The sequence below is a fragment of the Ascaphus truei genome, chromosome 11 (genome assembly GCF_040206685.1).
Source record: "Ascaphus truei isolate aAscTru1 chromosome 11, aAscTru1.hap1, whole genome shotgun sequence".
Classification (NCBI taxonomy): domain Eukaryota; kingdom Metazoa; phylum Chordata; class Amphibia; order Anura; family Ascaphidae; genus Ascaphus; species Ascaphus truei.
Window position 1 is genome coordinate 48,345,620 of NC_134493.1, and position 144,179 is coordinate 48,489,798.

General features: G+C 43.5%; 5 protein-coding genes and 1 long non-coding RNA gene across 8 annotated transcripts; 1 reads left to right on the forward strand and 5 right to left on the reverse strand.

The window, feature by feature from the left end:
• The first annotated feature begins 3,955 nt into the window (after nucleotides 1-3,955).
• On the forward strand, nucleotides 3,956-59,688 carry PDXDC1 (pyridoxal dependent decarboxylase domain containing 1). 3 transcript variants are annotated; one of them, XM_075566122.1, is made up of 24 exons: nucleotides 3,976-4,054; nucleotides 24,359-24,440; nucleotides 26,902-26,975; nucleotides 28,065-28,133; nucleotides 28,954-29,034; nucleotides 29,915-30,064; nucleotides 33,696-33,885; nucleotides 36,835-36,903; nucleotides 37,974-38,052; nucleotides 38,607-38,691; nucleotides 39,989-40,037; nucleotides 40,814-40,915; nucleotides 41,658-41,783; nucleotides 44,766-44,816; nucleotides 47,195-47,258; nucleotides 47,891-47,946; nucleotides 49,031-49,136; nucleotides 49,906-50,077; nucleotides 53,130-53,248; nucleotides 54,744-54,865; nucleotides 55,486-55,578; nucleotides 55,823-55,919; nucleotides 56,281-56,385; nucleotides 56,927-59,688. In XM_075566122.1, exons 3-24 carry the CDS (start codon nucleotides 26,902-26,904, stop codon nucleotides 57,181-57,183), a joined length of 2,316 nt encoding a protein of 771 aa, XP_075422237.1. In that variant the 5' UTR covers nucleotides 3,976-4,054; nucleotides 24,359-24,440; the 3' UTR covers nucleotides 57,184-59,688. The 3 variants fall into 3 exon arrangements, with proteins under 3 accessions (XP_075422235.1, XP_075422236.1, XP_075422237.1); XM_075566120.1 differs by lacking the exon at nucleotides 24,359-24,440 and having other exon boundaries at nucleotides 3,956-4,054; XM_075566121.1 differs by lacking the exon at nucleotides 24,359-24,440 and having other exon boundaries at nucleotides 3,956-4,054; nucleotides 29,918-30,064.
• A 377-nt stretch (nucleotides 59,689-60,065) lies between these two features.
• On the reverse strand, nucleotides 60,066-76,336 carry NTAN1 (N-terminal asparagine amidase). Its single transcript, XM_075566124.1, has 10 exons — nucleotides 76,209-76,336; nucleotides 69,521-69,623; nucleotides 69,080-69,145; nucleotides 66,416-66,524; nucleotides 65,641-65,714; nucleotides 64,552-64,605; nucleotides 64,322-64,375; nucleotides 63,731-63,828; nucleotides 61,865-61,978; nucleotides 60,066-60,619 (listed from the first exon to the last, which is right to left on the reverse strand). The coding sequence occupies exons 1-10, from the start codon at nucleotides 76,287-76,289 to the stop codon at nucleotides 60,440-60,442; spliced, it is 933 nt and encodes a 310-aa protein (XP_075422239.1). The 5' UTR covers nucleotides 76,290-76,336; the 3' UTR covers nucleotides 60,066-60,439.
• A 4,292-nt stretch (nucleotides 76,337-80,628) lies between these two features.
• Nucleotides 80,629-109,883, reverse strand: RRN3 (RNA polymerase I transcription factor RRN3). Its single transcript, XM_075566125.1, has 18 exons — nucleotides 109,768-109,883; nucleotides 108,405-108,508; nucleotides 104,774-104,830; nucleotides 103,802-103,891; nucleotides 103,011-103,140; nucleotides 102,739-102,798; nucleotides 100,180-100,243; nucleotides 99,848-99,917; nucleotides 94,976-95,074; nucleotides 93,014-93,112; nucleotides 91,380-91,515; nucleotides 90,746-90,876; nucleotides 89,000-89,130; nucleotides 87,893-88,077; nucleotides 87,189-87,297; nucleotides 86,346-86,498; nucleotides 84,829-84,913; nucleotides 80,629-82,764 (listed from the first exon to the last, which is right to left on the reverse strand). Exons 2-18 carry the CDS (start codon nucleotides 108,498-108,500, stop codon nucleotides 82,606-82,608), a joined length of 1,854 nt encoding a protein of 617 aa, XP_075422240.1. The 5' UTR covers nucleotides 108,501-108,508; nucleotides 109,768-109,883; the 3' UTR covers nucleotides 80,629-82,605.
• A 4,865-nt stretch (nucleotides 109,884-114,748) lies between these two features.
• Nucleotides 114,749-117,281, reverse strand: LOC142462992 (uncharacterized). The gene is made up of 2 exons (XR_012787327.1): nucleotides 117,195-117,281; nucleotides 114,749-115,383 (listed from the first exon to the last, which is right to left on the reverse strand). It is a non-coding gene; the product is annotated as an uncharacterized LOC142462992 (long non-coding RNA).
• Nucleotides 117,282-119,309: 2,028 nt separating this feature from the next.
• LOC142462993 (phosphoinositide-interacting protein-like) lies at nucleotides 119,310-121,775 on the reverse strand. The gene is made up of 2 exons (XM_075565191.1): nucleotides 121,603-121,775; nucleotides 119,310-119,849 (listed from the first exon to the last, which is right to left on the reverse strand). Exons 1-2 carry the CDS (start codon nucleotides 121,722-121,724, stop codon nucleotides 119,474-119,476), a joined length of 498 nt encoding a protein of 165 aa, XP_075421306.1. The 5' UTR covers nucleotides 121,725-121,775; the 3' UTR covers nucleotides 119,310-119,473.
• A 7,847-nt stretch (nucleotides 121,776-129,622) lies between these two features.
• RSL1D1 (ribosomal L1 domain containing 1) lies at nucleotides 129,623-138,733 on the reverse strand. Its single transcript, XM_075566128.1, has 9 exons — nucleotides 138,616-138,733; nucleotides 137,270-137,409; nucleotides 136,106-136,244; nucleotides 135,289-135,437; nucleotides 133,907-134,008; nucleotides 133,698-133,791; nucleotides 132,453-132,578; nucleotides 131,499-131,669; nucleotides 129,623-130,076 (listed from the first exon to the last, which is right to left on the reverse strand). The coding sequence occupies exons 1-9, from the start codon at nucleotides 138,652-138,654 to the stop codon at nucleotides 129,726-129,728; spliced, it is 1,311 nt and encodes a 436-aa protein (XP_075422243.1). The 5' UTR covers nucleotides 138,655-138,733; the 3' UTR covers nucleotides 129,623-129,725.
• Between the last annotated feature and the right edge of the window lie 5,446 nt (nucleotides 138,734-144,179).

Genomic DNA, 144,179 nt, shown 5'->3' on the forward strand with positions numbered 1-144,179 from the left:
ATGTCATGACCATTATTAGCAGCCTGAATATATCATCCTTGTGCAGATCTTTTTACTATAGTCTCCCAGCTGGGATAAAAGCCAGTGCAAAAAACAGCACCCTATTTATTAAAGGAAATACATTCTATTAAAAGCATTTCTTTCCTTGCTAAACCTGATGCCATTCTATAGCACTGGATTTCCCCCAGTTTTGCAGTCGCGAGACTTTAGTAGCCCTCTTTTGTTTTATTGTTTTAATGCATAGATGTATTCAGTCTTTACAGGGGCGGGTTGTAGGCGGATATGGGCCTGGTCGATTTCTTCCATAGCGTTGTCATGACGATGACGTCACGTTGTTATGGCCACGCTTTGCCATGTGATGGCGCGGCCTCATTTGACGTCGGGTCACCATGGCAACGCGACGCTGCAGGAGGAGATGCCACTCCGGAGGAGGTAAGAGACACCTGCAGAGGTCCCTCGCTCTTCCTCGGAAATCAGTTTAATTGTTCTGGGGAAGAACGCAAGGCCTCTGTAAGTAAGCCCCCCTTACACTCCTCCCCTCTGTCCTTCCTCCTCTCACTCACTCCAACATACACAGACACACACCCCAACAGTTTTACCTTCGGGTGAGGAAGTCTCCACAAAGTTGCTCTGGTCCTGTGCTGGTCAGGAGACTCTGCAGCTCCTTGGGACGGAACTTGGACCAAATTTCCGGCGCCGACAAGAGGAGGGAAGAGTTTGCAGACAGTGACTGCCGGGCTGCTGCATGGGGAGCTGGGGAGCCACCGGCCGCCACTGCTGGGGAGCCACCGGCCGCCGCAGGACACCGGCGGCCCACCAGTACAAGCCCGATCGCCCGATAAGGAAATCCGCCCCCGGGATCTTTAACACATAATTAGAATGATGCGCAAATTTCAGAGAATTGTAACATTGATTCTTAAATGTGATGCTCTATATTTTGCATCAGGGCAATACGGCATCAAGTAACATATACCTATTGGCCCGAGGCAGGGTGGCGGGGGTAGACCAAGGGTGGCAGGGTGGCAGGCTAAGGGGAAATGTCAGGGAATACTCCTTCACAGAAAGGGTAGTGGATTCGTGGAATAGCATCCCAACAGAGGTGGTAGGGGCTAATACACTAAAGGAATCCAAAGGTGCTTGGGATAGACACAGGGTTACCCTAAATACGAAAGAAAGCCAAGCATCAAATATGAGGATTTACTTCAGATAGGAAAATGGGCAGGCTACGTGAGCCAAGCGCCTCTTATCTGCCGTCACATTCTGTGTTCCTATGGAAGATATTTTATCTGTGGATCCTAATCTTGCAGCCCTAAAAAAAACCAGGCTTGTGAAATTGCTGGAGCTGCAGACATTGTGCATCTGAGGTGCTGGTGTGACTGTTTCTCTCAACGAATGGGGCGCCACAGACCAAATGGAAACACGCAGTGTATTCTTGGCCAAGTTATTCAGTTCTTTCCTTGCAGTTGGCAGGTGAGCTGCTGACACAGCTGGACATGTGATAGCCCAGTAATAATGCCCCTGCCTTGGAAGTTTAAATCCCAGTGTCTGTACTCCTGGTGACCCTAGGCAGGTCCCTTTATCGTAGGGTGACCAGTCGTCCCAGTTTAGCTCGGACCGTCCTGTTTTTTGTCCCCGGTGTCCCGAAATGTCCTGGTTTTCTTTGCGCTTGCCGGTGGTGCATTCGCAGTCAGCGCTCGCTGTTCTCGCATGCACGGTTTGCATTCGCAGTCAGCACTCGCCGTTCTCGCATGCACGGTTTGCATTTGCAGTCAGCGCTCGCCGTTTCGCATGCACGGTTTGTATTCACGGTCATCACTCGCCGTTCTCGCATGCACGGTTTGCATTTGCAGTCAGCGCTCGCTGTTCTCGCATGCACGGTTTGCATTTGCAGTCAGTGCTCGCCGTTCTCACATGCACGGTTTGCATTTGCAGTCAGCGCTCGCTGTTCTCGCATGCACGGTTTGCATTCGCAGTCAGCGCTCGCCGTTTCGCATGCACGGTTTGCATTAGCAGTCAGCGCTCGCTGTTCTCGCATGCACGGTTTGCATTTGCAGTCAGTGCTCGCCGTTCTCACATGCACAGTTGACATTCGCAGTTAGCGCTCGCCGTTCTCACATGCACGGTTTGCATTAGCAGTCAGCGCTCGCTGTTCTCGCATGCACGGTTTGCATTTGCAGTCAGTGCTCGCCGTTCTCACATGCACGGTTTGCATTCGCAGTCAGCGCTCCCCGTTCTCGCATGCACAGTTGACATTCGCGGTCAGCGCTCGCTGTTCTCGCATGCACGGCATGAATTCCGGTTTGCCCAAATTTATGGCCACCCTACTTTATCGCCCTGTGACTAATGCATCAAAATTAGATTGCTTGCTATTTTGGGCAGAAAGCAGTTGGCCCAGATTCACAAAAGGGCGTTAAACTTTAGCACGCCTTTACTCATATGAATGGAAATAAAGGTGTGCTAAATCTTAGCCCCTTTTGTGGATCTGGGCCTTTGTGCCTTGACAATTTAATGTGCAGTAATGCATACACGTTCTATGTACAGTGCTGCGTAACCTTTCTATGTACAGTGCTGCATACACGTTCTATGTACAGTGCTGCACACTTTCTATGTACAGTGCTGCGTACACTTTCTATGTACAGTGCTGCGTAACCTTTCTATGTACAGTGCTGCGTAACCTTTCTATGTACAGTGCTGCGTACACTTTCTATGTACAGTGCTGCGTAACCTTTCTATGTAGTGCTGCGTAACCTTTCTATGTACAGTGCTGCACACTTTCTATGTACAGTGCTGCGTACACTTTCTATGTACAGTGCTGCGTAACCTTTCTATGTACAGTGCTGCGTAACCTTTCTATGTACAGTGCTGCGTAACCTTTCTATGTACAGTGCTGCGTAACCTTTCTATGTACAGTGCTGCGTAACCTTTCTATGTACAGTGCTGCGTAACCTTTCTATGTACAGTGCTGCGTAACCTTTCTATGTACAGTGCTGCGTAACCTTTCTATGTAGTGCTGCGTAACCTTTCTATGTACAGTGCTGCGTAACCTTTCTATGTAGTGCTGCGTAACCTTTCTATGTACAGTGCTGCGTAACCTTTCTATGTACAGTGCTGCGTAACCTTTCTATGTAGTGCTGCGTAACCTTTCTATGTACAGTGCTGCGTAACCTTTCTATGTAGTGCTGCGTAACCTTTCTGTGTACAGTGCTGCGTAACCTTTCTATGTAGTGCTGCGTACACTTTCAGTGATTAGAGGATTTGTATTAAAGGATCAGACTCACCTAGCAGCCAAAACGAAATATATATTTCAACAATTAATCTATGTAATGATGAACCTATATACGTCTGACATTGGGGCCATGAAAACATGCTTAACCCTTTGAGTGCTGGAGGAGCCGGGGGGGGGGGCAGAGTCCCATATCGCGACCCCTCTGCCACTAGATCTCCCCGAAGGAAACGAGCATTTGGGGCAGCGCACCCAGGGGGCCAGAGTAGTAGCAGCTATGCCCTCAAAGGGTTAATAGGTACCGGATTTGAACCAGGCTTTCTGAGTCAGCGCCTTTACCCATTGACCCACTGAACTACTGAGTTACTGAGCTACTGCTTCCAAACTGTATCTCCTCTCAGCCACAAGCTGGGTCTGCTTTGGAAACCACATGGGGGCGGGGCTGCTCTGCTTCCAGTAGCTAAGAGGTTAAATGACGTCACGTGCATAAACCCTGGCACTCCTTGGTGACAACTGCAGTACGGTAGCCGGCAGGGCTCAAATACTTTTGCCCACAATCCTTTCGCACTGGGCACCGTGACGTGCGCGCCTTTGCGCGCGCCACTGCAGCTCGCGCGCAACTCGTGTGCTCGCGCCCGGCCTCTTGCCTGGTAACGTCAGCGCTGCCAGCGTGGAGACCCATAGGAGGAGGAGGGGAGACTCCGGGGAGGAGGAGGAGGAGGAGGAGGAGGCGGAGGCGGAAGTGCGGGCAGGAAGAATCCCGAGCCAGCCTCACCCCCCGGCCCCTGCCAGGCAGCTGTCACCCGGAACATGCAGGGAGCCTTTCCAGAGGTCGGTGGGATTCCGGGCCGGCACCTACTGCTGTGTGACAGGGGGGAGGGGTGACTGTGTGTGTGTGAGAGAGAGAGACTGGCCGGAGGTGGGTCACACTGTGTGGCACTGTGACTGTGTGACACTGGGTGTATGTGTGACACTGGCCGGAGGGGGGGGGGGGGGGATTCACACTGGGTGTATGTGTGACTGTGTGACACTGGGTGTATGTGTGACACTGGCCGGAGGGGGGGGGGATTCACACTGGGTGTATGTGTGACTGTGTGACACTGGGTATATGTGTGACTGTGTGACACTGGGTATATGTGTGACAGTGTGACTGTGACACTGGGTGTGTGTGTTTGTGTGACACTGGGTGTGTGTGTGACACTGGAGGTTTGTGTGTGTGACAATGTGGCACTGGAGGTATGTATGTCTTTATTTATATAGTGCCATTAATATACATAGCGCAGTAGTACTACACTTGACAATCATATAAATGACAAATAACAGATCATGGGAATAAGTTCATCAGACGTGTATGTGTGACCAGTGTGGCACTGACACTGGGCGTATATGACTGGGTGACAATGTGACACTGGAGGTGTGTAACGCTGACACTGGGCGTGGAGGGTGACCGTGTGTGTGTGTGTCACAGTCTCATAACTTTATGCCCAGGACATACTTGAAAATGAGAGGTAACTCGCAATGTATAAGGCTAAGGCCCCAGTCACGCCGCTGTAATGCGTGCCCGTGATATTGGCGGCGCGTTCAGCCGATTCTCCGGTCTGCAGCTCACTGCAGGAGGAGAGACCGGGGGGGGCGTGGCGGGGGCGTGGCCACGACGTCACCCGGCAGGTTCGCCCTCATTGGCTGAACCGCCGGGGGGCATGCCTAATCGCTTGACGCGAGTCCTGCTCTCAATTCTTTGAGAGCAGGAGCAGCTCTCGCCCGAGCGCTGCGGCCCCCCTCGCAGCGGGCCCGGCGCCATTGAGGGGAGGGCTCTCGTCCGTGCAGCGTCCGCCACAGCGGACGCTGTAGTAGGCAGCGGGGGCAAGGCCTTACTTCCTGATAACACATTTTTATAAAAAAATAAATAAAAACATTCATACATATCTCATTTTATTTTTTTATTTGTAACATGTTTTGCAGGAAGTAATACAGTTAGGAGCGGTAACTCTCATTCAAGTGTGTGCCGGGCATAGAATTGTGATGACAATACATGGTTACATGAAACGAACAGAGATTATACATTATATTTAAAGACAGTTGACAATAATATGTTATGGGCGTATGTATCCAGATTAGGGCTTTACATAGTTCCATATAGTGTGTATGTATATGTTGTAGATCTGCTGAGCCTAAGGGGTGTTGTTTTTTTTATGTCTTAACTTCTTGGGAGTTGGCTGGATGTCTTTCTGCTTCATTGTGGGGGTGTATAGGAGGAGGTGGTCAGAAGACTTTTTCCAGGTTGAAGAGTTTTGATTATTTTCAGACTGCTGATGCATCTGCAGACTGATCGAGTTTTAATAATCTATAAATGAAGTGAGTTTTAGCCAGTGCATGGGTCCTAGCCACCGTTTGCAAGAACGCATGGTCATTTTTAATTATTTAGAAAGCTACAATGGCTCCTTAGGAATTCTACAGCTATATGATTATCGGCGACCATAACTTTGTTCCACCTACTTTCTTATTTCATCGTAAACATCATCATGACATCATCTGCTATTAGATGGACTTGTGTGTTTGTTTATGGTGGTGTTTGTAATACAAATGGAAGGGATTTATTTATGAGACAATAGGCCCAAACTTATGTATGATATTTCTTGATTTCATTGGTTTCAGGGTTTTTTTGGGGTGGGGGAAGGGACATTGATTGAAGAGCACCAGTTTATTGGGATGAGATTAAAACCTTCGATGTCTAGAGATTCACGCTTTTCTAGCGTGTTGAGTGGACTCCCAGGGTGTAGACACAGTTACATCATATTTTGGTATTGATCTTGTCTAACGTGTTGACTTCTAAATGTTTTTATTCATAATGATTTGCTTTTCCCTATCAAAGTGGCTTTGAATGTTTAGGTCCTGAGGTTTTTCATGATACATTTTTGTGTGTTTTATTTTCTTGTGCAAGCCTTTTTGTGGGTAAATCCTGTCATTTTTAGGCGTTTTATGTAGTTTTTCTTCTAGTTAGAAGCTCCTGGAAAGTGATGTAGCTCTTTAACATAACTGAAAGAGTACTGGGTCTACAGCGTCGTCACGTTCGTACCCAGCATGCAATAGGCTCACCTACGCGTTTCGTGTCACGTGGGACACTTCGTCAGGGCAGTGCTGCCTTCACAAGAGCAAGGAGAACTACAAGTGGTTGCCGGTCTGGAGCTTTCCCTCGGCACATACTATCTGCGATCCGGAGGGGGGGGGGGGGTGTCTGGACTACAGAGCTCCCGTTGTGGTTTCACCTGCCTGGTGTTATTGGATCAATAAGATCCCATTTTATTGTAAGTTTTTGTACTTATTTTATATGCTATTATAAACTGCTTATGCATTTTGTTTGGACACTTAGTGATTCTTTCCCTTTTTTCTGCGCCCCCATCCTTTTGTTTATGCATTTGACATAAACCTGACTTCCCCAGTGGCACCAAGGACCCATGGCAAGTTTGTTTTAGAGCAGGGATGGGCAACTCCAGTCTGAGCCACCTGTGTTGAGGCAGGGATATCCCTAATACCAGCTCTGTTGGTGGCCCTTGAGTACTGGAGTTGGTCACCCCAGTTCTCGATATCTGTGAGTTCTCATTCCTTCTACTCTGCAGGGGGAAGTTAGGAGACACTTGGAGATAATATAAACCTAAACATAAAAGATGTCCTTCATGGAAGGGTTAACATGGTGTATAATTGGTATCGGATACAAACTCACCAGACCCAGGCAACAAATCGGTATTATTTTTTATTTTTTTAAATTGGGTAGTTATAATCCCAACAACAAAGATTTAATAGATTAGCAGTCAGAAAGTTTGAAGTTGTTATGGACCTAAGGACACCTATGTAGTAGTCTCTCAAACACCGTATTCAATATGCTGCAAAGCGGTTTTCCAGTGCTGGAGAAGTCTTTAGCTCCATTAAGATGAATCCTGAACCAGGAGCACCGGTAGTTGTATCCTTATATTATTTTTATGTGGTGTGCAGCATTTTCCCTATAGTAGCTAATATCTCCTCCAGCACATGGATGACATCTTCACAGCTTATTGAATAAGGCCCACTGAAGCAGTAAAATGTTGTTTTAAAACAGCATTGGACGGACCATTGTTCTAATCACTTGTAGGCATATTTGAAATAACATATCAAGAGCAAAGTCTGAACAATCAGCAATGACCTAGCCTGCATTTGACATTATTACCAAACAGAGACTCTCTGGAAGCTTCCTATTGGTTATTAGTTTAAAGGGAGAACTAATTTGGGGGCTGCTGGACCAAGAAATGCAGATTTATTTATTTATTTATTCTTTATTATTTTTTCCGTTCATTTTTGGGGAGTTTTTTTTTTTAAGTTTTGGAAGTTAGGTCATTGTTGATAGAATGTCACCTAATTAACTGGGAATGAGATAATAGTACATTTATCTCCAGTTAGAGTCAATGGACTGGTTTTGTACAGTAGGGATTCTTTTTATAACTCTTCAAAACACAATCTGAGTTATAAGGAAATACACCCTACAGTTGTCCATGACCCTGAGATCAATTATTTGGATCCATTGCATTGTAGTAGCAAGAATGACAGGGATTTGACATCAAACCAGTAATCATCACTTCTGGGAACAAACTTAAAGCCATTTAGCTTTTCTCACCTGAACCAGGATATCTCGAGCACAACCGCCACTAGAACACTGCTAATAGCTCCCTGGATGGGCCAGTGCATAAATGTAGTGTTTTTCCTTATTCATTGTGATTCATTGTGATTTCTCTGATCGTCCACATTTCTACACTATAGCAATCTTCTGATTTTGAGGGATTCCCAGTGAAAAGAGCATGGCCGTTCTGCTGTAGGGTACCCCCTGGTTCAGATGAGATTTTAAAAAGAAATATTGACGATATATAAATGATGGAACCCAGGAGATCCCTGGGGCTGAACTCCACTATTATAAGCGATCCCGAGATACTAACCGATGAAGTTACTGGCATACTGTCTCCCCTCCAGGGGAAACAAAATGGCGAATTAAATCCTCTGCGTCATGTGAGTCAACAGGAAGCCGCAACGTCATCCTTTGCGGGTTCCTTTGGGCTCATGCCACGTGGGGGATTTAAATACAAGGAAGTAATGCAAACTACGGCACCTTTACCGGTAAGTTTCTCCAGAAGGGCAAAAGGGTGGGATTGCTGCTTTTAAAACCTCTTTCCACTTACTCGAAATAAACAGCTAGTGACCGATTTCTGAGTCGTGTGAAAGCCTTGCCTAAAATGCCCATGACGTCACACTTCTTGATGGAGCTGTTATTGACCCGTCCACTTCATGTGGACTGGTGCTATTTTCATCCTGTGAATCCATTACCTAAACAGGATCCAGCGTTCTGCATTTTTAAACTTCCATTTCAATAATTGAATAGCGCTTATTGAGTTTTTTTTTTGTTTGTTTTTATTTTTTTACACGAATCATAGGTCAGGTGTACTTCAACATGAGGTGATTTACTGTTCGCTCCTAACCAGAAATTGCTTGTGCTCCATCAGTTTTATATTTGTTTTTCAATCGTCTTAAGAGACCAGTAAAGTTCGCCTTAACTGCCTCGCAGGAAAAAAAGCAATTGGATACTGCTTATAATAAAACAGGTGGAATGTCGAGGTCATGGACAATAGAACTATGTATGTATTTTAATAGTGCTTGCAGAACATTCAAGGATCGTTCTATCAGCATCCATTTTTACTTCATGAGCTAGTTGTGGCCTGGTTTTCAGACCAGACAGCCCATGCATTTATTACTTTCATGACTGTAATCAGGGCCGCAGACAGATTTCCTGGGGCTCAGGGCTAGAGTTACGCAAGTCAAACTCCCCCCCCCCCCCATTTCATACCTCACAAGCCCCCTTTATTTCCCCCCCTCTTCCCATGTATTTCTCTCCCCTCCGTCTCGCCGCTCCCTCTTCCTCGCACCCCCCTCCCGCCTCGCATGTATTTATCTCCCCTGCATCTCTCTTACTCCCTCCCTCCCTCACCCCCCTCTCACTCGCCCCCACCTTCCGTCAATTATCCCACTCTCACTCAATCCCCCCCACAAAATACATACCAAAAAACCCCACCCACAAATACATATTAAAGACACCCATCCCACCAAAACATATAAAAAGACCTCTCCCCCCCAATACATATAAAAAGACCCACAATACATATTTAAAAAAAATAGACTTACCTTGGGGATGGTCAGGCAGGGCCCGGTGGCTGCGGGGGGCCCAGCCGCCGGGGCTGCAAGTTGGCCCTGACCTCTGCCGGCGGCGGTCGGGCCTGGGCTCTCCATCAGCTGCAGGCCTCTTCCTTACTCTGTCCCACGCTGAGCTTTCAAAGTCAGTGTGCACCGGAAGCTGAAGCCCAGTTTACTTCCGGCGTGCTGACTCCGAGAGGCCCGTCGCGCCGCCAGCGTTGGAAGCTCGGTGTGGGACACAGGGTGAGGAAGAGGCTTACAGCTGATGGAGAGCCAGGGTCCGGCCACGACTGACAGCCGGGCCTGGCCAGAGGTCGGGGCCAACTTGCAGCGCCGGCCGCCGAGCCCCTCGCAGACACCAAGCACTTGTCCCGGCTGTAATATATAGTGCAGACGTGGACAGCTTGCATTCAATTTTTATGACACAATATTCCAAAACACATCAAACATTGTAGACACAACATTTAAGTCAGACCGTAAAATCACCTATCGATTGTATATTGCAGTTATCTAAACATAACAATAGGGAGATTCAATATAAAAGTAAACAAAAACAGTGAGGTCAACTTTCAAAAGGGTTCAATACACTTTTACAGAGGTACCGGCAATACTTATCCATATAACTTTAAGCTTTACCTTATTCGGTGTAGGAGGGACCTATGTCAGCTTCTCCATTATTCTAATAAATTCCACTCTTTCCCACCATTCTTCCATGGATGGAATGTAGGGCCTCTCCCACATTCTGGCCAATATATTTTTGGCGGCACAGATGAAATGTCTGTTTTCATATGTTTAGGGATACCAGCATCGATTTTTAACCAGAGTCCAAGCAGCGCATTTTCGGTCTCGAAGGGGACATCCACCTCTATAATATTTTATTTTTTTTCCCCAAATAATTTTATTAGGCATTGGTACAACAGGTGAAATACAGGTTCATTACACAGCCTAACACATCAACATTTTAACTTTTTCGGGTTACGGAAAGGGCAACCTTGATTGTCCTGGAAAAGGAGGTCCTCGGAGAGTGAGGACAGAGGGGCAAGGGGGGGGGGGGGGAGGGGGTGGGGGGAGTTCACATCCTGGAGGCCTCGTTTCTGGGACCTTCGGTCGTACAGGACTGGCGCTGAGAATCGGAGGGATCTAGTTTGCTCCCTTAAGTGGTATCTACTGGGGCCCTCCTCTCGTGATGAGTGACCAGGGCTCCCATATCTTGTCGAACGCTGTGAGCTTTTGTCTGAGCATTGCCGTCAGCTTCTCCATTAACATCACTTCACTGACCCTTCTTTTTATGGACCTTTTGGATGGGGTGGTTTGTCTCTTCCAGGAACCTCTGTAATATTTTTAATCTCAATAAAGATCTTTTTTAAAAATGAGCTAACTTTAAGGCAACCCAACCACATGTGCAGATCTGCTATCTGTCTGGCCAGGTGTTGCATTCCCTCGTTACATTTACATTCTAAGCCTTTTTCATTCAATGCAATACTAAAGAGAACTTGGATTTTTTTTGTGTTACTTTTCGGGTGGGGGGAGAGGGGTGGGAGGGGTGCTTCTGCACATCTTTTGTAGGCACTAGTCCTTTCCTCACAGAGCCTACAATCTAACGTTTGGTGCATGGTGCACAGATCCCTAAAAAGAGTTCCCCAATTATACAAGGAGCTGGGGTTGAATTGGTTTCACCCCCTACATTTAGTGGAAACATTATTACCACTAGATCCTTTGTGCTCTCTCAGCTACTTCTTTTCCATCCAACTAGAGCTGCAGTTTTTTTTTGTTTTACCCACTTAAAGTTTATTGGAACAATGTTTGGGAAAGGGGTAGGAATACAGAAAATGAGAGCAGTGGGATGGAGTAGCAGTTACATCACCTATTTTGAATTTCATACAGATAAATATAGTTGTACAATTATTTGTGAGTCGTAGTTACACACAGTACATCAATTCTTTCATTGTTGACCCGAGACCTTTTGTCTATTTCCCATCTACAGGTTCCTGTGCATCCAGGGGGTCCCATGTTCTATAGAATTTCTTTGTGGTGCGTTTTTAGGAATGCGGAATGTGTTACCATTATCGGAATTCCGTTTTATTTTGGTAATGACTTGCCGTGGTGGAGGGGCAACTAGTTTATTCCATGAGTTGACTATGGAGCATCTTGCCGCCGTAAGTCTAAGCCTGCGATGATGAGGGCTGCTTCCCTCTATTGGCAAGGCTAAGATAATTTACTTGTATATATTCCGTTATTACCGTGCATATGGATGTCTTGGAAGCATTATCCCATATGTCAGCCCAGTCGTCACCTGAAATTTTCATCTGCAAATCTTTTTCCCAATTTGTCATGTATCTATGTGCTTGGGTTTGATTTCATTGGGACTAGTTATCTGTATATAGCTGATCTTGGGCATCTTCTGTAGCTTCTCAATCTGCACATATTTTCTAATTGGGAACAGCTGGGAAATTCTCCTGAAGGAAAAAGGTGGAAGGCGAAATGTCTGAGTTGTAAGAAATTAAATATTTCTGACTGATGTCATTTGTGTCTGTCCAGAAAGGTGATTAAGTCTTGAGTTTTGCCATTCATGACTTATATATTCTATGTGGATCCATTGGTAGCTTCATTTAGAGATGTACAACACCCTGTAGAAGCTGTCTGTCCCTCACCATCTCATATCTAACTGTTGGTGACAAAGATTACTCTTAAAGTCTGAAAAGACAATAAACCTGGAATTTTTACACCAAAACATTATGGGAATGGCTAGTAGATGTCAGACTGACAAAAATGATTCCTCATTGAGATGGAACATGGATATTGTAAGGACCATAAAGGCATCAACTTTTAAAATGCAGCTTGAGACAATTCCTGCACCGTTTTGTTAACCAACCCATGTATAATGAGATGTGTGAAACAAAGATCTGTTTCTTAAAGCAGTGGTCTGCGCTGATCGCCGTTTTACTTTTAAGACCCTTCCCTCCTTGCCCTTTCCAAAGCAGTTTTTTTTATTTTAAAAATGTGGTGCTTCCGTCGAGAGTAACCGATTTGAAATATTAAAGCGGTTAAGATGACATTCTCCCCAAGCAGTTTAAAGGTTACCATCGTAACCTCAGAAGCTAGGGATCAAAACGTGTTTTTTTTTTTTTTTTTTAAAGAGCAGAGCATGTCTGGGGGCCAATATCCTAACATGATGTGCGTTAAACTGGTATAGATCTCTGAGGGGGGATAGGGAGGTGGATGCTTTAAAGCTGCAGTTCAGTCAATATCCTGCATGTGTGGTTTTTTTAATAAATCAGTTCTGAAGTAAGAAAAAAATACTTTTAGCATTTTCTGTTTTTAAAAAAACAACTTTGAAAGAGCAATTTTCTTCTTTCTATTTTAACAGCCATTTGCTATGGCACTGCCCCTTCATGGCCTGTCACAAGCCCTGGCACACCCCTTTGTCAGCCCTGCCCTCTCTCTTGCACATGTCAGTGCAGGAGTGCTCATGAATATTCATGAGCTTCCACTGACTGACAGAAGCAGAAGAAAAACATATGCCATATCTAAAGATGTCGCCAAATTTCGCCGATCAATACATGGAGAACGAATTGACTGGCAGCTATACAGTTCTTTAGGTAATTAGAGATTGCCCACATGAAACTATTGAATTAAAAAAATAAATTAAAAAAAAATTAAAAAAAAGACTGAACTGCAGCTTTAATTCAGGAGTGGCCAACTTCAGTCCTCAGGAGCCACCAACAGGTCAGGTTTTCAGGGTATCCCTGTTTTAGCACAGGTGACTCCGTCAAAGACTGAGACACTGATTGAGCCACCTTTGCCGAAGCTGGGATATCCCGAAGACCTGCTGGTGGCTCTTGAGGACTGGAGTTGCCCACCTTCCATTGGTGACCGTTGTAGTTTTGGTATGGCACGTTTCTAAGAGTCATGTCGAAGATGCTTCTGATTAATGAGACATGAGCTAATAACTAACAAATCTATATATGATTTTTAATACACACACACACACTCTAACACTATAAGGGGACAATATACTAACATCAGTTAAACTGGTGATTGCTGCTGTAACAAGCTTCCACTAATGACACAACACGATCTTCAATATTTTGATCTGCTACATTTCAGAATACACACGTTCCGCCTGTAATAAAGCTTACTTCTGTTGTGAAGGTGTCATATTGGGAAATTGTAGGTTAAATGATAAAAACGACCAAGCGTTTATTTATAGTATAGCCTCATGATAGAGTGCATTGTGGTTTAACAGCACAAACAGGAACAATCCAAGCAGTATCCTACATGTGTCTTTAAAAAAAAAAAAAAATCACTGGTCCTTGCTTAGACTTATGTAGTACGCGCGCGTTTTTGTTTCTGTAGCGCTAGGGGGCGTGGCTCTGACATCAGAGCGTTAGGCTCGCAGAGTCACGTGGCGCGCCAGCAGTGCAAAAATACAAATTTCTTGTATTTCCACAGATTTACCGCGCCAACGCTCACGGCCGTGCGAGCTAGTGTCTCAAGTATAGCAACGTCGGGTCACACCCTGCAATTATCATTAACGTGCGCACTATATTGCAAGCCGTATCCGTCCCGCAAACCACAGTCGGAATGCGGGTCCATGTTAATCCACGTCGTAAAAATGTGTCCAGCCGCATCGGATAAGCCGTTCGGCGGAAAACAGTCGGATATCGAGGACCACCTGTATTCAATAATACTTTTATTTTATTTTTTTTAATTTTAAAATTAAGAGTTGAATGTCATTTTTAATTAATTGTAATATACTGAGCATCTTTATTTCTATAACAGAGTTTATAGTAAGGGCGACGCGACCTCGTGATGTCGGCCGTCCTACAGCGATTCCTGCACTCTGTTGCAGGAGACCAGAGATCGCGACTGCGGGGCGTGGTGGAGGCGTGGCCTCGTGCGGTTCGCCCTCATTGGCTGAGCCACTCACGTGCCCGTGACGTCAACCCTCAGTTGCTGGAAATATCAAAATCTTCTGGCTTCCAGCACTCGCGACGTCTCGCGGTCGCCGTTGCACCCACTATGGGCACCCGCGACGGACATGTACTTGCTACGGCGCTGCACAACGTCGCCGTAGCCAGCACTATAAACGCAGCCTATAGCAGGCTTTAGCACACCTCCCCAGTAGTGCAACATCTTTGTAACACTTTCCTGTTTGATAATTTGTTGCCACAAGTAATGTAAGGATACATTGTAGCTGCTGAGTTACACTGACTGAAGGATTAATTTGAAACTAAAAGGCAGCAATTTAGTAAACTCTGGGAAGCAACATCTTTGTTGATCGATCACGGGACAACTAATGGATCGGCAGCGTAGGTAATTAGTTTCCAATAAAGGTCATCATAGGCTGTATATAATAAAATACAAAACATATTGGTTTTTTTAAAGACGCTTGGATTGCCTCTTTTTAAGACTGACTTAATTCTTGAATAATATACTACCTCTGCATAACCACTAATAACATAGCAATTATAAAAAATGATATTACATAATTATAGTAAAAATAGACTCGAAGTGTTTATATTGCAGAATTCCAGTAGCCATATATACGTGGAACGATTTTTTTTTATGCTTGTCCCATAAATATATAAGTTGTATATATTAAATATAACATTATATATACATTGTATACAAGCTTTTAAGATTACATACTTAAGTTACTGTACATCATACCTGCTATCTCCTTATAACTTTGTCTTGTGTAATCAAGTTAATGATGTTATCATGCATTATTGAGCTTTCAAAAAGCATCAGTTCCATTTTCAGATGTTGTTGTACAGTACTACACAAGCTTTTTAAATAGAGTAATTAGTTTCATGTTGCCCCAAAAAAATAAACAATGCTTCTGCCTGCAAAAAATTAAAAAGGGTGACAGTTTTTTTTGTTCAGCAAATGAAGGCATTAATATATTGTCTATTCCAGGGGTGCGCAAACTGGCCCCCACTAGGGGGGGGGGCAGCGCTGAACCTAGCCCCATGCTTACAGAGGCCCCAGGCTCTTCCCCACAACATTTACATGTATTGCCAGAGTGCGGGGCCTCTGTAACTACCTCTTACCTTCTCTCCGGCTTCTCCTGCATCCTCTGATAGCGATGGCACGTTGCCATGACAACATGAAACCACAACGTCTCGTTGACATGACGTCGCAGAGATAAGGAGTGGGTGGGGGGGGGGGGCGGCATGACTTAAAAAGTTTGCGCACCCCTGCTGGTCTAGTCCATACATGTATATTTACTATCAGTCCTAATGTATCTTGTAACCTTTGCTTTGTTAAAAATGGATGCCTCTTTTTTGCATTTCTCATGCTTTGTAGAATAGTGTTATGCTATATGGCAGTGAACTTGTGTGTTGCAGTTTCAGAATTGCTGAAGGAAAACTTTCTTTCTTGAACTTTGATATTTTTCTAAAATGTATAATACTACATGCATTGTATGGGCTCCATGCTTCCACCCACCGCAAGAAATATGCATATGCTTTGTACATTCTGTACAATCTGTCGTGGTTAGGTTTAAATATGGGAATGTATTTAAAGATCTGTTTTTGTTATAATAAAGCAGCTCTGGAAATAGTCTTTTGTTTTATAAAAGTACTTTGCACCATGACTTTCCAACAATCTATAACTCCGCAGTGCTAATGTTGGAGACCCCTCCAATACTATAGGGCATAAATAACTCTGTCGTCTACCATTGAGTCCCAGCATGAAATATTCTAGCTTTTAAACTTGATGAAAACAAGCTTCAATGATTGAGCACAAAGAGTTGTATTTCCATCTGGTTGCCTAATCAGAGTGGTAAATTGTAGTCAGGTGCAATTCAATCCACACGCATATTAACTTTATTACAGTGTGCGCCTTCCTTCTGTCATTTAGCAATTTGGCTGGAGTGTTCACCACACCTCCAACCTCGAACGCCTAAACTGTTAACCCCATGAGGACTTTGTGAATTGGGAAGTTTGGAGTTCCTAAAGCATATCACCAGCATTTTTTGTTCAAGCTGTAATGTCTTCTTGGATCATGTGAATGGTTAAAAATAGGAAATTACTAATGAAAAGTCTTTCTCCTGAGACCTGCAGGTGCTGTGTATTCTAAGACAAGCTCCATATCTTCTGTTACTTCCTTGTACCTAAATTTCTGGCTCTAGGACAGTTAGTCGCAGCCATTTAGCCACAGCAGATGACCGAGGGAGTCTGGGGTATTCCGCGCCATTCGGGGTAATATTGATAACGGCAACCTAGAATCTTCACTCCATGACTCTAAAAACCCTAATCGCTAACACCTAAGATTCCTAACCGTAACCTCTAACATTCCTAATCCCGAAACCCTGCGGCACAATAGCAGCAGCGTATTGTCCCATTCCTTAAATCTCTCTGCATGCAGGGAAGCTGGTGCATGGATGGGCATGTCCAGTGGTTTCCAGTTGGCTTGTTGGATCTTCCTCGAAGAAATATGTGCCCTTCTCCTCAATACCCGACTAGCACCATCTCGAACCACCTTTAAGAACCACCTTAAGACACACTTGCTTAAAGAAGCATATGAGTAGCACCGTGGCTAATACTATACACATGATGCATAAAGCTTGGCCCCCTGCAGCCGCACTTACCTGAATGCCCTCCTACTGTCTCTGTACGTTCTCCCTACCAATTAGATTGTAAGCTCTTCGGAGCAGGGACTCCTCTTCCACAATGTTACTTTTATGTCTGAAGCGCTTATTCCCATGATCTGTGATTTGTTATTTATATGATTGTCACGTGTATTACAACTGTGAAGCGTTGTGTACATTAATGGCGCTCTATAAATAAAAACAAAAAAAACAATGGTAATGCTGCACACCACAAGCTAAACAAAAGATACTTGCTGTTACCGGTTCTCCTGGAACAGAGGAGTTCCTGACAATGACAAGCTCCAAAGTAGGCAAAAAAGGAGAAGGTTCCAGGGCACTGCGGATTTCAAAAGAATTTATTGAACAGGCAAAATGTTTCAACCACCAAACGTGGTCTTTCTCAAGTGAAGATATCATATCTTCACTTGAGAAAGACCATGTTTGGTGGTTGAAACGTTGTGCCTGTTCAATAAATTCTTTTGAAATCCGCAGTGCCCTGGAACCTTCTCCTTTTTTGCTCTATAAATAAAGACATACCTTTTTAGAAGTTTTTTTTTTTTTTAACAAGTCATTACGAACAGATAACGTAATCCACCACTCAGCCTAACCTACTGAACCTGCTGTATATACTGATAACGCCCAAGACATTGCTGATTGGGAGTTTTGTGTCTATGGTTTTATTCATAGTGCAAGAAATTTCAATACAATTATAGGGCAAGGTTAATAATGATAGGTTTTGCACCAGTGTCAAAAAACGTGACCGTGACCTGTTTGATATGCTCACAGGGCTGTCTGTATGCCACATAGACTTTCTAAACATACTGATGTTTTTGCTGCTGTGTATGCTTGTCTACGCCTGAAATATCTCTATCTTTATCTCATGAAAAAAAATCACCCTCATGATTTTATTATTGTGTAGCTCAACTAAAACATCTGCTGTATGAATGCAGTGACGAATAACTGGGTCTTCATGAAAATATGTGTATATTTAGGAAAAGAGAATGGAATTCGACTTTACCCATGATGTATCTTTTATGTTAAAGAGATGTTCTCAGTTCTTCTTCTGCTGCCGGTTCTACATTAAATGTGACATCTGCGATTTGAAACTTGTCATGTAATTTGCCACAAATATATTGTGCTTTTTTCCCCCGTCTTAATTACAGTCCTGCATTACAATAAGCATCATCTGTAATTTTGTGAGCTGATGCAAATAAAATTCATGCTCAAATTGGCACTCGCATTTATCCATCTGTGCATGTAGGCAAAATAATTGGCTTTAGTTAATTTAGTTGGAGAATGTGTGTTCAATAAATGTAGGTGGATACGAGGGCACTGAATTTCAAATACGTTTCTAGCCGTATTTTTCTTTAAATTAGTAATTTTCCATTTGTGCATTGGATATAGAAAATAATTTGCAGATTGAAGGAGCAAAACCCCTTGCACTACAGCCTTTTTGTTTTTAGGATTGAAGCAGGGGGTCTCCTGAGCTTAACCTCATCAATTTCATCTCCGGGGACCCCCTGCTTCCAGAGATACTTACCTCTGTAGGGGGCTCCGGTATCTCTGTGGAGTTTAAATGTCCAGGTCACGTGGGCCAATAGGAAGCCGCAATGGATGACGTCACGGCTTCCTATTGGCTTGCATGATGCCTCTCTAATTTCTCTATTCCCCCCCCCCTTTTTTTCTCTCTGACCATCTCATTTCTCTCTCTCACTTTTCCCCTTCTCCACCTCCATCTACCCCTCGCTCTATTAACCTACCAGCTTTTGACTCCACTTTGTGCTCCTCCCTCTGCTTTGCTCCAGACTCTGACAACCTGGTCAGGAACTATAACTCTGCCCTATCCTTCTTAATCTACATGCCCCTCTTTCTCTCTCCCGTTCTTGCCCTTCTAACCACAGACCCTGGCTAAATTTCCACACACGCATGCTGTGTTCCTCCTCTCGCTCCTCAGAACACCTCTGGAGGAAATCTCACACTCTCGCTGACTTCCTTCACTAAAAATGTATCCGATCCTGTATCAACTCTGTCCTCTCCCAGGCTAAACAAACCTACTTTTATTTACTAACTAGCTGAGAGCCCCGGCATTGCCCGGGATGTTTGTGGTGTGGGTGTGGCATTTGGGTGGGGAGTGGTCCACACGGCCCATGTGCGGTGGTAGTGCTGCTGTGGCTGTACTGATGGTGATTGTATCAGTGTGCTGATTTGGGAGGGTTTGGTGCTGATCCTGTCGTACTCAACTTTCTTTCTGCTGTCACAGAGGACGTGCCGATCTCTTCTCCCTCTAACACCTGCCCTCTTGGCCCCATTCCCTCCCATCTCCTAAAAACTCTTGCTCCTACTCTAATCCCTACGCTCACACACATTTTTAACTCCTCCCTCTACTTTGGTACCTTTCCCTCCTCCTTCAAATATGCAACAATTATACCATTACTCAAAAACAGCACGCTTAACCCTACCTGTCTTTCTAACTATCGTCCTGTCTCCCTCCAGCCTTTTGCCTCTAAACTCCTTGAACATCTTTTATTTCTCTCACTCTCAATCCTCCTCACTTTTAAAGCTTTACTCTTCTGCCCCTCCTTACATCTCAGCCCTAATTTCTCGCTATGCACCAACTCTTGCGTTCTGCTTAAGGATGTCTTTTCTCTACCCCATTTGTATCTAAAACCCTATCCTGCCTTAAACCTTTCTCACTGACTGCCCCACACCTCTGGAATGCCCTTCCCCTCAATATCCCACTAGCACACTCCCTATCCACCTATAAAACCCACCTTAAAACAAACCTCTTTAACAAAGCATATGGGTAGCTCCGTGGCTGATACTATACATCTGCACTAATGATGACCCATTGCAGGGACAGTTAACAGAACACCCCCATACTGTCTCTGTACATTCTTCCTACTTGCCACTTCGATTGTAAGCTCTTCGGGGCAGAGACTACTTTTCCTAATGTTACTTTTATGTCTGAAGCACTTATTCCCATTATGTGTTCTATTATGTCACGTGTATTACTGCTGTATGGCGCTATACAAATAAAGATATACATACATACGCTGCCATTTCGTTAGGCACACCAGTCCCTTGGTTGCAGAGATACCGACACTGTTACAGAAGTAAGAATCTCTGGAAGCAAGGGGTCCCCGGAGCTGAAATTTATGGGGTTCAGCTCCAGAGACCCCGTGCTTTAACCCTAGAACAAAAAAGATGTAGAGCAAGGTGTTTTTGCTGCTTTAAAATAGACTATAATATTTTTTTTTACCTTTTTGTCTTGTCTGCCGTCCTGACACATGAAAGGCTTGGTGTGCATGTTCCGAGTGCCTGGCATCTTTCAGCTGCTTGCATCTATATACTGTATCTTGATTTCTATGTATCGAGATGTTTTTGGAGAAAAACTGCAACGCTTTATTTATTTTTATCTTTCATCAATGTATCAAAGTACTTTGCTATGATTTTTCCCCATCTGCAGGGAGTGTCTAGGTCAGGGGTGGGGAACGTCAGGCCCGAGGGCCGTATGAGGGCCGTATAAGGCCCGAGGGCCGTATAAGGCCCGAGGGCCGTATAAGGCCCTCAATCATTTGGTCTGGCCCTGCTAAGGCAACTGCTATAAGCGGGGTCGCGCTAATTTTAAAAAAAATGGCCGCCGCGCGCCTGATCGGGAGGAGATGGTGTGAGGCGGCGGCAGCCCTACACGATCCCCAGCAGCCACCGTACATCCCCCGCACTCCCCCCCGCAGCATTCCCCGCACTTCCCCCATGCTTCTCCAGCAGTTCCCCCCCGCACTTACCCCAGCATCCGCCCTACACGATCCCCCCCCAGCAGCAGCAGCAACTACCAGAGGTAGGGGGGCGGGGTTCTGTGTGCTTACATGCCTGCCGTGTGCCTGCCTGTCTGTGTCTGTATGGCCCGCGAACGATGTTATAAATATCCAAATGGCCCTTGGCAGAAAAAAAGGTTCCCCACCCCTGGTCTAGGTGTTGGAGAAGAGGTACAGTACATGGTAAACCTATTATAATCACATTCTGCGTCTTTGTGGGTCATTCTTTTCCCCTTTTACTTGCACCAAAAAAGCCTCCTGATCTGAAGGGGCGTTTAAGTCCAATATTCGGCAGCTGATGTATGAAATGGTTTCTTACATATAACGCAACTGTGCTCCAACAAAATGGAGCATTGCATCAAAACGCGTTTGTCTCTGTGGATACAAATCCCTTTGGTGATATACACACATGTACATGCACGCACACATACATATATGTGTGTATGTATAATTGCTTCAGATCTGCTGGCTTCCTATTAGTATCTGTATAAACTACAAAGTTCTCCATTCTTTTAATGCTCTACACCAGCGGTGCGCAAACTGTGGGGCGCGACCCCCAGGGGGGGCGCGAGACTACCGATGGGGGGCGCGGGGTTTACAGAGGCCCCGCGCGCTTCCCGAAGGCACTTAAATTAAGTGCCGGGGGAGCTGCAGGGCCTCTGTAAACCATACTTACCCGTGGCTCCGGCGGCTTCCTCCCGGCGTCGCCATGGCAACGCGGCGTCAAAATGACGCCGCGAGGTCATGTGACGTCACGTTGCTATGGCAACGTGACGTCATTACGCCGGAGCGAGGGTAAGTTGGGGTTGGGGGGGGCGCGGGAGTGAGGGGACAGCCGGCAGGGGGGCGCAGGGAAAAAAGTTTGCGCCCCCCTGCTGTACACTCTTCTGCACCTTCATATATCTCAACTCTGATCTCTCGTTACATCCCTGCTCGCCTCCTGCGCTCAGCCCAAGATTGTTTGATCTTTGCACCTTGTACCTCTCCTTTTACTTTATGTTGTGATTTTACCTGTTGCACTTATTCCCATTGTTTGTCGTTTATTTACCTTGTATTGTCATTTTGTAAAGCACTGCGTGTATTGTTTGCACTATATAAATACAATTTTGTGTGTGTGTGTGTGTATATGTGCATGTACACACGTTTACTATATACCGGTATGTTCAAGAGTACAATGTATGTAACAAAAAACATTGTCTACCAACGTGTTTCAGATTTTTTTATTTATTTTTGTAATTTTTTTTCCCCCATTCCTTTTATTTTTATTGTCTATTCAGCATCAGTTCTTATTACATGTTAATCATTATTGATGTAATATACAGTACATTTAAAGTAATCGACATTTTTTTGGGGGGGTATAATCATAGAAAAACGTCAATGAATAGCGAGGGAGGGTGGGGAGGTAGCTTTTTTTTACATGTTGTCTTGGATATAAGGAGACATTGAGAGACAGAGCCCAGGAGTGGCAGCAGTCCTAGTCCCGCCGAGCCTTTTCATATTGTGGCGTAATGTCCATAGGATGTCTGTGGATTGTTCACCTAATCTGCGCGAGGATTAACGCTTGGTTTTGGGAATTATTTCCTGTGACTTGAGGATATGTAGACTTGCCATGGGTGCTATGTATTTTCAACTTGTTCTGTGTTATCTCTGATTCTACTGGTCACGTTTTCCATGGTGTGAATATCCCATACTCTGGTGACCCATGTGGATTCCTGAGGGATTCTGGTTTTCTTCCAAAAAATAAGGGTATTGTGCATCTGTCAGCATTTAGTAATTGGAGTGCTAGTGATTTACTTTAATCTGTATCCTGGTATCCAATCTCTATTGAGGAGTGTTATGCAAGGGTATTTTGGTATCTTAACGTTACATCAATTATTTGTTAGATATGACATTGGACCAAAAAGGTCCTATCCGTGGACAATCCCACAATATGTGGAGGATAGTGCCTTTATTCCCACATCCTCTCCAATATCTGTCTGACGTGCTTGGAAACATTTTACTCCATTGGTATTTTGTTTGTGGCTGATCTGAATATGACCACTAAATTGCAGTAGGCAACAGAGGCAAGATTTGTGGCTAGAAGAGCATAACAGGGTCTTTCTTTGGCAAAAGATAAGTACAGGAACATGGGAAGTCCACAAAGCATTTCGGGGTACCTGCTTTTGGGAGCAGTGAATTTGCTACAAAAATTAGTAGGGGGCCGGCCTTGGTTTCCCAGAACTATCATTTTTAATGAGAACTGTTCATGTGACACAAATGCTTGACACACACTTGTTACACCCAGATCCCTTCCTTTCTCATGCTGCTTGCCGCACATGTTGGATGAGGCGTTCTCAACTCCGGTCCTCAAGTCCCCTCCACCCTCTCTTTCCCCCACCCCTCCCAACAGGTCCAGTTTTCAGGATATCCCAGCTTCAGCTCTGATTGAGCTACCCGTGCTGAAGGTTGGATATCCCAAAGACCTGTTAGGGGGCAGGGGCTTGAGGGCTGGAGTTCAGAACCCCTCTGATAGATAATGATATCATTTGAATTGCAAAAAATAGATTTGCGACCTATTTCATCTGTACTTGAGTTGCATTTTAATGAATTTTGAGCTGTCGATTCAAAATAAATGTGGAGAAAAATAGGTTTGGCAGCCCAAGTCTTTGGCAGAGTCTCGAGATTAAAAGCACCGTGAACACGTTAATCCTTGCCTTTGTGTTTTATTCTCAATATAATTATTTATGCCCCTGTTGTTCACACAGCTCTACCAATGTTGACAGCTGGCGTCGTGAACAGTGTGGCAGCACAGACTTAATATGTCAACACTCCTACATCTATTCATGGAGATACATGTCAACAGTCTGCTGATTGTACATGTATAATGGGCTTCAAAACCCTTTTTCCTGCTTTTGAATCAGAAGAGCAGGAATCACATATCCTACGTACACCTGCAGTGCTTTAACCTTCACTGACCCGGCTTCAGCTTCTTGAACCACCACCGTCTTAACTACCTCCTGATCTGAATGATCAGCATGCCAGTGTTTTTATATACCCACCGTTACAACGCTTTAGATTCACAAAGCTTCATTGCGGGGTAAGGCATCTGACTCTGCGTTAACTGTAATTGACTTCAATGGCAGTTAACGCCAGATCGCGTGCAATAACCCGAAAGTTGCCTTATATATATATATATATATGTGGATGGCTGATAAGTGATAATGGCTATGGCACACAATTGAGTATATCTCTTAGGCCACGCTTATAGTAGCGGCGACAGGCTGACGTCGCTATAGCGATTGTTGCACTGAGGTGTAGGAGACCTCGTGTCGGCAACAGGGCGTGGCCCGTGACCACGCGGCCGTCGCACACCAAAACAAAATTCACCGATTTTGGTCGCCATGTCACTGCGCAGCACTGTTGTGGTCGCGCCCACTATGGTCACCCGCAACGAGCTTCAAGTACTGTGCGCCGTCGCCGTAAGTATAAGTGCAGCCTTAGACCAGGGGTTCTCAACTCAAGATCTTCCCCCAACAGGTCGGGTTCTAAGGATATCCAGCTTCAGCATACTGTAGGTGGCTCAGTCGATGAGTGGAGCTGAGAACCCCTGTCCTTGACTGTAAGTTCTGTGGAGCAGGGATTTTTCTGACTATTGTGTGCATTATTGTATAGAATACCTGCCTCTTTATTTGGCCTTCACCCCTGTGTCTGTGTTCCCATGTACTAATATTGTAATTTCCACAGTCATGTAGATAAAATAAGATGTACTGTTCTATTAATATAGTAGTGTTTTACTGATATAACAGGTGTCCCGTTTAACACATCACATCTCCTCTGCTTGCTCAAGGTGTGTTGATTTACTTTTATTTAAAAGGCTCTGTGTATTTGAGATCTTGCAATAAGGATGTTATGTTGCCTTCCTGCCTCTGCGTTTGGCGTCATTTTGTGTATTTAGTGCTGTGTAACCTGTTAACACATTGGGTACTAAAGTAGCATGCATATTTCAGAACTCCCATCATTGGTAACAGTGGCTTGAGTAATCTGCTATGAGCATTTCCACTTTGAAATTCCTGCATTATGCTCCACTCAATGCAGTAAAGGTTTTTTTATCCAGCACTATATATTGTATATTCTGCTATATTTGTTGTAGTGCCTTTCAGGGTAAGACGTTGGTCCCAATTATGAAACCATGATAAATATAAATGATATTTAAAAGCCTTTTTAAAACTGGATAAGGTATTTTACGGATAAGTGCCTTTATTTCAGTGCAACTACAGTATATGTTGCAGTGTGGGACTGGACCACACACTTGAAATACATGTACATTCTTAACCTTCACACGTGCATTTGCATGAGATGGAGTAAGAGAAAATTAAAAGATAAAACACATTCTTTCTTGTCTGTAATTCAGTTTTTATATGACCTATCTTCCAGAAATGTGCCTGCAAAGTTTTCTCCCTGACATGCACATAGGATGACTATTTTGTCTGAGCATCAAGACAGTGAAAATAGTGTTCTAAAAAAATATTTGTTTGTCAAAATTTATTCTTTCGGTCACCTGAGTTTAAAGGTAGCGTACACTACACCAGGTGTGCGCAAAGTGGGGGGCGTGCGATTTTCTGGGGGGGGGGGGATCGGCGGTTACAGTGGCCCCGCGCTCTTCCCCAAGGTATTTAAATTAAATGCCGTAGGAGGCACGAGGCCTATGTAAATCTCTCTTGCCTGGTCTGAGCTGCTTCTTCGGTGACGCGTCACCATGACAAGGCATCAAATGACGCCACGGGGTCAAATGGCAACGCATTGCCATGCCGACGCGGCAACACAACGTCATATGACGCCGCGAAGCTCTAAGCCGGTTTGGGAAGAGGGCCATGAGCAGAGGGGAGAGCTGACGCGGGTGCAAACAGAAAAGTTTGCACACCCCTGCATTACACTAACGGGATTAGTGAGTTTTGGCAATTCTGATAGTCCCAGTGACTCCTATCAAGATCATCTGCACTTTTGATCTCAGTGGCAACCCAGATTGGGTAGTTGTTTTTTATTTAGCTGTATAAACTCTCTTATTGCTGCTACATGCTAAAGCTTTGATGTAGCCGCAGTTCAATATGACACCTTTAATGAATTCGTTTGCATTTTGATAGCTAGTATTTTATAGTTTTAAAATGTATCCGTCCGGTTTATCAATGATGATAAAGTTGGGGAGTACTGTATTTATTAATAGTGTTGATGTACTTGTACAGTTGAAAGATTCCATCACTTTTAGCCACCATAATCTAATTGTGTCTGATTTGATGCCACTACCAGCTTCACAATGCAGATTAGGCCAAGAAAGCAGAACCGCTGTCTTTGAGTGGGTTTATTCTGCGTCTTCCTTGTCCCAGTCTTGGCCATATAAGCTGTTTTAATACAGCAGGTGAAAGCTTTAGGACAGGGGCGCCAACTCCAGTCCTCAAGGGCCACCAACAGGTCCGGTTTTCAGGATATCCCGACTTCAGCACAGGTCATATGACTGACCCACCTGTGCTGAAGTAGAGAAATCCTTAAAACCTAACCTATTAGTGGCCCTTGAAGACTTTTTTTGTTTGCCACCCCTGCAAGGAAATCCACTTCATAAAGTGGCTAGGAAGGTAAAGGTTTTACACAGACTGGGTGCTAATGTGCATGTCATTGCCCAAAATACTGGTCTGTGGCTGTATGACAGGAGACACCGGGGTTACTGATACAGGTGTGGGAAACAATAGAAAGGAGAGGGAGCGTAAACTCCAAGTATAAAAGTATGGGAAACAATAGAAAGGAGAGGGAGCGTAAATTCCAAGTATAAAAGTAAAGGAGTTTGCACACTGCTGCAGAAGTACTTCTATTGATCAAGCAGGATAAACAACAAAATGAGTATAATAAGCATTAGGGCCCCCCCAAAAAAGATGCTTATATACATTTATGAATTATATTATGCATTGTACCACCTACAAATCTATTGAGTACCTGTGGAAGACCAACAAACACTTTCTGTTCCGTCTCCCACATCAAACAGGGTGAGATTAGTGCAAATGACTTATTTTTTGTTTGCTTTCTTTACATAGATGGACGACCCGACCTTCGCAGAGATGGGAAAGAACCTAAACCAGGCCATGAAAATCTTGGAAGACAATCAAAGGTATTGTACCGTAGCAGGGCTCATTGAGACAGGTGCGCGCCTGCAGGAGGTGAGATGGGAGGGTAGCGGTGGGGGAAGAAACTGTTGCTTCTTACAAAGTATACTTTGGCGCCTTTCGGTTCGATCACAATAGATTGCACCTTTCATCCCTTCTTTTTTTTTAATTTTTTTTATGTAAAGCTAGAAATACTCGTTTCCTCCAGCATTTATTCTGCCTGGCCTTTGCACTCCTGTCCCTTGCCTTGAGAGCGCAAGGCACTGTTCCAAACCAAGGTGTGTCCCAGTAACCTCTTCTGCTTAACAGCTTTGTTGCTAGAGGTTCTCAGGAATACATAGTAGTAGGCCTCTCCAGCAGGGAAAGTGTTAAATGCTCCAACACCAAATGTTTACTTCCACAAGTCTGAAAATGGGACGGTTGTTTAAAAATAAAAAATAAATTGGATGGACTGGATTACCCCACTGTCAGTCAAGGTCTTGAATAAAAGCAGGTCACATTACTTTGTGGGTACTTTTGGAGCATGTTTTGAGCTAGTATTAATTGTTTTTCAACTACTTGGAGAACAGCACTATGTTCATTTAAACTGACCTTTCTTTTCAAGTAACATTTTAATAAGATATACTTGGAATAACTGAACTGTTTCAGCTCTTCAAAAATACTGTAAAACAAAAAGAGAATAATAGCATTTTAGACATGTAGCACTGCAACATACGCAGAACAGTACATCATATTTTCCCGGTCCTGTCCTGTACAGGTTCCAGTCTCATTTTTGGTTCAGGAAGATAGTGACTTGTTCAAGGCCCCAAAGAGATGATGCATTGATTTACACTGGGTTTGTACCCTACAAATTATGTGACGAAAATGATCCAAACAATGGGAACTGAAACTAAAATCGTGAACCTAAAACAAAACCCTTATCAAAACAAAAATTCTATGTACAGTATATCTCCAGTACAATAGCTGCACCACAGTGAGACCATTGCACATTTTGTAGTGCGCATCTTTTCTCAGTCATTTGGACGAGTTAATTTGAACTGTAGCAGCAAAATGTTAAAACGTCCCCACCTAATTACTGTTTGTAATCCAACTAGGAGTGTGGAGGAAGAAAAGGACGGCAAGAAATACACAAGGAAAGATATTCCTGGGCCTCTCCAGGGAAGGTGGGTGACACCAACACAAAACATTGTGTTCAGATGTCACTGAAAAACTTTGCACAGCTCATAACTGGGCCCAATGTGTGCAGCAGCAGAAACACCCAGGCCCCATGTAGATTTAGGGCCATATTTACTAAGCCAAGCTACTCCCTTTAGGACACCTTCCAACTTCTCCGGAAGACGCCTTATGGCTCATTCCAGTAAATGAGCTGCAAGTTGTCTTCCAGCCGCAGAAGGTGTCTTATAGCTTTGAACTGCTTAGTGATATTAGTAGTACAATAATACTTACTGAGCAGTGCTATCCCACAAGACACCTTTCTGGTACCAGAAGACCTTCCCTCCCCCCTCCCCCACCTCTACAGCACATTTAAGTGAATGAAGGTGCTTGGAGTAAATTGTATGCAACTGCACCACATTCTAGAGCTGAGGTGGGCAACCCTGTCGCCAATCCCCACAAGTGGCGAATTGGCCATGAAAGTGTGGTGAATTTGAGTTTGCCAGCTCTCACAGTAAAATAAGCTTTTTCCTGACGGCGTGTGCTGGTTTCCGCTTTCTGAATGAGTCGTTGACGCAGCACAGCCATCCAATACTCCCCTCTGCCTTCAGTTAGTCTACACCCGACCTTGAACTGTTATTATTTTAAATGTTCGATTTGAGCAACCTAATTTCTCAATTTATACATGATGTGGCGATTTTTCACTTCTCATTCGCCACACCTGTGGCCACATTGAAAAATAGGTTGCCCACCTCTGCTCTAGAGGTTGTCCTATTATTTGTCACCCCCTATTTGCTCTCCCGATTTCAACTTGTCTCTGCCTCCTTCCAGTGGACAGAACATGGTGAGCATTCTCCAGTTGGTTCAGAACCTCATGCATGAGGATGAAGAGGAGGAGTTGCAGTCTTATCGGTAACGTTTGCTAATTTAACTTGTACTTTGTACTGAAAGCAATTTTGTTGAAACATGCAAATAAACTGTACAGTTTTTTTGTAACCTACTGCAACCTCATGCAACAACAATTGTTTATTCCCTTCCAAATGTACCTGGGACTAATATCCTATATTAAAGTGTAACCCATCTTGTTCTTTTAAAAATTCCTGACCATGCAGGTTGTTTGATATTATTTCTTTTTTTGGGATGGCTTCTTTATTTTCCACAGACATACCTGGTGGCCATGTTCCTCCACCCCTCTTGCCCTGGTTTGCCAGGGCACAGTATCTCTGGTATTAGAAATGGCACAGCCATCGAAAACGAGGATTAGGAGAGAGCATAGCGTTCGTCAATTTGAAAAAAATACAAGAGCAAAAGAAAGATCTTGTTTCCTCTAGCGAAGAAAATTGCTGCTTTAAATTACCCTTGGTTAAGATGAATGAGGCGTCATTGTGCCTAAAAGAATTCAAATTTATGTTGGTAAGAGGCTGTTTTACCAACTCGGTGAAACAATACAAAGCTCTTCTTGTCAGTTTAAACAATCTCATTTATACACATTTTATATAAGGGGGAAAAAAAAGAGCTTTTTATATTTACCGTCCAAAAAAAGAATTTGGTTTCAAGTCCATTAATTGGCCACAACCTTGTGAATTGCTTTAAAGCAGAGGTTCTCAATTTCAGTCCTCAAGCCCCCCCCCCCCAAACAGGTAAAGTTATCAGGATATCCCAGCTTCAGCACAGGTGGGTCAGTCGAAGATTTGCTAGTTTGTCTAAGATGTTCACTGCCTCTCTCGCTCGCTTTTAATGTTTCTTGAAAGCTGTTAATCTGAAGCGAATTTTCTGTATTTCATGTGATTAGTAGAACCCAGAACGTCGGCGAGCAGGGTCACATGGCATTGCTGGGGCATAGTTTAGCAGCTTATATTTCGGTACTGGGCAGAGACAGACTGAGGAAGCTGACAACCAGAATTCTCTCGGACACAACACTATGGCTTTGCAGACTCTTCAGGTAATCTATTGAAAGTATATGTGTGCTTGTATATCTAGATCTATCTATATACACATACACGCAGAGATATCTCCTGGCACACTCAGGGCTATTCATTAAAGCTGCAGTTCAGTCAATATCCTGCATGTGTGTTTTTTTTTTAATAAATCAGTTCTGTAGTAAGAAAAAAATACTTTTAGCATTTTCTGTTTTTAAAAAAATAACTTTGAAAGACAAATTTTCTTGTATTCTATTTTAACAGCCATTTGCTAAGGCACTGCCCCTTCATGTCCTGTCACAAGCTCTGGCACACCCCTTTGTCAGCCCTGCACTCCCTCTAGCACATGCCAGTGCAGGAGTGCTCATGAATATTCATGAGCTTCCACTGAGAGTCAGAAGCAGAAGAAAAACAGATCCCTTCACTAATTATGTCACCAAATTTCGCCTATCAATACATGGAGAACGAATTGACCTGCAGCTATACAGTTCTTTAGGTAATTAGAGATTGCACACATGAAACTATTGAAGTAAAAAAATTAATTAAAAAAAAAAAAAAGACTGAACTGCAGCTTTAAGTTTTAACTCTTTATTGCTTCACACAGATGTTTTGGTCCTCAAACTCAAGGGTGTGCAAACTGGGGGGCGGGTGGTTGCAGAGTCCCCGTGCTCTTCCCCAAGGCATTTAAATTAAATGCCGGGGGATCGCGTGAGGCCCCTGCAACAATACACTTACCATGATTCAGACGCTGTGACACGTTGCCATGCCATGACCACAGGGTCCATGTGACGTGACATCACACGCGTCAAATGATGCCGCGGGTCACTTGATGCAAGGTAGGGTTGTGGGGGGGAGGAGGGAGGGGCGCGAGCACTGGGGCAGGCCAGACGGGGGCGCAGCAAAAGTTTGCGCTCCCCTGCTCTAACTGGATATACACACACATCACTAAAAATGGCAACGTGCCTGGGTGTATTAACTGCAAAGATTAGGAGATGGAGACAAGGGAAATAGTAAGAATAATTTTCAAGCAAGAAAAGGTGTGATTATCTCTCAAAGATATGTGTCAAGAGGCGATTAAACAGAGTTAAGAACAGCTATTATGTTAGTGCAGGAAGAAAGTGAGCTTGTATAGTACCTACCCATTCATTTGTAAATGTCCTAAGAACACTTTAATGCTTCTTTTTACACCACAGTATAAAATTCTGCATAATTGGCACTGCGACTGTTATAAAATGCAGCAGCAGCAGCAAAGACATGCACACATCATTGTTACCTATTTTACCCTTTCGCTGCCAGCTACAAGATTTGGAAGCAATGTATTGCAGCTCCATCTAACGACGACTGGGGTTAACCATACAGCAGCCACTAAGTCATTAAATGTACATTAAAACATAGCATATGTTGGCTTACCTTGGTTTGTTAGCTACATTGTGAATGTGAGGGAGGAGCCGAGTTTCACCCCTGGGCAGAGTGCTTGTGATACTGGATGTACAGTATGATAGTACTGTCAACAGTAATGTAGAAGGGGGCAGTAGGGCCAGGCTTGAGAGGAAATATGTGGAGCTCCGTCTTTGACATAAGTTTGAGTCAGCGGAGGGCTATCCATGTTGATATAGCAGAAAGCCATTCAGAGACTTTGGTCTGTACAGCAGGTGTTGGGTCAGGGGTTCAAAAGTAAATTTGTGTGTCGTCCGCATAGAGGTGATATTTGAACCCAAGAGACGTGATAAGGTCACATATAGAGAGGTGTGTAAAGAAAGGAGGTCCCAGGACAGAGCCGTGGGGTACACCCACAGAGATTGGAGGTGGAGGTGTTGGAAAAATACTGACAGTACGATGGGAGAGGTAAGAGGAAATCCAGGATAGCGCTTTGTTACAGATACCAAGAGTATGGGGATTCTGAAGAAGTAGAGGGTGATCAGCAGCATCAAATTCTGCAGAGAGGTCGAGTAATTTGAGCAGGGTGTAATGACCTTTGTCTTTGGCAGCATGGAGGTCATTGGTTATTTTAGTGAAGGCTGTTATAGTGGAGTGAGCAGTGCGGAAACCAGATTGTAGAGGGTGGAGGAGAGAAATGATGATGATGATAAAATGGAGCAAGCGAGAGAATACAAGGCGTTCAAGGAGTTTAGAGGCAAAAGGCAGGAGGGAGACAGGAACAGTAGAGAGACAGGAAGGGTTAAGCTTGTTGTTTTCGAGTAATGGTATAACTGATGGGTGCTTTTAAGGAGGTGGGAAAGATACCAATGTAGATGGAGGAGTTGAAAATATGTGTAAGTAGGAATTAGAGTAGGAGTTTGAGGGAATGGGGTCGAGGGCAGGTGGTAGAGGGTGAAGAGATCAGCAGCGACACGTCCTCTGTGACAGAGGAAAAGGAGTCAAGGAGGAGAGTTAGGAAGAGCTGTAGAATGTGAGGAGGATACACGGGATGTTTTGCTGAATAGAATCCACCTTTGTCTTGAAATATTCAGCAAAATCTGAGGTGAAATTGAGGAAGAAAAACAGGTAACAGACGGTGCTCTGAGTAGACAAGGACAGAGAAGAGGTGGCATGTGTGTAGGTATGCATGTCTTTAATTATATAGTGCCATTAATGTACATAGCGCTTCACAGCAGTAATACACGTGACAATCATAAATAACAAATAATACAAATAACACAATGGGAAGAAGCGCTTCAGACCTAAATGTAACATTTTAGGAAAAGGAGTCCCTGCTCTGAAGAGCTTACAATCTAATTGGTAGGTAGGGTGAACGTACATAGACAGTAGGAGGGAGTTCTGGTAAGTGCGTCTGCAGGGGGCCAAGGTTTAAGTATGAAGTGTAAAGTATCAGCCACGGAGCTACTCACATGCTTTGTTAAGCAGGTGGGTCTTAAAGGTGGCTAGAGGGTGCTCGTCGGATATTGAGTGGAAGGGCAGTTGGTGAGAGGTTTAAGGCGGGAGAGGGATTTAGATATAAAGGGGGTAGAGAAAAGACATCCTTGAGCAGAAAGCAAGAGTCTGGGAGGTGCATAGCGAGACTTGGGTTAGACTTGTGAATGTTGATTAGTGAAGAAAAGTAGGTTTGTTTGGCCAGGGAGAGGGCAGAGTTGAAACAGGATCGGGTACATTTATAGTGGAGGAAGTCTACGAGAGTGTGAGATTTCCTCCAGGGGCTTTCAGAGGAACGAGTGGAGCATACGTGTGTGGCAATTTAGCCAGGGTCTGGTGTTAGACGGGGGGAGAGAAAAAGAGAAACATGTAGATCAAGAGAGGAGAATAGGGCAAAGTTGTAGTTCTGGACCAGGTTATCAGTCTGGAGCTGAGAGAGGAGAGGGAGGAGCACAAAGTGGAATCAATATTGTTAGGCACTTTATATTATGTGCCTGGTGTGTGAAGAAGAAAAATCTCTTATTACTGGTCTGTTGTGTCACGAAAAGGGGATTTGAAGTCGTATCTTTAAAAGTCCAATTTTCCTCAAAATCTTGGAATCCAGAGGTAGCCCAGGAATTTACTAAATATTAAAGGCACTTTTTGGCCGTTCTGACTTGTTGTTTTTTTTTTTTTTTTTTTATAAACGAATGTTAATATTTTTTTAGCTTTGGTTTCAAACCAGTATATGTAACCCCCATTGTATTTCCACAAATACGCCTGATAAAGGATTTTCATTCACAGATATGAGAACGGCTCAGCTTATTATCACGAGGACGATCGCGAAGGTCTCCTGAAAGTCTGTAGACTCGTTATACATTCACGTTATGAAGACTACACAACTGAAGGATTCAATGTTTTATATAACAAACAACCAGTTATTTACATTAGTGCTGCTTCGAGGCCGGGACTGGGCCAGTCCCTTTGTAACCAGGTATAGTCATTTAAGTATGTTAAAACTGTGTGTGTGTGTGACAGGATTGAAGCAGGGGGTCTCCAGAGCTGAACTGTGTTAATTTCAGCTCTGGGGACCCCCTACTTCCAGAGATACTTAACTTCGTAGTTGTGCCGGTATCTCTGCAGGCATGGAAATAGTGTGCCTAACATAATGGCGGTTTTAATTATCCTGCGGGGCAATAGGAAGCTGTGACATTATCCCCTGTGGCTTCCTATTGGCCAGCGTGACCGGGACATTCGAATTTCATAGAGATCCCGGCACCGCTCCGGAGGTAAGTATCTCTGGAAGCAGGATGATCTCGGAGCTGAAATTAACACAGTTCAGCTCCGGAGTCCCCAGGCTTCAATCCTGTTGTGTAAAAAAAAGAGAGACAAACATTCGCTTTGACATTGACATATCTTCATTCTGTGACCTCCTTTTCCTTTTAATCTCTCACGACCTTTCCTCCCTATCTGTCTCATGGCCCACACCCTCCTGTATTGTGACTCTTCAACTTCCTCAAACCTTTGCTTGCAGTACAAACCCTCACACAATTAACGCTTCATTTTAATCTGTGTAATATGACTTTATTATTAACATTGAAGGAAAACGACACCACACATACTTATTGATACAAACACACACTGCAGCTGCGCTGTCCTGTTGATGCTTTGACATTTGACTCCGTTTGAGATTATTTCCTGACTGCAGTGTCTTCACCATCCATGCTGAACTCTGGCCTCCTTGGCACTGTTAATTGGTGCATAAACCATTGGAATTATCTTCCAGTAGCAATCCCTCACTCCCCCATCCCCTCACTCCCCCCCAAAAAAGTGGGAACCAGAAGTTGTCCGATGAGCTACTTTCAGTTTGGTGGCCTCCCCAGTTCCCAAGATAAATACTGTAAAGTTGGTGGTATCCGTCCTGTAATATCGATTCCAACTGCTATCACTAACCAATAGGATGCTGCATCCGGTGATGTTACAGGGCCAGTGTGGCGCATGAGACTGGGACAGACCCCGGTGATGTTACAGGCCAGTGTGGAACATGAGACTGGGACAGACCCCGGTGATGTTACAGGCCAGTGTGGCACATGAGACTGGGACAGACCCCGGTGATGTTACAGGCCAGTGTGGCACATGAGACTTGGACAGACCCCGGTGATGTTACATGCCAGTGTGGCACATGAGACTGGGACAGACCCCGGTGATGTTACAGGCCAGTGTGGCACATGAGACTGGGACAGACCCCGGTGATGTTACAGGCCTGTGTGGCACATGAGACTGGGACAGACCCCGGTGATGTTACAGGCCAGTGTGGCACATGAGACTGGGTCAGACCCCGGTGATGTTACAGGGCCAGTGTGGCACATGAGACTGGGACAGACCCCGGGGATGTTACAGGCCAGTGTGGCACATGAGACTGGGACAGACCCCGGTGATGTTACAGGCCAGTGTGGCACATGAGACTGGGACAGACCCCGGTGATGTTACAGGCCAGTGTGGCACATGAGACTGGGACAGACCCCGGTGATGTTACAGGACAGTGTGGCACATGAGACTGGGACAGACCCCGGTGATGTTACAGGCCAGTGTGGCACATGAGACTGGGTCAGACCCCGGTGATGTTACAGGCCAGTGTGGCACATGAGACTTGGACAGACCCCGGTGATGTTACAGGCCAGTGTGGCACATGAGACTGGGACAGACCCCGGTGATGTTACAGGCCAGTGTGGCACATGAGACTGGGACAGACCCCGGTGATGTTACAGGCCAGTGTGGCACATGAGACTGGGACAGACCCCGGTGATGTTACAGGCCAGTGTGGCACATGAGACTGGGACAGACCCCGGTGATGTTACAGGACAGTGTGGCACATGAGACTGGGACAGACCCCGGTGATGTTACAGGCCAGTGTGGCACATGAGACTGGGACAGACCCCGGTGATGTTACAGGCCAGTGTGGCACATGAGACTGGGTCAGACCCCGGTGATGTTACAGGGCCAGTGTGGCACATGAGACTGGGACAGACCTCTGTCAGCGGCACCTTTTTTCCCGATTTTAATTCTCTCGGGAGGGGTCCGCAGAGATGAAAATGGCACCGTTCAGCTGACTGCCTTGGTTCCAAATATGTAAAACTATAAATATCCCGCCCAACCGCAACAAGTCAGCCAGGTTACATTGCACCATATTTTTAAACCAGTTTTACTTAATTGATGCTTTAATTATCTGCTGTATGTAAATTGAGGAGAGATTATCTGCATATGGGGAATTGCCACATATTCCTTCCTGAAAGATGTACTGTGATAAATTGAGCATGCGGCACAGATTAACCCACGGGTGGCCAACTCCAGTCCTCAAGGACCACTATATATTTTTGTTATTTTCTATGGGGCTCTGAAATATGGCCTGCTTGTCACGTTCATGTTTCCGTCACCCTCGGCTCATAAGCTTCACCCCTATTATAATCATGCCGCCCTTTTCCTCTTGGAGCAGGGCTGGCTAACTCCAGCCCTCAAGGGCCACCAGCAGGTCAGGTTTTCAGGATATCCCTGCGTCAGCACAGGTGGCTCTGTCATCGACTGAGCCACTGATTGAGCCACCTGTGCTGAAGCAGGGATATCCAGAATACCTGGCATGGTGGTGGACCTTGAGGACTGGACTTGGCCACCCACCCCTGCATTAACCCATTGGGTGCCAAGTATGCCCATTGGGTGCCAAATTTATAATAAATCTACTTTTATTACTGCAGATAGTGGACGCAGAATGAATCGAGTAAACTCCTTTTTCACATTAATGAGCACATTTTATGGCTTTCAATAAAGCACCAGTTTACCCTGGAGATGATTTCTGACTTGCTTGGCGTTGACACTCACTTTTGCAGCCAAACATGTTAAGCTGTATACTGATGAGCTATATTGCATTTAACACGTGTCTCTGTTCCAGCTTGGACTGCCTCTCTCCTGTTTGTGTCGTGTTCCTTGCAACACAATGTTTGGATCCCAACATCAGATGGTAAGTTCAGTTAAAGTAAACCAAAAATGAGATGGCATGCATTCACATTACAATTTCTTCACAATGGCTCACTCCATACCCTCCATCTATACCCATTTAGCAGTTTCTATACCTGTTTGTCCTGTACCTATTAAAACCACCTGTACCTATTGTACCTACATATTTCTGACAGTGGTTGACGCTCGAAACCTTTAGCTAAATAAATTAAAGCAGCTGAGAGGTGACTGATCTGCTTATCAGAGGATTTGGGGTGTGTGGGTGTGTGTGTATTCCAAAATGTACATCTTTTATTAGTAAGATGATCTGGGCATATAATTAATTGTACGTGTTGCTCAATGCCCTTCCCCTCAATATGCAACTAGCACCGTCTCTATCCACCTTCAAGACCTATCTTAAAACCCACCTCCTTAACGAAGCCTACCTTTTATGGACAGCTCCGTGGCTGATACTATACACTTCATATATCGATCTTGACCTCTTGCAGACGCACTTACCAGAACACCTTCTTAGTGTCTCTGTACGATCTTCCTATTTCCCAATTAGATTGTAAGCAGGGCAGGGACTCCTATTCCTAATGTTACTTTTATGTCTGAAGCATTTATTCCCATTATATGCTATTTATATTATTATCTCACGTGTATTACTGCTTTGAAGCACTATGTACTTTAATGGCGCTATATAAATAAAGATATACGTACCTACGTGTTACTGTGTGTCCTTTAGAAAGTATTAGGTGCTTGGAAGTCCCTCTGTCCTACGTATCAAATAAAGTTAACCCATTTTCGTGTGACAAATGTTGGAGGGTCTGTCATTATTGCAACATTTACATTGTAAGGGCATTGCAGAGCCTCAATGTCAACCCTTTCCAATAACAGACTTTGTATAGCCGAGCTTGCCGTGAACAGATCTAGCGATTTTAGTTGAGAAAAGCTGTTTTGAAGCTCTGTTTTGGTTCAATATAAAGTGTAGAAAATTGGTAATTTAAAACCTTGTTGGTTAGATCAAATGTGTTATTGTTACGATTTCTCCAAGATGATTTTTTTTTCTCCCTCTTATCTCCATGATTTTAGGATGTGGCTTTATTGGACCGATTTATTAAAGATGACATCCAGTCAGGAAAATGTCCTCTCCTGCTGGTGGCCAATGCTGGTGCGTGTTACTTTCAAACATGTTTAACTCTTACTGCTGGCGATCGCAATACTTTGGAAGTCATTATTAGGCCCATCGTCCCTACATATTGATGCTAACACGTGTCCCTGGGATAATTGGCCTACTATAATATATCATCAGAAAGGAACCCAAGGCCGTGTGACATTCCTGTGACCTCAAGGTCGCAGGTTCAGAGCTTTGCCAAACCTATTCATCTCATCATATTTCTGAGATTATATGCTTTCAAAAGTCTGTTTTTATTGAAACGACTGTAGGTCTAAGGTCAAGTCTAATGCAATTCTCCTTCATGTGCGAATTGCCACCGCTGTCAACACATTTTCCTGCACTCTGATCTCATCACTCCTCGGGAAGTGCTTTGTAAATGCAGAAGCATTAATAGCTGTTTTAAGCCAAGTGCGTTTTTTTTATTTTCTTTTTCCAATCTTCTGAAGCCATCTCCTGATCCGTGTTCATTTACACAGGGTAGAGGTGACCTTTTGTAAATAGATTTACATATGTGTGCTCTCTTCCTCGAAAATGTTTGTCTTTGTCAGGTACACCAGGAGCAGGACATACAGACAAACTGGGGCGACTGAAAGAGCTTTGTGACCAGAACAACATTTGGCTCCATGTAGAAGGGTATACTTTCCATTTATGATTTCTAGGTGCACAGTATTTTGCTGGCTGGAAACACTGTGTTTTTATTAGTTCTATTCATAAACTAGCAGAGCGAGCTAACCTCATTGAAAGGCTTCATAAAAGTGACCCTTCATGTCTTGAGTGTTCTGCTTCCTCACAGAGATACATTCACCAAGACATTGTTTGCCATCAGTAACTCCCATTCGGTGCCATTGAAGTTAACATAGTCATTAAGGTTGGAGGAAAGGAGATTTCACCATCAACAAAGGAAAGGGTTCTTTACAGTAAGGGCAGTTACACTATGGAATTCAGTACCCACGGAGACTGTGATGGAAGATACAATAGATATCTTCCAAAAAAATGTTGGACATCTGCTGAGAAAGGAAAGGTATATAGGGATATACCAAATAAGTAAACATGGGAAGGATGTTGATCCAGGGAGTAATCTGATTGCCATTACTGGGGTCAGCTAGGAATTTATTTTTCCCCTTATGACATCGCATTGGATGATGTGTCACTGGGGTTTTGTGTTTGCCTTCCTCTGGATCAAAATACTGTAAATACAAATATAGGATAAAGTAACTGTCGTCTACATTTAGCATAGGTTGGACATGTGTTTTTTTTTTTTTTTTTTTTCAACCTCATCTGCTATGTAATTAACAATTGAACGGCTTGGTGACTAGAAAAATCCTGTGGCAGAACATGTGCGACGGCCAACGCCGTGAATATTCACTGGCTCAAATCTGTGAGGTTTGGAGTTTCTGACGTACAACTATTCATTTTTAAGCAGTGGCTGTGTGTGTTGTTTGTTGTGTGTGCAGTGGCTGTGTGTGTGTTACATTACAAACATACAGCCCATTTAAATTCTAGGGTAATACCAGGTATAAAAGCAGTCATGAGGTGGGCAGTCCCTTTCCTGAAGAGCTTACAATCCTATTTTAAAACGGAGTATTTGAATGTAATAACTCTGGCTTCATTCAGTGAGACGTAACATGTGTGGTCATGCTAGGACAGAGGTGACACGTCTGCACAGGGATTCTGGGGGTTTGTTTCCGACATGTCTAGTCACCAGGCATTTTAGTAATTGGTAGGGGTACAAAGCCAGCCACATATAATTTAGGACTACATCCGCCCTTTTTTTACCTTACTTTTTGATATGAAAACTAGAAGGCTTCTAACCGGAAGAAAATCGCTTCTCCCAAATCCATGAAATATTTACAGTTAAGATTAGAACTCGGTTGAAAGAAACTGATGAATAATTCATTTGCATCAACATTATTTATCTTTTCCTCTGCAGAGTAAACTTGGCAACCTTGGCTTTAGGTTATGTCAACCCTTCTGTGCTGGTAAGATTTCAATTCCCTCATGCTTTTGTTTTAAAATGGCATGCACCTTAATTATTATTGCAGTGTTTAGATGTTGCTTTATCCAATGTTTGAGCTCCTGTAGAATATTCAATCACGTTTACGAAGCGGTGTTTATACGTCTGACGCCTTATGACTCGGCGCCACTTAGTAAATAATGCCCCCAGTAATTACTTGCAGTTCAATGTAGTGCTCCCGGCCTATTTTACACACAGTTTATTTATAGAATTGGAACTGCGCTATTTTTAGCTCCTGAGACTCCCTGGTTTACGATAAGCGGTGTTTAAATATGGCCGCTGCAGTTGTCCAATAGGAAACCGAAAGCGTCTTCCCCCTGATGACTTTGCAGCTTCCCATTGGCCTGCGGGAGCAGTTAGATTTTATGGCCATATTGATTTCCCAGAAGGGATAGTAAACACCGGCAACTAAATCTGTAAGAATCTCGGGAACCGGAAGTCGTGTGTGTCGTCTGTTACTGTTTCTGCTAACAATATCTATCACTGTCTATATTCATTAACCGTTATAAAAATGTGTAATTAATGAATGTGATTGCTGACTCTATAAGATTCTCAGTGGTCTATTCATAGGACGGCAATAGCCTTAACCGTTGGTGAACGGGTCCTAGGCATAGCCACTCCACTGTGCCGCACGAATGGGAGAGAGGTGGTCTCTCCAATCGTCTCGTCAAATCTCGTATTTTATTTGTTTTTCATCAAAACCACCACTGTTCATATTATTCTGCTTTATTTATTTGACAGGCTGCAACAAAATGTGACAGCATGACGCTAACTCTGGGACCGTGGTTAGGTCTCCCAGCCGTTCCTGCAGTTACTCTCTACCGGCACGAGGATCCTTCCTTGGTGAGATTTGGCATTTTTTTTTTTATCCAACCCTTCTCTGTGTCAAGTAACTGTGTAGCCACCTACGGGGTGGAATCCCAGCAGCACACATCTTGCAGTCTCTGGCAGCCTCCTGAGGGGAGGATTGACTAATTATATGATTGCAACCTATTTGTAGGTGGGTAACCTAAAAGTGAGTGTCACCTTAAGTGCAAAATCACGTTGGTGAATACAGCTGTCTTTAAAATGAGCAGTTACTTTATTTTTAGATCTCATTTGGCACAACTACAGACAAAACAGACAAGCCGTACAAAAAGAATGGGTCATCTAATTGATGATCTAACCCAGTGTGATGCTTGGAGAGATCAGAGGTTTCAAAAGATCTGTACATTCTAATCTCTTCTTTCTGCATATTTTCACTTCTGTGGCTTTTTTCTTTTTCACTCCGATGACATACTATGAACTAAACCAGGAGTTTTATTATTATTATTTTGGTGTAATATAGGTGCCAGATTCCAAAAACTGCATCCCTAATCGCCTTGTTTGATCGCAGACGCAAGCCATATGCTGTGGCTTTTGGTAGAGTGCTTTTATCCCACAATTTGCCAGGCTGTACAATGCCGCTTTCGTTAGGGAACATGAACAGGAGAGGCGAGAATGGAATTGTTTCATGTTCTTGTCTTGCAACGCGCGTTCCCCGTTGAAATCTCAAATATATTGACATAGTAAATAAACGATGCACATTTTCATTCTCTCGTCCTAGTCGCTAGCTGCTGGTCTCACATCGAGCCAACCCGTGGAGAAGCTCCGGGCATTACCGCTGTGGTTATCTTTGCAATATCTTGGCCATGATGGTATTGTTGAGCAGATAAAACATGCTTCTCAACTGGTATGTAATGATTTCACTCCTCATTTATCTAGGAACCTGACCATGTGCCCTTACAGTGCTGTTACTGTCAAGAATATTGTTCATATATATCTATCTATCATTGGGGCAGTATGTATAATTTTTAGGGCAAAGTCTATTTCTTTGGTTCGGAGAGATGGGGATTTGCCCAAGGACACAAGGACTCGTGCCAAGACTCACATTTCAAAGGTAGCTTGAGGCGGTTGATTCTCCCTATTCTTATGGTCATTAAAGGAGTATCCCCTCTCTCCCCCCCCCCTTAATTGTTTTGCACCTCCCCTCCTTAAATGTTATTTTATTTTTTAATATACATGTATAATAAGCAGAGGGGGGTCCCCTGAACTGAAATTAACAGGCTTCAGCTCTGGAGACCCCTTGCTTACTATACATGTACAAAAACAAATGGGGGCAGAGGGTACTTACTGCTCCTTTTTTAACCTGCCGAAAACTGGAGGGGCGTCTGCATCAGTGCCACATCGCCTTCGGCTCATCGCGATCGTGGCGTCACTGATGACTTTTAAAGAAGTGTCGTGTTAATCCTCCTCTGCTGTTCCTGCTCTGGCCCCATCACGTTCGGCGCTACACAGTGATCTTCCCTAGAAAACAAACCAGGTGAGGGCCCATGACTCAGCCACTGCGTCATGAGACCCCTGGAGTGCCGGACCCCAGGAAGTGGTGACTACGTCATGGGACACTCGCAAGGTGCCTCTTATTCCAGTAATCCGTGGATAAATCAGTCATAGAAAAATGGCAGTTTTCAAAGCTAAATATCCATATATATCCATTTCCCCTTATGTAGGGCTGACCGTGTAAGCAACGCTCTACATAGAATTATCGCAGGAACAACAAAACCCTGTAGAGTTTACAATCGTATTTTGGTGCCAGGGCTCACGAGAAGGGGTCAACGGGATTTACATAATTACATAGTAGATCAGGTTACATAGTTACATAGTAGATGAGGTTGAAAAAAGAAATGCGTCCGAGTTCAACCTATGCTAAATTTTCCAGTAAAAAAACTAGTTGCCAGACCCATGGAGACTATCACAGATCTTTAGTGCTGTATGCAGCGCCTGGAAGCAGCAACACTGTGTTGTCAACCTTATTTACAACGATTTAGGCATTTTTAGTGTCTGCACACACAGGAACGATGAGAGCCTTATAAAAATCGGGCAAGTGGAATTGTACATTTGCAAGTCCCAAAAAACGTACTCTGGGCGTAAAAATAAAGTGGTGATACTGTCACTCTAACCACTGGCTGCTTAGTGGTCCGTGTGACCCGTACCACTACTATTGAGTTAACCCCTTTTAAGCTGGAAGAGGCTGCAAAGCAGCATGCTTTCCAGGCTCTTCCAGCTTAGTAAGGGTTAACTCCCATCGATTTTTTTGTCCGTAGCACCCAGCAATTACAGGAATGTGGAGCCTCTTTGGGCCATTTTTTTCTAGATTAAAGCTGCCTAATTTTTGGGCAAAAGATGATTTATTATGTGTTTGCTCCCCTGAACCATCCGCATTACATTGCAAGAACTTGTATTTTTTTGCTGGTTGATGCTATTAGCAGTGGCTTTTTTTTTTCACATGAAGGTCAGATTTAAAAGGGAAGTACGCTGGTCACTATGGGAACCCATCGGAGCCGTATACCGTGCTACAAGCCTCCCACGCTTAGGAGACTAACTAGCAAGATATTGATGGTTGTTGGTGGAATAGCAGGACTTTATAGAAAGCGCATAGGCTACCTAATGTGCTATTTTACTTAATGACCATCAGCAACATTCTCCCCCCCCCAGGCTTTACTTTCAGTCCTTTGTTGCTTCTCTCATTATAAAAAGAACATATATTTTTAGACCAGGTTATAAGTAGAAGGCAGTGGGGAAATAATGCTATTTATTATGCCATACAATAGTCATATAACAAGCCCTGCCGTACGCACAAATATGTAGAGTAGTGCAGGTGGCCCTTGAGGAATGGAGTTGCCCGCCAGTTCTTCATCAGGACTTGGACAACGTTCTCTTTTTAATTAACTGATGGTGCCTAATTGGAGTGACCGTGTCACAATACTTGCATCATATACAAATGAAGAACAATCATTAGTGATGTGTTGCATGCGGTTAATTAAATGAAACATCATTAAAAATGTATAAGCAAAAACAATCTTTACTCCCGTTCTTCCTCTAACGCTTGAGTTGACTTGTTTATCCAATTTGAAGGTCCGTAATTTTTTATTTTTATATGTCGACATCTATTCAATACTTTTTAAAGCTGCAGTTCAGTCCATATCCTGCATGTGTGTTTTTTTTAATAAATCAGTTCTGTAGTAAGAAAAAATACTTTTAGCATTTTCTGTTTAAAAAACAACAACTTTGAAAGAACAATTTTCTTGTATTCTATTTTAACAGCCATTTGCTAAGGCACTGCCCCTTCATGTCCTGTCACAAGCCCTGGCACACCCCTTTGTCAGCCCTGCCCTCCCTCTAGCACATGTCAGTGCAGGATTGCTCATGAATATTCATGAGCTTCTACTGACTGACAGAAGCAAATAAAAACATATGCCAGATCTAATTATGTCACCAAATTTCGCCTATCAATACATGGAGAACGAATTGACTGGCAGCTATACAGTTCTTTAGGTAATTAGAGATTGCACACATGAAACTATTGAAGTAAAAAAATAAATTAAAAAAAAAGACTGAACTGCAGCTTTAATGAGTGTAATGAAGGTAATAGAAATAATCATGGGGCAGAGAGCTGTCTCTAACGGAAATGTGCGTTCTCTATTGTAGTGCTCTTATTTATTTTTTTGGTAGCCGGATTGGAACCTGTGGGGTGTTCTCCAGAACTGATCTGTAGTATTTTCAGCTCCGTGGACCACCCGGGTCCTGAGATACCTGCTTTTTGGTGCTAATTCCATTCCTTTTGGGAGGGGTAACCTGCACTAACCTACTTTTTTTTTTTTTCTCATTTTAACAGAGCCTAAAGCTGCTGGAATCTTTGAAGAACATGAATTATATAGGGACTTCGGTACAGTATGCATTATTTAATAAATATAGTGCTGTAGTGTGTGCCGCTAGGGTGTGTGCCGTGGACAGAAGTCAATTTACAGATCCAAAGCAAAGGCGTTTGTGCGTTGATGCAATGGTTTTAAAGCTTTTTTTTTTTTAATTATTTTGCCTCCACTAACATGAAAGGATAATGACTGTTTCTGACTGACCCTTTGAATGAGAGAGCAATGTTCCCACAATTGTTTTTTTTTTTTTATCTGTTTTTCTAATCTGAGAAGACCTTGTGACAAACAGAAAACGTTGTGTTCTCAGCTGCACAGTTTCTTGCGTTTGATGCAGTTCAGTTGGTCAGACAACTGGTACTATATGGGATGGGATGGAATAGCTTCTTCCCAAGTCCTCCATTAGCTTCATATAAACCATTCCCATAACATTCAAGTAACGCAGTCATGTCATGGCCAGGACGCACTTGAAAACGAGACTTCACTCTCCATGTATTAGTTCCTGGCAAAACATTTTATAAATAAATGTCAAAATAGCATCATGCGTTTGCACAAACTGATGCATAACCATATTGCCTCTCTTATGAGTACGGGGCGTTGGGTGGGAATTCACCAAGTCTTATTTCTTTTTTTTTTTTTTTTTTTTTATAGCTCAATCCTGTGTTAATTGCTAATCATCTAAATAGTTAGTGAAGGATCGAGCTCCGATACCCGTTATTTAAACTGAGTGAATTTCCCTGTTCAGTTTACAAACATTTTAAAAGTAATTCTGACTGAGCCACTGAAGCATATCTATATGCTTATGCTATAATAATATTCTAAAGCAGGGCTAGCCTTAAACCCTGACTTATAGGTTGGTCACCCCTGCTCTAGTAATATACTTAATGGTATACCTAGCACCCTGAATGGGCTATAATGGCAAGATATAGCTCATACGTCAGTGTTACCTAGCTTTCTGTTGTAGTATTTTTATTCTATGTGTATTAACCCTTTAAAACCCTGTGAAGCATTGTTCTAAAAAATGTTTTATATCACAGAGTCAAATAAACCGATTTTAACATACAGTTACAAGCCGTTAATGCATGTAAACATGATCCAAAATGGTTTGCATATCGTACAGATCTGCCTTGCATAATTTTTCTGGGTAGCAAAATCAAAGACTTTAGTCTTCAAACAAGGTAGGAGCACACAATTGCAAATTCCCATAAAGAGTTCAAATATCTAATTTGATTAGATTTTGGCATTGCTGTCTTTTTTGTATGATAAAACTATATAAATATTCTGTGGGTGTCAGGTTTTTTTGTTGCATCTGGTTTGACTGCAAGCATTCAAATCAAGGTGCAGCTTGTAAGTATTTAACACACTTTGTAGATAACTTAATAGAATTAGTATGAGGATTATTCTTTTTGGTTAAGAATCCTGTAGAAAAATAAGGTTCTGAACAGAGGGAAAAAAGGACAGCTACATCAAGCACAGTGTTCTCATTCAAAGCATTATTTGAGTTGAATTACAATAGTTGGCTTTATTTAAGGGAGAGCAGTAGGTATAGATATTTGTATACGTATAAATACTAAAACCATCCTGAGTCATGGCTTCCTATTGGCCCGTGTCACACAGCGGTTTTAAATAACCAGCGCCACGGTTAATGGTATATATCTGGAGAACCATAGGGTTTCTCCGAGATGAAAGGCGGTGTTTCGGCTCTGGGAAACCCTCTGCTTTCCATCCATGCCGGATAACAAGGCGGGCATTTGAATTTGATGTGTACTAATGACTGCCAATATGAATACATGGAGGTTATATCTGGTGCTCCATTTGTGGGCAAATAATTGTAGTTGGCAAAAGACTGAGCTTGAGAAGCATTTTGTAGAGCAGGGGTGCGCAAACTTCTTCCCTTGTGCCCCTCTGCTGGCTCTCCCCTGCTCACGCCTCCCTTACCTGCTCTAAAGCGTCAAATGACGCCGCGGGGTCATGTGACATCACGGCGTCATTTGTTGCCATGGCGACGCGTCACCGAAGCCGAATGAATCACGATAAGTGAAGTTGCAGAGGCCTCCGCGCGGTCCCCTGGCATTTAATTTAAATGCCTTGGGGTAGAGCGTGGGGCCCCTGCAACCGCCGCGCCCCTCCAAAAAAAAAATCTCACGCACCCCTGTTGTAGAGTATTAGGCTTCCTTGGCATTCACAAACTGCATTGGTTTACTTCTGTAGAGGTGGCACAGCTTGTTAAATGCATCTGTTTCCGTAATGTAACAGATTCCAGTCTAGGCAATGCAGCATTTCGAGAAAAGAAAGACCGATCGCGAGTACTTAGGAAATAATAATAGTTTTATTATTGACAGGTGTTATGTGAATGTGGCTCATCCCTTTTGATACGACATCCTTTTCTTTCCAGGTGGAAAATGAAAGTCACTCTCCAGTGGTGGTGTTTAAATTCTATCACCAACGCCCCAAATCAGGTTTGAAAACTTATGTCAAGAACAAAACATGTCTTGTGTTGCATCAATTTTTATTTAATCCCGGTGACGCCTTATGGATCTTTAAGCTCTCTGTTTTATAATCCATAGAAGAAAATAATGAAGTTATGTAAGCAGAGTACAGTACAAGGAAAAAGAGTCTAGTATCAGGGAACCTTCTCAAAATGCATCTTGCAGTTTCTTCACGACAGAGACATATTGAACCTTGGGTTCTGTCTACAGGGTCGGCCAACTCCAGTCCTCAAGGGCCACCAACAGGTCAGGTTTTAAAGATATCCCTGCTTCAGTGACTCAGTCTTTGACTTGGCCTCTGATTGAGCCACCTGTGCTGAAGCGAGGATATCCTTAAACCTGACCTGTTGCTGGCCCTTGAAAACTGGAGTTGGCCGCCCTTTGTCTCCAGCACTGTGGTGACTAGGAACACTCTATTAGCACAAAGGATTGTTATTTTCAATACGGTTTAACACCATCTAGTTATTTGCACTGTGCGAGGCATCTCCTCCTATTCATGTAATCAGTGTTATTGAGCGCACAGACCTAGTAGAAAGATGTTTTGTTACCGTGCTTCTTCCAATTGTAACAGAGTTTGTGTATCTCTTGTATGTGCTTGTTAGACTCGACTCTAAATCTGTGCAACGCAGAAAGAGAAATTGACGCGATGAATCAATGGGTAAGAAACTCTGTTATTTTATGGGTTCCTCTTTCACTCCGTTTGTAACCTAAGTAAATAGGTGAAGGTGATCATTTACAGGTCAGCACCCAAACTTTGGTGCCTGTTTGGGTGGTAACCAAACCGTGCCTTTTAGATATTATCAGCAAAGCGTGTCACCTTAGCTACTGTTGCCGTTGTAAAGCGTAGTATGAAATATAGACGTGCTATAGACGTGCTATAGACGTGGACACACTTTCTGCTGTTCATTGTTCATGGAGTTTCATGGAATAGAGATATAGCCAGAATCACCGCCAAATATAACAGGCCGCATACAGGTAAATAACAATGTCATAACCCCTGTTCCTAAGGCTGGGTCCATGGTGACTGCGCGCTCGCTTCCATGCGCGTGATGTCACCCGCGTTTTGTGGCCTGGGTAGATGCGATAGGGGGGGGTGCGTGGCCATGACGGAGCAGGTTCCCCCGCATTGGACGAACCGCTCACGTGACCTGGCCGTCGCGCAGTGGAATCAAATGTATCTGATGCCTCGAGCCTTGCGCTGGCGCACGCGCGGTCTATGATCGCGATCATTGCCTTAAGGCAGGGGTGCGCAAAGTTTTTGGAGCTGCGACCCCCCCCCCTGTGCAAAAGCCCCAGCACTCGTGCGCCCTCACCCCATTCTCTGTGACCCGGCGTCAAATGACGCCGTGGGTCATGTGACGTCACGTTACTTGATGCCGCTGTATCATTTGACGCCATGGCGACGCATCCAGAAGACTACAGAGCCCCGGTAAGTTGAGATTGTAGAGGCCTCACGTGGACCCCCGGCATTTTACTGAAATGCCTCTGGGCCGCTGCAACCGCCGCGCCCCCCCCAACAAAATCTTGTGCTCCCCAGTTTGCACACCCCTGCCTTAAGGCATTGTGATCGTGTCATTCACCCACTCCTCCACGCGGTCTCATCGACCATGGACGCGGCCTACGTTGTTTTATATTCCACCTCTTCAATGAATATATATTACAAATGAGAATGTTGTATTTTAGTATTGACACAATGTTGTTGGAACGAGCAATGGTGCTTTAACACATTTGTCTCTTTCTAGTTAGGAGACCAGCTGGCTTTATTGGTTCCTGCTAGTGGAGTGGACGTGGTGGAGTTGGAAGATGAAGGCACCTGCGTGTGCTTTAATCCTCTAATGACCGCTGCAGGTAATCTTATGGAGATTTTTATTAATTGAGAAAACATTAAACCCTTTTTTTAAATTGAGGGGAATGAAAAGCAGGGGGGTCATAAAGGTATAATGACCCTCTGGTGCTTATTTTACAGCCAAACAGCATTTTGTACTGGATATCAAATCAATATACCTAGCTGTGAAGCTGTATAAAATGCATTGCAGAGCTCAACAGCAAGAAGTATTTGTATCAGAACGCCCCAATGTGAATCCATGGGCAGAAAGTACAGTTCTGTTTTGCAATGGCTTTTTTTCCCTTTGGTACAAATTGCCTCTACCTTTTTTGTACTCTGATCACATACTGCAAAATCCTTTTCATTAATGCAAAAATAATCAGTCAGAATGATTAAGCCACCTGTGCTGAAGCAGGGATATCCTGAAAAATCTGACCAATTGGTGGCCCTTGAGGGCTGGAGTTGGCCACCCTGGCAATAAGCAAATCAACAACACCGATGGACAAAGAGAGCAGAAGCAATAAAGCAAAATCTCTCCAAAAATGCATTTACTGTGAATGACGCACAGCAATAAGATGGATTAAGACGTTTGATCTAGGATCTTTATGTTAACAATGTTGAAATGTAATTACAGAAAATCAATCTTTCAATCAGGTTATTTATACTTGGTGATGCTCCTTTTGATACATATAGTCCTGACTTCCTCCCTAGCTATGAGGTTGTGTGGCCATTCACATGTCAAATGTGTCCCGTTTCCTACAAGGCCTTCTACAAAAATATGTTTACTTCTAGTTTTAGGCACCAGTGGAGGAGATGTTGACCACTTGCTGGAATGCCTAAAGTCGAAGATCCCAGTCCTTCAAAACACGCTACAACTCAAGGAGGAGTTCAGGCAAGAGGTGGATAGGATAGCAGGACTGTCTTATGTTGTAGATTACAGCTGGGCCGGACTCGGTGTTTTGAGGTAAATAAAAACAAGCGCCATTTCAGTAGCTCCCAATGACCCTCCCCTTGCAGACCCACTTACCATAACACTTTCCCACTGTCTCTAAGCTCTCCCTACATAGCAATTAAATTGTAAACTCTAAGGCTAAGGCCCCGGTCACTCCGCTGTAACGCGCGCCCGCGCTTTTGGCGGCGCGTTCAGCTGATTCCCCGGTCTGCAGCTCACTGCAGGAGGAGAGACCGGGGGGGCGTGGTGGAGGAGTGATGGGGGCGCGGCCATGACGTCACCCGGCAGGTTCGCCCTCATTGGCTGAACCGCCGGGGGCGTGCCTAATCGCTCGACGCGAGTCCTGCTCTCAATTCTATTGAGAGCAGGAGTAGCTCTCACGCGAGCGCTGCGGCCCCCCCTCGCAGCGGGCCCGGCGCCATTGCGGGGAGGGCTCTCGTGCGCGCAGCGTCCGCTGTGGTAGGCAGCGGAGGCAAGGCCTTAAGGGCAGGCATGGACTGATTGCCCTATCGGGCATTCATGCTTGCCCCCGGTGCTGCGCCGTGCATTACCACGCTGCAGTTGCAGAGGCCCCGTGCTCATCCCCACAACCATTAAACTGATTGCCGGGGGAGACAGAGCTGGGGCTTTGTAATGCTTACCTTTTCCGGAGCGGCTGCCCTCCATCTTGAGTGTGTTGTCATGGTGACGTGTTGCCATGACAATGCACCGTTCACCTCCAATCTGCCCCTGAGGGCAGGTACCTCTTTTCCCAATGTTTACTTTTATGTTTTTGAAGTGGTTCTTCCCAATCCGTATTACATCTCCTGATGTTGTGCTGCGTCTGTTACTGCTGTGAACTCTCGCTATATACGTAGATGGCGCTTTACAAATAAGGATATACATTACATATGTCCATAAAAGTCTGCACCAAACTAAGCACAAATGGGCGGGTGCTGTGTGCATTGTGCGTGTTCAGGATGGGAGAAAAACAAAGACAAATAACACAAATACATGAATTGCAAAAGTATAGTAAGCTTGCGTAATGTATACCACGTGTTCTGAAACTACAGTCTACTTTTGCTGTTTTTACATTTCTGCGCCTAAGTATTTTTTTTATTTTTTATTTTTCCTTTATTGGCATCTTGCAAGGTACATACATGTAGAAAATACAGATAACAGTCACAGCATAGTAAATGATTATAGGTCATAGGCACATGACAGTGAAGTACTTTGAGACACTCAATAAACCTTTTTTTCCCCCCCTATTTTAGTAGTGAAAAGATGGGGAACAACGAGGGTCGGGTGGATAGTTGGGAACGACATGGGGATGAAGAGGGGAGATGGGGGGGGAGAGAAAGGAAGCGGGGGTTGGAGTGGGTGGGGCTCCCGGCCCCCCCTAGCCCCGGGGAAATCACATCTGGACCAGGGCTTGTATTAGAGATGGAGCGCCTGAGCCTGGCCAGGGTTCCCAGGTTTTATAAAACTGAGGCATTCTCTGCTTCAGCATGGCTGTCAGTCTCTCCATGTTCATGACCATGTCTATTCTCTTTGTTACTGTTCTTCTGGAGGGGGCTTTTATGTGTTTCCAGGCCGCCGCGATACAGCATCTAGCGGCCGTTAGGATCGCCGAGGTCAGTCTGGCCACTGGGGCGGAGAGGTCTTCAATTGGTCTTCCCAGCACGTATGTCAGGGGGTCCAGGGGGACCTCCAGTCCTAGGGTTTCGATCAAGAGACTCTGGATCCTGGTCCAGAACCTCTGGATCTCTGGGCATGCCCACCAAATATGAGGCATGTCCCCCCTTTGACTCATCCTCTCCAGCACACATCTGTGGTGCCTGGAAAGATCTGGCTCAGTCTACTCGGGGTCAGGTACCATTGGAATAAAATGTTATATATATTTTCTTTGGTGATTGAGCAGATTGACGTTTTGGTGGCGGCTTCCCAGATATCCTCCCAGTCCTCCATATCTATTGGGACGTTTAAACCGCGCTCCATTTTTGCATATATGTATGTGCGGGTGGGGGGTGGGAGGCCTCTATTGTTCTATAGATTTCAGAGATTAATCCTCTCTGGTATTCCCCCTAAAGGCAGAGGGTTTCGAATCTAGTGCGTGCTGGGAATTTATGGTTTGGAGATAGGGCTCGCAGGAAGTGCCTTATCTGCAGGTATTTGAAGATGGGGAGGAGAATTTATTTTTGAGTTCTTGGAAGGACAGAATCTCATCGCCTTCCAGCAGATCCGCAACCACTCTGATGTTTAGGTCCTGGAATTGACCGAATTGAGTACGGGAGCACCCGGGTGGGAAGTCCGGGTTCCCGAAGATGTGGGAGAGTTGTGAGGGGGATGAAGCTAGGCCATATTTCCTTTTGGTTTTAGTCCAAGTAGACCACGTGCACCTCATCGCCCCAAGCTCAAATCTCAGGGGCCTCCTTTCTTTGTGAGCCTGAGACCATAGTAAGGGCGGGAGGGGGGTGGGGGCCGCGTGGTGGGTTTCTATCTCCAACCAGCAGTTGGATGTCGGTGGATTATTCCTGACCACCGCCTGCCTCAGCTGGGCCACCTGGTAATATCTGACACATCCGGGGCCCCCAAACCACTCTCGTCCTTGAAACGAGCAGCACCGATCTCGGCACCCTTGGTCTGCGCTGCCTCCATATAAAACGGAGGATATGAGCCTGCATATTCCGAAGCTCTACTAGCGGGACTGGGACTGGGAGGGTTTGAAAATAATAAAGTAAGCGGGGGAGGATGTTCATTTTAGTGGACACAATTCTACCAAACCAAGAGATCTGGTGGGTATGCCAAGTCTCCAGGTCTCTTTTGATCTGGCGGAAGAGGGGGGGGGGTAATTAGCTTGATATAGCGCGCCTAAGTATTTTTAAATAAAAAAAAAAAATACTTTTAATGTTTCCATCGTAAGCAAATGCTTTTTAACATTCTTTATCCAATGTCTTTTGGTAATGAGACTGTCCGTTATGGAATCTCTGGCTAAAACATTTGTATGTGTGATAGTAAAGTGGCCCATTTGGCAGGGAAGGAATGAAGTGGTCTGCACAAAAATGCTCATTTTCTTATTTTTTAGGTACGAGCATATCAGTGAGGAAAAGGATGAAGGCAAACAAGAAGCAGAACTGGAAAAAATGAATGCTGCACTGCTGAAGAAATTAAATGAGCTGGAGTCCGATCTGAACTTTTCTTCAGGTAAGGACCGTGAACCTTTTTTACAGAAGTGCGGGGTTGTTTCCTTTTATAAAATAATTCCCTTATCCCTTTTAATATGTAAACTACGGGAGTTTGTTACTGAGGGAACGTAGTACAAAAGTGTAGCAATGATCATGAATTAAACGTAGAGACATAGGGGATTATTCAATAAATAATAACTTTCTTTCATACAGCACCTTTCTCCCAATGGGACTCGGCGCTGCACAATGACAGTATAGCGCGCAGTACGCAGCACATAGGAATGTTACAGTATAGCGCGCAGTACGCAGCACATAGGAATGTTAAAGACACCGTCCCTGCCCAGACATAATCATACAGTCTATGATTATGGTGCCTGAAGCACTGGGAGATGAAGTGACCCGCCAAGGCTCACAAGGAGCTGACACGGAGTTTGAGTCAGGGGAACCTAGTTCAATTCCCGATGTCGGTGTCTTTACTCGCTGAGCCGCTCCTCTGGGTTGATGGTGCTGATTCAGCACTCCCGCATGGCCCATTCACGTCAGGGAGACTCTCCGTGCCGTAGTGGTGAATCGGCACTGCCACACTTTATCAAATAAGCCCGATAGACACTGTATCAACTAAGCATTAGAAGCCATTTTATAACTTACCTTCTTTATGTAGTAAAAGGAGGGGAGAGGGAGTAGCTGCAAAAGACGGAAATCCCCGAGTGCTACATCCAAGTTAACAAATGATATAATTAAATAATGAACTGTTGATCCTTGCATATGAGAAGATAATTTAGTTCAATTCTTTGGCTAAAGTATTTTAAGCTGTGACCTGGTTGTAGGCTTAAAATACTTTGGCCAAAGAATTGAATTAAATGTCCCTTGTTTATGAAAATATAAGCAGATAAGTATTTAACTATATAATTTGTCAAGTTAGATGCAGCACTGAGGCTTTTTGTCTTTTGTTCTATGCATGAGGTCACAATCCTCCTTTTTGGCACAAAAAGGGCTGTGTGTGAGAGGGAGTTGGGGGTATGACACCTTTTTATTGGACTAGCAAGTAATTGATGTGTTACAAGCTTTCAAACCTCTAGGGGTTCTTCATGTATGGCAGAACTACAGAATATGATATCCCTCTTACAAACACTGTATATCTGGTTGCAATGGATGTTGAGAGGACGTGGGATATTGACATAAGGCGGATGCTGGCACGCAGGTGTAAACATTAACAGGGAAGAAATAAGGTGCTCTATATCTATGATTTAAAAAAGGGATACTCTATTGAAATGTAAAAGTGGCCTGGGCAATCAGGAGACATAAGTGGTGGAGTTGAATGGTACGGGACAGTGTGTATGTACACGGCTACCCATCCTTCTTTGCCTAAATCTTATATATATTCTAAAACTTGCCATTGCTGAAGTGTTTCATGGTGCAGAACCACTGTTTAAAATGGAAGGCCTGTTAGCAGAAACCAATCAGTAGCCACTTGAGATCTACAAAGCCCCCAAATAGTTTCCCCCTGTTTGCAGGACCGGAGTTTGGGGGAGAGAAGAACTGCATTTACATTGGAATGGCATCTGAGGACGTGGACGTATCCGAGCTGGTAGAAACCATTGCCGCATTGGGCAGAGAAATTGAGGAGAATTCGAAGGTATTCAAGCAGGATACGACTTGATTGGATAAAGCCAATTTTAAACCCATCTGCTTTATTCTTGAGGTTCCTCTCTCTGGGTCGTATCACATCTATTTTTGCATTCAATCCTTCACTGCAAAGAAGGTGTATGGCATGGGTGGCCAACTCCAGTCCTCAAGGACCACCTGATTGAGCCAACTGTGCTGAAGCAGGATACCCTTAAAACCTGAACTGTTGAGCGCCCTTGAGGATTGGAGTTGGTCAACCTGGTGTACCATATTAGAAGGTCATCAACCATCAGCCCATACAAGTGGCAAGAAGATGCTCCAGGCTTTGTACTAACTAGATGCACACAGAGAAAGTATTGGATATATTCTTATGTCTGACGGATCATTGGGAACAACTATGTCACTGCCTAAATGTCTGTCACTGTGTCACTGCCTAAATGTCTGTCAGTGTGTCACTGCCTAAATGTCTGTCACTGTCTAAATGTCTGTCACTGTGTCACTGCCTAAATGTCTGTCGTTACAAACACAGCTGGATTGTAAACAAAGCCAGTTCATTTGAAGAGCACAAAGTGGATAGAGCGGTTGAGCCCAGGGACGTTAATTATCCTGATTTACCTTTTTTCCCTGCAGTTGCTGGAGAACATGACAGAAGTCGTTCGAAAAGGCATTCTGGAAGCTGAGGTGCAACTCCTGAAGGCTAATGAAGAAAGACTTATGGAAGAGGTAAGAAAGAAGCATTATAGTTTTTGTATCAAGCTACATCAGGGGTGGCCACCAACAGATCAGGTTGTAAGGATATACCTACTTCAGCACAGGATTGAAGCACCTGTGCTGAAGCAGGGATATCCCTAATACCTGGCCTGTTGGTGGTCCTTGAACTGGAGTAGTCCACCTCTGAGCTACAGTCTCTCTCTTTTTCTTTTTTTTTTTAATATATATTAACTACCAATACTTCTCTGTTTTCCAGGGCGTGTTACGTCAGATTCCAATATTTGGGTCTATGCTAAATTGGCTGTCCCCTGTCCAGGCCACACCAAGGGGCAGAACGTTCAATTTGACAGCCGGTGAGATTAGAAAAGCATGAACAAATCTTTTGACGTTAGCGGGCTTATTCTATATCTGCTGACTGGGCTGTTTCCTGACAAAATTCCCCATTGAAGTAAAATGGGAAATTTGTCCAAAAAAAGCGCAGAATGTGCATATTGTAGATTGGAGAAAAGATACAGGCTCCATCAAACAGATGTCCGAGGGCCAAGTAATCTGTTTGCACGTTATACAATGTTCAGTCTCTGCAGTCACATCTTTGTCTGTTAGGGCAGAGACCTAAATACCTTGGTCATTCTGGTGCACACATGTATGAGATTAACATTGAGTATACTTTTATACGTGCATATTTAACACAAAATCACATTTCTGCACTTGTAGGATCTCTGGAATCTACAGAAATGACCTATTCGTCTAAAGCACAAGCAACTGGAACTACACCTCCCCCAACTCCAACCTCTGGCCATTCTAAGCAAAGGCACCCAGGTATTTAGCACAATTCTACGGAAAGACCAACAACTCTATTTATTTTTTTGGGTGCAAACAATATTGCTGCTCAAAATAACGCTCCTTTATCCTGTCTTGATTTAAGTACTGCTTTAATTGTTTAGCCCGTCTTGGTTTGGAAACAATGACTGGCCAAGCCTCACACTAACAATTATAGACACTGCACAGATCAATCTCTGTCAATATATACTGTATTCTACAATTTATTTTGTGAATGTGGTATGCTGCTGCTTTTTTTTTTTTTTTTTTTTTACCTCACGGTTCCATATTTAGAGTTGTACCAGGCCAAAACATTGCAATCTGTGCATGATACTCTATATTATTGTGATGGGGGAGGGGGGGGGAAAAGCTCTCATACATCTACTAAAACATCTATGAACAGTACAAACAAATACTCAATCTGTATCATTTCAAAGCAACAAGGCAGTCTCCTTGTATATTACTTTTATTTAATGATTTTATCCAGGTCAGAACCATTATTATTTTTCCGTACAAATATTTTATTTTTTATTTTGCACAGGTCAGAAATTGTTTAAACGATTGTCCAGAAACTCTGATGCAGTGAGCGAGACCAGTTCCATAAGTCACTTGGATGAGGTGGAAAACCTTGAACCTCTCCCTACACCAGAAGCGCCGCATCCCGAAATACTGTGCGATGCCATAGAAGGGTCATTACCCGTACAGGCGACTGCCCAGGCCGATGAAACCATAAGCGAGGAATCCCAGGAGGCGGACAACCTCATCGTTAAAACAGTGGAGTCGGAAAGTCTGAGATAAAACTAAACGGTTTATGGATGAAGACCTAACCCGATGCTCCCCCCACGGTGAAAGGGTGTTTTTACGTTTTAAAATGTGAACGGTGCCACACAATTCTACAGTAAAAACTACTGTACTTAATTAACTTGTCTGCACAAATATGAATTAAAGATAGGCTTTTTCTGTTAAGGCACTAAGCTTGCGAGTACTACTGCTGCTCTCCTGTTGTGATTGGTTTTGACACAACCACGAATAGTAATTTGAATTTTACTGCATTTCTTGCAACTTCACATGTGGAATTTCCCAATGACACACTAATCTTACCCTTTTTTTTATTATTATTGCATATGTGTTTTGTCTGTTTTTTGTTCTGTTACTCACCACCAACGCTAAACAGTTGGTTTCAATTTGGCTAGCTTTGCATTTTCAGTCAAAAAAAACAAAACAACATATATATTCAGAAGTGTACATCCCATCATCAACCGCCTGTCCTGACCCTGGGAAATGCAATCTGGATTGTCAGTGAGTTAAGTAAAAACCTGGGTTTATTTATAAGACTTTTCTTATTTAACTGCCAAAAGTTCTGGTAACATCTGCACACATCATTATAAAACGACTTATTTGCACTGTTATGTTTTGAATGCGGTTTTCCACTTTGTTTTTAATTGTGTGTCAAGACCCTGTTTCCTCCCATTACACCAGCCCTGTTACTGTTCACATGAATGGGTGATAATACATCTAATCTATTACTACTAGCATGCCTGAAATATTGGTCACCATACAAACGTTATTTCCTAGCAAATGTATCAGTTCACTGAATTATATACTCATTATACTGCTGAATAGTACCCTGGTGTACAGACTGGATCTTAAAGTTGCCAGCCCAGGTAGCAGCAAACAACCTTTTTTAACAGTAATGGTTGTCTCTAAACAAATTAACAGCATAAAAAATGTCTTATTTACAGTACAAGTTTCGTTTGAGTTGTAAATTTGGGACAGTTTTCTTAAGCCACCCTGTCCTTATCAGAAAACCAATAATGATATGGGGGTGGGAGGGCAATATTTGTCCATGTTTACTATGGTTTCATTGATTGGTACATATCGTTAGTCCTTGGTTTCGTTCCACTTGGGGCCTAGAGCATGTCAAGACATGTGCAAGTCTAGTTTATCATTGCCAATGCTTGAAATAACAAGTCAGTAAGAACGTCTCCCGTGAGTATAGTTAATACTTCTGATTGAAGTAAGCGTCCGGACATACTATATGGAGAACATGAGCAGTGATGCCCACAACTCTAACAATGAAAAGGCAAGGTATTAAATGTTTGTGCTTCGAATACAACTACATTTCCACAGTTTGAATACTGATGGTTGTTTGTTGACTGTAAGGTATCTTCACCCGTCCAACTGCCATACATGGGAATGTGCGCAGTTCTAACAAAACTTCACAAAGTAATCACTTCTTGGGCTTCGTCCGCGCGGAGGCGTGTGCGTGACGTCACCCGTGCAAAGCGAGAGCGTTTTCAGGACATGGTAGATGCGCAGCCAAGGGGTGTGTCTGTGACATCACAGAGCTGGTTCGCCCTCAGTGGGTGAATCGCTCACGTGACCTGCCCGTTGCGCCGAGAAATTAGTCTCGACTGATTCCTCGCGCAGCACGCGCCACCTCCATGGGCACGATCAATGCCTTAAGGCAATGTGATCGCACCGGACGCCTCCGTGCGGTCTCTGGCAGCATGGAAGACGCCTTAGGGGGAGACTTATTTATTGTCCTACTGTCTTATTGAACCGTTAATGTCCAAAGCAAGGAAGTGATCATTGCTTATCATGCAGTGTATTTTTCAGATTGATAGGACAGTGTGTAACTTTTTTGTTGGGGAACTCTTTAATTATTTGCATAACCCCAATCCTCTCTAATAGTGTCTAAGAACAGATGCATTTTACATTATTTGGTACAATTTTCAAATGACCTGAAAATTGCAAGGATGCCGGGGAACCCCTGTTAAACACCGATTTATAGGAACTAGCAACCAGAATTTGGTATTGTTGTCCTGGAGTTTTACACCACAACCCCTGTCCAGTTTTGCATTGGCTACATTCTTGTTTTTTTTGTTTTTTTATGTTTTGTAATAAAAATGGGTGGTCTGGGGTGCTGACAATGCAGTTATCATTGTGGTGTTGGGAGCCAGGTGGAAAGGGGCAAGTGATTTTTCCTACATCCAGCATAGGAACACTTGTTAATAGAATCTTGAGTGCAATTATCCTTTTGATTCTTACGTGCTAATATAGCAAAGTCTTCCCTTTAAGTTTGTTATACTGTTTATTGATGGAATGAAGTGTGTATATATATTCATTTAGATTACTTTGGGGCATGGGGAGGGATAAATTTCAGTCTATATATAAATATTAATACAAATTAATTTTTACTGTTTTTATATTTGAGATTGTAGATTACAGTTTAACAGTTTGTTTGGATGACAACTGCGTATGCTTAATGTTTGAATAAAGTCCAAATTGTTTCATCCTCCAGGATTTGGTGCAGTGATATTGTGCATAAAGTGTTCACACATCATGGAGTACATCAAGTGTAAACATGAATGTAAAGCATGTTGCATGCATCTAAATTAGTACATGGGTGTTAAAGTTTATTTACTATCACTACGCCATTCATTTCACATACCAGATTTACAGAACTGTGGTACACTAACCTATAAAAGCACCTTATGTCAATCATTTACTGATTAAAACTGTAAGAAATTATAAACAAGGACACCCATAGTAAAACCTGTCAGAATCTTGCATTAGAAGGTGGTAATGGTTTTAAAGCCTTTGTTACACCCCCCCCCCCCCCCACACACACACACACACACACTAAATGACTCACACTAAATGACTCACAGAATATCTGAATTTTAAGAACGTGTGTTATTAATATCACAGGAGACTCCAATAGGATTGCAGCACCATACAAATGAGATGTAACAACAAGGAGTAACCGGTCAGCAGAACATTAGAGATTCTCACCAGTCAGAAGCAAGATGAAGTTACATGCATACAGAGAACAATGACTGATAGCATTAACCTTTTTTCGTCGTGTTCTTAGGCACAGGCTACTGGCTTCTTTACATTATGGTAAAGGCATTGCATAGGATTAAAGCACCATAGTCCACGTCCTTCAAATCAATGTTTGGGCCAAAGCTGATATTTACACACATGGAATACAAGTCTTGGGAGCACAGACAAGTTGAAGTTGTAGACCTCATCTCTGCCAGTCCCAAACTTAGCCCTTCTCAGGAAACACTCTCTCCCATGTCCCTGCCACATTCTTTCTGTAGGTTCGAGGTTTTCTATCAGGAAAGATGGATTTCCCAGGATGTGGGTGGGTTTTCAAAAACTTGAGCGTGGCTCTAATATGAGCGACAAAATGTGGCGGTTCGGCCTGTGGCGATGTGGAAAGGTACTACCAAAAGAGAAATGTTTAACAAAACAGAATATTGGCTGGTTGAATCAGTGCAGGCAGCTTATTTTTAAACAATGAGCAGACGCCAAATGTGTTAATAAAAATAATTTTTTGTTGCAAAAAAAAATAAAAACCTACAGCTATGGCCATCAGATTCACAAATGTCACTATGTTCTATCGGAACACGTGATGACCATATGGTCCTGGTGATCTGTGGATTATTTAAAAGGTAACCAGAGCACCCCCACACAACTATTAAGGTGAGCAAAAATCTTCCCGCTGCTCTCATTTCAAACATTTTACCTTTTTGCAAATTCACACCTTTAAAAAAAAAAATTGTCAAAAATCTCAGAAAAAGTTTTGCATGGTTCATTTCTATCACTTTTCTTTATCTCCAAGACTTAGGCCTGGGACATAGTGAGTTTAAGCGTCGCTGAGGCGGGCTGAGCCGCGCTGAGCAAATGCACAAAGCCCCTGCATCTGTCATAAGCGCAGCTATAGTTTACCCCTCCGCATGCGCGCTGATGCGTGCGGAGGCTGAGAAACTTGGAACAGACAGGCAGGTTTGAAATTTGCCCCGCTCGGGGAAGCGGAGGATCGGTCAAGAGCGGGGGACTAGCCCCGCCTCCGCTCCGCCCCCTGAGCACACACTGCCTCGCCTGCAAGGACAGAAAAAAGTCCCATTTTCAGCAGGCGAGGCAGAGCAGGAGCGCGCCTCAGCGAGCTTCCAATAACTATGTCCCAGGCCTTACTTTGTGGTTTATGATCTACAACAGGGGTGTTGAACTCCACCCCTCAAGCCCACTTAATCTAGTCATTAAGAATTGCAATCCCCAACTGCCCAATGTATGGTAAAATCTCTAAAGCCACTGCATGCTGTTCCGATTTAGATACTTAAACCAGATAACGAAGCCCCTAGAACAGGGGTGGCACCGGCCAAGCAGGAAGGGGGGTAGGGAGGGAGAGAGAGAGCTAAAACACGTGCAAGCAGCGCCTTTGAAGCACGGTCAGTGGATCTGCTCTGCGGGGCACTTGACTAGGGTGAATGAGGAGGTTGGGAGGGGGGGAGGAGTAATTTGAGAGGGGGAACATATGGCTCAAATTAAGTACAATGAAATCTAATCAGACCAGTCATGACAGGATTTTGACACCCCTGCCCTAATGTGTAATCTTTAAAATCGCTAAAACATTGTCAAATATAAATACTTTGTTTATAAACATATCAACGTTGGGATTTCCATTCACCTCTAGAATACGCTCATCCTCCTGTTCCAGCCAGAAATCCACATTTGGAAAAGGCGACCACGAATAAGGTCCAATATTGATTTGTTCAGTTTGGGCGTCATAAATGTTAATCATCTAAGACAAACGAGACAGACGTTTTCAATTGTGTTGCAGAGTCACAAATACACATACAGATATAATGGAGGTTATTGCACCAGCTGGCGGGTTATACTGGGATATCCTGAATGATCACAGACATTAAATCCTCTAGAAAATCTGATATTCTGCATTATGATGCAATATGCTACATTGTGAGCGAGTATAATATCCTTCGCTACATCTGTACAGTACGCATTACTTGGCGACAGATCCTATTTTAGGTTGCCTGCCTTTTTAATCCAACTGCCCCAGATACAGCCACCCTTAATACACAGAATCTATCATCCTTAACTATGCACCTTCTTAATCAAAAACTGCATGGTCAGAGAGAATAGGGTCAGTGAATTATATGGACTACTACAGGAATAACCAACAGGTTAGGTTAAGGATATCCCTGCTTCAGCACAGATGTTGACATTGCCCAAGTCACCTGTGCTGAAGCAGGGTTATCCTTAAAAACTGACCAGTTGGTGGCTCTTGAGGGCTGGCGTTGGCCACTCCTGGGACTACAAGTTTATTTTGCACAATGATATAGAAGTAATATGGAGGACAGTTGGCGTAAACTACAAAACATTGTACCCTGTATTTCATTTTTTAAACCCGTAACGAGCCATCCCAGCACTAGTGACATTATACAGAAATGGTATGTTACTCCCCAATACAGCCTTTTTTTTTTTGGGGTAATGTTATGGTTCTTGGTTAAAAAAGGAAAATGATCATGCACAAATTATTCAGAACCACGATTTTATCCTTCTTAGATTCCATCATAAAATATAGTTTCCAATACATCACTATTAAAAGTATTGAACTGAATCAGTTAAAAAAAAATCACCTTAACGGGGATTGAATAGATGCCCGTGGTGCTGTAGAAATGTATTTTATTCAGAATTTTAAATCCAACCCCCCTAATGAAAAATTGGCTTACCACCAATTAATTACTCTTGCATCAAATAAATGAAACCGCTGTGGTACTAAAATTAAATGAGTAGACATGGGGTATTCATAAAAATCCTGTTCTATATCCTGTTCTTTAGGATATAGAACAGTTTTTTCACAAATCTCGATTATTTAATTGGCTAAGAGTTGGAGTGAGTGACTGGGCTCATTAAATGTGGGTTTTGAAAAAGGAGGCCATACATAAATCAGCTTATTAGTGACAATGACGAATAGCTCATTGCAACTAAAAACCAAAAGGCAGCTTCACTCAAACATGACGTTAAGGTTTGAGCAGGGATAGACAGCACTCACAAATACGGAACAGAATGATAAAATACAGGGTGCACAGGGAGGAACCTATTTCCTCCAAAAAATGCAAGGAAAAGGGGGGGGGGGGAGAAGGGGGTAGTTTCCAGCACACACTGACGAATGGAGATAAACGAAAGAGGATATGCCAAAGATAATTTAATAAATGAATAAATCAAAAGCAGCAACAAGTCCACAACTTGGAAAATGCAAAACACATAAGCACAAAACCCAAACAGCAAAAAGGGAACTTTTGTTGTAGTGCTGGGAACTACCCCCTTTTTTCCATGACTTGAAGATGGAATACAAGCCAAAAGTCACGCCATACTTGGAGGTCATTAACATGGTAACCAGATCCCTGCAGTGCCTTATTGCCATTAGAAACACATGCAGTTTAAAACCATAAAGAGATGTTTAGCATGAAGGGAGTTCATGTTACAATGATTGCCAAAAACCCAATAGCGCCTGCCTTCATTAAAAACGTACTCTTCCTCCTGCTAAAATGTGAGCGGATCTCAAATCCTCATCTGGTCCCCGATCTTCAAAAGTTGCCTTGAAAATCTCTGCGGTTTTAACATTTATAGCTATGGGGGGGGAGAAATAAAACCATTACTAAAACCTCATAAGCCAGTTCCACATTTGCAACACTTCGACCATTAAACTGCTGGGTATTGGGTAGAAATGCAGCAACCTGCAGTACAGTTGTTGCCAAAGCATGACAAAGGTTCAAGATCGGTTGCAGTATTAGTACTGCAAAGATGCACTCAATCAACTCGAGAAACATATAGAAATCAAGAGCAAGCAGAGGCTCAAATTGTAAATTTAAACAGTAAAATTATTATTTTGTTTCCCCGGTTAAAATATCTCAAGCATTTCATCCTGTGGTTTATTAATGCTCTGGGTGCATATTTCATGCACAAGGCATGAATTATCTGATCAGAAGTACAATTATACCAGCATGTTCATTAGTAGGGGCCCTGCATCTGTACTTACAAATATACACTATCCATCTTCTACAATGAACTAGTTTGCGACAATGCGCCCGAACGCTAACACAAAACCCACGTATATACTTACCAATGCCATAAATTATTGGCCGGTGAATACCGCTCTTCTCCTCATCATTTAAATCTGTAGCAAAAGCAAGAAACACCGTTTATTCAAGAAACAAAATGTAAGGGGAACATTACATGGTACACAGTAGATTAGGTTGAAAAAACATGTCCATAGAAGTTAATGTTTAAAGGTTCTAAAAATGTACTGCAGGGGTTTTTAACTTCAAATATATATATACGTATTTAATGTACCTGACACACAGTATGTAACCAGGTGGATGTCATCTGGCTGTTTGTCAAATGTTTCTGCAGTGAAAAATAAGAAAATACAATATATGGTAGAAGTGGTTAACAATATAGATCACAAAAGTCCAATGTTTACATTAGGTAGGTTTGCTGGCGATGCACGTCTGTAACCCAGGCTGTGCTGGAGACCTGTGTAATACGGCAGGCATAAACTTATAGGGATCCATGTTAAAATGGACATGAAGCAAAAGGTGACACTGTGTGCCCAGATGCATGTCATTTCCCAGAATCCCTGGCTGCAGTGGAAGCATATGCCAAGCAATAATGGGGGTAGGCAGGGCTACAGACCTGTCTAAAGACATGAATGTGCTCACAAGGGGTATTTTTATATGTTTAAATGAGTACAATGGAGTTCTGTTGCGCTACAGAAGTCCTTTATTCTTTACATAAAACGTGTGGGAAATGTGCAGACGTGACTTCATTCCTAACACCACCGGTAAGACAATCTGAAACAAACAGTTAGCGAACAATGTGCATGTTTCATAATTAATCATGAACGCTCCATCTGTTTGGACAACAGGTAGGTAGGAGGCGTCAGCAGAAATATATATTTATACACAGTGTGGGAAGAATGCTGTATTAAATAATTAGGTATGTTGAGGTTGCAATTACTTTAATTTCTAATCACCTTACAGTGAGAATGTCAGTGATCGCTACGTCACACACTGGCTTAAACCTTAAATAGTGTCACCTCTTAAAAAAGGAAGGATTCACCTCCTTATATACAGCAGAGGTACCAAAAAATGTCATTTGGTTCACACCCCCAAAAAATGTAATATTTTACGGACCAATAAATGAATGGAAGAAAAGCTGTGTAATTGCATCACAACGTACAGAGAAATTAATATCCTCTTAGAACAATATGGACGAACGTCATTTTCTGTTCTCACTGGAGCGGAGGTGCACATTTTATTGCTATAAAATTCTTATTAAGCAGTTTTATGGCAGAGCAGAACACGAGAAACGGAGGAAAATATAACAGGCCAATCGTTTCAGGTAATCTATTACTTCCAAAAGATGGAAACGTGAACTTACTAAGAAGTTGACTTGAAAGTTTCTGCGATAATCTCCGCTCATCACTGAAACCTCCAACAAGGTGCAACTCCAGCCTGATAGAAACAAGGACAGTCAGGCCAGCGCTAGTCATTGGAACTTCTGGACATAGTCGGACAGTTGCATTTCTTAGGGGCCTCTGAATGGGGAAGGGTTTGTCATTCAAGTGTTTTCTTTCCCATTATCCCAACCTGTCCTTACCAGAGACCCTATAAAGATAAGGGGAGGTGGGACACTGGCTGTACAAGCGCTCGCTCAGCACTCTGTGACATCACACAGAGAGGAAATTAAAACCCTCCCAAGTCCAACTTTAACAAATAAATTAAAATACTTATTAGATGTCAGATTTGGGTAAAAATAAATAAATGTTATCAATTGAACAGGCCACTGAATTCAGTTCACTTTGGTCCTCTTAAATCAGGACAGATCTACGAGCCAGCAACAACCTGGGGATCGAGCAACAGGCTGCTCTAAACAGGGCATCTTCACTTCAATAAAAATATAGTTACGGTGGTTTACACAAAGGTTTTATGCACTTTGCAGATATTTGGACATTTGGTCGTGTTCGCCATAAACGGTGATTTTGGGATCTCGCGAACGTTACTCCTACCCCACAGCAAAACGGACTATGGATAATCTAATCACTTATTAGAGCCCAATGGTTGATTTATGGATTATAATGAAACACAGTCTGTGACCTTTAGAGTCCACAGCTCATGACAGAGAGAGTAGAAAAACAAACACAAACCCACTGTACCTGCCCTCGCCGATGTTTTCTGTCAAAGACCTGACTGAATATAAAATGTCTGCCACCTCGTTCTCAGTATCAGATCCGTCACAGTGTGCTAGACATGTGGCCCCATTTCCTAAAATGGGTTTAAAAAAAAAACGCATTTTAGCATTGTTGAAAATATACACCACCCAAATAGGTAAAACTCAAGGGGAAAATATGGCCGGGAGAGGTGGGACAGGCCGATACCATAAGGGAATTCAAAACGCCTTAGTATATATCTTAAATATGAAATAAAGCCGAGGACCAACGGGCTTATTCTATACATGACAAAGTTGCAAATTAGGCCATTTTCGGCTGAAATTCCCCACTAATCAATGGGTAATTTGTGCAGAGATTGGCTGCGTTGGCAGATATAGAATTAAAGGTCTGAGAAAGAGCGCTCTCAATTAGGGTGACAAGACGTCTCTTTTTTTTGTCCCTGTATACTGAAATGTCCCAGTTTTCTTTGAGTTTACCAGTCACGCACACAGGGTCTGCGCTTGCCTTTTGCGCATGCGTCCCGGTTGTTCCCCGGAAGAATAAGAATATGGTCACCCTAATCTTAAGGCAACTGAGAACTGGGCTCAGGGCCCCCGGACCTTTCAGAGGCTCCACAAATACCATGGCCCGAAATGGAACGTAAAATTCGTAGTTGTAACTGAACGCATCAAAATGTTACTTTATTATTATTTTTTGGGGTGTGATGACAACAGTATATTGCTTTTAATATTATATAGCCTAACTTATTTATAAAAATGTTACATTTAAAAAAAAAAAGTATTCAAAGAATGTTTCTACAATTTTTTTTATGGAATAGGCCGTTCCATTGATTTGTCGGAAATGTATTTACCAAATGTATACAAGATGAAGCAAGCGGCTCTTATCTGCAGTCATATTCTACGTTTCTATGATACATTGATAATTTGTAGAATATTTCTTGGGTTTCGCGCTCAATTACAATTTATTTAAAAAAAAAAACATTAACTTTCTCAAATGTAAAAAAAACCCATTGAGGATTTGAGACCACAGCTGACCTGGATGTCATACTGCGGGTAGCCCAACAAATGGTTGGAATGCGTTCAATAACATCGCTGCATTGCAGCTGAATACGACGACTGCCACTTAATACAATTTGTTCCATTGTAAAGTGAACAAAATGTCAAAGTGGCCTTGAGTCACGTAAGCCGTTACAGCACTCGCCCTTAACATCGCTATGGCAACAGCCAATGACGACCTCCGTCCCGTACACATTTTTAACCCCTTGCTTTTGATAAGGGGGGGGCCAGTGACGCATTGTAGTGGGTGGGACCCTGGACGTGAAGGAGTTCAAATTAAACCCATTTGTATGCTGTAAATAGATTTATAGAAATTCCTATGTCAGAATACTCATTGCACAGTACAAAAAAAACAAAAAAAAAAAACACCGGTGCTGCAGTAATGTATAATCCACGATATTATAAAGCAATTTAACAAACGTGCTAATTTATGTGTATGCATTTGGATAATAAACCCTATACAAAAATACTAACACACGAGCGCCTTCAATTCGCAAGTCCCTCTGGCAAAGGAAGGGTTAACAATATCCCTATAGGTGTGTGCACCGTTACATGTACAGTCTATATGTTTAGCAGATGCCACAGGCAGTAGTTTGATTTAACGTCAATTTCAAAAATCTCTCTCCTGTGTGAATGCGTACTGTATTTTATGCATGCCTACGCGTTAAAACTGCAATAATATTTAATGCGGTCGTTTTAATTGGTGTGGAACAAAGATTGGTAATGCATTAATTACGCTGAGCAAACTGGTTAATTAACACAAGACACCTGATACCTATACAAAAAGCAGTCATACAGCAACAGTATCACAAATGATACACAGATTTGCAGAGCACACTCATATGTGCAAAGCTAGATACAGGGCCACATCTGCGCACATGCTTCCGAGATTGCAAGTCTGCACTTTTTATTATTATATGAATCAAACCATAAAGCAGACAGTGCTAGAAGTCTGGCAAGTAAGGCTTAATCCTGCATACATTTTACAAACCTGAGGCTCAAATTCTTGTCTCTCTGCTTGTGTGTCTGAGCATTACAATGTGTCTGTTGATCTAATATTGTTGAAATTAACATATTGATGAAATGGACTTGGGGGGGGGGGGGTCTCTAGAGATGAGGTTGTTTGCGGTGTTCAGAAACCACTTTGTCTGTCATGACCAGTTCTGTGTGAAAGAATGCGTTTGTTTGTATGAAAGGATGAGTTTCGCCGACAGTAGATTTCACCATTTGATTTGTTGCACAGAAGTATAGTGATAAGATTTATTCCAACGTACTTTGTTGTTGTACCAAGTTGTTTTTAAGCAGTTGTTACTAATGTTTAGTGACCTTTAAAATGATAGGCTTAGAATAGGTAGTAGCCTGCGTAATCACCGAATGTGTGTGTCACGTCATCATAATCTGCCTATTAACCAATGTTAGACTATGAAAAGTGTATATAAAGCCTGCTTGGGACCTCCCCTAGCAGAGTCTATGATTTGACTTTTGCTTATGATCATAGTCTATGCTGTAAGGCAATAAACTACTCATTATCCAAGTACCCATGTTTGCACTTATCTGTGTGCATTTGCAAACAACGACATGGCATTTACTCTACCTGTGTGTCTGAGTATTACAATGTGGCAAGTGGTTGCATCTTCAGAACCAAGGATGGCAATGGAGCCTGTTTAAAAGGATAAAACGCAGATTAGACACCATTGTTTCGTTTTACACACACACACGCACGCGCGCGCACACACACGCGCTGTTTCTTCTTCCAGACCAAACTCAAGAAAATTATCAGTCATCGCGCCATTTAATTAAGAGATAGTCATTGTTGGAGTTAATCACTACATAGCCGGCAGCTATAAAAGGATACCAGAAACCGATTAATATTAAAAGCAAAGAATACAAGATGCGACCAATGTGCATTATTCCATTATCACATCTAAGCAAATTATGCACGGACAGAAATAAGTAGCAAGACATATAGGTAGCTGTAGGTTTTACTAGTATCTTTCTTAACACCGTAAAATAGTGCAAGGGGTAGTTTACATACGGTCATTAGACGTTGTTGCAGCCAATTCCCTTTGCTGCACGTATAGAAAACCTTTGGGTCCAAATGTCCGCGTTGATTGGCTGGTTAAAACTTTTGCTCGCTCCTAACGAACAGAAATAAAACAGACGTCACAAAAATGTCAGCTTATTGGGATCATAGTTTGCAACCCGTGTTTTACTATAGCCTTACAGCTGCAATTAGTCAAAGTACATGTTATCAGGTGGCATGTAATAACACTGGTATGGTTTTTTTGACTGTGTCCATTTTAACAAATTGTTCCCCAACTGCAAATCATGTATACATTACACCAAAGTAATTAACACCAATATGTGCACATATTATGCAATGCTTTTGCATTCCCACTGATTACAATTTTTGAAACTCTTAGAATCATGTCAATTTAAAAAAAAGTGTATAATTAATACTTTCCAATGCCCTAACTAAATTGAAAAAAAGGGCAATTATGCTGCAATATGATGTTGAATGAAACAGTTTAACTATCACTGCCTATGCTTTACTGAAGCCCTTATTACCAAGGTGTTAACAGATACAATTGTATCATATTTATAGAAATGTCTTTTAATCAACTGCTTTACTGCTAGAGAACATACGAGCCGCTCCACCAATGTAAAGCAGTGTAAAATTCTGAGGAACCCTCAACCCTCTCTAATAGCGCGTCTAAGATCAGATGCATTGTAAGGAACCCCAACCCTCTCTAATAGCGCGTCAGAGATCAGATGCATTGTAAAATCTTCTGTATTTGATACTATTTTCAATTTTACAAAAAAATTGCAGGGAACCTTTTAGGGATGCGCAGGAACCCAAGGCTCCATGGAACCATGGTTACATAGTAGATGAGGTTCAAAAAAGACGTATGTCCATCAAGTTCAACCTATGCTAAATTTAGACAACAGATACTTTATCCTATATCTATACTTACTTGTTGATCCAGAAGAAGGTAAACAAAAAACCCCAGTGTCATATCATCCAATGATATCTCATAAGGGGAAAAATAAATTCCTTCCCGACTCCAAGAATTGGCAATCGGATTAATCCCTGGATCAACATCCTTCCCATGTAAACCCAACTTTTTAGGGTTGATCTTACGTTGTATTGCAATCCTTTTTTCATTATCCATTTTTGCTAATTAGATTGCCCTTTTGCAATTTTTGTTAGATTCCTTATAATTCTGATACGATGTCTCTGTCCCTTCTGACCTAAAGAATCTAAACACCTGCCTCTTCTTTTCCATTTCCTCCCCTACCTGTTTATTTAGCCACATTGGTTTTGACTTATTTCTTTTACACTTATTACCCAAGGGTATAATCTGATAAGTGTGCTTTTCTAACAATGTTTTAAAGACTGCCCATTTATCTTCTACATTTTTCCCTGCAAAAACATCCCAATGGATTACTTGTAGATTAGCCCTCAGTTTAATAAAATCTGCTTTTCAAAAGTTTAATGTCTTTGTTGAACCCAAGTAATCTGTTTTTTGAAAATGTATTTCAAATGAGACCATGTTATGAGCACTGTTATCCAAATGTTCCAGGACTTGAATATTTGTTATTACTTCTACATTGTTTGATATGACCAAATCCAGAACTGCCCGTCTCCTGGTTGGTTCCTCAATCATTTGGGTCATATAATTGTCTTTAAGCACCCCCAAAAACCTGTTTCCTTTTGTTGTAATGTTAATCTCATTGCCCCAGTCTATGTCTGGATAATTAAAATCACCCAATTATGCAAACATGACCCAGTTTTGATGCCTTCTCCATTTGCAAAAGTATTTTAGCTTCCTCAATCTCACAGATATTTGGTGGTTTATAGCATATTCCCACAAACATTTTCTTTATACTTTTACCTCCACTGCTAATTTCTATCCACAATGTCTCTACATTTTCATCATTCCTTTGTAAACATCTTCCCTTATTATAGGCTTTAGATCCGGTTTAACATATAAAAACATACTCCACCTCTTCTTCTATTTGCTCGATCCTTCCGAAAAAGGGAATAACCCTCTAAATTAACTGCCCAGTCATGAGTTTCATCCCACCATGTTTCAGTAATGCCTTGCAGCTATTAATTCAAGCTCCCCCATTTTATCTGTCAGGCTTCTTGCATTAGCAAGCATGCATTTCAGTTTTTTTTCAGCCTGTACCTTATCTTATCTGCTTCTTCCTTTCTGCGCCAATTTGGTTAGTCTTTAGAAGTTTTCTATTATTATCATCATCATCTCTATGTACTATTGGTGTCTCACTGCTTGTCAAACTCGCACTTTCCCATATACTACCTCCAAAACCCCTTGTTTCCTCTTCAATTGTATTTAGTTTGTTATCTGTTTCATTCCCCTCCCCCCTCCATCCTAGTTTAAAATCTCCTCCAACCTTTTTAACATTCTCCCCCCTAGCACAGAAGATCCCTCTTCATTGAAGTGCAATCCGTCCCTAGAATATAGATGGCACCTCTCAAAAAAGGCGTCCCAGTGCTCAAAAAAAAACAAAACCCTCCTTCCTACACCACTTTCTTAGCCATGCATTAACCTCCCTGATCTCTGACTGTCTGCCATTTTTTAGGACCCTCCATCTTTCTCTAACCTTGTCATTGGTGCCAACATGCACCAAGACCGCCGGGTCAATACCCTCCCCACACCTACAATCTGTCTGGTTGGAAAACACTGATTAGCAAGCACAACTTTTTGCCTGTTTTAGCTTGCCTTTAAATTCTTATCCATTGAGCTGGGAGATTAACCAGACACCAGGCAATGTCTCAATCACAGCTGTTCATGATCACATTGGTGCAATAGCCACAGAAACAGAACACACCCAAAGAGACACATCACCTCTTCAGCAAGAGACCATTTAAAGCAACGTAAAATAGCTATAAAAAATAATAATAATCTTTAATGAAAACTAAGCAGTGATCACTTGGTTGCAGAGTCTGTTACTGTGATTCCCAAACACAATCCGCAGACACGTACCCCAGCAGTTACCCCTCACCCGCAGACACGTACCCCAGCAGTTACCCCTCACCCGCAGACACGTGCACGCGTACCCCAGCAGTTACCCCTCACCCGCAGACACGTGCACGCGTACCCCAGCAGTTACCCCTCACCCGCAGACACGTGCACGCGTACCCCAGCAGTTACCCCTCACCCGCAGACACGTGCACGCGTACCCCAGCAGTTACCCCTTACCCGCAGATACATGTACACGTGTACCCCAGCAGTTACCCCTCACCCGCAGACACGTGCACGCGTACCCCAGCAGTTACCCCTCACCCGCAGACACGTGCACGCGTACCCCAGCAGTTACCCCTCACCCGCAGACACGTGCACGCGTACCCCAGCAGTTACCCCTCACCCGCAGACACGTGCACGCGTACCCCAGCAGTTACCCCTCACCCGCAGACACGTGCACGCGTACCCCAGCAGTTACCCCTCACCCGCAGACACGTGCACGCGTACCCCAGCAGTTACCCCTCACCCGCAGACACGTGCACGCGTACCCCAGCAGTTACCCCTCACCCGCAGACACGTGCACGCGTACCCCAGCAGTTACCCCTCACCCGCAGACACATGTACACGTACCCCAGCAGTTACCCCTTACCTGCAGACACGTGCACGTGTACCCCAGCAGTTACCCCTCACCCGCAGACACGTGTACGCGTACCCCAGCAGTTACCCCTCACCCGCAGACACGTGCACGCGTACCCCAGCAGTTACCCCTCACCCGCAGACATGTACACTTACCCCAGCAGTTACCCCTCACCCGCAGACACGTGCACGCGTACCCCAGCAGTTACCCTCACCCGCAGACACATGTACACGTACCCCAGCAGTTACCCCTCACAGCCAGACATGCACACACGTACCCCAGCAGCTACCCCTTACCCGCAGACACGTGCACGCGTACCCCAGCAGTTACCCCTTACCCGCAGACACGTGCACGCGTACCCCAGCAGTTACCCCTCACCCGCAGACACGTGCACACGTACCCCAGCAGTTACCCCTCACCCGCAGACACGTGCACGCGTACCCCAGCAGTTACCCCTCACCCGCAGACACGTGCACACGTACCCCAGCAGTTACCCCTCACCCGCAGACACGTGCACACGTACCCCAGCAGTTACCCCTCACCCGCAGACACGTGCACGCGTACCCCAGCAGTTACCCCTCACCCGCAGACACGTGCACGCGTACCCCAGCAGTTACCCCTCACCCGCAGACACGTGCACGCGTACCCCAGCAGTTACCCCTCACCCGCAGACACGTGCACGCGTACCCCAGCAGTTACCCCTCACCCGCAGACACGTGCACGCGTACTCCAGCATTTACCCCTCACCGCCAGACACGTGCACGCGTACCCCAGCAGTTACCCCTCACCCGTGTACACGTACCCCAGCAGTTACCCCTTACCTGCAGACACGTGCACGCGTACCCCAGCAGGTACCCCTCACCGCCAGACACGTGCACGCGTACCCCAGCAGTTACCCCTCACCCGCAGACACGTGCACGCGTACCCCAACAGTTACCTCTCACCCGCAGACACGTGCACACCTCCTACCCCAAAAGTTACCCCTCACCCGCAGACACGTGCACGCGTACCCCAGCAGCTACCCCTTACCCGCAGACACGTACCACAGCAGTTACCCCTTACCCGCAGACACGTGCACACGTACCCCAGCAGTTACCCCTTACATGCACACACGTACCCCAGCAGTTACCCCTCACCCGCAGACACGTGCACGCGTACCCCAGCAGTTACCCCTCACCCGCAGACACGTGCACGCGTACCCCAGCAGTTACCCCTCACCCGCGTACCCCAGCAGTTACCCCTCACCCGCAGACACGTGCACGCATACCCCAGCAGTTACCCCTCACTCGCAGACACGGGTACCCCAGCAGTTACCCCTCACCCGCAGACACGTGCACGCGTACCCCAGCAGTTACCCCTCACCCGCAGACACATGCACGCGTACCCCAGCATTTACCCCTCACCGCCAGACACGTGCACGCGTACCCCAGCAGTTACCCCTCACCCGCAGACACGTGTACACGTACCCCAGCAGTTACCCCTTACCTGCAGACACGTGCACGCGTACCCCAGCAGTTACCCCTCACCCGCAGACACGTGCACACGTACCCCAGCAGTTACCCCTCACCCGCAGACGTGCACGCATACCCCAGCAGTTACCCCTCATCTGCAGACACGTGCACGCATACCCCAGCAGTTACCCCTCACCCGCAGACATGTGCACGCGTACCCCAGCAGTTACCCCTTACCTGCAGACACGTTCACTCGTACCCCAGCAGTTACCCCTCACCCGCAGACACGTGCACGCGTACCCCAGCAGTTACCCCTCACCCGCAGACACGTGCACGCGTACCCCAGCAGTTACCCCTCACCCGCAGACACGTGCACGCGTACCCCAGCAGTTACCCCTCACCGCCAGACACGTGCACGCGTACCCCAGCAGTTACCCCTCACCCGCAGACACGTGCACGCGTACCCCAACAGTTACCTCTCACCCGCAGACACGTGCACACCTCCTACCCCAAAAGTTACCCCTCACCCGCAGACACGTGCACGCGTACCCCAGCAGCTACCCCTTACCCACAGACACGTGTACACGTACCCCAGCAGTTACCCCTTACCCGCAGACACGTGCACACGTACCCCAGCAGTTACCCCTTACATGCACACACGTACCCCAGCAGTTACCCCTTACATGCACACACGTACCCCAGCAGTTACCCCTTACCAGCAGACACGTTCACGCGTACCCCAGCAGTTACCCCTCACCCGCAGACACGTACCCCAGCAGTTACCCCTTACCCGCAGACACGTGCACGCGTACCCCAGCAGTTACCCCTCACCCGCAGACACGTGCACGCGTACCCCAGCATTTACCCCTCACCGCCAGACACGTGCACGCGTACCCCAGCAGTTACCCCTCACCCGCAGACACATGTACACGTACCCCAGCAGTTACCCCTCACCCGCAGACGTGCACGCGTACCCCAGCAGTTACCCCTCACCTGCAGACACGTTCACGCGTACCCCAGCAGTTACCCCTCACCCGCAGACACGTGCACACGTACCCCAGCAGTTACCCCTCACCCGCAGACACGTGCACGCGTACCCCAGCAGTTACCCCTTACCTGCAGACACGTTCACTCGTACCCCAGCAGTTACCCCTCACCCGCAGACACGTGCACGCGTACCCCAGCAGTTACCCCTCACCCGCATACACGTGCACGCGTACCCCAGCAGTTACCCCTCACCCGCAGACACGTGCACGCGTACCCCAGCAGTTACCCCTCACCGCCAGACACGTGCACGCGTACCCCAGCAGTTACCCCTCACCCGCAGACACGTGCACGCGTACCCCAACAGTTACCTCTCACCCGCAGACACGTGCACACCTCCTACCCCAAAAGTTACCCCTCACCCGCAGACACGTGCACGCGTACCCCAGCAGCTACCCCTTACCCACAGACACGTGTACACGTACCCCAGCAGTTACCCCTTACCCGCAGACACGTGCACACGTGCACACGTACCCCAGCAGTTACCCCTTACATGCACACACGTACCCCAGCAGTTACCCCTTACCAGCAGACACGTTCACGCGTACCCCAGCAGTTACCCCTCACCCGCAGACACGTACCCCAGCAGTTACCCCTTACCCGCAGACACGGGAACGCTTGCACCAGCTGTGCCGAGGACTGAGTTACATTGACCCTCTGGCTGTCAATAAGCAAAGGCATGTCTGAATGACTGGTCCCGAGCGGCTATGGGCAAGGCAGCCCTGCCCCTCTGTGCACTCTGGGAGTTGTAGTCCGAAATGGGCTCAACACACCTCGCGCCGGATGGGACGAAAAACTACAAGTACCGAAGTGCTTCGCTTCTACCCAGGCGTGTGCATGCCAGACACGGAAATAGGAGCCTCTGGTACAGAGGATGGACTTTGCCAGGGGAGTCACTGCTGATCTGCTCTGATCCATCACACGCTGCCTCTTTATTTCTACATTACATGCACAAAGCCATTTCAAACCTCCAGCTATTGTTACATTGTATTACAGCTGGGGACCTTTCTACTTTACATGTGACAATTACTCAAAGTACATTATCAGGTGACATGTAATAACACGGCTGTTGTATACACACACACACACACACACACACACACACACACACAATCCCTGCCGCCAAACCGCAGCGGATAGTGAAACCGTCGGATTGCGAATCCCATGTTAATCCGCGGTGGCGAGTGTCGGATAAGGCGTCCCGCGGAACGCATTAGGGGAGCGTCAGATAATCGGGTGGTCAGAAAATGAAACGACGGATACGGAGGAGTGTGCGTGCGTATACATAGCCGGTTCTCGGTTATCCGCCGGGAAACCGTCCCGCAAACTGTCGCCGAATTGCAGATCCAATTGTTAATCCGCGGTGGTGAGCATCGGAAAATCCATTCGGCACAATGCACTATCTGGTGTCGGATAAGTCCTCGATATCCATCTTCAGCCCTCGTCTTGGCTGGATGAAGGCCTCCCCAATGATCTCTATCTATTGGGGGATGGGGGTCAGAGGGATTGTTTGAGCAGCGTGGAGAGGGGAGGTTTGTGGCTGCAGTACCTAGAAGACCCTTGGGGAGGGTTTCATCCAGCAGTGGATCGTCAATTACTGCTGCTGATAATGAGGATATATATCTATATATAGGCTTGCAGGAATATTTTTTGGGGGTGGGGGTGCTGTACATAGAAAAACAGTGACAAGCATACATTGTCTTAATGTAAAAATAAACGTGAGGGGAGAGGGGCTACAGCACCTCGAGAGGTGTCCGTTGTTGACACACTGCTGGGTGAAAGCCTCTCCAATGGATCCTCCAGGTACTGCATTTACAGGCACTCTTGTTGCTCAATTTTCCTGATTTCATCCTCCCATCTTACTTCTGTTCGTCATTTTGGTCTTTTAACCTCTCCTGGAATCCAGCTGAATCCCATCTCTGTCCAACCCTGGTCATTTCCTTCTTGCGATGTCCGGCCCACTGTTATCTTAATTTCTTCAAAATATATAGAGATGTAATGGGCCCGGGAGGATTAACTGCTTCCACCGCCCCCAGCATCGCATTTTCCAGAGTTTCGATCGCGGCTCAGAAAACAGTAAGGACGGCTACATCTGTATGTACAGAGTTTATGATCCGACCTTTTTGTGTATAAAAATAAAAGAGGGCGCTTTTATGGTGCTAAATGTTCGAAGTCAGGGGAAAAATGTGTCCACTCCCAATTAAGCGAATACTATAACAAGAAAAAATTCCCTAGCCAACTCCAATCTGGCTTTTGCCCAAACCACTCTATCCTCCTAAAAGTTTCCAATGAGATTCAGTGTGGAATGGAACTTGGACAATTTACTGGTGCAATATTCCTAGATTTTGCGAAGGCTTTTGATACGGTTTATCATGTTAAACAAGCTTCGGTGTTCTGGAATAGGGGAATATGCTTTAAATTGTTTTCACTCGTACCGATCAAGTAGAACGCAATTTGTGTCTATCTCGGGCTCTAACTTTAACCCCTTGGATATCACCTTTGGGGTGCCGCAAGGATCTGTTCTAGGTCCCTACCCCTTTCAGTCTTCATTAACGATCTACATACAGCTTGTAAGGGAGCTTCAATGCACATGTATGCGGATGATACAATCTTATATGCCCACAGCCCTTTCCTCTCTGACCTTGGACACATACTTCAATCTAATCTTTCAAGACTTGAATACTGGATTTCATAAAACAAACTGTTTTTTTAATACAGACCAAACTGTAACAATGGTAATAAGGACTAAGACTTAATTTCTTAAGCTACCGACAGAACTACAGATCAGAACAAACACACACCATTATAGTCCGTCACTAATTTTAAGCGTCAGGTAATTTGGCCTGACTCCCATTTAAGATTTGGGTTGCACATTGATACCCTGACATCAATAGTTTATAGGAACAAATGCTCCCCAAGCCCGCTGGTCAGAAAGCACATCGCACAGCACAGCTGATGCCAATTACAGACTATAATACAGCACCCCAAACTCACCTTAGTAAAGGTGACAGCCTCTACAACTCAATATGTCACTTTGTACGACAATGTAATTACCACACACATCACTGCAAAATGCTCCAAGAACTAGATTGGCTATCCATTGAGTCCAGACACAAAGTACATCTTTCCTATCTTGCCTTCAAATACTTTCTGGGCAAGCTACCTGCTATCTGAACAAGCTCCTCCCCTACTACATACAGCACTTAACACCTGAATTCTGGCTCCAAATGACTGTTCATGGTCAATGGGTTTAACTAAATAACCAAGAAAATATTATCATTTAAGTATTTAACTTATTACTATATGTTTTACCAATTGGATGTAGCATTGGGCACCCGTGTCATTTGTTGTATACATTTGCCACAATCACACCTTTTGAGATATATATATATGATGTGGTGGTTGAGCTTGCTGGGAAAGTGTGTTAATTCAATTTCTAACTGGCAACAGTTGTTTGGAGGTTGGTGGCCCCTTCTCCCAGAGCTCACCCCTCCCCACCTTTTTAACTTGGGAGGTTTTCTCATTTTGCTGTATGGACAGGACCTACTATGGTTATTTTACAAAGGTAAAAGGGAAGGTTCACAGTGTAGTGTTAGGACCTGCAAATTTGGTTATACCTTGATGTTGGTATGCAGGCTTATGATGCTTTGGCCCAAGGGGGTTAACTAAATAACCAAGAAAATATTATTATTGAAGTATTTCACCTTAAACGTATTACCATGTTTTGTCAATTGGATGCAGCATTGGGCTCCCCCATCTTTTGACTTCACGGTCCTGATTCAAGAAGAAATCCAGATGCTCCTGTTACCGTGCACCTCATGACTGGAACAACCTATCAGACTTTCAAAGTCGCCTCCAATATAAGTAATTTCAAGTCTTCAGCTGTCTCTCATTTTAATCTGGTCTATAAATGTTACATACGCCCATAATCATATCGCTAACGGTCCATGAAATGTCTGTAAATTGAATGTATAACCTCTGTTCATTTAATGTAACCATGTATTGTTATCATAACTCTGTGCCCAGAACATACTTGAAAACGAGAGGTAACTCACAACGTATTGCATCCTGGTAAAACATTTTATAAATAAATAGAAGAAAAAAAATGTGTTTCTTAAAAACTACAATAAAACCAAATACATTCATGATTTATTCTCTTGTGCTATAAAGTACACAGTGCAATTTATGGGTGGAATATATCAGAAATGAGGTTTCCAGTCTAATTCTTGACGAAGCGCCCCTGCCTCCACTACTAAGTTGATGGTCCCTTGATAATGTTTTGTACCGATTGCCATATTCTAAGGTTTTTATCCAGACTGGTTCACATATGCGTTCCAGTCATGAAGACATTGCCATTATTCATTGGTAAGGAATATGTGGGTGGTCACAGCTGGTAAGACTACTAATTAGCTAGAGAAAAGGGCGATAAGAAGAGCGCTTGCACAATATGTTCTCTTGTGTACAATGCCATGTGAATTGTTAATTGTGGGACATGTTGATTGACCATATTGCAGACATTCGCAAAGCACAGAAAAGAACCAATATTCAACAATGTATCACCCAATTCAGACATAGAAATATCATGCAGTTGTGGAGCACCCTACAAACTTTTTCTTTCTCCCCCCCCCCCCCCCGGATGGGAACAGGAGTCCCCCAGAGATAAACCGTGCTTATTTTCAGCTTCCCGAGATACTTACAAGTGAAGTTCCAATGTTTAAATCACACACCAGGGAAAACAAAATAACGGCCTAATTTCAGGCCAATAGGAAAGCGTAATATCATTGATTGCAGCTTCCTATTGGAAGACCGTTTAAATCCCCTTTAAAAACCAGGAAGTCAAACTGGTAACTTCACACGTAAGTATCTCAGGTATCGGCAAGCCACTGGGGGCAGGAAAAAATGGGGTTCCGCTCTGGAGGACCACCTGGTTCCAATTCTGCAGGAAAAAGGGAAGATGACGGCTTTAAATTCAAGAATAAAGAAATCGACACAGAAAAAAAACAAGTCATCTGATTTGTATAATTATTCACTTTTAGCTTTATTTTTGCACACAGTTTATTTAAATTGCAAAATAAATAATACCATACTTTACATAAAGGAAACCAAAACACTAATCCAGGTAAAACAATTATTTGTACAACATTAAAAAGAAACAAACCTTCCCCCCCCCCCCCCCTTTATTAGGAAGTACTGTAATAAGAAATTGACTGATGAGGAGATCTCATAGGTCAAAATCAGTGCTGAAGGGACAGTCTGAATTTTCGACGTGCAGAAAAAAAATGTTCCCCTTTACTGAAACCAATGTAATTGTGCCTATAGCAAATATGTCATTTTTCAAATATGTATTTTTTCTTATCTCTGTACAGCAAATAAAAATACCATTAGTGGGTATTTCGTCTTTCCCCCGTTATCTCTCAGCAAACATTATCCCTGGGAACCCTGACAAACAGGCGGCATGCATGCATCTAAACCGAGGGGTTCCTCTACTCCCAAAAGAAGGGAAGGGCCCTTGATCCGTTGAAAGGATTACACAAAGTCCTCACTAAAAAGGGAGAATGTTCAGTTTAGAAACTCACTTTAAAAAAAAAAATATATATATAATAATATTTAGAAGCGTGTGATTTTTAAACAAAGCAGATTTAAAACTGGCACTGATATTGGCCTATTTTCGTGGTAGATGTAACTGCATCCTGAGCCTTCGGACAGCCCAAAAACTAAGCCCAGGAAACAAAGGTGATCCCAGCAAGCACAGTAGAGATGATTTCCATATACTGACACAATACAGAGGGATCTCTTATACAAAGGGACATCAGTAGAACAGCTTACTACCACACAGTACTAGAAGGGTGGAAATGTCACCCCAGAAAGTAAACAGATTTTTTTTTAAACTATATATAGATCAGAATGATTATGCCATCAGTATTGAATTATTAATTTCAATAGATGACGTGTGTACTTGATTTAATTATAGAGCATACTATCACTATTCATATTAAGGTACTGTAGTAGGATTAGTGACACCTAAACCTTGTTCAATACACAGATGCAAGAAGAGATTGCTCATTTTCACTTCACGAAATTGTTTTGCGATGTTACACGTGGAAAGTGACCTTTTTTAATGATATAAATGGTTAACTGCGCATTCTGCAGACGGGTACGATTTCTGACACCGCTCGCCATCCAGGAATAAAGTGAAAAAAATAAATCTTACCACCTTCAAAAATAAAAATCGGCAAAATAACCTTATTAAAGTTCTTATTTACCAAATAGGGGCAACTGACGTCACATTTGTCACTGCTGAAGGAACGTATAATGCATTAAAAAAAACAGCGAAAACCTATTCCAGAGGTGGCCAACTTGAGTCCTCAAGGGCCACCAACAGGTCAGGTTTTACGGATATCCCTGCTTCAGCACAGGTGGCTCAGTTAACGACAGTTGGTGGCCCTTGAGGACTGGAGTTGGCCACCCATGGCCTACTCTCTCTCTTTTTTTTTTAGTTTATGGTATTCTGCCCTTTTAGATGTCGATAGTGATGCTATTGATGTCGGGTATCGCATATCCTGTCACAGTGCAGGTCTTTCCCTTATTATAAAGCCTGTACCCCCTCTTTTGAACAGACATGCCCCGGCAGAGGTTATAGATTCACCCAACTCTGGGGCTACAGTCCACCACTGAAGCTTCCAGCTACACCGCCACGACTGCAACCTCTATTGTAATGCTTTGGAGTTTACCAGAGTTTAGCAACGGCCCCATAACGACAGTCAGGACTGGAGCGTGACCGTGCTGGTGTACAACGAGCTTCTTAAGAGCTGTAGCCATACATACACACACCACCCAGGCTTGGCATGCCCACACGGACCTCCACCTCTTGCGGTCACATGCCCCTTTATGATCGCTGCCAACACAATTGTAGCACTTTTATGGGCCTGGCTTGTGGGGTGAAGCTGACCTGACGAGGTCAGCTCTTTGAAGTGATTGCTTGTGTACCGAGACATGGTCAGAAGGGCCGTTGCATGTAGGTGATTGGAGGGGAGCCCACGCTACTTGCTGGGCTTCGGAGGTGCGAGTCAAAGGAACCCGGCGTTATTCCAACCAGGCTGTCGTTTTGGGGTGTCTCTCCTTTGAGGAAATCGTCTTCTTCGTCTGCAGTTGCACCCTAGGGGCATAAATATACAAGTAAGTCGGGTAAATAATTGGTTGTGGTAATACGTTCTGACTATGCCGCTTATAATCCAAAAATGTAGTAGAGTTAGCACACACGCATACATTTATTAGGCACCTGCTAAAGACTACTAAATATTCCAGGGCTTCCTTTACTAAGCAGCTGTAGAGGTTTAGGACCGGACTCTTCAACTTGTTTTCCAAAGGGGTCACATCAGAAAACATTTAGGCGTAGAAGGGCCGCAAGTTTAATGCAATGTCACTTCTGATCCATTTAAAGACTTATGCCTCGGGCATGGTCAGCGCGTAAGCCCCTACAGCCGCAATGAGAGCGGCTTTAGTAGGGGCTCGTCTACGCTTCCGCAAGCGCGCGGAAGCGTAGGTCTTAGCAGAATTTTAAATTTCAGCGCTCGCCAGAGCGCAGGGCCGGTCACGTGAGTGGTTCGCCCAATGAGGGCGAACCAGCTCTGTGACGTCACTGGCCCGCCGACACGCCCCCGGACGGCGCGCTGTCTAAGGCCAGGGAAAGCACCCGCTTTCCCAGAGCCTCAGCGCGCCTCCGCACGCCAGCAGGAACCCTGGCCGAGGCCTTAGATTTCAAACTTTTTTTGTAACATACAGTATACACCATATACATTCCTATTACCTTAACATACAAGTGAGTCTCAGTGTGAACAACTGCACTTAGCTGTAAAGAACATGGATCAGCGCTCAACAATACATCAAGTACAAAAAGAAATAATCATGTAACCAAAGCCGGGTAGCGGCCACGTAATGAGCGTCCCTCGCAGGGAGTGCAAACAGTAACTCGGCAGAGTCCCAAAAGATGGACACACACTCACAAAGTGCAACGTTCCTGGGCCCGCGGCCCTGTCCTCAGGCTGGTATTGTACATCCTGTGCGCTCCTTATATACCCCGCTCTGTAATCCCACGAGGTCTCCACATAGGCAAGGAGCAAATAGGGGCCACCTTAGTGACGCAGCGTCGCTTCCGGTTCCTCGTGGGATTACAGAGCGGGTATATAAGGTGCGCACAGGATGTACAATACCAGCCTGAGGACAGGGCCACGGGCCGGGAACGCTGCACTTTGTACTCCCTGTGAGGGACGCTCATTACATACTGTAGCAGCAACCTGGCTTTGGCTTTATGATTATTTTTATACTTGATGTATTGTTGAGTGCTGACTTATTTTCTTTACTGATGTACTAACATTTGGCGCCTAGCTGTCGAGGCAAGAGATTGGGGCACAGGATCGGGGCACTAACCGTACCCAGGGGAGATCTTTCTCTGCATTGTATCTAAAATCTCACATTTGGGGAGTGTATATTCTACTTTTTTCTCTCAACTGCACTTAGTTGCCCAAGAAACTAGTATCAGCAGGAGCAGAGAGTCTAAGGGCCACATCAAGCTTTAGGGGTTTATAAGCTTGATCAGCCCCTTCATGCGATTAGTGAAATATATTGCGCTATTGTGATTTAGTCTATGAGGCCCATAACATCACCTTTTAAAAAGTAATAATGAGTATATCTAAACACTTCCAACAGTATAAAACATGTTCTATTTAAAAGGAGCAATTCACGCCGTTTTAATTTAAAAAAATGTTTAACACAGGATAGAAGCCGGGGGTCCCCGGAGCTGAACACCATTCATTTCAGCTCTGGGGACCCCCTGCTTCCAAAGATACTTACCTGGGTAAGGGATGCCAGAAGCCGCTCCGGCTGAGCTAAGTAACGGAGTTGTCAAGTTTAAAGCTCTCTCGTCACGTGGGCCAATAGGAAGTCGAACCTGATGACGTCACGGCTTCCTATTGGCCCGCAGGGCTCCAGAGGCCCCTTGCTTCAATCCAATGTAAAAAAACAAAATGAAGAAAAAAACGGCATTGCTTTAAAAAATACAGACATTAATAAAACTGCAAGTTCCGCCAAATACAGCAGCACCTTTATTCTGTAATCAAATATTTTAAATGAGGATCGTTCTACAGCCACTCAAAAGTAGCAGGCGACATGCACTACAACAAGCAGCAGCGAAGGAAGTGCTGGATGAATAACTCATCTTTACCTTAATATGTTTTTTATGTTCTTTCAAATCTTCTGCATGAGACTCCTCCCATATCTGATAAACCGGATCAATGAGCTTCTTACACCTGATCAGATATATAAGGGCAGGTTGGTAAAAGTGAAAAGAATAAAAAATAAAATTGCAGTCTTTATTCCCAAATGGCTCTTCCTAATTATGCATGGTTTTATTTATTGTTTACAAGCCGGGATTATACAAAGCGCCTTTACAAAATAAATATACCGGTTATAAGAGCAATACACAGCTGAAATCACCACAGCAATAAGAATAACCACGAGACCTTTAAAGCGGTTACAATGTTATGGGAAAAGAGAACAGAATTACGATTAAAAGGTGGAAAATGTATGTAAAGATCTTAGAAATAGCAGAAATATGAAACAAAATCTAAAACAAAATGACTGATAGTTTGTGTGTGATGTTATGACCACTGGACGTATTAGAGACGCCGATTTGCACGTAACATTCATTACCATTCCTCCAGGGAAATCCCAACAATGTATTCTCACTTCCGCAGTGTAATACATCGGACGAGGGAGAAGGAAACAGGCCGGTGTTTGCCTCTAATGAAGCAGCTGTGCCTCAGTTTGTACTTCCAATTCCCCCATATCAAACCCCTGCGATGCAGTCAGCCAATGTCATCGGAAGTCATTGTGTTTATAGAATAGTCAGAAGTTGGGGAAGGTCAACCCTCATGATTACAATGCTATATGTTACGCCAGTGTTTCTCAACTCCAGTCCTCAGGGAACCCCAACAGGTCAGGTCGTAAGGAGATCCCTGCTCCAGCACAGGTGGCTCAGTCAAAATGACTGAGCCGCTGATTGACCCACCTGTGCTGGAGCAGGGATCTCCTTAAGACCTGACCTGTTGGGGTTCCCTGAGGACTGGAGTTGGGAAACACTGGGTTACACGAAATCCTCAGTGTTTTGCGGTTCTACCAGCGACACTGACCCTTTTACACGATCCAAATTTAAAGGTGCAGTCCCCCCCTCCCCCTATGAAACAAAATGAAGACCTAGTCTCCTGCGCCACGCGTGACATTAGGAAGCCACAGCATCTTCTGTTGTGGGTACCTATTGAACCACGTGCCACAGGAAATGTAAGGACCAGGAAGTAACCATCATCACCTACAGATGTTACGTATCTCAGAACTAAGGGGTCCCTGGAGCTTAAATGAAGGAGGTTCACACCCCTGGGGACCCCCTGCTTCATAATTTTTTTTTTTTTTTAAATCACTCTAGGAAGGAATACTCTTTGAAATATAATATTAATATAGGGGACTTGCACTCTGAGCTGCGAAAGAAATACCAGTGTCTAGGACAGGGGTGGCCAATTCCAGTCCCCTCAAGGGCCACCAACAGATCTTCAACTGAGCTACTGCTTGAGCCAACTGTGCTGAAGCAGGGATATCCTGCAAACCTGACCTGTTGGTGGCCCTTGAGGACTGGCATTGGCCACCCTGCTGTAGGATTACACATTATACCATGAAACAGGGACGTACCTTTTTAAAACACAAGGGTCAAAGGGGAAAAAGCTGTCGAGTGGATTGGTGCAGGTCTGCACAGAATCCCCCCCAGTGCTGCTCCTTATAATGGGGATCATCTGGCGCCTGTTCCTCTCAATGATGGTGTAGCAAAATACCAACTGGTACTTCCTGGGGAATACAGAAGTACAGGAATATACACCATTACAAACAAGCGGAAGCATAGAGCAGGAGTGGCCAACTCCAGCAGGGCCACTAGCAGGCCAGGTTTTAAGGATATCCCTGCTTCAGCACAGGTGGTTCAATATATCTATACACACACACACACACTTTGGCAGACAAGTGTACAAAACATTCCTGATGCACAAAGGCTGCAAGTTCCGAGTTGTCTTTAGAAGTACAGACTATCAGTGAAAATACAATGTACAGGCATACCCCGCATTAACATACGCAATGGGACCGGAGCATGTATGTAAAGCGAAAATGTACTTAAAGTGAAGCACTATCTTTCCCCCACTTATCGATGCATGTACTGTACTGCAATCGTCATATATGTGCATAACTGATGTAAATAACGCATGTGTAACAGGCTCTATAGTCTCCCTGCTTGCGCACAGCTTCTGTACAGGTAGGGAGCCGGTATTGCTGTTCAGGACGTGATGACAGGCGCATGCGTGAGCTGCCGTTTGCCTATTGGGCGATATGTACTTACTCGCGAGTGTACTTAAAGTGAGTGTCCTTAAAGCGGGGTATGCCTGTATACACTTTCAAGAGGAATAATAATAAAAAAAATAAAAAAAAAAATAAAAAAATAAAAAAAAAAAGAAATGAAATAGGGAAATGTAACAATGTTGCACTTGCCTGGTAATGGCGGCAAACAGGTTAACCACAGAAGGAAGGCAAATCTTCAGAGGGTTTAGCTGGCACATAACGATGCGTTCGAAATTCAGATTCTGCAGATAGGCCAAACCTGATACAAGAAAGAACACAGCTACACCTCACTGCTACCGCACGTGTTAGGCATGACCGCAGTACCGAACTACGGGACGGACGTTGCAAGATCAAGAAAAGTTATTCCATTCGCTTTTATTGCTCATTTCATCAAGTATGTAAACGCTCACGTGGCAGCACTAATTAAAGGGATACCCTTAGCTACCAGAGGGAAATATCCACCTGGCTTTAGGCGCCGGATTTTAAAATGACCATATTTAGGGGCTGATTGTATATGTGTCAAAGCGGCCGATCGGGGCATTTTCTGCCCACATTCCCTATAGACCAGGGGTGGGTAACTCCAGACGTCAAGAGCCACTAACAGGTCAGGTTCTCAGGATATCCCTGCTTCCGCACATGTGGCTCAATCAGTGGCTCAGTCAAAGACTGAGTCGGTCAAAGACTAAGCCACCGACTGAGCAACCTGTGCCGAAGCAGGGATATCCTTAAAACCTGACTTGTTGGTGGCCATTGATAACTGGCGTTTCCCACCCCTGATGTAGACATGGACATTTGAACTGTAACTGGCCATGCCAAACCCATGCAAATAAACACACTGAGCTACCTGGACATACCTTTGCGTAAATTCCCTGCCAGGATCTGCTTGTGTCGGAATACGAAGGTGTAAAACACCGCCTGGCAGGCGGCGTAAAAGGGGCCGTGGAAGGTGACGTCGCAGAAGGCTCGGCTCCCGGCGTCCTGGTTATCGATGTAGCTGTGCAGCCAGCTCCCCAGGAGATCGAGGCAAGCCTTCACTGTACTGGGGGGTCACAACACAGACTCAAGGTCACAACCGTGTCACCGCTCGCTTGCAAGAACACTGCAGGTGAATGTGTCTGCGCTCAAAGTGTACATTGTTCAGCTTCCAAAATCATTTCTGGGGGACTGATATTTAGACATTTTGGAAGTAAATACATTAGAAAAGTGGTTTAAATTTAAGCAGAAGACTATACGAGTTTACTTTCTATACTGTTAATGTCTTGCCCCTAAGCACGTCCTACTCTTTTCTTTTTTCAGTGTTATAAAATACAATTTTTTTTCATCTCTAGCGCCTGAGGTTATTATCACGGTAACCTTTAACACTGCGCTGGGCTCTGGGGAGAGCTCAATTTTAAATTCCTGGACATAAAGCAGCAAAATAGCATGCATTGCATTTTTTATAGGATTAAAGCAGGGGATATCTGGAGCTGAACCCCATTAATTTCAGCTTCGTGGACCCCCTGCTTCCCGAGATTCTTACCTCCATAAGGGGTGCCAGTATCTCTGGGGAGTTTAAATGTCCCAGTCACACGGGCCCATAGGAAGCCGCAAGGAATGATGTCACGGCTTCCTATTGGCTCGAGTCATTTAAACACCGCCATTTCGTTAGGCACACAAGTTCCCTGGCTGCAGAGATACTGGCAACCCAGACAGAGGTCAGTATCTCTAGAAGCAGGGGGTCCGCGGAGTGGAAATTAACAGGTTTCAGCTCCGGAGACCCCCTGCTTCAATCCTAGAAAAAGAAATAAAAGATGTAGTGTAAGGTGTTTGGCGGCTTTAATATTTCCAATACCTATATCTCCTTAGAGATTTTCAATCCCAGTGTTTGTTAATGTCATCATTTTATTGTTATTTTCTTGGCCCCCAGATATACAGCGGCGTATTATGGCGCGTTATATATAAAGGATAACAACAATACGTACACCACGGGGATAAACCCGGCCCGGGACAGGAAACTCCCGATGTAACTGGCCGCGGTCTGTCTGATAATGGGAGGGTTGTTCGGATTCTGTACTTTCTTCCAAAGATGTTCCAAAAATGCTTCTGCAAATCCCTGGAACAGAAGACCGATCCGTAAGCACTTACTGTACCAAAGGTAAGTGCAATGTACGGGAGAACATGCATGACAAACAATGATACACTTGGTGAATAGAAGCACAGGTTCATTACAGGACTACTGCCTTATAAAGCTGGATTATCCAATTACTAATGCAATATAAATGGTTTGGAAAGGAAGACCAATGTAAGCACTGTCCTAATGGCAATGAAGTGAGAGGAAACATTTGGAGAAGGAATAGCAGCTCGTTGGGCAATTGAGAAAGTCCCTTTACCTCTGTATGCCCCGGGCATCAAAACAATAGATTCTACGTCCGTTAGTACGTATTGTGCAAGAACAATGTAAGGAAATACATGCCCACACCCGGCGGGTGTAGTGTAGCGTGGGCACAGGAACTTTCCCATCACGGAGATCTCGCTGGTGCTTCAAATCAATCTGAATATCATTTTTTGTTTGTCCCTAGTCCTAAAATCCCTATATTATATCATCTTCCGAAATGGCATAAGAGTACAATAAACCCGCCTGGTAGGCCTGTTATTGCAGGCACTAACTGCCATACTTCAGAATATGTGGATTATTAGCGCCACCGTCTGGTAAAACCAGTGCCGGCCTATCTGAAAGATACCTCCACAGTTCTTGCTGCATTGAACGAATTTAGCAGGGCAGATACTTTTCTATTAGTTACAATGGACGTCAAAAAAATTCGAACATGCTCAAACATACACTGAGTCCAAGTATGGCCAAAGAGTTTCCTAAAACTAAAGCCATCTGTTTACTACCTCCCAAGCCACACGGAAACTACTAGGAATATATATATATATATATATATATATATATATATATATATATATATCTTTAATCCCAATTGAGTTTGGGTGTATTTAATAAATGTATAAGATTCACACCATTGGTGTATATCCTTGAGAGGTGTATACCAATTGTCCAATTACATTTGGCAATCAGTGAGGATATTTAAGAAGCTAAGAGGAATAGGGCCACCCTCCCCTAACGAAGCCCGTGTGTGAAACGTGTAGGGTTATGGTCTACGCAATACGCTGTGGTAGAACGGAGCAAGAAAGAACTAGCCACCCCATCGAACACCGGACGCCAGAGACAAGAGGAAGGAGTGGAGCAGGAGAGCGGTAAAGCCGTTTTTTTAAGTTGGCACCAAAAGTGACGAAGGCAAAGACGCGCGAGGCTGTCTCACTTCCGGGATTTGGGGCAGGATGTAAAGCCGGAGCAACAGCCGTGCAAAATCTTTTGGAGCACCAGCGAGATCTCCGTGATACGAAAGTTCCTGTGCCCGCGCTACATCACACTCGCCGGGGTTTACTCACATTCACATGCTGTGCTTGTCTTATTTCCGTATCTATTCAAGGTATCCCCTCACACAAGGGGGACACTGGACATTGGACCACTTCCGTACAGACTGAGCACGCCCCATATAAGTATACTATTACCCATACATAGATCAGTCTAGTTGAGCACGGTTCTTCTGTATGTTTTTTATAAGGAAATACATGGTCTGATTACTTGAAGTATTACAAGAATCTCAAGTGGTACAGCAGGTCAGTAAAATGGCACATGGAATAAATGATGTATATCTACTCACCAGTTTGAAGCTGCAGAGATAGAACATTACATACTGCACATGGCAGGAAGCGTGCGTTGGTAAAATGAGCTTATCGAACACAACCAACAGATCTCGGTATAAATCTTTTGTTTTGCTCAGGTCCAGCTCTCCTGCGAGTTAAATTAATTGCATATACCACTTAAAATCAGAGTTGTGCTTTATTTCACCGAGATCCCACAGTCATTGCTCATGTTTTCAATTTAAACCCACACCGTTTTGAGCTGTTGAGCCAATCAATGTTACAATTGGGTCCTACAACTTATAACTAGGATGACATGTTTTCCCACTTAGTGTAACTCCTTTTTATTTGGAAAATCAATGGATGTTATTAATTTACACAGAATCACAATTTCTTGTAACTTGCGATATCTTTTAACGGGCCTACAAGAAGTGGAAGGATCAAGTAAACCAATGTCGAAACCTTACAGATCTATTGTAAACGTCAGTAAGTCTGCCGGGCAATTACTCAACTGTACATCGGAACCAGTGGATATACCAATGATTACATACATATTTAGTACATAAACACTTAAATACACAAATACTAACAAACAAGCACTGTCAACAGTCCAGCTGCGGAATGCTGTATTTAACGTGTCAGGATGGGAATTACCACTTGTGTAGCAGATGTCTTTGATGTAAGCACAGAGGACGAACATCAGAATGTCCAGGCGTTCAGCAATGGGATGGACCATCACATCACTGCCAACACCAGCACTACTAGACTCCTTTGGATCTTCATCTTCATCCTGTGGGTTTAAGATCTTTTCTTATTCTCCAATAGCAAAGCATGATAAACCAGGACACAATACTAATGGACACAGAAGTAATGCTGATCATTGAGAACATTAGTGTGTTCGAAACTTCTCGAAAATATTGGGTGTTATTTTACTACCCTGTGCGAAACGCGTAGGATGGCGTCCCATGCCTCCTTTTTATTCATGTTTAAGGCCTGTAATACAGTGGGCGCGCTTGCTGCGCCGTGCGCGGGAACAGCACTTATAATTGGCTGTGGTTAGCCAGCCATTCTATGCTAGGCTGCGCACGGCAGTGAGCGTGGAGCCGGCCGATCGGGGGGGAAGACTCAGAAAACTATGTATTCACGCCGCTTCTGCTCAGTGTGTGTGTGTGTGTATATATGTGTGTGTGTGTGTGTGTGTGTGTGTGTGTGTGTGTGTGTGTGTGTGTGTGTGTGTGTGTGTGTATGTATGCGTGTATGTATCAAATATTGCAGTGTTAATAAATAATTTATTCTTACGTCTTTTTTTTATGTTTCAAATATTATATAATATACACACACAGCTTCCCCAGTGACACACAAACACACAGACCACTTCAAAGTGACACACAGTTACCCAGCGACACACACACACACACACACACACACACATACACACAGTGACTGCTTCCCAGTGACAAACACACACAGAGAGACAGCTACCCAGCGAGACACACAAAGTACCTTCCAAGCCTGTCGCTCACAGCAGCACGGACCGTACACACAAAGTGCGCGTCACGTGCACAAGCGTTCACACAGGCGCGCACACGCGCCCACTATATTACTGGCCTTGGGCTCCGAAGGCTGTGCGGCGCTGCCTCAACTTTTCTTGTTTCTTTTACTACTGAAAGGGGGGAGTCCCATTGCGTTCAGCAAAACGTTTTACAAACCTGACTATCAACTTCATTTAACATATAACGAATTATTCTTTTTCTTTTCTGTGGGGCTCTGAAATATGTTTGTCACGTTCATGTTTCCGTCACCCTCGGCTCATAAGCTTCACCCCTATAATAATCACTATAATCATGCCGCCCTTTTCCTCTTGGAGCAGGGCTGGCCAACTCCAGCCCTCAAGAGCCACCAGCAGGTCAGTTTTTCAGGATCTCCCTGCTTCAGCACAGGAGTTGAAGACTGAACCTGATTCGGCCACTTGTGTTGAAGTAGGGACTAATTGAACCACCTGTGCTGAAGCAGGGACATCCTGAAAACCTGACCTGTTGGTGGTCCTTGAGGAATGGAGTTGGCCACCTCTGTCTTAGAGGGACCAAAGAAGACAAAGATAAAAAAGGGGAATAATTCATCTGTGGGGAAGAAATCTTGAACACCACACAAACATCATACACAAGTTAGCATGGCAGTTTGCAAGAATCACGAACCTTTGCATAAAGGGGCTAGTGAAAAACAAGCAGTTGTTGTCTGTTGGCTGTTTCCCCCCAAATTAAATGTAATTGAAAAGTAGAACATCTCACCATGTTGAAAAGCCCTTCCTCTCTGCCGCTTCTATTCTCCCCACCAGCATGGCATGCAGTTTCTTCAGCCTCCTCTATGTCATGGCGTGAAGCACTGACCTACGAATAAACAATACACTTTGGATTAGGGGTTAAGAGATCGTGCTGATCACTCAGAGCTGTAGCACGACAGTAAGTGGAAAGCTTCCCGGTACTGAAACGCGCAGAAAACTTAAAACATCCGTTACGTATTCAGTACATTTTGTATGAAAGGTTATCCACAAAAGGACTGACTATAATTGTACCATGGTAGCAAAGTGACAGAGATACATGCTTTGGGAAATGACCGGTTTGGATTTCATATCCTTGATGTGACATTACATTCTGCTGTTCCTTACAGTAGCCGAGGACGGCTAATCCACTTGTGCTAGCGGATTTCATACACAATAAAGAGTTACATTTTGCCGATTCTTGACAAGCTGGTGCGCAACCTTATTGTCATATATAAAAACCGTGTGTGTGAGAGTGAGATTATATTGGATTTGAATTAAGTAAATTGAATGACATGATATTCTCCAATTTAGCTCGAGGAAATCCATGCAAGTTCATACATAAACTGGCAACCTTTTACATTGGCATGGGATGTAGATGTGAAGTGTTTCAGGCTTTTAATGAAAACATCATACTAATATTGATAGCATCATACATTGTAGGGTGAGCTATCCAACACTGGACCAATACCTAGTAACATAGTAGATGAGGTTAAAAAAAACAAAGACATTATTTCCATTGAGTTCAACCTATGCTAAGTTTAGACAACAGTTATATATCTTATATTTGCATTTACAGTATATTAAGCCAGAGGAAGGCAAACAAAAAAACCCCAGTGACATATCATCCAATGATATATCTCATAAGGGGGAAAATAAATTCCTTCCCGACTCCAAGAATTGGCAATCAGATTACTCCCTGGATCAACATCCTTCCCATGTTTATTTGGTATATCCCTGTATACCTTTCCTTTCTAAAAAGATGTCCATCCTTTTTTTTTAACATATCTATTGTATCTGCCATCACAGTCTCCATGGGTAATGAATCCCACATTTTAACTGCCCTTACTGTAAAGAACCCTTTCTACTGTAAAGAACCCTTTCCTTTGTTGCTGGTAAAATATAGATATAGATCATACGTAGATATCATTTTAATTAACTGTGGAGATAACTAAGCTGTATGCAAACATGAAGAAGACACCTAAAGCAGCACATCTCTGATTATGACCAAACTTGAAACAGTCCTTTGCCCATCTTACAGGCCAACGAAGAAGTCTGTTATGAGAAGTCCATGAGATTGGCAAACCGTATGCGAGTGCATATTGGACATATCGCAATAAAAGTCATTACCAAAACTACTACACTCTATAATATCCATCTCTGTTTGTATATATAATCATGAGATTGCTGTCCAGCTTGTCAAAAATCTTTTATTATTTGTGGGACTAACCAGATAGTCTTCTTTTGGGGTTATAGAATCGTATTATTTTACAAATTGTTTTATTCTCCCTACCCTCTTATTAGCCATTCTTTATGGCAAGCGGTGCATGTGGAGTTGCGCTATATCATTTTACGTGCATTTCATTTACAGTCTGCTAAGCCTTTGTCTGGTGGAGGAATCGGTGAGGTATTATCATCCTAAATTTTGTAGGTTTCTTTTGTAAAAAATTAGGAAGCCATTGGCCAAGTATATTTATCAAATATCCACAGTATAGTAAAAAAAAAAAATAAAGTAGCCATTCAGCGAGAGATTGCTGTTCAAGAATTTAGTCGGAAGAATATATGCAAATATGATGCTCCCAGGATCAAACCCGGTAAGGATAATGCAGTCATTAGGCCTTCTCTCCGGAGAAGGTGAAATGACTGTCACATGTAATTACGTATAATTACCTGACTGAGTGTAGAGCTTTAGAATAAAAGCATGTGTACTTACATCAATCTTCAGTAGCTTTTCAACAACAAGTTCCAGAATTTCAAGCCTCAGTGATGGAAAATAGACCGTGATCCGCAAGAGATTGTGCACATAGCATTCCTGTTATAAAACACGAGTGCATGTATCAAGAAATGGAGAGAGAGATATATATATACACACACTGTAGAGGTATCAGTACCGTGTTAGCCGAGCTTCAATAATCAAAAAATAAATAGATGATACCGTTCTGTGGCTAACGAAATGCTTTTATTTGTGCGAGCTTTCGAGATACACTGATCTCTTCTTCCGGCGATGTTACAATGAATGAAGCAAGCAAAAGCTATACTATAAACAGTGTCTATTGGAATGTTATCTGTGCTGGTCCTTCCCCCGGTGTGGATGTGTTTTATGGTTGGAGGTGTCAAAAGGTTCCTGAAAGCACTTTCATCACTTGCTTTCAGGAACCTTTTGACACCTCCAGCCATAAAACACATCCACACCGGGGAAGGACCAGCACAGATAACATTCCAATAGACACTGTTTATAGTATAGCTTTTGCTTGCTTCATTCATTGTAACATCGCCGGAAGAAGAGATCAGTGTATCTCGAAAGCTCGCACAAATAAAAGCATTTCGTTAGCCACAGAACGGTATCATCTATTTATTTTTTGATTATATATATATATATATATATATATATATATATATACAGTGTTCGACAATCCTATACATTTACTCGCCCGGGGCGGGTGGATTTAACCCCCAGGCGAGTAACTATTGGCCCAAGCAGCACACGTGTTTTGTTTTTTAAATTTTCCCTGCTCGCGCTGAAATTTCCCTGCTCGCGCTGGCTGAAAAAAAAAAAAAAACTCCCCCTACCTGACAGATGATTGGCGCGCGCTCCCAGGCTTTGTGGGCGCGCGGCCAGGCTCTATATGAGCCAGCCCCCAACGAGCGGCCATTTTTTTCCCATGGAGGATGGAGGACACAGTAAGTATTATCTGTGCCTTCCTCCACCTCCCTCCCCTCCCCGGTGCTCCTGCTGCCCGCAGTTATGGTGATGGGAGCGGGGGATGCCCCCTCATGTCCCCGTTCCCCCCCCCCGCTTCCCCCCCGGTCCCGTGTCAGAGAGCGCGGCGGGTGATGTGAGCGGGGGATGTCCCCGCTTCCCCCCCCCCGCTTCCCCCCGGTCCCGCGTCAGAGAGCGCGCCGGGTGATGGGAGCGGGGGATGCCCCCTCATGTCCCCGCTTCCCCCCCCGCTTCCCCCCGGTCCCGCGTCAGAGAGCGCGTCGGGTGATGGGAGCGGGGGATGCCCCCTCATGACCCCGCTTCCCCCCCCCCCGCGTCCCCCCCCGCTTCCCCCCGGTCCCGCGTCAGAGAGCGCGTCGGGTGATGGGAGCGGGGGATGCCCCCTCATGTCCCCGCTTCCCCCCGGTCCCGCGTCAGAGAGCGCGTCGGGTGATGGGAGCGGGGGATGCCCCCTCATGTCCCCGCTTCCCCCCGGTCCCGCGTCAGAGAGCGCGCCGGGTGATGGGAGCAGGGGATGCCCCCTCATGTCCCCGCTTCCCCCGGTCCCGCGTCAGAGAGCGCGCCGGGTGATGGGAGCGGGGGATGCCCCCTCATCCCCCCCGGTTCCGCGTCAGAGAGCGCGCCGGGTGATGGGAGCGGGGGAAGCCCCCTCATGTGGGAGCGGAGCAGGAGATGGGCGGGGGAGCGTGGTGGTGCTGGTCATGGCCTGTGTGTGTGTATATATGTGTGTGTGTGTGTGTGTGTTTATGTGTGTGGGAGTGTGTGTATGTATGTGGGAGTGTGTGTATGTATGTGGGAGTGTGTATGTATGTGGGAGTGTGTGTATGTATGTGGGAGTGTGTGTATGTATGTATGTGTGTGTGTGTGTGTGTGTATGTATATATATAGGAGAATGTGTATGTGTGTATGGGAGTATGTGTGACACCAGAGGTACCTCCCCCCCCCCCCCCCAATCAGTCAGTCACCCCTGCCCCGGTCAGTCAGTCACCCCTGCCCCGGTCAGTCAGTCACCCCTGCCCCGGTCAGTCACCCCTGCCCCCCTCTCTCTGGTCTCCCCCCCATCTCCCCTCTCTCTGGTCTCCCCCCGTCTCCCCTCTCTCTGGTCTCCCTCTCTCTGGTCTCCCCTCTCTCTGGTCTCCCCTCTCTCTGGTCTCCCCTCTCTCTGGTCTCCCCTCTCTCTAGTCTCCCCCGTCTCCCCTCTCTCTGGTCTCCCCCCTCTCTCTGGTCTCCCCCCTCTCTCTGGTCTCCCCCGTCTCCCCTCTCTCTGGTCTCCCCCGTCTCCCCTCTCTCTGGTCTCCCCTCTCTCTGGTCTCCCCCCTCTCTGGTCTCCCCCCTCTCTGGTCTCCCCCCTCTCTGGTCTCCCCCCTCTCTGGTCTCCCCCCTCTCTGGTCTCCCCCCTCTCTGGTCTCCCCTCTCTCTGGTCTCCCCCGTCTTCCCTCTCTCTGGTCTCTTTCTCTCCCCTCTCTTTCTCTCCCCCCTCTGTCTCCTTCTCTCTCCTTTCTCTTTTTCTCTCTCCCTCCTCTGTCTCTTTTTCTCTCTCCCTCCTCTGTCTCTTTTTCTCTCTCCCTCCTCTGTCTCTTTTTCTCTCTCCCTCCTCTGTCTCTTTTTCTCTCTCCCTCCTCTGTCTCTTTTTCTCTCTCCCTCCTCTGTCTCTTTTTCTCTCTCCCTCCTCTGTCTCTTTTTTCTCTTTCTCTCTCTCTCCTCTCTCTTCCTCTCTCTCCCTCTCTCTCCCTCTCTTCCTCTCTCTCCCTCTCTCTCCCTCTCTTCCTCTCTTCCTCTCTCTCCCTCTCTTCCTCTCTTCCTCTCTCTTCCTCTCTCTTCCTCTCTCTTCCTCTCTCTTCCTCTCTCTTCCTCTCTCTCTCCCTCTCTCTCTCTCTCTCTCTCTCTCTCTCTCTCTCTCTCTCTCTCTTTCTCTCTCTTTCTCTCTCCCTCTCTTTCTCTCTCTCCCTCTCTCTCCCTCTCTCTCTCCCTCTCTCTCTCCCTCTCTCTCTCCCTCTCTCTCTCCCTCTCTCTCTTCCTCTCTCTCTTCCTCTCTCTCTTCCTCTCTCTCTTCCTCTCTCTCTTCCTCTCTCTCTTCCTCTCTCTCTTCCTCTCTCTCTTCCTCTCTCTCTTCCTCTCTCCCCCTCTCTGTATCTGGATATCTTATTTACCCTATATATCTTAACTGTCCTATACTACACCAAAATAACCTATACTGCTTTCTTCCAGATCTGACTCAAGCTTCACACGGGAGACATCGGAACCCCCCCTAACCCAGGAGACAGGTAGGGAACACATTCCCTCCAATGTATAACATTGCGGGAATGAGGTACCTGGACATTGAGGGACTGCGGATCAGGTAAGATCCCAGGTGGGATTGCTGCTTTAGATATTGTGAAGCGGGGACGTCCAGACACTGGTTAAGGGGTTCAGGAAACTAGTCATCCACACCTGGCTTTTATTTCTAGATCGACACTTACACACACACACACACACACACACACACACACACACACACACAACTAAATACATTTGTCAAAAACGAATGTTGTTCTGACTAGGAATTTATTAAATGTATTTTAATTTTAATTATATATTTTATTTTAAAGCGGGGTTGGGGGCGGGACTAGGGGCGGGGGCGGGACTAGGGGCGGGGTTGGGGGCGGGACTAGGTGGCGAGTAGATTTTTTGGTTGGGCGAGTAGATTTTTGGGTGATTTGTCGAACACTGTATATATATATATATATATATATATATATAAAATATATATATAAATATTACTGTGTGCTCATTTGCATGTCTTAGACAGGTCTGCAACCCTGCCTTTCACCATTATCACCCAGCACACAGTGCTTCCACTGCGGCAAGGGACTCTGGGAAATGATATGCAAATGAGCACACAGTGCCACCTTTTGCTTCAAAACCATATGACATGGTCCCCTGTAAGCTAATGCTTGCTGCAGTGCACAGCTTTTAAGCACAGCCTGGGTTAAGATGCATAGCCAGTAAACCTACCCACAGACAGCTGTTTCGACCTTAATGGGTCCCAGCGTGGGGTTGGTTATACAGGCTTTGCAAAAATAAAGCTTGGGATAGGTTTCACCACACTTAGTTAAGTTATGGTGGGTAACCCACCATAACTTAACCAAGCACAGCGCTTCCTCTTTTGAAATAAGGCGGTCATATTGGGGCACCCGGTTCTTTGCCAATCAACCAAGGGAGAACGGCAGTTTAGGTAATTACATTTCCTTATAACTAAGCTACTGCTCCATCCATTAAACCAAAAAACTGTATTGCCGCTTTAAACTGGCAACCTTGTAAATTGGCATGGGATGCAGATGTGGACTGTTTGCAGCGGTTAATGAAAACATCATGCTACGATAATAATAAATAATAATAATAATTATTATTATTACAACATCATGCTAATAAAAAATAATAATAATAATTATTATTATTAAAACATCATGCTAATATTGATAGCATCGTACATTGTAGGGCGAGCTATCCAACACTGGACCCATATCTATATAAGGGGTGGCCCACTCCAGTCGTTGACTGAGCCATTTGTGATGAAGCAGGGATATCCTTAAAACCTGACTTGTTGGTGGCCTTTTAGGACTGAAGTTGGCCACCCCTGATATAGATCATACATTGATGTCATTTTAATAAACCTTGGAGATAACCGCTGTATTGAAACATGAAGAGAAATCCGAAGCAGCACATCACTGCACCCCCTCCGGTACCCATTACCTGCCCCGCACAGACTCATTCGGATCACCCTCTTCAAGAAAAAAAAAAAACAATTGGTTCTCACACGCGCAGAAATCCACTTGGTGCAGTTCTATGGAGGACACCGCGTTTAATGAGCACTTCGCAGCTTACCATAGTTCTTGCTGATTTATTGACGTAAGGAAATTTCTCCAGGAGTATCGGCATGAGGAAGCGTGGTGCCCTGGAACAGCAAAGAAAACAGGTGAATAGAGCACGTAGGGATGGACCAGGTTCCACCAGTTGCAATCGCATAAAACAAGCGAAGAAAGCAAAAAGAATAGGCGTTTGCAAAGCAGTTATCACCCAGCAGACGATATACTACGCTGCATGCTAAACGGCCAACAGGGAGAATGCTGCAGCCAATTTTCAAGCAGAGTAAAATTGAACCCAGCAATTGATTCAACTGTCTTTGTGGTATTTCAAGAACATCGTTGAGTACTTACGAAGGAACATATCTGGATACTATTTGCAATGCTCTGTGACAGGTGTTGAAATTTGCAATAATATCTGCAGCGAGAATTTAAAAAAAAAAAGAAAAAGGTTGCAAATAAATCATCTTAATATTGAAATATGTTTTTAATACACATTTAATATACAAGTAAGGTTTTATTTGCACTAACTCAGGCAATGCAAAAGACTACAATTGCAATTAAAGGTTACAGGCTGTAACGGGGGCATCAAGAAATAGGGTGTGCGCCGATCACAGACCGTCAGTAATCAGAGATGTGGGTAATTATTGGGGCTCCCTATTTTTACTTTATATATGGGGGACCCATTATAACCATTGATCATGTCATGTGTTACTAATTTATGCAGTCTTTGAATTTCAGCCTTTCAAGTTTTTACAAATTCAATAATTAAAAAAAAAACATTTTAAAACTTTACTGTATATATTCATTGGTGGGTAACAATGAGTATATACATTTTAATGAATGTGGCATTAATGGTATGTATTAGATGTGTAAGTATTATGGTATTCTTAATTTAAGAGTGTTAATGTAATTTATGGTATAGGAAATATGATCATGTATGTCTATGTTTATTGTACAGGCATACCCCGCATTAACGTACGCAATGGGACCGGAGCATGTATGCAAAGCGAAAATGTACTTAAAGTGAAGCACTACCTTTTCCCACTTATCGATGCATGTACTGTACTGCAATCGTCATATACGTGCACAACTGATGTAAATAACGCATGTGTAACAGGCTCTATAGTCTCCCCGCTTGCGCACAGCTTCGGTACAGGTAGGGAGCCGGTATTGCTGTTCAGGACGTGCTGACAGGCGCATGCGTGAGCTGCCGTTTGCCTATTGAGCGAGATGTACTTACTCGCGAGTGTACTTAAAGTGAGTGTCCTTAAACCGGGGTATGCCTGTAGTTTGTTTTGAATGTCACCTTGACAATTAGCACTTTAATTACCTAGATCGGAGGGTAACCAATAGTGTGGGACTGTGGGGTATATCTTACAGTCCTTAACAACCAGTGATTACACCACCTGACAGAGTAGTGAACTCGAAACGCGTAGAGGTGATACTGAATACTTTGGTACCACGTCAGACGCCAGCGTCGGATCCCTGCTTTGCCTGTTTGTGTTTGGAGGTTGTTTGGAGCTCGGCAGCCACCATACCTATACTCTGCACAGCAGTTCCTTCTGGGGTCTCAGCGTGCCGGGACATTTACCATCCAGCGGGACTGCTTGTCTTTTTTTTTTTCATCTGACGGGTTGGCGGGCAGGGATATTGTGGACAGCGTGGTACCATCTTATTATTTGTAATGTAAGTGAATGTATTGTTCGTAATTTCCATAAAGTGGTATTTTAAACATTACAACCCCCTTTTTTTGCGCTCTCTTTTGTGTATATAACATGGGCATCCCCATAAAATCAGAACTTGGCCTATTATAAAAATAAAACATTCCCTCCACAGGGAGAACTACAGCCATGACAGTGTACAAAGAGCACATCTGCCCGGAAAATGCAAGGGGTCGAGAAGCGTTAATATTGATATTTAGTATATCCGGTCTCCCAATTCTGGGGGAAAAAGTGATTTTCAAGTGGTTATGATGGCTTCGTGTTCTGCTTCTGTAATCTCTTTTAAAACATGTAGCAATGTTGCTCTAACTGTAATCAATGCAATGTGATCATGATATTTAAAATGTAGTTGAAGACCAGGAAATTCTTTTTTGTTTAAAATTACTAGACCAGTGTCGCAAGGGCTGCAATTGTATTGCAGGGAAAAGGTTATCGCAAGGGTAAACTGACACCAGGAAGGTATTCTAGCAGAAGACTGGTGTTTCTGCAACTTCATTAACAAAATACATTTCATAAAGGCAAAGAATGCTTAGACGTAAATAAAAATACTTTAATGTATTCAGCCATCGTGAATTCATTTCTAGTTGGGATGCATCTGCAGCGAACAAGTATCAATTACAAAAAGGTTTGCACTTCACACACACAATATGCTGTGATTGTGATAGAGTGTGGTGCATGTTACCAATTGAGTTATTTAATAGCTGCTCACAACCAATCTAGTTTACATGTACAGGCAGTCCTCGTTTTACAACGCTTCGTTTTACAACAAATGGCTTATCCAACGCTATGCAATGCATACCTATGTTCACTTTTACAACACCAAAACGGCTTATCCAACGCTCTTACGACGCTTTGCAAAGTTGTTTATGTGTATATAATATATATATTATACTATATAATATATTATATTTTTATATTATATTATGTTATATTATATGTACAATACAGTATATGCACTAAATAATGTATGTGTGTGCTGCATATCTTATTGTCTGCGTAAAATATTTAGTGTATTTTAGCATTAAAAATGCCTTCAGGAACGGAACCTTTCATTTAAACAGTGTTCCTATGGGAAAACGTGTTTCGCTTTACAACGTTTCGCTATCCAACGCCATTTTGAGTAACGCATTGTGTCGGATAACCGAGGACTGCCTGTAGTGAGTCCACCATGGATGAAATTCATACTCACTTTCATCTTCATCTTCCGAGTCAGAAATATCCACGTCTCCTTCTCTGATCGTTATTCGAGCTATCAGGAAATACACTGTTATTATAAGGATACGTAGATGACAGCAGCAAATAACACCATTTGGATTCTGGTGGCAATGCTGCCCCATCTTGTATGTTTAAGAAGGTCTAAATACTACTTGTTTGTGTCTGTGGAATAGTTACTCTTTTTCAGCATCAGTATTAGAGGTAGGATACAGAGAAAATAATACTTAAGTATTAATCAAGCTTTACCGGGCACAAAATGTGAGATAATCATGCTCAGGCAGGATCTCAGATAGACAGTCTGGGCCGAAACAAGGTTCCCCAGAAAGGCCAAGTATTCTTCCACAACTTCTTTGCTTCTGTTTAACCACGGCAACTTCTACAAAAGATCACAAATATTCACTTAGAAGCAATTCTAAGCACACGAAGGGGGCAATGCATACTGTCTGAAAACGGTAAGTACTGGAGAGGTCACGTCTCGGGGTACAGCAGATCCATGTATTTGGTCACTAGTAGGCAAGTGATCAAGAAGGTAACATTGTGGATGGCCACCCCAACCTTGGCAGTATCAGCTATATACTGCAGCCTGGAGATGCACTAGAATGACGAGGCACATGATGATACTCCCTGAGCACCTATAATTGGTAGCTGCGAGAGGAGAAGGCAGACTCTTTGGGACATTGAATTGGATCATTTGAATAGAATCTCCTTGTGGTCAAAACAAACCTTGAGAAACAATTTATTTTAAAATACTTAGAAAAGTTGAAAGTAGGCCGTGGAAGTGATCTAGGGTTTGTTAAACAGTTGTCGCAATTACATTGTATATCAGGAATTTTCATTTGATGTGTCTACATACTACACAGGTATGATCAGGTGATGCGGTAATAGTAACATCAATATCCATCAAATGTGTGCTGACAAACAGCATAGTGGCCTTGGGGAATGAAGGAATAATCTCTCTGGAATCCCCTCCACTGCCCCCAATTTAGGCAACTTTGAAGAGACCATAGAAAGAAGAGACACATTCAGAACTTTCTCACCAAAACAATGCTGACAAGGTGCTCAAAGTCTTTGGTTAGGTAGGTAACGGAGGTGCGGAATTCATGCAGCCAGTTGATGATCTGGGCATCCTGTTCAAAAAGACATCACATAGGTTTCTTTGATGAAAACCTAACTAATCACCTTAAGTTTATTTTTCTTACAGCATTGGAAATGACGGGGGGTTATTTTCAGTGTCCACCCCCCCCAGGTTCCCAAAATACTTAACAGTGAAGTTGCAGGTGTTATTTTAAGGGAACAGGAAGTGATTTGGACGGACATCCAATAGGAAGCCGCAACTGATGCCGTTTCGGCTTCCTACCGGCCAGTGGGACCTACAAGGTTTCGCGGCCATTTTTATGTCACTGTAGGGAGCGCAAACACCAGTAACAACCCCGGGAAGTACCGCAGGAAGCAGGGGGTCCGAGGCTCTTAAAATAAAATGGCTCAGCTCAGAAAGACCCCGTTTCCCATGCTGTAAAAAAAAAAAATCTATATGAACAACAAAAAAACGTCCAGGCAGGACTGCTGCTTTAAGGGTCTACGGAGTTAACATTATGATCTCATGTTTCCTTTTTATGCTGACCTACTATATATAATTATTATTGAAGAGAGCAATGCCTGTACAGCAGCTAATCAATACAGAGCAACAAATGCTTCACTAATCACCAAAGGTGAACAACTGGTACGGCTCTTGGGTCAGAATAAGCCTTGTGTAACACACACCTTTGCACTAACGGTAACAATAGTGCAAAGGTATGTTATTGAATAGTATAAAGGTACTACTCGGCTCATAACTAAACTCTTCATTAAATAGCTCTGCATTAAGGCCTTACTTGGCCATATAAAAGAGGATTACAAGTATTGGTTTAAATTACGATTTCAGTTGTCAGGCCCAGTGAGACCAGCTAAGACATTGGACTACAGCAACACAGACAAAATGTTCTAAAACTATTTCAAATGAAAAAATTTACCTTAATTTCTGGATCTGATAACTGGTGCTTCAAAAGCTCGAAGTCGCTTGTTTCACCCTATAGAAGAACGCATATGACAACAATGGATATGGGCCAGAAATACATGTAAGGCCGCGCTTAAAGTGCACGCGAGGGCACGGATGACGTCACCCGTCGCCACCCGCGAAAGTTAACATTTAACTTTCGCGACATCGCTGGCGACCTGGCCATTGATTGGTTCAGAGGTTGTCACATGAGGCGATAGCCTCTGAAAAATCAAATTTTATCGGCTTCCAAATTTTTGGTCGCTGCCGTCGCCATTACTATAAGCGCTTGCGACGGCGACAATGCTTTTGTTTTCAGGCGACGTCGTGGGTGAGTTGGGCAATGCACTCTCAAGGTCTTCCAAAGTAGATTGATTGATTGATTCAAACAAGATCGACCCTTCGGTCCAAACCTGGACCATTATCAAGATAACTATATAACCTTAGCCAGGGGTGGGCCAAAATATGAAATACTGCTCTCTCCGATCCCCCTGCTCTCCTCACTGAGCTACGCAGCGGTGACTTGGCTTGTCAATCAGGCAGTGGAGGATTTCCCATTAGGCCTGGGCCTAAGGCCGCAAAATGAGGGCAGCATGCGCGGCCGGCATCGTCACATCACACGGCGTCGCGTTGCCAAGGCAATGGAATGCACAGCATCAAGTAACGCTGGATGAGGACAGCGGCACCAGGTAAGTGCCTAAGGGCAGCATATTGTTAAATCCACCACTGCACTCAGGTCAGTTATCACTCCATATTAACAGAGTTGATCCGAAAAAGGATCAGAAAAGAGTTCCCCTCTGTCTATAGCACTCAATGTTTATCTATAAAAGATGGACTAACCTTGGTCCAACAGACATGTGATATATATAGGTAAAAAATATTTGCCTATAGATATCGGAAAAGCCAAGAGCAAAATAATAAAGTTTTATTCAAATTTGTTTAGGTTAAAAAAACACACATTACATTCATACATTAAAAAACCCCGTTCAGTGGTGGCTAGACATATATACTGTTCAAGGTAAGTACCAATAAGTTGTATGCCTGCTGAGGCGTCTGTATATAATTCAATTATTAAACAAGCAAGCAGGTAAGTAATAGTGCTGTATAACCATATATATTTCAGTTAATGCGGACAATTGTCAGGGTTTTTACAGACTAAATCAAAAATATACATGGATATAAGTGATCAAACCATGAATGGGGAAGGGCCTCCACAGTATAGCAGTGCTTATAGCTGGTCATGGAGTACTCACGTGTTTAAATCCCAAAAGGTATAGAAATGCATATACATACCAATCAAACCATACTATTATCTCACAGATGAAGCACAATGTATATCTGTACCAGCTATCATTAAGTTCCTGGTAGTGTGTATGATCTAGGCCAACAGATAGTTGCAACAACGCCGATAGTATGGGATATGGGGAAGAAAACACATGCGAATATCCGTTGGCAATACAAGCCTGACTGCTAGAGGTGTCCTTCTGCTGCCTGTAAGAAAAGACGCTGCCACTTCTGATGACGTCACGAATGACGTCGTACGTCCCGACGATCGTTTCGCATGGGCTATACGCTTCTTCAAAGGGAGGGGTCTACTACCCAGCCTTCCCGGATAGTATTTATACAAAGAAGTCACGCCTCTAATGATTTATAGAGGCGTGGTCTATGCCCGCGATCCAATCGGGTCATAATAAAGTAGGATTGTCTCCATTATTGTGTCTTACTATATATAAAGTGGATAACTTTGTATTGTAGTGTCATCATACTTGTAACGGTAAGTATATAGGTAAATATGTGATGTCCCTGTGATAAGAGTTGATGGCAGAGCATACCCTATTGAGACCTATTGGTGTCCGTCCAGTATAAATCTCTATCAGAAATTCCTGATGTATAACATACAGATAATAATAAATCCAAGGAAATACAATTAGTGAGTATGTGGTAGAGTATAAGTGGAATAACTCCACTGAGTATGGTATAGTGATATGGGAGAGTGGAATGGGAGGGGAAGGAGCAAGGAAAGAGGGGGGGGAGGAGGATACTAACGTAAGAGTGTAGGAGTGAAGAACATCTAATGACCTGCCCCTATTGGTCAATACAGGTCAGATCGTGATTATAAACTATATACCTGGATCCCCATTAAAGAAAATAATAAATAGGCACTAGGATAGAGGAGAAAGGTGAGTGAAAGGGAAGGGGATATTGGTCATGAATAAATACATATTATTAAGTGTATAAACAGTGTTCGACAAACCTATACATTTGCTCGCCCCGGGCGAGTGGATTTAACCCCCGGGCGAGTAAATATTGGCCCAAGCAGCACACATTTGGTACTAGGTGGCGAGTAGATTTTTTTGTGTGGCGAGTAGATTTTTGGTGATTTGTCAACCACTGTGTATAAAGGTATATATAAACTGTGTAGGAGTGATGGTGACTACTGTGACCTGCCCCTACTGGACATACAACTTATTGGTACTTACCTTGAACAGTATATATGTCTAGCCACCACTGAACGGGGTTTTTTAATGTATGAATGAATGTGATGTGTGTTTTTTTTAACCTAAACAAATTTGAATAAAACTTTATTATTTTGCTCCTGGCTTTTCCGATATCTATAGGCAAATATTTTTTACCTATATACAGCACATGTCTGTTGGACCAAGGTTAGTCCACCTATTATAGATAAACATTGAGTGCTATAGACAGAGGGGAACTCTTTTCTGATCCTTTTTCGGATCAACTCTGTTAATATGTTCATTTGATTCCCCTTAAGCACCTATGTTCACATTCTTCCTTATCAGCGCTTATAGGCTGAGCGGCCTTATCTCCTTTCAGTTATCACTCCAAACAGCTAGAAAAAATTGGAAATGAATCCACAATTAAGTGCATCAGAGTAATACTTGAAAAAAGATGGTCCAATTGAACTTCAATGTAATAGCATATATCTTAAATGTCTGGGTGGATATAGCAATCCTAAAATGTCCCATAATAAAGTGGTGAGCAGTATAAATCTCCAAAAGCTTGTATATGCAGCCACATAAAGCCAATAAGCACAGTGTGATACTCAGAGCACTGCCTACTAAGGGAAGAGGGACAATAACCTCAAACAGTGGACGCCCCCGAGATAGGCAAGTCTCCCCCTCCTTAGATGACAGGCGAGTGCCGAGTATGCAATTGTGCAGGCAAAGGCTATGGTGTCAGAGAAGGAGGAAAAAAAACATGTACTCACAGATAAATCCACAGGGAACTGAAAGCATGCATCCGGAAGCAGCAAGGTCAGAAGCAAAAATGGAAATGAACGGAGCACAGCAGCAGGAACGAGCAGCCAAACCGGACAAAAGATCAATAAAAAAATAAACTTTATTCGGCCATAATCAAGTGCAGAGGCAGGAATAAACCCCGGGCGGGTTTCGTGCCCCACTCGGGCACTTTGTCTCGCTTATTCAGGCTATGGCCGCATAAAGTTTATTTTGTATTGCTCTTTTGTCCGGTCTGGCTGCTTGTTCCTGCTGCTGCTGCGCTCCGTTCATTTCCACTTTTGCTTCTGACAACACAGCAAACAGCATTGCTTCTACGTTCAGTCAATCTCGAGTCATCTCACACATCACCTTTGAATATTTGTGAAGGACCTCGGTCACAGTCCCACCAAACCTGACCGTTTTCCTCGGTGGAGAGCTAAGAAATTCATCATTGTCTGCCAACATCTTGAAATCTGTTGCAAAAATAGGAAAATGAGAAATGTTTGAAAACAACTAAACTGGCAAAGTCACAAACATTGTAAACTAAGTCTTTTATATAGTCGATGTTTAGGGTGCATTATATATAGTGGCAGTCCAACTGCAGTCTCACAAAATAATATGGATTTTTGTCATTGTTAATATATAGTGAAACATACCATGTCAAAAGAATACAGTACAGTATTATGGATCTTAGGTAATTGTAATAAAATGTGGGAAATTCACGGCTGTTTAACATTAAACGGGTTTAACATTAAATAAAAAATTATCTTACAACCCAATCCTGCAACTCCCTGACAAAGGAAATTCATACATTACATAATTCAATATATATTTTAATTTAAAGTACATACAGCACATTAAAATCTTTCTATTACTTAATCCCCTTTTTCTGTGACAACAGCTAAGGAAACGATAACAACAAGGAATGTATTGGTTTCCAGTTAAACAAAAACATAACTTATTTAAACTTCGTATTAACCCTCGCCGCTCATAAAGTTAACAAATATAATGGGGAAAGACAGGGTTGCAGACCTGTCTAAGACATGCAAATGAGAATACAGTAATATTTACAGTTGCTATATGCTTTACTGTGGAGGGTTTTTGTCACTTTTTTTACCCACCACAACCTTATTATATATATATATATATATATATATATATATATATATATATATATATATATATATATATATATATATATTTAAAGGCATTTGAGTTTCGACTCCAATGATTTCTCAAGTCACTTGCTCACCTTTTCAGCGCCATGTAAAACACATAGTTTTACATGTAATATTTATATTACCTGCTTATTCAAAGTATTTCATTATATAACCCTTATTTAACCTTTTTGTTGCCAGATGGGCCTGCAGCAAAATCTGGCAGCAAAAGGGTTAACAATGATTTGATCACATATATAACTGCATTATATTATAATAAACTACTCTTTAGCCCGTCCAGCACAAGGAGCTACAGATTATATCCCAATGCTATTTAGTGGTTGATTGGGGAGGAGGGGGGGGGGGGGGACACTTTGAAGTGACTGATTAACCCTTTGAAGTCCCATAGGAATACCATATAACAAGCCATTTATTTCTGTATAATGCCCTTACATGGGGGTCCCTCTTAACCCTGTCACTGCCCTCCTGGCACTTTGGTGGGAGTACTTAATGAGACAGTACGTGTCCCCGGGCTGGCAGGCGGGCAGGGGAAAGCTCTATACCGGGTTCCGTACCTGCTATCCTAAAGGAAGAGACAACCGTGAGCCAGGCAACGTGCGTCAAGTCCAATCCGGAAGTCAGAGCGGAGGAAGGCCTCCGGAAACAGGAAGTCCTGCTCGGATGGAATAACGTGGCGGCCATCTTGAGTGTACCAGACAAGGCATCCCAATGGATCAGAGAGGGCAGGGGGCATAGGGCAGCATTAGCAGGCACCTGCTAATAGGCATGTTCAACGTTCAACCACATTACTTTGGAGTTATTCATTATTATTACGTTCTAATTAATCATATTAGTATCGGTTGAAGTGTATGTGCTGTGTGCTCTCCCTGTGGAATATCCCCAGGAGGAAGACGTTGCCATCCCATGGCCCCATTTGCAATAAATATACTTGTTTTTTTTTATTACAAATTTTTTGTGTGCTTTCTGGTTTATAGCCTTTTTTAGAGGTGGGCTTTTACCTTGAGCACTGTTTTAAACGTCTTTTTTTTGAGTGTGCATTATTAAGATCTATTTGTACCGTGTGTCACAGATGTACAGGTACTCCTCGCTATTCAACGTGTCACTTTACAACGAATGGCATATCCAACGCTTTATATTGCAACCCTAAGGGCCGTTTTTCGACGCCAGAATGCGTTATGCAACACTCACTGCCACTGATTAACATGGGACTCACTTTATAATGGTTTCACTATCCAACGCTACTTCCAGAACGGATTCCGTTGGATAACCGAGGACGCCTGTACCAGTCTCCAAGGAGCAAAATCAGTGTGACTTGGGGGAAAGGTTGTAACCAGAAAATTGCATTTTATTTTAAAACTAGCTTTAGCCGGCGTAACATACACTGTTCTATCAGAACGTATTTTATTTATTATTATATATTTGCAGGTGGTTCCCTGTCTTCTCCAACAAATATTGCAGCAACCTCCGTTCTTGATGTAGGTGCATTATATCGTCTCTTGTCAAAGTCTGGCTCTTCCATAAATACCATGCGCACATTCATTGTTGGATTAGCCTGGGTTATTTGATGCAAATGGGTTAACCTGTTGCTGCATCTCACCCAGTTGTTGCATTGCTTCGGCCATACACCCTTGGTTTGACTGGTTTTCAAGCCGTTTTGTTGTTGCTTCAGCAGAATCGAAAATATACAGTCGGTACTTCTATTTGATTAGCCCTACATTGTTTCGCTCTTCTCATTTCCAAACGTTCTTCTCTTTCTTCAGTGTTCTCTGTCCATCTTCTTCGTCGTGGAGTTTCATTTCGGGTTCTTGGTCTATTTGATCTTCGCTCTAATGTTTCATTAGCATTTCTTCTACGGTTTCTCAGAGTTCTTTCACACGGTTCAGTCATTATTACACTTCTTAAAACTTTTACACACTTACATTTGTTTTTAACACTTTTACACACTGTTCATAAAAGGTTACATATGTGTTTAATGTTACACGTTATTCTGAAAACGTTATTGTTTCTTAGCAACCCTGTGACAGCTGAACCTTTATACGGAAACATAAGATAGATAGATAGATAGATAGATAGATAGATAGATAGATAGATAGTGATTTCTGTCAGTGAGACTCCATTGAAGTCTATGAGAAGGGTTAAGAACAGTAGATGGCAGCAAAGACAAGGATAGGTGAAAGAAACACAGATACAATATAGCGATCCAGTGATACCCAAATAAATAAAATGTCTTAATCATCAATCAGTGACAAGTTGTGCTGTTTTGGGATTGAGTCCATATGTGAAGGAAGATGAGAATTTTGGAGCAAAACACTTCCCTGAAGGGCGCTAGCAACCGTACTGGTCCCAGAGAGTAAGATACTTGCAGAGGTGAAAGTAGATTGTTACAGCTACTCAACCTGGTATTTAAAACATTGAAGGTGGGAACTGGGGTGTCTCATCATGGCCGCTGACAGCTTTCCCGGGGCCCAGGACTGGAGTCCATCCTTGCCGGTGGCCTTGCGGAGAGAGACGGATTAGTTTTAGTTTAACATCCCCAATAATAATAATAATCCCCAATAATTCATACTCGTACGCAGTACTGGCACTTGTTGTTTTACCGGTACGCACCGTACTGTCCTACTTTCACCTCTGGATACTTGGTAGGTTGTAATACCTTTTATTGGTCCAAAACAGCCTTGTACGTTTGATATGTTGGTCCATTAGAAGGTATCACAACCTACAAAGAAGGAAAAGTCTAAAATAAAGTGATTATAAGGATTGAGGCTACATATGATATACTTATGTTGTTGGGATTAGTTTGGTGATCATCTAAAACACGAAAAATAGTCTGGGGGTTTCATGTGTTGGGTAAATGGATGTATATGGAGAAGGAACTCGGTTATCAATACCATGATTATATGCCGGCACCTTACATTGACACCAAATACCAGGCGCAGAATTATGGGGTCGACGTTTTGGGGGCTTCATTAATGATCGTTGGATGCGTCATCGATTTTGATGCTGTTCTTTTATCTGCTCATGTGACGGACGTGTCAGTATTATTTATTCATTGCTTATTCAACCCTGAGCAAGACAATGAAATACAAATATTGTTCTCCTCTGTGAACTGTCTGTGTGAATAATGCATGTAGTCTTAAGTACCGGTCCCCACGCCCTTCGTATGGTTAAACAAAATGATGCACCACAATTGGCTTACCAGGTGAGAAGAAACTGCAGGAAAAGCACTCAACAGCTGCCTTTAAATCACCTAAACGTGATTTCATTGTGTGAGAATGCATTGATCTCTACTGGTTTAATTTGATCTTTTTCGCTAAATATTTATTTTACAGATTATGGCCTCACAATGCTAATGTTTGGCTGTTTAAAGAGGCAATCCAAGCATCTTAAAAAATAAGAAATACACATTTTTTTTTGTTTTAATATTATGCAGCCTTTGATGACCTTTATTGAAAACGAAGTACCTAAGCTGCCGATCAATTAGTTCTCCCGTGATCGATCAGCAAAGATGCTGTTTCCCAGGGTTCACTAAATGGCTGCCTTTTAGTTTCAATCAATCCTTGAGTCGGTGTAACTCAGCAGCTACAATGTATCCTTATATTACTAAGGTAACATTATCTATTGCAGTTTGCAGCTCAAACTGCTGGGAATATTGACAACAAATTATCACAAACAGGAAAGTGTTGCACAGATCTTGCACTGCTGGGGAGGTGGTTAAAACCTGCTATAGAAAGTAAAAGATACTCAGTATATTAAAGAGGCAGTTTTAGCCATTGTTGTTTTTTTTTTTTTTTTTTTTATAGAATTGAAGCAGGGGGTTTCCAGAGCTGAACCCCATTAATTTCAGCTCAGTGGACTCCCTGCTTCCGAAGATACAGACCTCTGAAGGTGGGTGCTGGTATCTCTGCAGTTTTCAGCTTCTTTATCACATGGGCCAATAGGAAGCCGTACCTGATGACGTCACAGCTTTCTATTGGCCCGCCGGGCATGGGAGTTTTGAAAAGCAGCCATATAGTGAACCCTGGAGTGACTACTGGCACCCCCTACAAAGAAGTAGAATAAAATAATCTCCAATGTATCGGGGTATAAAATATAATTGAATGTATTAAATGTTAAAAATCTACTAAAACCCATAGCTGCGTGCATATTAGACACTAAAGGAAAATAACATTGAAGCAACCTATCAATATTAGAACATTAAAAAGAGGGCTGGCTCAGTCTTCCCCACTGACCCTATTGTGGGCGTACACATTATCAGCGCTGCTGGCGCCTCTCCCGGGGCCCAGGACTACAGTCTTGATCTGAGCTCTGTGTTGTTGGGAAAGACCCTACAGGTTGTCGAGCCTTTGAGGGCCCTGTGTACATGGTAGAGGCCCATCCAAGCGGCTGAGAGCGTAAGGCCTGTCCAGCCGGTTGCAACGTCCGGGTTTGGCCTTCCTGGTCCTCCTCCGCCGACAGTTGTCTCCAGCGGCCGGCGGCCATGCACATTATATTGTTTTTGGCTAATCAACATTGTAGAAAATAGATGAAAACCGGCTCTCCGCAGTGACGATTTTCATCTGTTTCCTTCAGCTGCAGCAGCATGCACATGGTCATTTCTTTGCCCCCGTGACCGTTAGTCCAGTTTTTGTGGATGCACCTACTTCCTCTTCTTATCAACATTGTAGCCTTTTTTTCTTTAAGACTATTACATGTGATATATTTAAAATAGGCATAGAGTAACTAACATTCCTTAAAGTGTCTAGAGATAAAAGCCAAGATAAAAAAAAGATACGTATGCCTAGTATAAAAGTTGGGGAACCAACACAAAACAGATAACTCAACCTGATGCTTTTCACTATTTGTCACCTAATATATGTGTGTGAATAAGTACTGTGAAAGATATGAGGGAACAGTAGTGAAAAGAGGATATTACGGCCCTAAATTAGTGCAGGGTTTCTGCTCCACTCCACGGTTTGGAGATTTACCAAGGGGAATCCAGACCGGGACTTCTAGCTCTCCCAGCTTTCACAGGACTGGAGCAGCTGATTGAGCAGAGAGATGATTAAAAAGTTGCTCTAAACAGAGCAAGACAGGGCTGTTTTACACTCAAGAGGAGGGTGTGCTGAAAAGCTGTGTTATGCTGAGAAAAAGACTTTTGTTGTGTTTGTTTGATTTACTCCTGTTACCTGCTGTAGCATTTGTATGGCAAAATAAACAGGCCTAGCTTTTCACCTCTGTGTCAGAAGACTATCTCCCTCTACCTGGAAGGCTGTGTGAAAGTGCTGATCCTTGGACAAAAGGTACAGAGCAAGAAGGCACTTTGTCACAGTACCTCAACCTGGCCTAAGGCAGGGTTGCTCAACTCCAGTCCTCAAGCCCTCCTCTCCACCCCCCCCCCCCCCCGCCAACTGGTCAGGTTTTCAGGATATCCCAGCTTCAGCACAGGTGGCTCAGTCAAAGATAGTTGGGGGGGCTTGAGGACTGGAGTTGAGCATCCCTGGTCTAAGGCACTACTGATGCAGTCAGAAATGTCTTAGAGTTGTCTGCCCTATGGGGGACATTTCAATAATATTTTATTTTTTGAGTTAGCCTGTGAACCTACACACCCCGAGGCAAAGAGGCAAAATCTGATGTGTTTGCAAATAGAGGAAGATTGTTACATCCCAATAAACCTGTTTGTTGATGTCAATTGGACAAAGTTGGGGACCTTAATAACTGCCCCTCTCTTTCTATTACACTAATAACATCATCTTGAAGCTCTTCAACTGGCAATTCTGTATTGGCCATAATCCAGATCAACCACCAGAACATGTTGCAGAAGAGGATCGTGCCGCCGCTGTAGATAAGAACATCGTGAAAGAACAGGCGGGCAAAGATTCCACACAGAAGAACAAGGAGTCCAAAAATGTCGAAAGCAACTGCGAGCCAAAAGGCATACCCACAGTGCCCCAAGTCAACACCCATTGGGTTGATACTAGAGGATGGAGGCAGCTCTGTTGATCCAATGTCACTTTTGCTTAAAGTCAGTTCCAGCATCTCCTAAGGATCTGATCAGAGATGCAGGGGCGTACCTTCAGAGTTTGTAATAGAAATGTATTATCTTGAACTGTTTTGTGACGGATGGGAAGGTGGCTTCGGTCAATCTTATTCTTTATGGGTCCAGGTTGATGAAGGCTGAACACTTTGATTTACTAGAAAGCAAAATATAATTAAGGATCTAAATAGACCACGTCGGAGTGATTAAGTTCATCACATAAGGGAAATGCCTCGAAACTACCTTCTACTGTCAATGAGTTAAACTGTTTAAGACCAATGGTTTTACATGCAGACTAAACTGTGTGCACGTATTAATGGCTAATTGCATAGAGTTTGAGTTGTATCCCAAAAGCTTGTGGCGCTACCTGATAATTTGCCTCTTACAATCCACTCTCCATCTGAAAGCCTGGGTTAGGTTTTACAGAATTTGAACCCCTGGAGCTGAACCACTTTTCCTGGTTGCCGAAATATTTGTTTAAACTCTGGTGAAAAGGGACAAACCTATAAACATTTGTATCCAATGTCTAAGGTTATAGTATTCAACTAAACGTGTGGATTGACTGCTTTATCCCAAGTGCCAAAACAGGTAAGTATTAGTTTAAACTCTGGTGCAAAGGGACAAACCTATAAACATTTGGCGAAATATTTACCTTTTTTATGTGCTGATAGAATGTAGGTTAAATAAAAGATAGCTGCTGAAGTCATCCAAAAGGAAGCTGCATTGTCATGCGCTGATGACATTGCGGCTTCTAATTGGCCCGTGGGAGTGAGGCTTGTGTGGCAGCCATTTTGATTTGCCAAAAAGAATTAGAAACACTAGCACATGAAAAGTCAAATATCTTTGTAATCGGGGAGTCCCCAAGAATTAAAAAAGAAACAGTTGAGCTCTGGTTTACCCCACGGATTAATTCGTTGATCCAATAAAAATGTAAAAAATAAAAATGTAAAAAATAAAAATGTGAGTAGTGGGTATTGCTGTTTTAAACATGCATTTATGTTTTACTTATTACATATTGAGTGCTACTGTAGGTTTTCCTTATTATTTGGACTGGATTGTTTTATTTGGAATACTGGACAGTTTTCTCTTACTAGCATCATGCATTCTTTTTCTTTTAAGTTTTCTTTTTTTAGTATTTATTTAGGAGATATACAGTATTTACAAATGAAAATCTTGTTGCACAATCTCATTGAGTACAACAGACGACAGAGAAGCCCAATGCTACATCCAACATGACAGAAATACACAGTAAAATACTTATATAGTCTCTTGTAAAAGGGTCATTTAGTTTAACCCTTTGGCCAAAGCGTTGTAAGCTTGCGAACCACGACAAGGCAGACACCCGTTCGCAAGTCCTAACACTACCAGATCAAATACTAATATACCTCTATTTTAATCCTTGCAAGTTTACAACGCTTTGGCCAAAGGGTTAAACTAAATGACCCTTTTACAAGAGAATATATAAGTATTTTACTGTGTATTTCTGTCATGTTGGATGTAGCAATGGGCTTCTCTGTTGTCTGTTCTATACATATGCCACGCTCAATAGCACTCCATTTTGACACTTAAATACATACATATATTTTGTGGGGGCTCAGGGGTTCCCAAAAAGAGCTTGCTGGGGTTTTGTTTTCTGACAATCTCATTGAGACATGAAAGTGACCCAAAGGAACACTGTTGTGAATATTTTGAACATATAACATATCGACAGCTCATAAAGGCAAAATAACTGTTTTACCACTTATATAACACATATGGCTATTTTATTATCCCTGCTATCGGTTCATCTGGCCATTCTTCTTCTTTTTTATTCTTACTTAGCACTGGACATGCTCTAAGTGCTGTGCAAAATGAATTACACAATGATTGATCAATATAATACAAGGTCAATACAAAGGTGAGAGCTACTGATATAAATCAAATCACTGAGACGATGTCCCTGCCCCAAAGTTGAGGATTCACACTTACAGTGAAGAAGAAGTAGGAGATGAGTCTGATGATACATTTAACATATATTATTAGTTTCCACTTGGCCATCAGCCTGTTGTCAGCCGAATGCCTTTCCCAGAATCCCCCACGGTTCAAAACACCTTGACATTCCACGGCTCCCAAGGCAACCCAACTCCAATGTAGTCACATGACTGTTGTCACAAGCATCACCTGGATCAATAAGTAAGTATAGATATAGAATAAAGTATCTGTTGTCTAAATTTAGCATAGTTTGAACTTGATGGACGTTCGTCTTTTTTCAACCTCATCTACTATGTAACTATGTAACCTGTCGCCGATCCCTGTGTCTCATATGGAAAAATCCTTTACATAAGGTTAAAGCCCCACTCATGCCCCTGCCATCTTTTTAGCCTTGGTTGCACCTATGCCTGTTTTTTTAACAAGCACAATCCGAAATGAATACAAAATAAAACATAAGTAAGCCGTGTGTAAAAAGTGACTATGTGCTGCTATTAAATCCTATTCACATCGTTGTTTCTTATTCTGTGAAATGTACACAAATATCTCTTTTAAGAACCCTCTCTTCTGAGACCTGTTGCCAACCTGCTGTCTATCCACACACTACACAGGATGAGTAAGAGGAGAGCCATCTTTTTAACTGTGATATCATGTGGGACAAAGGAGGTATCATGGTCACAAATCCCGGAATGACGGCTTCCGTGGGAGAAGCAGAACCTTGTCAATGTCCCCCTCTTTCACTTGATATGTTATACTGCACACCAGCAGGGCTGCTGACAGGGTGGGACAACAGGGACTGCTGTCCTGGGCCAGGCCAGGCAACGGACCGGCCTCCCTGCCTGGCCTGTCGACAGCTTTCCCTGGGGCCCGGAACAAGAGTTTACACTGTGCCCACTCCCCCTCCCCCCTGTGTTTACGGCCCTGCATCTGATTGGAAAATTGAATAAAATGGTTGACAATGGAACTATTTGATGGTGGTAGCTGTATAGAGTGGAGGGGTTTGTTGGACTATTAGACCCCTACAGTGAACTAAGAGACCCTTACAGAGACTAAGACCCCAAAATATAACACAATTCCCTTCTAGTTCAAGCTGCAGTAATTTTCCAAGTTGGTACACAGTATATAGCTTGACACCTGGGCATATAAGGTGTTGCATTATTTGTCAGTAAAACAGCCAGGGGTCTTTGAAGTGTGCTAGAGGGGAGAAAGCATGTATGGTTCTGCAAATACATAGGAACACTATGTTGTATTGTACACGGAAACTCTAAGGCCGCGCCCAGGGTCAGAACAAGCTCGCGAGCTGCGTAATCAAAACAATGCAACTCAATTGTAGCGTCCATACTGCACGTGAGCGCGGGTAGACGCAATGTGTGCAAAGACAAAAAACGTTTTCTTTGTCACGCGATGCCCTGGTCACGTGCCGATGAGGGCAAACCGCTCACGTGATGTCACGGACACGCCCTTGCAACTCCCTCCATCGCGCAACCCTGCAGGCCAGGAATCGCCCCAGTTAGATCTGAGCGTGACGTCATGGCGCTCGAGCGCGCAATCACCCTGGATGCGGTCTAAGGCCTCGGTCCCAGTGATCGTGGCCACGCGCGCGATGGTGTGCGTGGCGCGAACTAGAGATGGCCCTCTACGGGGCTGGCCCCATTCTGTCCGTGCTTGCGCATGGTCAAAGCGCAATGGCGCAACCACATTGTCAAAAGACAAGAAACGTGTCTTTTGGTGCGGCAGCTGAGCGATGACTACGTCAGGGCGGCTGGTCAACAAATGAGGGCGAACCAGCCGTGTGAGGTCATATCCACGCCCCCTCCCCACGTCCCCCTCCCTGAGCAACCCGACGTCCACTGATCATATCAGGAAGGGGGCGTGGTGCACGGACCTGGGCCGCAGCCTATGACAGAAGACAAGGTGCAGAAAGATTATTAGGGTGGGGGCTGGTGTGTGATGGGTGCTAGTGGTAGGCGTAAGAAAGGGAGAGGAGATTACATTGAAATGATAAAGTCGAGATAAAGTCAGAGAGGAGAGCATAATGCAGAGATAAGACTGATGTGAAAGAAGGAAGAATAACAGAGAACGTAGAGCGGAAATTAAAATGAAGCAAAAAACATATTACAGGAAGGGAAAATATTTTATTTCGCTATAAATAGTCCAGGTAAGGATGCTTTCTCTTAGACAGTAATGATGTAGCCGATCTAGGGATATGACAAGGAAAGACAAAATAATTCAGACAACCGCTACATATTAATAAGGCACCCTAAGTCCTTTGTTCTGGGTCAAGTCGCTGTGGATCTCGGTGTATCAATTGTTCTCAGTATCCCTTTATGTCTAACAGCTTCTGTGACAATAGGTACCCACACCAACCCAGTGACCAAGAACATGAGTCCAATGGAAAGGAAAACAGGTCCGAGAGCATATGGGACATCCACGTATTTAGTGAAGTAAAAGATGGTGTAAAGGATTCCAGTGAGGAAGACTATCCCTCCAAAGATGATGAGAGCGATGGGTTTGTGGTAGTACGACCATTTACTCTTCTCCTGCACCATGGCGTCTGGTGGACCTCTTCTTGATATGCTTCTCAGGGCCACTGCGCTCTCATCTTTGGTGGCGTGTTCTGCCAGAATCGGGTATATTACCAAGGACATTATACCGCTGCAGGAAGCAGCAAGAAAAATACGGTTACCATAGACACACACATGCGCAATTTTAAGATGGAACGTATGCTTCGACGTTGGCTGCGGGAGGGGTATTTATCTAAGTCTCTTGTAAACCTCGGATAATACTGATACAAAAGCAGCGCAGAAGTTATCACAGAAACCAATTCCATGGAGAATTTTTCCTGTCATACATCTGGTGGTTTTTTGTCACTTGTATTGTCACAACTTTGCAGCTGAGAGACTTTGATTAAATACAACTGGCTTTGAGTTTATTCTGGAATAGTTTGTGGTTCCGCAAGCAATAGTCTGTAACAGGGTTCTCCCACCCGTTCTCCAAAGGGGACAAATCAGAAAACATTTCGGAGGAGAAGTTCAGATACATTTAAAGACTTAAACTTATTATAGCGTTTATAACATCTGTACCATATATATATATATATTTATGATATTACCTTAACCTACAAGTATGTTTCACTGCACTTAGCTGTCTAAGCAACGAGTATGACATAGTCGGGCGCAGTTATCCCACAGTGGAAGAGCGCTGGTCTATAGCATCATTGTAACCTGTATATTGTACCTGTTCCTGAAGTGGGCGAACCTGGTTTAAATCCCAGTGACCCCCACCTTGTGACCTTGAACAAGTTACTTTTGCCACTTGAGCCGGGGGTCAAAAACTTTAGATTGTAAGCTCTTTGGATCAGGGACTGGGTTGATAGCATTATATGCACCATTCCTCATACTCTGCAGTGCTATGTAAAAACCCGCATCATTATGACATTAATAAAATAATGACCGATTACAACTGATCTAGAAACGTTGCTTCAGGCACCAACTTTACAGCTGGTGATTACCTTTGCTTCTCTTTGGAAAATAATGGGATATCCTCATTAATAAATCTAAAAGAATTATGTCAGTAAAACTAAAACTCAGATTTAGAAAAACCTCAGAGGTCCTACTTATGAAGACATATTTCCGTTAGATGAAAGTGAATATTCTCAGCCTTGTAACATATTCTATGCCCTTTGAAACCCCCGTTCCTAAAGGATCCAGCAACGTATTGGGGCGGAATGTGGATTCAGTTACTTAAATTATGTTTGATGGCTAAAGTTAAAAGCTAGAAAAAGTCAAGCACACCCATTGGAGAAATTATTTAAAAAATGCAGTATTTCAGTCGCCCATAGTGAGTGTCGCGCACGAGTGTCCTGACGCTTCGGTGTGACACGCACCTTCACCCCTGATATATAGTTACATCCCTGATGAAGATGCGTGTCGCACGGAAAGTTGGATCACTTTTCTGTGCCACTCACTATGGGTGATACAAATCCGTCATTTTTCATTAAATCTCCAATCACGTGCTTAACTTTTTTTAAAAATATTTATGATTATTATTATCTCCGTAGGCAGGGTGATTTGGTCCTGAGCACCCATGTATTCGCCCTACTTTATGATGTGATTATTGCTAGACATCCCTAGCTGGGACACTACTGCTATCTCTTAACGTTAGTGTCTACCTGTGATGTGCAATGTTACTGCCAGGGGTCTCCTATGTAAACCTCAGCGCTTAGGAGGTTAAAATAACAAGTAAAAAGAACAGCTTGGTATTTGCATCGCTTCGTACATGCAAAGCGGGTTATGCAAACATGTCATCCTATTTAACAATATAAGCAACAGTGTATGTGAAAACATATAGGAAAACATACTTGTTATGGATCCCTTCACCATTGAAGTCACATACAGTGGTAACATACCTGATTAAAAGGAGAAATCCCAAGTATTCTCGTGTATTCCCAGTAAGCTCATGGGAAGAGACGATAAGTTTGCCCAGCGCTGGAGATGGGTTACAGAGAGATGAAAGCATAGCTGTGTTCATCAAACCTCGATGAGTGCAGCGCCCAATGGGAGTGTCCGAAAGACTTAATGCTCCGTCCCTTCTGGTGAGAGATGGAGCAATTGAAAGCTACATACTGTTTATACAAAGTCTCGTTATATTACGTAATGCCCACAATTTCACTGTTTTTGTTTTTGTTTAACATTGACAGAGGTTCCAGTTACTCAGCTGGAAACGAAGAAGTGATATGAATAATAACATGATATATTGTGCTATATTGTACTGTGAGTGTTGACGTTGCTGTGCACAGAACTGTACAGGCACAGGAACTTACCTCGTGCAGATTGGTAATTCTTTCAAACACTCCCTTAAAGTGTAAACCTTAAGAAGAGATTTGCGTTGCACAACATTTTTGAATTCCTAGTAATCATGATACAATTGGTGTGCAAAGACTGAAAAAGTCCATCCGTTCCTTTAGAAGTAGGGTTGCCAGGTGTCCAGTATTCAACCGGACTGCTACAGAGAATCCTCATTATACCCCTAGTACTGCTACAGAGAATCCTCATTATACCCCTAGTACTGCTACAGAGAATCCTCATAATACCCCTAGTACTGCTACAGAGAATCCTCATAATACCCCTAGTACTGCTACAGAGAATCCTCATTATACAGTACCCCTAGTACTGCTACAGAGAATCCTCATAATACCCCTAGTACTGCTACAGAGAATCCTCATAATACCCCTAGTACTGCTACAGAGAATCCTCATTATACCCCTAGTACTGCTACAGAGAATCCTCATAATACCCCTAGTACTGCTACAGAGAATCCTCATAATACCCCTAGTACTGCTACAGAGAATCCTCATAATACCCCTAGTACTGCTACAGAGAATCCTCATTATACCCCTAGTACTGCTACAGAGAATCCTCATAATACCCCTAGTATTGCTACAGAGAATCCTCATAATACCCATAGTACTGCTACAGAGAATCCTCATAATACCCCTAGTACTGCTACAGAGAATCCTCATTATACCCCTAGTACTGCTACAGAGAATCCTCATTATACCCCTAGTACTGCTACAGAGAATCCTCATTATACCCCTTGTACTGCTACAGAGAATCCTCATAATACCCCTAGTACTGCTACAGAGAATCCTCATAATACCCCTAGTACTGCTACAGAGAATCCTCATTATACCCCTAGTACTGCTACAGAGAATCCTCATAATACCCCTAGTACTGCTACAGAGAATCCTAATTATACCCCTAGTACTGCTACAGAGAATCCTCATTATACCCCTAGTACTGCTACAGAGAATCCTCATTATACCCCTAGTACTGCTAGAGAATCCTCATAATACCCCTAGTACTGCTACAGAGAATCCTCATAATACCCCTAGTACTGCTAGAGAATCCTCATTATACCCCTAGTACTGCTACAGAGAATCCTCATTATACCCCTAGTACTGCTACAGAGAATCCTCATAATACCCCTAGTACTGCTACAGAGAATCCTCATAATACCCCTAGTACTGCTACAGAGAATCCTCATAATACCCCTAGTACTGCTACAGAGAATCCTCATTATACCCCTAGTACTGCTACAGAGAATCCTCATAATACCCCTAGTACTGCTACAGAGAATCCTCATTATACCCCTAGTACTGCTAGAGAATCCTCATAATACCCCTAGTACTGCTACAGAGAATCCTCATTATACCCCTAGTACTGCTACAGAGAATCCTCATAATACCCCTAGTACTGCTACAGAGAATCCTCATTATACCCCTAGTACTGCTACAGAGAATCCTCATTATACCCCTAGTACTGCTACAGAGAATCCTCATAATACCCCTAGTACTGCTACAGAGAATCCTCATTATACCCCTAGTACTGCTACAGAGAATCCTAATTATACCCCTAGTACTGCTACAGAGAATCCTCATAATACCCCTAGTACTGCTACAGAGAATCCTCATAATACCCCTAGTACTGCTACAGAGAATCCTCATAATACCCCTAGTACTGCTACAGAGAATCCTCATAATACCCCTAGTACTGCTAGAGAATCCTCATTATACCCCTAGTACTGCTACAGAGAATCCTCATTATACCCCTAGTACTGCTACAGAGAATCCTCATAATACCCCTAGTACTGCTACAGAGAATCCTCATTATACCCCTAGTACTGCTAGAGAATCCTCATAATACCCCTAGTACTGCTAGAGAATCCTCATTATACCCCTAGTACTGCTACAGAGAATCCTCATTATACCCCTAGTACTGCTACAGAGAATCCTCATAATACCCCTAGTACTGCTACAGAGAATCCTCATAATACCCCTAGTACTGCTACAGAGAATCCTCATAATACCCCTAGTACTGCTACAGAGAATCCTCATAATACCCCTAGTACTGCTACAGAGAATCCTCATTATACCCCTAGTACTGCTACAGAGAATCCTCATTATACCCCTAGTACTGCTACAGAGAATCCTCATTATACCCCTAGTACTGCTACAGAGAATCCTAATTATACCCCTAGTACTGCTACAGAGAATCCTCATTATACCCCTAGTACTGCTACAGAGAATCCTAATTATACCCCTAGTACTGCTACAGAGAATCCTCATAATACCCCTAGTACTGCTACAGAGAATCCTCATAATACCCCTAGTACTGCTACAGAGAATCCTCATAATACCCCTAGTACTGCTACAGAGAATCCTCATAATACCCCTAGTACTGCTACAGAGAATCCTCATAATACCCCTAGTACTGCTACAGAGAATCCTCATAATACCCCTAGTACTGCTACAGAGAATCCTCATTATACCCCTAGTACTGCTAGAGAATCCTCATTATACCCCTAGTACTGCTACAGAGAATCCTCATTATACCCCTAGTACTGCTACAGAGAATCCTCATAATACCCCTAGTACTGCTACAGAGAATCCTCATTATACCCCTAGTACTGCTACAGAGAATCCTCATAATACCCCTAGTACTGCTACAGAGAATCCTCATTATACCCCTAGTACTGCTACAGAGAATCCTAATTATACCCCTAGTACTGCTACAGAGAATCCTCATAATACCCCTAGTACTGCTACAGAGAATCCTCATAATACCCCTAGTACTGCTAGAGAATCCTCATTATACCCCTAGTACTGCTAGAGAATCCTCATTATACCCCTAGTACTGCTACAGAGAATCCTCATTATACCCCTAGTACTGCTACAGAGAATCCTCATAATACCCCTAGTACTGCTACAGAGAATCCTCATAATACCCCTAGTACTGCTAGAGAATCCTCATTATACCCCTAGTACTGCTACAGAGAATCATCATAATACCCCTAGTACTGCTACAGAGAATCCTCATAATACCCATAGTACTGCTAGAGAATCCTCATTATACCCCTAGTACTGCTACAGAGAATCCTCATTATACCCCTAGTACTGCTAGAGAATCCTCATTATACCCTCAGTACTGCTACAGAGAATCCTCATTATACCCCTAGTACTGCTACAGAGAATCCTCATCATACCCCTAGTACTGCTACAGAGAATCCTCATAATACCCATAGTACTGCTAGAGAATCCTCATAATACCCCTAGTACTGCTACAGAGAATCCTCATTATACCCCTAGTACTGCTACAGAGAATCCTCATTATACCCCTAGTACTGCTACAGAGAATCCTCATTATACCCCTAGTACTGCTACAGAGAATCCTCATTATACCCCTAGTACTGCTACAGAGAATCCTCATTATACCCCTAGTACTGCTACAGAGAATCCTCATAATACCCCTAGTACTGCTAGAGAATCCTCATTATACCCTCAGTACTGCTACAGAGAATCCTCATTATACCCCTAGTACTGCTACAGAGAATCCTCATAATACCCATAGTACTGCTAGAGAATCCTCATAATACCCCTAGTACTGCTACAGAGAATCCTCATTATACCCCTAGTACTGCTACAGAGAATCCTCATTATACCCCTAGTACTGCTACAGAGAATCCTCATTATACCCCTAGTACTGCTACAGAGAATCCTCATAATACCCCTAGTACTGCTACAGAGAATCCTAATTATACCCCTAGTACTGCTACAGAGAATCCTCATAATACCCCTAGTACTGCTACAGAGAATCCTCATAATACCCCTAGTACTGCTACAGAGAATCCTCATAATACCCCTAGTACTGCTACAGAGAATCCTCATTATACCCCTAGTACTGCTAGAGAATCCTCATAATACCCCTAGTACTGCTACAGAGAATCCCCATTTTTTCCCTATCCATATTGATTGTTCCACTCTTTGTTTACTTTCACCGCCTTGCTAACACATTGACCCATTTCCCCCTTTCCTCTCGTCCTTGGCTAGAAGCATCAACTCACCAATAAGGCTCTTTTTTTTTTTTTTATACCAACATCTTCCTTCCTAGCAGTGAAGTGGTTAATGGGCCGATAAAGTGTTTATGCTGAAAGTTTTAAACAGGCCCTGCCAGCTGCCTGCCCAGGAGGCTGGTTTTTTCGTATCGTTAATGGCCGATAAATACCCAGCACTTTTAGTTGACACAGGTTTATATTTCACCTGTCACTCCCTGAGCAATGCTCTGCTCTGCATGGCTTAGTACCAACAAGAGGAAGCCAAAACTGCTACACACATGGTAAAGAATGCGTCACGCGGCACAGCCGGCGCAGAACTGGCAAACCGAAAAGTGTGCAGCACGTTTTAGTCGGGATGAGGTTTTAACTCGTGCACTGCTGGAAAGGCTTGCACTAATACCCATGTTCATTATTTTTGCTCTATTGCCATTTTGCTCAGAGAAGATTTTTCTTTTATATAGCAAAAATAGTAGTGTACCGTACCAAGCCATAGCTATGTTCCCTCCATATAGAGATCAGTAATACAATATGATGATCCATCTTCAGTCATAAAGAGGTAGATGTTCTTAGACTGGATTTTATAAATAATAATAATAATATGTTGTTGTTCTTACATAACACTGTACATAGGATTTTGCTGGCAGTGAGCTCCTGCCCCATAGAGCTTACCCTCTAATGTTGGTTTCTGAGGCACAGGAAGATTTACCCAAGGTCACAAGGAGCCGAAACTAGGGTTCGAGCAGGGTTTTGTTGGCATTGCTGAGGGTGGGGCCAGAACCTCCTCATTTTGTCACGCAGAAAGCTGCCATGCATGGATATCTTGAATGATGAGCTGTCTGCTTAAGGTAGAGATGTGCGATTATTTTAGCGGGAGTTTGCAAAAGCAGGTAAAATTATCAGGTAGTTTTTTTTGCACTAAATGTTATGTAAAAATGGCTGAGCATTAAAAGCCAATGTGCATTGCAAACACTAACACAGAAGCAGATGCACCAGGGCGCATGGTCCTTCACATTCCGCCATTTTTGCTCAATTCTGGCAAAAATCGCAAACTCTCACGGTGATCTGGGAAAAATGTTGCACCAAAGTCTATTTTTGTGCATTCCCCCCAAAAATTTAAATTTTTGCAAAAATGCTAAATGTAAGAGAAAACTGGGAAACATTTTGCAAAGCCAATATGAAGACGTTTGCACAACTCTACTCAATGCATTGCAGATGCAATCCAAAGTCTTTAGGAGTTCGAAGCAAGTAGACCCAGCTGGATCGTCATTGCCTTGAATGTCGATGTGTTTTTGCCCCCTTCAGCAGTCATGGGAGTTAAAAGGAAAGTGCACTGCTTAATAGCACAGACAAGTTATTTACATACAGATGGGCCATTGTGGTAATCTCTTGGGCCAACATGAGTTTAGTGAATCATGTATGGGACAGCTGGGTAAATACAAGTCACACAGACCTGTCCACCCCTCAGTCGGATAAAGAGTTTGGTACAAAAGAAAGTCACGGGGTAATAATTCTCCCTATGTGGCTCCGGGCAGCTTCTCCGGTGCGATTATTTGATTGTCAACTCTACGCCACTGTGAATAGGAAAGAGCTCATCGAGAGCAGACTTTCATGACAACACCTATTGTTCCAACGCAACATTTTTGGTGACCTTGTTTACCAAGCTGTACTTCTCAGTGTATTATAACACTGGTGCACGGTCAGCCCCGGGGGGAAATATTTCTAGCGTGAGCCCATATCCCCATTATTGGAATGGTTTCAACCTCACGTATCCCTCTGTTACCAATGTGTTATTGATCTGTTTGGTCTTCCCTTGTAATTCATGCACAGGTTGTGGCAGCCACAGTGCTGGCTGGCGTACGGTAGTCAGGCCTGCACTGGTAATCTGGCCACATGATTAACAGAGGAACTCTCAAGGTTAGAAATGTACAAACCAATGGGGTCTACATCTTTTGGCATTACCACGATGGTAAGAGGCGTTTTCCGTTGCACGCTGTATTAACAATGTAATAATCACCAGCTTGTGATTTGGCATCAACAGGAATGAATACACACAATACAATGTAGCAAAATGTACGTTTTTTTTTTTCCTTTCCTAACCCTTGCCGTGCTAGGTTTAGTATGGTCTGAAATAGTGAGAATCTTATTTAATGGAATAATTTAATTTTACCAATGATTGTTTTTTATTCAAAATCAAAGATGTAATGAAGTACTATTTTTGATAGCCATAAAGACTTCAAAGTGCTCTTTAGAGAAGGGGGGGCTCAACGCCAGTCCTCAAGTCCCCCGCCAACAGAACAGGATGTCCCAGCTTCAGCACAGGTGGCTCAATCAGTCCCTGCTTCAGCACACGTGACTCAATCTTTGGCTGAGACCCTCATTGAGCCACCTGTGCAGAAGCAGGAATATCCTGAAAACCTGACCTGTTGGGGGCGGGGGGCGCTTAAGGACGGGAGTTGAGCCCCCCTTCGTTAGCTAGTGTACCAGTTAACGCTGTAAGAGTACTCACACCCCCATTATAGTGCATTGTGGTATGTTGGTGAATTACATATAAACGATCTTTTGCAGGTGCGAAAATATTGCGATCTGGTGATAAGGGAACAGATACAGCAGTCACTGGCAGCATTGCTATTAAAAACAGTGGTTGAGAGAACACGTTGTATTTAACATGGGTCTGCTACACCTGCCCCCATAATGCTGAACTAACGTACATCGCTTCCAGTATAGCAGACGAGTAGCTATTGCCTGAAGATTATTTACATGTACACGAATGGGACACGCTGTTTTTTTATACACTCGTGCGTTACTTTGAGGCAGTCCAAGCCGTTTCCCCCCCCCCTCTTTTCAAATTTAATACGGAATGGAAGCAGGGGGTTTCCAGAACTGAACCCCATTATTACAGCTCCGGGGACCCCCTGCTTCTGGAGATACTTGCCTCTGTAGTGGGTGCCGGTAGCCATTTATCAACATTTCAAAGCTGTCCGACGCGACTTCCTATTGGCCCATGTGACGACGAAGCGGAAAACTGCAAGACAGATTGGGGGCATTCCCTTCGGAGGTATGGTATCTCACGAGGCAGGGGGTCCCCCGGAGCTGAAATGTAACGGGGTTCAGGCCTGGCAGCTGGGAGGGGACCGTTCGGCATTGGGACTCGACAAGCAGTTGCGACTTCCTGGATGTGCCTGGGCCCTTCCTCTGCTGGGGAAACACCATTGAGCAAGTGCCTCCTATTTACTTGGGATCCTGGGTTCCGTGTCCTGGGCCCCCACACAATACAGTATACCACCATGGAGCTTGAATACATGATGCAGCCCCCACCATTGCATTACTATACTTTAATTAGGATCCTAGAGGCTCTTCCTACCATTTACATGGCCTGGCTGGACATCTCGCCCACACAGATCTGCATGTGTAATTCTCAGCATGTTTCTTATGAACATGGAACGTTTGATTTAGTATATTACGTGTTGAACAATTACCAGGCTGATTAATAATAATACATTAAAATAAAATTAAAAAAAAGTAACTAAACTCATGTCTTGTTGATTATGAAAACAGCTGTAAAACTCTTTAATTGTTGACATGGGTTTGGGAAAAAAACACATGAACAATTAGCATTATCGCGGGGTGAATAACATAGAATTAGGCAGATGGCGGCATTTTCATTTTCTTCTTCGGTTTTGGCGTTGGAGGAGCGGGTTTGGGCGATTTCGTGAGTTTTACAGCTGAATTTGCTGCTGCCTTTTTGGGTGTCTTTTTAAGAATACCGCCCTTGGGCAACGAGTCCTGCCCCCGTCTGCCTCCCTTTGGCGATTTAGCAATGGCGTCTCTTTTCTGCTTGATTGGAGTCTCTGGCTCTTTCTTAACTGAATCGTTAACTTTCCGTTTCTGTCTGGCGGACGCCGGCGGCATCTTTTTCTCACTCCCTGCCGCCCCCGTCTCTCTTCCTCCTGCTTTAGCTTTTTTCACCGGGGTTTTGGTCAAGGCGAGTTTCTGGAAAATAGAAAAAAAAAAAAAAAAAAAAAAAAAGGTATTAGAAGTTTTAGACTGCGCTTATAGTGCCGGCGACAGCGACGCCGCATCAAAACAAACACTGTTTCGCCGTCGCTTATAGCGGACGCGACGGCGCTACCAAAATTCTGCACATGTGACTGGCTAGAAGCCAATCAGGGAGCTTCTCCGCCCGCCTACCTTCCCCCCTTGCTGACGTTACTGGCCTTACACAGCCAGCGACGTCTCCAGAATCTGAAATACAACTTTCGCAATGGTGTCATCGGTCGCGTCGCCTGCAGAAGCGCACTTTCTGCTGGTTGGAAACATCTGAAGCAACCAGAAGTGGCGAGTTGCACAGATTGTGTTTTTTTATTTTTTTATTTGGACACCCGGGTCCCCAAGCGATTAAGTGCTTTGTTCTCCGGTGAACACTACGAGACCACTGGGCGCGCGCCAACAAAACAGGTGACGCTGCGACTTTCTATTGCTAACCGCGGCGGCCATGTTTGTGATTGTTTTAACAGGAAGAGGGTGGAGGACACCCCAGTTCAGGTGGTTACATAAAAACACACATTTGTTCTTTTTTTGCGGCTTTAAGCTACCGAAAAACTCCATTATTCTTACATAAAACGGTCTTCGCTATATCTACAGTGCAAGTAGCGCCCTCTGGGGGAGAAATAAAATAAGAGGGGAAATAAACAGTTCTAATTACCACGAAAACAGATCAGTAGCAACGACTATTTGTTTGTTTTGTTTTTTAGGAAAAAGAACAGACCGCTGTACTTAAAATCATTTTTCAACTGAGTTTGGAAACATGAAAGCGGAAGTTTGAGAAGGATTGTACACCCAAACTCAAGTTTACTTAAAAAATAAAAAAAAATAAAACCCCATCTCTTTTAAAACTTTGTCATCTTCGCGATCACTTCATTAAAAACCGAAGCACCATGTCAAGGGATCAGAAGGGTGAGTTTGTTAAATGTGCTTCACTACCGTGTGAGTCGGTTATCGAACGCCGATCAGGCGTTAATTAACATTGACTTTATCATCAACCGTTAACACCAAAACCGGGTGTAACTGCCCCTCCATCTGCCCCATAGTGCAATAAAAATAGAATTGTGCACCAGCTTCCGAGGCGACTCCTTTTCCTGATATTCTAGGAGGTCCTTACGAAGAGTTAACCTGCGCTATGTGGTTAAGTGGATATTGTCTGCAGCACAGGGACAAAAACAGAATGGGGTCATTTTTCCAGCCTACGCATTGTTGGCTCCCTGTTCCATACAAAGGCCATAACACATTATAAAGGGCAGTCATACTTACCAAGTACTACAGTCTACCAAATTCAATGACACATTGTCAAGTGAAATGTATCCTCCCCCCCCCCCCAACTAATGTATTAATAAGCGTAGATGGGGAGACACTTACCGCCTTCCCTTTCTTGGCAGTGTTGGTGTCATGGATGGGTACCAGTTGTGGAACCTCTTCCCCTGTGGGGGGCGTTTCTTCCTCCGCAGGAGCGGAACCATCGGATGTCACCCCGGAGTCCTTCTTGGGGGACTTCCTCTTGGCAGACTTCTGCCCCTTCTCTTGTCTTTGCTTCATTGTGCAGAAGAAAAATATGCTTGTTTTTTTTTTTTCTACATTGGAAAGATGACTTGGCATTTCCCAACATTACAAACAATTGCAGGCACCTTGCTAAAGTATTCAACATTATAAAATCATCATTATGGGGTTTTGAAAACGGCTGTAGTTTTATATATTTGGGACCGTATCCCGTTTCTAGATTTTTATTCTAGATAACAAGTACTGGAAGCCCCAAGCCTCTGTTCCTTGCCATTTCACTGAGGTAGGAGGAACTTTGTGGGCTTCCCAACAGACAATGGAATAATTAACTACTTCCATTTCTCAAGTATAGTAGAAATAATGCTCAAAAACAGTCACCATTTCACAGCAGTAACATGTGTTCCTAAATGCAGAATAAGAGAAAACACCGTTTTGAATTTTGATTTTGGTTGTTTTGGCATGTACAGGATCGTTCATCACCGAATCATTATTCTTTGTCTAGAACAGGGGTGGCCAAACTTGGTCCTCAAGAGCCAACATGCCCCTGCTTCAGCACAGGTGGCTCAATCAGTACTCAGTTAATGATTGAGACTCCAGTGCTGAAGCAGGGATATCCTTAAAACCTGACCTGTTGGTGGCCCTTGAGGACTGGAGGCGGCCGTCCCTGGAATAGAAGACCAGATGAAGATTCAAGTGTAGAATCACAAGAGCTTTAAGGCTCCACTGCATTGGACATTGTAAATTCCACCCCCAATGCATGAAATACCAAGTTGTGAAGTCGATCACCCAACGAAGAGAAATCTTGTAATCACTCACTTGATTCGGTTTTTGATTTTCATTCGCGTCTTCAAGCTCATTCAGATTGGTAAGAGCGGAGTTGAATATCGGCAGGGCCACCGAGGACTGCGTTTTCAGATGCAGGAGCTTAACATTCTTCCATTTCTGTGCAAAGAACAAAACACTTAAGTGCAACTAAAACTACAGCCAAGAAAAAGTAAGCAACGGGCCGGATCATCCAAGTTAATTGAAATAAGTCCGTTGTGTATTATTACACAGACCTTACAGCACTCCCTCTCTTGAAAAAGGCAGACATATTGGGTGCCCAGGGAAGCAAGATATTTGCCGACCGGTCACGGGAGAACGGATCGATTGGCAGCTGAAATAATTTCATTGTCTTAAAAAAAAAAAAAAAAAAGGGGTATATAACGGCTGCATTTATGAAAATAAAAGAAACGCCGAGAAGGAACACCCCCTTTAAACTACTTAATTGCCGTAAGGCAGGAGTGCGCAAACTTTGTAAGTCGAAACTCTCCCGCGTCATGTGATGTCACAACGTCTCGTTGTCATGGCAACGTTGCCATCAGAAGATGCAGGCGGAGAAGGTAAGAGGCAATTACAGAGGGCAATCAACTTAAATGAGGGGGGAGAGCGGGGCTCGGTTCGGCGTCCCCCTTGCTGTAAGGCAGATGCAGATGCCTCTGGCAGGTAACAACATCAAGTTAAATGTTTATGATCTTTTAAAGGTGGCTTCATCCTCTATATGACATTCATTCATTCCACACAGAACAAGCAGCATACAGTTACGTAGCAGTGGGACTTTAGAACTTTACCGGCAGTGTCCTCCATTGAAAACGGCGAGGATAGAAGTGACGGAAGGTTGTGAGGGTCTGGTTTTAAGATCTCACTACTGTATGAAATGTGCTGAAGGATCAATGCTTCCGGTGTCAAAAAATGACACCAAGATTGCTTTCTGCTGTCTAGCATTTCAAGCAATTTTCTTGCTACAATTATCAACTGTGTGTCCTGCCTTTAAAAAGGCCACACAAATGGATTTGGGCGATTCCCTCACAACTTGTATCCCTACAAAATCGGCAAACAAGACAATGTTAAGCCATAGCTGGTCACTAAACAACTGATGGCCCGAGGTGGCCCGTTCATACCCAGAATCCTTTATGTTGTTGCTGCCTACAGAAGTCTGCAAAATATTAAAAAGTAGTGTATGACGTGAGGCTTTGAAAGATTTTACATTAAAATGGGTAAGAAGTAGGCGTGAACACGTACCATCGGCAACTTCTCTGCAATCACTCCGGCAACGGCAATGGTGTTTTCAACAATGTCGTCTACCTTCATTCCTGTGTGGCCAACGCGGATGGCACTGCAAGGTTAACGCAAAACACGCTTGGTTCGGTGACACTGAACTCAACCAGCTCCTCAAAAAACATACTGGTCACTAATTTATCACTGCACCCAAAACCTGGTGCGACACTTACTAGCAGCATCCTTTGTTCGTTATTTTAAGTTTAGTTCCTTGGATAAACCGGTTGAGTTCGGCAGCCAGGTACTTGGTTTTCAAGTTCACCGACGCAGGTTCCCTGGGAACAGACATTTGTTAGGGTAGTTGAACAAGAGTTGGGTTTACGATACGCTGCTGCTGAGACACTGGTCCAATTTATATTGTAGATTGGTGTATTGATGATCTAGTTCTGGCCCACAACACAATTAGAAAATAAGGGGTAAAGAGGGAAGAGGAAGGAGACTCTCGCTTCAGCTCAATAAACAATATGAAATGGTAACAAAGGTGCAAAAGGGGATAGAGAATGATTAGGAAATTGGAAAAAAGCACACCCTCTTGAAAGCACTCATTGTAAAGTGTGATATGATGAAAAATTTAAAAATAAGACTATTAATATTTAAATTAAGATAAATAAATGTATATAACTAAAGCTACCTAAATTATACAAAAGTGAATATATCACTATGGTGACTAAACATATAAAACAGACCAAAGTGCTAAATACATAAACTGAAACAGAGGAGAAATCCTTAATATTAAACTACTTTAGTAATGAAATACCTCAATAGGTCACAATTGATAATGGATAACCCCTAGGTACAGCACTAGAAATAATTTAAAAACCTGTGTATTCTGAACAGGTAGCGTGAGACTGACCACGTTGATATTTACTAATAAATTACGTATACTTGTTCCTACATATATTCACTTTTGTATAATTTAGGTAGCTTTACTTATATACATTTATTTATCTTAATTTAAATATTAATAAAGTCTTATTTTTAAATTTTTCATCATGTCACACTTTACAATGAGTGCTTTCAAGAGGGTGTGCTTTTTTCCAATTCCACAACACAATTACTCAGAAATGGCTCAAATAAAGTTACAAGTTTAAGAATTTTTATATATATTTTTTGTCCCGCTCTGGGACCTCTCAAGATACAACAGTAGCATACTAAATCCCTTATAAAGGCTAACCCCACTGTATCGTGCTTTGTTCTCTTTGGTGCAATAACTGTGACATCCTGAATTATCACGAGATATTTTCAGGGTGTACAAAGTCCCGGTCTCCCCCAGTAAACATACATATACTCATCAATAAAATATATAAAAATACAACTGTTTCTTTGATCGGCTTTCTTTGCGTTCCCACCACACCAACCATTGCAGTGACAGACTTAATGGAAGGATTTTCTCAGACAAGTTGATGCCTAAAAGATATATAGTTGGAAGTCCTCCCTTGTGGATTCTGCTTTAAATCTTCTGTTAAGGGAACATTTCATGTTGTATAACCCAAGTGTAGCAGACATACTTTAGTGACCACGAGACAAGGCTGGCCGGGTAGTAACGTCCGCTCACCTCTTTGCCCTGTAGAAGTGCTTCCCCAAGAGGGACGGCAGAAATCGGCGAATTCTATCGTCAGAAAGGAACAGGTCAAAACTACTCAGCAGGCGACGCTTTGCTTCAAACGGCTTGTATTCCTTTTTCAGCGTTTTCAGTGGAATGATCTTTTTAAAAAAAAAACAAAAAAAAACACAGCAGTCTTCCAATTAATGATCACTCTCAGCTCCGTCCGCACACACAGACAGACAGACACTTTCAGCTACAGAGCAAGGAATCGCCACGTCTTTAAGACCAGGAGTGCTGGCTGGGTCAGCGACTGAACACACTACTGTCCGCTCTGGTATAGACGCTATAAGAGAATCCCTTCCCGACCCCTCTAATAATGAGGTAAAAAAAACAAAAAACCCCAAATAGCTAATAACTTTGGGATGAAAAACGTCACCATTGATTATTTGTGGCATGTCTCGGAAAAAAATTATAATAAAGCCGTACTTTTGCTCTTGGATTTTCAATCAATTATTGGTCATTTGAATCGTCTTTGTAATTGGGGACACAGAGCAGATTCAACATTTTCCGTCCCTTACCATGTCTGTGTCAGCCGACTACATGTAGCGTTCTTATTTAGCAGCAGTTCTACTGAATGAGGACAATGTAACAAGCATGTTTCCTCCCTAATGTGGGCAGACGGAAGAACACCAGTTGCGATGGTACGCGCCATGCCGTAACTAAGAGGTGGACTACGTTGGAAGTTCCTGACTGGCATATTTACAGAGAAGTGCAGAAACATCCATCAAACCCCATCTCTTTCAGGAGTTGTTCCATCTCTTCTTACCTGGCTGATGTGTGCGACTCCGTGCTGACTGAGGAGTTTCTTGTAGAACTTCTCAGTCTGTTCTGAAGTCATGTTTGGTTCATCTTTAGTGAACAGACAAACTTCACAGGATTCTGGCCGAATGCCATGAGGAAGTGGGCTGTGGGAATAAGACATGAGCAGTTTTTCATAGCACCAATAAACATTTTAACAGTCTTCCGAGGCAGCCTTTTATTTTCAAATCCCATACAAATAGGATACTGCCCATTCAAAATTGACCTAATAATGGATACAAAACTATAAACCGAATAATAATTTTGCACATCCGACCTTTTCGCATAATAAACCCTTGTTTAGCACAGAATAAGAAAGGCCATTCAATCCTAAACTATACAGGGACACTATTCTCCAGCCATAGCTGGGCCGAAGTGCAACATTTGATGGTTCCTCACACTGGAATACAAAAAAAAATATCTGTATGCGAGATATGAATAAACACTGGCGATTTAAAGAACATTTATCAGAACGTACAGATTAAAAAAAGGAATTGTTACAAAAGGAAAACTTGTAACAAGTTAGGCCTGGGACCCGCTGCGCCCGGCGGCGCGGGCGGCCGCACGAGCATTCCCCACCAGCAGGGGAATCCTCCCGAGCCGGTCCCAGTCCCCCCTAGGGGATTCAAGAGAATTGTAATCCCAAGCGTCGACGCGTCACGTGGTGTGGCTGTGAGCCAATGAGGAGGGGAGGCTTCGGGAGGAGGGGAGGCTTCGGGGAGCGGGGAGGAGAGTGTGGAGGGAAAGCAGCGTGAGTGCCTGTCTGTGTGTGTGTGTGTCTGAGTGCCTATCTGTGTGTGTGCCTGAGTGCGTGAATGCCTGCCTCTGTGTGTGTGTGCGCATGAGTGCCTGTCTGTGTGTGCCTGAGTGTCAGCGTGTGAGTAGGGCAGCCCGCAGCAGCTCCCTCCTGCAGCCCGGGAGCCCGTGGAGGGGGGGGGGGGGGGGGGGGTTAGCGGGTCCCTCCGCTTAAACCACGCCCCTCCCTCCCACTCCAGCCCCGGCTCCCTACAGACCGCATATCGCGGTCTGTGTCTGTCAGCGCCCCGCCTGTCTGCAGTGCGGGCGCGCTGACTGAGGGAGCGGGGCCTTAGCCTTAGTAGCATTGCTAATAAGCAGCACACAGAAGACTTACATTTTGATGGTTTGATCACGCTTGGGAATTCTCCATACTGTTAACATCAAAGACAGGCGGTCATGTTCATTTAGAAGTAATGAATTTGCCCCTGCTTTAGTTTTCTGATACGCAAGAAGTGCCTGGATTGCTTTCTTGACCTGCGAGAAGGAGCAGAACAGTGGTAATAGGACCGGGGCAGAAGTCTGAAGTGGGTGAACTTGGTCTAAATCCCTCTCCTCCTCCCGATCTATGATTTAGGCACCACAATTAGATTATTAGCTCCACGAAGAAGACTTCAGCCAGGGAAATATCTGCATATGCTGACAATATATAGGCCATGTAGCATGCATACAAATATATACTGCTTAGAAGTTAGAACCTATGCATCTTGGTTGAATAAACAAGCATCCACTGTTGTAATGTATATCTGTATAACAAATTATTTGGGGATCTTTCAGCACCTCTAATTAAACTTTAACAAAGCATATGGGTAGCTCCGTGGCTGACACTATACACCTCACACATAGACCTTGATCCCTTGCAGACACACTTACCAGAACACCTTCCTATTGTCTATGTACAGTGCTTCCTACACACTACTTAGATTGTAAGCTCTTCGGGGCAGGGGCTCCTTTTCCTAATGTTACTTTTATGTCTCAATCGCTTATTCCCATTGTGAGTTATATTATGTCATGTGTACTACTGCTGTGAAGCGCTACGTACAGAAATGGCACAATATAAAAGATATATACATACACACCATAAACATCTAGGTCCAATGGCCCAAGCTGGACTTTACACTTTGTCAAACATCAATGAACCCCTTTGCTACCCAATGGGCAGAAAGGGGATTACATTTTAATGGAACATTCAGTGTCCCAAAATGAATAGCAAACACTCAGGTTTGAATGCATGTATGTAATAATGTTAAGTGAATATATACTTTTTGTTTTTACTTGGTAATTCTTTATATAGATACGATGGTGACATTTTAATGCGATTTACAGCGCACTACCTTTAATATCTTAAATGACACACATACTACTACTACTAATAATAATAAAGTGTTCAAATAGCAGGTAACAAACATTAGGTCCAACACTTGGCATTTTGTAAATTAATGGGGTTTTATGTACAAGATCAGACTTTCGTGGAGTTTATTCTTTGAAGGGTCAGTTCTTAAACCCAGAGCACAGGCTGAGAGACCAGGTACTACTGAAAGTAATGAGAAAAGATCCGGTTTACCCCAGCCTGTTCATTAGATCAGGCACACGCTGCTTATCCCTATCACCGCCCGGCTGTTGTATCTGGGAGAGACCTCCTATTAGCTGCTATCGCAATAAAACACTGCTTTTTTTTTTTACCTGCTCACTGTCCACCTCTTGCCGCCTGGTCTCCGCCATGTTGGATCCACCACGTGTAGCCGTGCAGCGCGCATGCGCACCGCGGTTCTCAACAAACAAGGGAAAACTTTATTAATGCACTGTCGTGGACAAACGGTGGGAAGGTGACGTAGGCAAGGCTTCTTCTGGCCCTAGGAACACCATGTGGTTTATTAATGCAGAAGCAGGGACCGGAAGTACTGGAGCAACGCACCTAAAAAGTGACAGTGTAATGTGGCCCACTGAGACATCTAATTGTTAGGATACTCCATGAACATCTAGAAGTTTATCAACGGAGCAAAATAATGAGACTGGTCCTACTTAACCAGGTATCAAAGTGCTATGAGCCAAATGAGGGTAATTATCAATTAACTTTGGTTAAACAGTGTGATTATTTATACAAATATTTTACATAGAAAAAGTATGCTGGGAGTTACATCTCATTTTCAAATATGTCATGGGTACAAAATAATAAGTAGACATTATGATACCACAACGCACTGGGAGTGCAATACTTGTATGTATATCTTTATTTATTATAGAGGGAGGAGTGGCAGGGGAGCCTGGTTCAATTCCCAGTGTCGGCTCCATGTGACCTTGGGCAAGTCACTTTATCTCCCTATGCCTCAGGCACCAAAAACATAGATTGTAAGCTCCGCGGGCAGGGGCCTGTGCCTGCAAAATGTCTCTGTAAAACGCTATGTAAAACTAGCAGCGCTATACAAGAACATTCTATTATTGTAGCACCATTAATGTACATAGCGCTTCACAGCAGTAATAAACGTGATATCATATAAATAAGAAATAGTACATCATGGGAAGCGCTTTATTCATAAAAGTAACATTAGGAAAAGGCGTCCCTGCCCCAAAGAGCTTACAATCTAATTGGAAAGTAGGAAGGTGTCCTGGTGTGTGTGTGCAAGGGGCCATATATGAGATGTTAACTATCAGCCATGGAGCTACTCATGTGCTTCGATAAGGACGTGCGTTTTAAGATGGGTCGTACAGGTGGATAGAGAGGGTGCTGGTTGGATATTGAGTGGAAGGGCATTCCAGAGGTGTGGGGCAGTCAGTGAGAGGTTTAGATACAAAAGGGGTAGAAAGAAGACATCCTTGAGCAGAACGCAAGAGTCGGGATGGTGCATAGTGAGAAATTAGGGCTGAGGTGTAAGGAGGAGCAGCAGAGTGTAAAGCTTTAAAAGTGAGAAGAGAAACAATAATAAGGTTATTTAATCTTAGTTGTAACAAGGTGACTAAATTAAACAGTGATGTGAAAAGTTTCAAACAGTATGGTAAGAATACTTATGTTCCGTTGTCTTCTGCACCTTCTACAGAATCTCTAGTATGTAACCAATCTCCAGCTATACGTAGAGGGGAAAAGAGAAGGACCAAAATAGTGCAATACGTCTTTGATTTATCCAAGAGGGACAGGTAGAATTCAGTGGCGCTGAACTCCAGTCCTCAAGACCCTCCCGCCCCCATGTCATGTTTTTAGTATATCCCAGCTTCCGCATAGGTGGCTCAATCAGAGGCACATTCACAGACTGAGCCACCTGTGCTAACACAGGGACTGATTAAGCCATTTGGGCTGAAGCTGGGATATCATGAAACCATTACCCCGTTTAGCGGCAGGGCTTGAGGACTGGAGTTGAGCACCCCTGCTCTAAGCAGTGGAGGAAATACACATGACAGTATAAAATTGGTAGTGGGAGAATCTGTTGATGGGGTCTAACCTTTACGTGGTTACAGACATGTTTTGGCCAAAAGATTGAACTAAATGACCCTAACTTACAATCAGAAAAAATCAAATAATGTCATACTGGATGTGCACTGGGACTTCTTTGTTTACCATTGTAAAAATGTTAAAGCCTAGCTTGCATATCCTTATTCTATGGAGGGTATGCTATTAAAGCTGCAGTTCAGTCAATATCCTGCATGTGTGTTTTTTTTAAATAAATCAGTTCTGTAGTAAGAAAAAATACTTTTAGCATTTTCTGTTTTTAAAAAAACAACTTTGAAAGACCAATTTTCTTGTATTCTATTTTAACAAGCATTTGCTAAGGCACTGCCCCTTCATGTCCTGTCACAAGCCTTGGCACACCCCTTTGTCAGCACTGCCCTCCCTCTAGCACATGTCAGTGCAGGAGTGCTCATGAATATTCATGAGCTTCCACTGACGGACTGAAGTAGAATATAAACAGATCCCTTCACTAATTATGTCACCAAATTTCGCCGATCAATACATGAGAACGAAGTGACCTGCAGCTATACAGTTCTTTAGGTAATTAGAGATTGCACACATGAAACTATTGAAGTAAAAAAAAAAAAAAAAAACTGAACTGCAGCTTTAATACGAAGGGAATATAATATATGCAGTTTATGGAGCGTCTCAGTCCCTCATTACTTTTCTGACTTACAGTAGACCACACCTTGTCCTGCCTCATCTCTACTCACCCTTCTTATCCAAACCTTCCTTATTGTATTCCCACTAATAGCATCAATCTTCGAGCTGGCGACAAGACGTTCATCACAGCCTTTGTACGTTTAGTGGCAGCCAGAACACGAAATGCAAATTGTAATATGCGTCAGTGTTCCCTCCTATAATGGCAAATCCCATGTAGCAAATGTCTCCTAGCTCTAAACCAGGGTTGCTCAACTCCAGTCCTCAAGACACCCCCCTCTCCCCCATTAGTCAGGTTTTAAGAATATCCCAGCTTCAGCACAGGTGGCTCAAGCAATAACTTAGGCAGCTGTGCGGAAGACGAGATACCCTTAAAACCTGACCTGTTTTGAGGGGGGTCTTGAGGATTGGAGTTGAGCACCCCTGCACTAAATAACCCTTTACTAAAGGATGACATGCCAATTGTTCTCCTCTAAAGAGACATCACCGTGATCTGTGTTTTCAGATAAGACCATAGCGTTCAAATGACCCTATGAAACAGCCCAGGACTTTCTAGTTTCTCCCACACAAGATGACCATGCTCTTGCAGTGTTGAAGTCAACTGGTCCTTAACTCATGTGATCTTCTTGAACTGGCAGTGCCATCAGAAGATTGTAAAACAATGCCTTTCTTCTCAAGGGAATTACCGCAATTACCTTTGCCTTGTTTCAGAATTGGGGGATATAGATAGAAGCCAGGAGAAAAATCCCTTTCACCAGAACAAACATTCAAAAGACCCACCCCCACAAAAAGTAATTTCCTGTTCACCAACAGATTCACTTAAGCAAGACCATATTTGGACAGAGCTGAAATACCCGAGAATGAAAGGCCCGTTCTCCTGGAAGAATTATGTCTGGAGGTAATCTGCAGTAGTATTCCGTTTTCCATGAAATCATTTTAAAATTCTCCTGCAACCAAATCTAAACCCTCCTTTCACCATCTGAATACTTTTCATTCCTCCTTGATTACCAAGAAGATACCAAAGTAGAACTGTCCCACTGGATCCTCTGAAACACCCCTCAAGGTTTTTGCAAATATGATGACTTGAAACACAGCTCATGTTCAATATCTCCAATGGCAGTGTTTTCCTTTAGCCCCAATCTGAATAAATTCCTTAATGGTCTCTCCTACATAATTTGCTTGAAATCGCTTGTTAAACAGCATTTCCCACCGAATAACCGTCTGGCTTCCCATCATCCACGCCTATCCACACTGCAACCAGAGGAAAACCTGCTTTGTCTTTAAAGAAGATAGGACAAAAAAACAAAACACAAAGCTGGTGTCATGGGAGGGTCCTTTTACAGAGGTAACTAGACATTTTGAACATGTGTCCTACCAATAAAGGGGGCAACTTACAACCCACTTGTGTCTGCTCTGAGGGTCAAGAAAGAAAACCATTTCTGGTGTTTCACAGAAATACTTCTAATCCACATCAACCCGGAAGCAGCAGCATTAGTGCATTGTGTACTGGCTACCCATGGGGATATGGAGGAAATACTTATAGATCGTACATTTATTAAGAGAGCCTACTATATAAACACATTTAAGAGCCATGTCACTATTTCAACACAAAAGTCTGACTCCATTAAAGTTTACACAAACTATCGTACGAATCCATAGCCACCATTGAAATGAAACTGAGAAAATGGGTTGGCGTCTGCTTTTGCAAACAGAAGATGCTCTCCTAAAACCACCAACTCGTAAAGTTTTTACATCAAATTGCCTGCAATAAACTAGTGGCTTACCAAGCATTGGTGCAATGGAGATTGTTGTAACGCAATAGCTTGCCGCGTTCTATAAACATCAGTAGAGCATGTAGGGAAATAAAGAGAGTAATGCACAACCAAAAGGAGCCAGGAGAGGGATCCATATAATTCAAATAGAATTATTTTTTGGAAGATCAAAAGCACGCGCTCGCCTTGGCTGTGCAATACTCTTCTTTCCAAGTCTGGACTCCAATTTCAGCAGCTGCACATCTTCTGTCTTAGAAGTGGGCGATTGTGAGTACTTTATTTCTATTGAATTTGGCATCCCCAATGAAATAGATGGTGTGTGATTTTTTCCCCACACATCACCTGTTTTCAGGGATTATCTGTCATTGAAGCATTTCATGGATATACTCATTTCAACACATACATTCAATTATGGATTCACCCTTCCTTCTGTAAATCTGCCCTGTGCTGAGCACCACACACACACACACACAATCGGCATCATGAATAAGACCTGCTGTTCTATGCAGTCACTACTAAATGGAAGGCATGTCAAGAGTTTACAAGCACATGTTAGCTGAGCCCTACGGCCTGCTTTTATACCTGGGTCTCGGTATAGCGTCTCCTTGCATGCTAATGTTATAAACCGCAGTATATAGACTATTGTCTCAATATAAACTGATGTAAATTACCTTCCATTCATGCCGAACAGAAAAATAAAAATCACATTGGGAAAATAAAACATTCCTGGAAAAAATAGGGGCATAAAAAGCTCCCAGAAAGGTTCAGTACCTAAACATGTTACAATTACTCATAAAATACACTTAAAATGCTAGAGTACACTTTACTCTAAAATAGACTAGGATTATTATTTGAAGTAAGGTAGAAATCCGTCCCAAAAAAGTGAAAGCCCACAGCTTTGCCGACATAATATCATTTATTTCCATTTCATGCATTACGGCAGCTACAAGAGTAATCATTAAACTGAAGGACAATAACTTTTCCCTGGCTGTACAATGTAGCCTCATTGGTGAAATGAATGGAAAAATCCACAGTTACAAAGAAACAAATAGGGTTAAACACAAATCTTTACTGTTGGGAGATCTGAACATTGCAGTTGGAGACTGCAGGATTCTGGAAGTTGCTCGCTTTTGTCACTTAAATACATTTGAAAACATTTTATTTTGAAGTTAACATTCTAAACTCGGTCACAGGTCAACAGCAACGCTTATAAAATTAAAGTATTGCCCGACATCAAAAGCACTTTGAATCTCCCAACACTCAAATTTCGTTTCTCTCGCGTGGAGGTTTGTTAGACTTATTCTTTCCACTATTGCTCTTTGTAAACCTTTTGTTCCAACGAACCTCAGGATACAGAGAGTTACTGTCGTGTG

Coding starts and splice junctions, on each gene's coding strand:
- PDXDC1 (XM_075566120.1), top strand. CDS start 4,034: ATGCAGGGAGCCTTTCCAGAG. Junction 55,579..55,822: donor AAGAAAGACTTATGGAAGAG/GTAAGAAAGAAG, acceptor TCTGTTTTCCAG/GGCGTGTTACGTCAGATTCC. Junction 56,386..56,926: donor TTCTAAGCAAAGGCACCCAG/GTATTTAGCACA, acceptor TATTTTGCACAG/GTCAGAAATTGTTTAAACGA.
- NTAN1 (XM_075566124.1), bottom strand. CDS start 76,289: ATGCCTTTGCTTATTGACAGCCAGAGGGTCAATGTAACTCAGTCCTCG. Junction 66,525..69,079: donor TGTAATACTCAGACACACAG/GTAGAGTAAATG, acceptor AACCCATTTTAG/GAAATGGGGCCACATGTCTA. Junction 61,979..63,730: donor ACATTTTAGCAGGAGGAAGA/GTACGTTTTTAA, acceptor CGTTTGTCTTAG/ATGATTAACATTTATGACGC.
- RRN3 (XM_075566125.1), bottom strand. CDS start 108,500: ATGTTGGCAGACAATGATGAATTTCTTAGCTCTCCACCGAGGAAAACG. Junction 100,244..102,738: donor CTCGGAAGATGAAGATGAAA/GTGAGTATGAAT, acceptor TTCTCGCTGCAG/ATATTATTGCAAATTTCAAC. Junction 91,516..93,013: donor AGGAAGGGCTTTTCAACATG/GTGAGATGTTCT, acceptor TTAAACCCACAG/GATGAAGATGAAGATCCAAA.
- LOC142462993 (XM_075565191.1), bottom strand. CDS start 121,724: ATGAACACAGCTATGCTTTCATCTCTCTGTAACCCATCTCCAGCGCTG. Junction 119,850..121,602: donor GGATTTCTCCTTTTAATCAG/GTATGTTACCAC, acceptor TGCTTCCTGCAG/CGGTATAATGTCCTTGGTAA.
- RSL1D1 (XM_075566128.1), bottom strand. CDS start 138,654: ATGGCGGAGACCAGGCGGCAAGAGGTGGACAGTGAGCAG. Junction 137,410..138,615: donor AAGAGGTGGACAGTGAGCAG/GTAAAAAAAAAA, acceptor TCCTTCTCGCAG/GTCAAGAAAGCAATCCAGGC. Junction 134,009..135,288: donor CACTTCTACAGGGCAAAGAG/GTGAGCGGACGT, acceptor GTCTGTTCCCAG/GGAACCTGCGTCGGTGAACT.